The 126,247-nt window shown below is 38.9% G+C and overlaps 2 protein-coding genes and 3 pseudogenes across 2 annotated transcripts; 2 read left to right on the forward strand and 3 right to left on the reverse strand.

Annotated features, from left to right (window-relative positions):
• Positions 1-27,603: 27,603 nt before the first annotated feature.
• Positions 27,604-28,016, forward strand: LOC101972931 (activated RNA polymerase II transcriptional coactivator p15 pseudogene; annotated as a pseudogene).
• A 10,788-nt stretch (positions 28,017-38,804) lies between these two features.
• On the reverse strand, positions 38,805-45,715 carry LOC101972651 (uncharacterized protein C2orf78 pseudogene; annotated as a pseudogene).
• On the forward strand, positions 45,714-119,897 carry LOC110597832 (uncharacterized). Its single transcript, XM_078027903.1, has 12 exons — positions 45,714-45,813; positions 51,186-51,566; positions 52,156-52,223; positions 53,208-53,283; positions 57,149-57,277; positions 58,416-58,507; positions 74,825-74,938; positions 83,593-83,675; positions 84,569-84,685; positions 95,133-95,261; positions 100,228-100,252; positions 100,347-119,897. The coding sequence occupies exons 1-4, from the start codon at positions 45,714-45,716 to the stop codon at positions 53,244-53,246; spliced, it is 588 nt and encodes a 195-aa protein (XP_077884029.1). The 3' UTR covers positions 53,247-53,283; positions 57,149-57,277; positions 58,416-58,507; positions 74,825-74,938; positions 83,593-83,675; positions 84,569-84,685; positions 95,133-95,261; positions 100,228-100,252; positions 100,347-119,897.
• Positions 82,748-89,772, reverse strand: LOC101972358 (uncharacterized protein C2orf78-like). Its single transcript, XM_013357158.4, is given in 5 exon segments — positions 82,748-83,562; positions 83,565-84,662; positions 85,465-86,010; positions 86,013-86,225; positions 89,676-89,772. Coding segments are annotated over 5 exon segments (2,769 nt in total).
• Positions 103,835-107,048, reverse strand: LOC101972071 (centromere protein I pseudogene; annotated as a pseudogene).
• Positions 119,898-126,247: the final 6,350 nt, after the last annotated feature.

Genomic DNA, 126,247 nt, shown 5'->3' on the forward strand with positions numbered 1-126,247 from the left:
TAAAACAACTGGCTTATGACCAAGCGAATCGTTGGTGTAGAGATATCATTAGACCGTGGAAACATGAAGATTTAAACACATATATTAAATTATGTAGAGACATTAATGAACAAGGGCAAATTGTGGCAGCTGCAGTAAAACAAGCTTTAGATGCCAGAGACATTAATGAACAAGGGCAAATTGTGGCAGCTGCAGTAAAACAGGCTTTAGATGCCAGAGACATTAATGAACAAGGGCAAATTGTGGCAGCTGCAGTAAAACAGGTTTTAGATGCCAGAGACATTAATGAACAAGGGCAAATTGTGGCAGCTGCAGTAAAACAGGCTTTAGATGCCAGGCCAAGAACATGCTACAATTGTCAACAAACAGGACATTTTAAAAGGAATTGCCCCATAGGAGGAGGGTTTAACAAAACTAGGTATCAAACAAGTAGAATACCGGGTATTTGCCCACGATGCCGTAGAGGGAGACATTGGGCTAATGAATGCCGTTCTCAAACCACCATAGAGGGTACTCCATTATATTGGGCTAATGAATACCGTCCTCAAACCACCATAGAGGGTACTCCATTATCAAAAAACGAACAAGGACAAGGTGTTTATCCACAATATCGTGGACAAAGGCATCGGGCTCCGTTGCCAAAAAATGGACAGGGGGCCCCAATGCTCCGGGGCCCCAAACCACAAATATACGGAGCACTGGAGGAACCCAGCAACCCCAGCAACCCCATCAGGGTAGTGCCCAGCACATCAGATCCCTCATCAGACAAACCAGAGGGAGCGCAGGGTTGGACATCTGCGCCTCCACCAAATCAGTACTAACTCCAGAGATGGGAGTTCAAATCATTCCCACAGGGGTAAAAGGACCTCTTCCCAAAGGAACAGTAGGCTTATTATTGGGACGCAGCTCTTCTACTCTAAAAGGACTTTTGATAAGTCCTGGGGTAATTGATTCCAATTATGAAGGTGAAATAAAAATTATAGCCAGTTCTCCAAAGGGTATATCAGTAATTTCACCAGGAGATAGAATAGCACAGTTACTAATAATACCAAGCCTACATGATAAATTTTCCAGTCATGTTGTAGAAAGAGGTTCCAAGGGATTAGGCTCCACAGGTGTAGATTGGGCTATGCTTTCTTTAAATTTAGATTCTCGCCCCATGCTAAAACTAAATATTCAAGGACATGAATTTAATGGGCTACTGGATACAGGTGCAGATCTTAGCATCATCTCTCGTCAAGAATGGCCAAAACATTGGCCATTACAACAAGCCACTCAATCGCTTCGAGGCCTAGGAGTGGCGACTAATCCCGATAGAAGTGCAATGCTATTAGATTGGAAGGATCCTGAAGGATGTGAAGGAACTATACAGCCATATGTATTGGATCATCTTCCCGTAAATTTATGGGGACGAGATGTCTTAGATCAATTAGGTTTGACATTAACAAATAATATCAATCAAAATGCACCCACTATTATGGCTAGACAAGGTTTTAGGAAAGGAAAAAGATTAGAAAGACAAGAACAATGTATAGCAGCACCAATACAAATAGATCAAAGAACAGACAGACATGGATTGGATTTTCACAAAGGGCCACTGAGACAATAAAAATTACATGGAAATCAGAAAGACCAGTATGGGTTCCTCAGTGGCCCTTGACTAAAGAAAAGACACAAGTAGCCCATGATCTGGTCAAACAACAATTAGCGGAAGGACATATACAACCTTCTGTATCTCCCCATAATACTCCCATTTTTGTCATCAAAAAGAAATCTGGTAAATGGAGATTACTGCAAGATTTAAGAGCCATTAACAATGAAATGGTCATTATGGGACCTGCTCAATCGGGGATTCCTCAATTGTCTGCTTTGCCAAAAACTTGGTATGTTTTAGTTATAGATATTAAAGATTGTTTTTTTTCAATTCCAATTCATCCTGAGGATAGTCCACGTTTTGCATTTACTATCCCTGCACTAAATCATGAAGGTCCTGACCCAGTAATTGTCTGGAATCGGGGGTCTGTTTGTGTGTTTCCACAGGAAGAACAGCAGCCGATTTGGATTCCAGAGAGATTAACCAAGGTTCTGACCCAGAACAGCAGCCGATTTGGATTTCAGAGAGATTAACCAAGGTTCTGACCCAGTGATTGTCTGGAGTCGGGGGCCTGTTTGTGTGTTTCCACAGGGAGAACAGCAGCTGATTTGGATTCCGGAGAGATTAACTAAAATCCTGACCCAGTGATTGTCTGGAGTCGGGGGTCTGTTTTTGTGTTTCCACAGAGAGAACAGCAGCCGATTTGGATTCCAGAGAGATTAACTAAAGCGATTTCTACAGACCAAAAAGAAGATGATTTAGCTCAAATCCATAATAGCTGATATCCAAAACTCCAATTTGGCTATCCTTACATCTGCGACAGAACCAGGATGCTTTTTTCAATATCTATTTTATTATTGCCCTTTCCCATATCATGAAGTTCTATTTTATTTTTTTTGAGCTCATACAGACCTAGGTTAATGTTTTGCTGATCAGTTCTATTTTTTTTTTTTTGACTATAGAGTTTTTAAACATTGCAATAGAGATTTTACCTGTAAAAAGTTATAAGGCCTTTACTATTATGTTATGTGTTGTATGTATTATATTATGTGTGCACACTTGTGTTTTGTGTTATATGTTTGAATGTACGTATGTCCAATGTACGTGTTTCCATATATTATATATGATGAGCGCTCATGAAAAGATGGATCCAAATATTTTTTTTTATTCACGTGATTTAAATGGTTTAATTTAAATTGGGTAAATAACTGTTAAGAATTGTTTTAATATGTAAACAAAAAAGGAGGTTAACAGATCTGTTTGTTTACTCTCACCTTTAGTTTTCATTATATTTAATAATTCTCTTCACTATAATGTAAATTGTTAAGAAAATTGTTTTCTTTTAGTGTCTTCTGGAATGTTACCTAATTTTTTCTTTAGCCATTATTGCCAGAATTTCTATCTTCATCCCAGTGCCGATGAAGATAATATAAATTGTTAAGAAAATTGTTTTCTTTTAAGAAAATTGTTTTCTTTTAGTGCCTTCTGGAATGTTACCTAATTTTTTCTTTAGCCATTATTGCCAGAATTTCTATCTTCATCCCAGTGCCGATGAAGATAATATAAATTGTTAAGAAAATTGTTTTCTTTTAAGAAAATTGTTTTCTTTTAGTGCCTTCTGGAATGTTACCTAATTTTTTCTTTAGCCATTATTGCCAGAATTTCTATCTTCATCCAGCAGGTGGATACTGTTATTCTGCAAGTGCTATTCTTGTGGAAGTAGAGCTTCTAGGATAGGAACCAGGCTCATCTGCTTCCATTGAGCATAATCCCCAAAGTAATTTTTCCTAATGTTTTTTAAACATTTTTTTAGTTGTAGATGGACACAATATCTTCATTTTATTTGTATGTGGTGCTGAGGAAAGAACCCAGTGCCTCACATGTGCTAAGCGAGCATTCCACCACTGAGGTACAACTCAGCCCCTCCTCAGGCTTTTTAAATGTCTCTTGGCAAAGCTCAGGTTGGTTTCTCTTCTGCTTCATCTTTGGCATGGTTGCCTTCTCTTCTGCCTTGACTTTATTGCCTCGCTGCTTCCTCTTCTAGGCTTTCCTGGAGTTGTTTTCTCTGGTCCTCTTGGTCTTTTCCTGCCCATGGCCCTTAGCCTTGCTATTCCTGCTGGATGCAGCTTTCTGAGGTTTGCTGTTAGAGTGCTTGGCTGTGTGCACAGGGACCCTACTACTGTCTGATTCCCTGTGAGCAACTTCTTCTAATGTGCATTCTAGCTCCCTTGGCTGCATTTTGGCCTGAGGAGTTCCATCAGAACACTTTGAGGCTTTATGTTTGTTGTTCCTCACTGGATCACTAGGACCCTCTTTGACACTTGAGTTTTCTTGCCCCTGATTCACCATGATGGCTCTGGTGTCATTGGATTTTGTTATTGTGGGACTTTCCATTTGGTCAAAGTCTTTCAAGGAACTGAAAAGCTCAGGAAGGTGAATATTCCCCACTGGTGTAGTGAGGTCTACAAAACCATTGCTAGATTTAATCCCATTTCAAAGTGTGCCTTGGTCCTCAATACTCAGGCTGTTCTTTCCCAGATGGATAATTTCAGAGTATGGCTTCTTTCAGAGTATTTGTCCTTCTTCTCTGAGGACCAATGGAGGGCAGAAGCTGATGTATTTCAGGAATTTTAAAGGAAATAGTGGAGGACCTTCATTTTTCGTGGTAAACTGGTAGGCATCCAGAGGCTTTGAAAGCATGGTTTTAATCTCATTATTTTCTTACTCTCTATTTGTTTCTGGCTTTGAGTTGGAGAGAATGCCCAGAAAGTAGTAGAACTCTGGACTGGAGTTGTTACTGAAATTTCCCCATGTTCAGTTTGTGAGTTCATCTGGAGTATTTGGCTTTTTCTGTTACTGTAGCTGTTGGGGAATTCTGGAGGTCTTGGCAGACAAAATGTCTGACTGGGAGGTTTCAATCCTAAGCCTTTATCCCTAAGGAAGTTTCCATCACTGCAAAGGAAGGAATGAAGAGAGATCATAAGTAGAATGCTCTCTCTATGCAGAAACACACTAATCAAGGAACCTTCCAACTGTGGAGAAGGCATTACTAGTAGCAGTTTTTAAGGACCATGGACAGGCTTCAGATGGAAGGGAGGGAGATAAGGAAGGAAGGAAGGAAGGAAAGAAGGAAGGAAGGAAGGAAGGAAGGAAGGAAGAAAGGAAGGAAGAAAGGAAGGAAGGAAGGAAGGAAGGAAGGAAGGAAAAAGTAAATTTTTTACAAAATAGAGAACAAAACAAGAAGTGTAATGTAATTTTATAACTGTGCTTGTTCATATTCCTCTAAATATTACCCATAACAAGTAAAGGATATGAATGCCAGTAGGTAGATATTTCAATTAATATAGAATTTTTTCTGATAAACATTTCAGTTATAAAGAGGCAGAGAAAATGCTTCAAAATGATCATGTAATTTATATTTGTCCTAAAATTCTAGTTTATAATCATTTATGACAGGAAAATGTTGTCCCTAAGTCTGAAAAACCATCACTAATAGAATAATAATAAATTTAAATAAATTTTTTGATGGTTACTGGTGCTGAGCAGTGGAACCATAACTTCATACATGTTAGGCATATCCTTCACCACGGACCTACTCCCCCAACCTACAATAATTCTTTGATATACAGAAAAACCAAAAAGATTTCACAAAATTATTTTAGATAAATGTGGAATTAGAGATGTCGAACTTGACTTTTTATTCTTCCATAGGTCTCTCTTTTGGTTCTTAGGCTTAAATATCATTAATGACTCTTTGTATGTATTCTAATTTAGAAAGAAAACTCTTGGAAAGATGAAAAATAGCTTCTGCTCCAAAACTACCTATCACACAAAGGAATTTGTCCTTTTGTTACAGGTTAATGCACATCAGTTTTTCAAAATCCATGTAGTTCAAAAATCAGAGTAAAGTAGGATATGAAGAGTGCTGTTGCCCCAGCCCTGTCTATAACCACATTCATGACATATTTATATGAAGAATCATTTCCAAAACATACTTCTAAAATGTTTAAACTGTCAACGTCATCTGTGTTCCAAGAGGCCATAGAGAAACCGTATCAGCCAAATGTGACTTTTCTGATAAACTGCTTATCCCAGTCATACCCTAATTCAAGTCTTGTTTCCTTGAAAGTTGGTTATTCTAAACATTCTCTAAACCAGCCTCATTTTGTGGAGATCTGGGCAGATTTCATTCTGTGCTGTTTATTGATTTAAAATCTTTAGTTCTCTTCCACATTCTGAAAGGAATAAAATAGGTACTTGTCACTCCATTTTTCTATATGCTTAACAAAACACTGTTGAAATATTAATAACTGTTTGCTAATCTTGTTCCCAGAATGTGCTGTCCCCAACTGTGAACTGTTTACTAATCTTGTTCCCAGAATGAGCTGTCCCCAACTGCCAAACTACAAAATATAACTTCTCTCCCTGCCCTCTCTAAGGAAAGTATATAAGCTCTGCTTAAGCTGTTCTCAGGGCTCTATCTCTCTTTGCTATAGTGAGCTCTGAGCCCCAGCATGCTGGTCTCCAAATAAACCCTCCCTTCTCCTGTTGCATAAGACAGTCTCTTGTGGTCTCTTCCTCAGACGTTTCGCCGGACCCTTACATTTGGTGCCTTGGCCGGGAAGAGCACATCGCCGGACAGGGAGACCCCAACAGACTCCTTTAGGGGGTAAGTAAGGCGGCTCTTCTTCTTCTTCTTCTTCTTCTTCTTCTTCTTCTTCTTCTTCTTCTTCTTCTTCTTCTTCTTCTTCTCCTTCTTCTCCTTCTTCTTCTCCTTCTTGTTTTTCCTTTGTGATCGCTCAGAGCTTGGTTTTTGGCTCAGTGGAGAGCGTGAACTCTCAGAGCCTTTCTGGTTTTTCGGTTTGGGTTGGCAGAGTGTGGTTGTCAGCGGAGAGCGTAAGCTCCCCCTGGCGGTAGTGGACAGACGTGTCCTGAAGCCACGGCCCACGTCTTTCAAAGGACGCCTTGAAGGACTCTGGGAGGGACAGAGGTGCCCTCATCTGGGAGGGATGGAGGTGCCCTCATCTGGGAAGGATCTAAGTGCCCTCATCTGGTATATTCTGCTGCCAACCCATCTGGTCTTGCGGGCAATTCTTTCTCTCAGGTTGAATTCACTGTCTGTTTTTAATCGTTACCTCTAAACTTGTGTTACACGTTTACTGTGTGTGTCCGTGTTTGTCATGTTTGTATTGTCCCTGTCTTTGTTCAAGTAACTTTCATTATGGGACAAAGCCATTTCATGCCTCTGTCCCTGACCCTTGATCACTGGACTGAAGTCCACTTAAGGGCTTAGAATCTTTCTTTTTCAGTAAAATGCCGGAACTGGCAGACTCTCTGTGCCTCAAAATGGCCCACCTTTGGAGTTGGATGGCCCCCAGAAGGATCTTTCTACTTCCTACTAATTTGAAAAGTCAGAGATATTGTCTTTGTCTTTCAGCCAAGACCACATAGCCATCCAGATCAACATATCTTAACTTGGCAGGACCTCTGTAAATCTCCTCCTCCATGGGTGAAGCCTTTCCTTGTCCTTGCCCCCGCTTCTACTAATTCCCCCATGATTCTGTCTCTCAAACCCTCTGCTCCTTCTCCACCCTTTGTTCTCCCTGAGTCTCAAGATTTGACTCTGTGGACTCTCCTCCCTTTCCTTATCCCCTGCCTTCGTTCCCCAACCCCCAACACCCTCTAAGTGATTCCCCTGCTGCTGACTCAGCTTCTCCACCATTGAAGGAGGTTAAGCCAGCCCAGCACCCTCTAGATGACTTCCCCGAGGCACACATAGCCCCTCCTCCCCTGGAGGAAGCTACCCGGCTAAAGGAACTCACTGGCAGTGAATGATTAAAAACCCTTAAGCCCCCATGATACTTCCCCTCCGTCCTTATGGGCCAATGATAGAGGATGGCCATGGTGGAAAAATGCAAGCCTACCAGTATTGGCCTTTCTCCTCTTCAGATCTATATAACTGGAAAAATAACAATCCCCCTTTTTCCAAGGACCCAACCCAGCTCACAGGTCTGATCGAGTCATTGATGTTTTCACACCAGCCTACTTGGCATGACTGCCAACAGCTCCTAGGGACTCTCTTCAAGACAGAGGAACAAAAGAGAATCCTCCTGGAAGTTAGAAAAAAAAATATCCTTGGACCAGATTGGCGACCGACACAACTTCCCCTTGAACCGACCCAACTGGGACCCCAATACCTTTGAAGGTAGGGAGCATCTGTCCACTTATCACTGGGCTCTAATAGCGGGTCTCTGAGCAGCCACTAGATGGCCAACTAATTTGGCCAAGGTAAGAGAAATTATTCAAGGGCCTAATGAATCTCCCTCTATGTTTCTGGAGAGAATTATGGAGGCATATATGAGATATACTCCTTTTGATCCTCAGGCAGAGGATCAAAAGGCATCTGTTACGATGGCCTTTATTGGGCAAGCTGCCCTGGATATTAAAAGAAAATTACAACGCTTAGATGGATTACAAGATATGACTTTGAAAGATTTGGTCAGAGAAGCCGAAAAGATATACTATAAGAGAGAAACTGAGGAAGAGAAGGAACAAAGGAGGGAGAAAGAAAGGGAGCAAAGGGAGGATGAAAGAAGCAAAAGATAGACTGAGGCATTGACTAAGGTCCTGGTCACAACAACAAATAGGCTGGAAGTTAAGAGACAGGGAGACAGAAAGGGATACCTGGGCCCACGCCAGAAGCCACATCTGGCCTCAGATCAATGTGCCTACTGTAGAGAAAAAGAACACTGGGCCAAGGAGTGCCCTAAAAAAAAAAACAGCCATGCCAGCCAGCCATTCTATCTCTGGAGGATGACTAGGAAAGTTGGGGCTCGGATCCCCTCCCCAAGCTCAGGGTAACTTTTGAAGTGGAGGGAACCCCAGTAAACTTTGAAGTGGATACAGGGGCAGTATACTCAGCCCTTAAGGCCCCATTGGGCCCTCTATCAACTAAAAGGTCTCTAGTTCAAGGGGCTAATGGCACTAAATATCGGGCTTGGACAACTAAGAGGACCATGGACCTGGGAAAAGGAAAAGTCCAACACTCCTTCCTAGTGATCCCAGAATGCCCAGCCCCACTGATGGGCAGAGATCTGCTCACCAAACTCCGGGCCAGAATAACTTTTAACCCTGAAGGCCCCCAAATGAAATTTCTAAACCCTTCAGTAAAAACTCCTATAGTCATGGCTTTAACTATGTCAGTAAAGGATGAACATCAACTCTTCACACCCCCCAAGACTGATCAAACAGGCAAGCTATCCCAGAAATGGATAACAGATTACCCAGATGCCTGGGCAGAAATTGCTGGGTTAGGCCTAGCCATAAAACAACCTCCAATAACAGTGGAGTTAAAAACCTCAGCCTCCCCAATTAATATTAAACAATATCCTCTGAGTAAAGAAGCTAAAGATGGGATAAGGACCCATATTCAGAAATATCTGGCCTTAGGGGTCCTAAGGCCCTATCAATCAGCCTGGAACACTCCCTGCTACCAGTAAAAAAGCCAGGAACCAGGGACTATCGCCCCGCTCAAGACCTAAGAGAGACCAACAACAGAGTGCAGGACATTCACCCCACAGTACCTAATCCGTACAATCTGCTTAGCACCCTGAACCCTGAGCGAAAATGGTATACTGTCCTGGACTTAAAAGATGCTTTCTTTTGCTTGCCTCTGCATAAAGATAGTCAGTTGCTGTTTGCTTTCAAATGGGTAAACCCAGAAACTGGAACGACTTATCAACTAACTTGGACCAGACTCCCACAGGGGTTCAAAAACTCCCCCACTCTCTTTGATGAAGCCCTCCACAGAGATCTCAACAACTTCAGAACTATGCACCCCGAAGTCACCCTGCTTCAATATGTGGATGACCTGCTACTGGCAGCCGATACCAAGGAAAACTGTGAGTCTGGGACCCAAACATTATTATCCGAGCTTGCTCAACTCGGGTATAGAGCTTCTGCTAAAAAGGCCCAAATTTGCCAGCAAGAAGTAATCTTCCTGGACTATTCCCTTAGGGGCGATAAACGATGGCTCACTGAGCCCAGAAAAAAAACCGTTGTGCAGATACCACCCCCATCTAACAAGAGGGCAAATGAAGAGGCTAAATTGGCAGCCCTAAACGGAGTAACCATGTTAACACTTTCCATACGGGGGAAATGTAAGTCAGGAGATTTAACTACATCAGAGCACTCCTACAACTTAACATCTAAGGACACTGACACTGAACTCCTCGACTTTACTGAGCCCAGCCTGCAATTTCAGAAAGCCCTACACTACATTAAAAATGTACATCAACTCACTCACCTTGGTTCAAAGAAATTGCAAGCATTCCTGAAGGATGAAGAACAGAGTTTTCCACTAACCTGCTCCCAGCGAAAGGAAATAGCTGAACGGGTAACAAAAGCCTGTCGAGTCTATCAATTGGTTAATGCTTACCCTTCCAAGCTTCCTGCAGGAAGGCGCCTTCAAGGAACCAGACCAGGACAATTTGGGGAAGTGGACTTTACTGAAATTAAGCCAGCAAGGTATGAACTTAAATATCTCCTAATCTTTTAGATACATTTTCAGGATGGATTGCAGCCTTACACACACACACACACACACATACACACACACACACACACACACACACACACACACACACAAAAAGGTGCAAATGGTGGTCAAGAAGATCCTGAAAGATATTTTTCCAAGATACGGCCTGCCTAAGGTAATACGGTCTGATAATGGACCGGCGTTCGTGGCCCAGGTGAGTCAGAGGTTAACCAGGACCCTGGGGATTAATTGGAAGTTACATTGTGTTTATAGACCCCAGAGCTTAGGACAGGTAGAAAAAATAAATAGAACCATTAAAGAGACCTTAAAAAAATTAAGCTTAGAGGCCGGCATAAAAGATTGGACTATGCTCCTGCATTATGCACTGTTTTGTAAAAAAAAAAAAAATACTCCCTCTGTTTCTTTGTGTAACCTCACCCCCTATAAAATTCTCTATGGTGCCCCTCCTCCAGTAAGAGACCTAACCCCAACTCTAAGACCTAACAATCCCTTCCACACCCCCTTGCTTGACAGACTTAAAGCTCTTGAAAAAACTCAGTGATACTTGTGGAAACAGCTGGCCACTGCCTACCAACCTGGGGACGAAGGGACTCCACACCGATATCAAGTGGTGTGGGAGACTTTGTCTATGTAAGATGACATCAGGTTTCATCCCTAGAACCCTGCTGGAAAGGACCATACCAGGTGCTACTTATAACACCTACAGTGGTAAAGGTAAACTGAATCACTTCCTGGATCCATGCCTCTCATCTCAAGCCTACGCCTTGTCCAGACTCTGGCTGGAAATTGGAAAAGACTGGTAACCCTCTCAAATTGCGTATTCGCTGTGTGGATAGGGCTATGGACTCTCCCCTTGACCACCAGTAGTCCTAACCCTCATCAGCCCATTCAGCAGCGATGGCTGATCACAGATCCTACTGGACAAAAAGTATGATCTATCTCACATACAGCCCCCTTAGGGACATGGTGGCCATCTCTCCACCCAGACATTTGTCAGTTGGCTATAGTCTTTCCTATTGGGTATCCCTGATGAAGAGGATCCCACTAAAATTTCATTAAATCCCTTCCATACCATAGATAATAAAAACAAACATTATGGATGTAGGGACACGCAAGCCACATGCAGGTTGGCTAACCTAGACTACTATGTTTGCCCAGCAGACTATCAAAGCCACAAACAGTCACAGCTGTGTGGGGAAAAAACCGACTTATTCTGTAAGTCATAAGGATGTAAACATACAGGGGCTACCTGAAGGAACCCAAACCTCCTCCGGTTCTCAGATTATTGCCCCCTTGCTGAAGTAACAGGTACTGAGGTATCTCTCCACCCATTCACTCCTCTCTTCTCCTGTCAGTGCCTAAACCAGGTCCCACCAGGTCCTCTTACCAGCTAACCCAAAGCTCAAACCAGCTGAGGAGAGCCCTCAGACCCCTATCCAAGATGTAATGAAAATGGCCTTTAAAGTTGCTTTGCCATCACTGAAAACAGGTTACTAAAAATTTAAAGTCCCTCACAGGCTTTTTGGGATACTCACTCCAGTCTTCCCCTCTGCTCTACCTGTTCTACTACTCAAGTTTTTGTTGCTAGGAAAATCCCAAACCCCTTTCCCATTATTCTTTTACATCTCTCCTTCCTCATTCTCAGATCCACGGAGCTACTCTCAGCACCGCCTTCCCCATCCTCCCCCTCTATACCAGGCTCACAGAAAAGTCTTAACTGACCTTCTCCAGAAGTCTTCACTATGGCTGACTTTAGGACTTTCAGCCAAAGAGTCCCTATAAAAGAGTTCAGTATAGATAAACTTCCTCTTTTCATGTTGCCCAGTTCTACTTGGCCACTGGCTGGAAAAATCAGCCCCCTTACTAGTTTTTCACAAAATATGTAAACAAGGCCTCTGGCCTTGAGCTGGGGCTTCACAGAGATGGCTACATTTCTAAGATAAAAAAAGTTATCAACTAGGGGATCCAACATGGCGGCCAGCGAGGAAGCAGCACTTTCAGTTTCTCCACATTAACTGGATCAGAAAGACCCATTAAAACAGCTACATTCTACCTACTGAGGAACTTCTAGCAAAATTCCACTGAAAGGAGACCTGCTGGGAATTAGTAAGTTTATTAGAGGTTACAGTTTGTCCCAGACAAGTGAATCTTGGCCGGCCACGCGGGTGCAGAGGTCCAATCCTGCGGCTATTGCCCACCCGCTGCAAGCGGCCAGCGGCCCGGAGCGGCACGGCGAGAAGGGTCCCCGCTTGGCTAGCTGACAGCCCCCGCCATCCTGGCTCTCCTGGCGGCCCCGCTCGCTCTGTGAACAGCCACCCCGCCCGCCCGGCTCTTAGCCACGCGGCCGCCGCCTGCCTGGCTCTGCAGGTGGCCCCTGGCGGCCCGGCGCAGCGAGAAGGGTCTCCACCTGGCCTGGCAGATGGCCCGTGCCCTCCCAGCTCTGCTAACGGCCCCACCCACCCGGCAAACGACTCCCCCTCCCCCCGAGACAACGTGAAAGGAATCTAACCAAGCCTTTATGAAAGAGCGAACTGGGAACTAAAACCACAGATTGTGTCAGACCAGAGACAAGCCAGTTCCACCCCTCCCTTCGGACACTCCAGCAAGGAGCCAGGGGCCCACCATAGCAGAGAGGGAAAGTCACCAAAGTTCGGCCAAAGAGATTCCTTCCCAGCGGAATCTACTTTAGCAGGTGTGTGACTCCTACCCACATCAGATACAAACAACCGGGAAACTTCAAAATCTCTCCGTGGGCATGACCGTAAGGGCCAAAGGACTCTCGACCCCCAACTCCCCCTACTGCCAGTGACGTGGGCGTGACTGTAGGGGCAAAGGGAAGCAGAGAAGACTCCCCACCCCCAACTCCCCCAACCGCCAACTGAGAGGGCGTGACAGTAGGGGCGGAGGGAAACAGAGGACACTCCAGACCCCCAACTCCTCCTACCAACAGTGGAGTGGTCGTGATTGTAGGGGCTGAGGGAAGCAGAGGGCATCCTCAACCCCCAACTCCCATTAGCACCAGCAGCAACACCAATGGTCTTAGCCGCCAGATTCCGAAGGTGTGCCCACCAAAGGGGTCTGGAGAAATTAAACTATTGACTCCCAGACCACAGCTCCACAGCACTGGGGCTTAGATGAATGACAGAGAGAGTGCTCAGTCATTAGGGAAATAGAGAACTTGGTGGGGCTGAAAGTGTAACCAAATCCTTGGGGAACCGCCTCCGGTGAGCAGGACCTGGCTGGCTGGCAGGAGGAAGGGGAGGAGGGGCTGCAGAAGTGAAAGGCTCTGGACCAACAGGATTGAGAGACTCCCAGGAGCCACCTTACAGGGATTGCTGTTGACACATTGAGGGCAAAACTCAGCCCGGGGGCACAGCTTTGCCTACGGGAAGAGAAGAAAATGGATCTCTAAGACCTAATTTTATTTCTTATTTTATTTTATCTTTTCTCTCCCTTTTCCCTCTTTCCCACCCCTTCCAAGTTTTATTGTTCTTTCCATTCTTCTCTATGCTATCTATCTCCCTCTCCTTCTTTCTTTTCAAGAGCACCTTCCTTCCCCTTCCCCCCAACTTTCATCCCAAGCATTACGTCCTCCATTTCGTGTAACTGTGTAAATGCAAATAGGTGAATGTTTCGAAACCGTCTATAGTGCTCCTAAATACCTAGCTACTACCAACACCCTGATCCAATCAACGGTTAGTATCCCCCTTCAATAGAGCAATCTTCTAAAGTAGCCAAGACATATTAACCCTTATACCTAAATAGCACCTAACCTGAAGTCCTAAGAACAAAAAACAAATCACTATATGCATACAAAATCCAATAGCACTTTATAAATTGAATGAATCACCTCTAAAGTACAATAAAGCCCAACATCTATAGGCATAATCTCCCACCACAAAGGAGAGACAACAGAGATAAACAAAGCCAAAACAAATGTATAGGAGAAAGCAGTTACAAAGCAGTCAAACAGAGCTGGAAAGTAACGTGAATAACATGAAAAAACAAGGGAAAAAAGGATTACAGATAATGCAGGACAACTTAAATCTACAGGAGGACCTAGAAGCATCAGAAACATGGACAGGGAAAGAAATCAAGGCATACCTAACTCAGATGGAACGGAATTTTAGAGAAGACATGAGACAGCAAGCCCAAGAATTGAAAGTATATTTTGAAAATGAACTAAACAAACAAATTCAAACTGCAAAGAACGAGCTTTACCAGGAAATAGAGATCTTAAAAAAAAACAGTAATTTTAGAAACGCAAGAAACCATAAACCAGATTAAAAATGCTAACGAGAATATTACAAACAGACTAGATCAAGTAGAAGTCAGAAGATCAGATAATGAAGACAAAGTTTATCAACTTGAAAAGAGTATAGTCAACACTGAAAAGATGCTTAAATCTCATGAGCAATCTATCCAAGAGATATGGGATCTCATCAAAAAACCAAATTTGAGAGTCATTGGGATAGAAGAAGGCACAGAGGTTCAAACCAAAGGAATGAACAACCTATTAAATGAAATAATCCTAGGACACTTCCCAGAGATGAAAGATGGAATGGATTGCCAAATCCTGGAAGCCTACAGGACCCCAAACATCCAAAAACTGTAATCGACCAACTCCAAGACATATAATTATGAAGATAGCCAACATACAGAAGAAGGAGAGAATATTAAATGCTACAAGGGAAAGGAGGCAGATTACATTCAGGGGTAAACCAATTAGGTTAACGGCTGATTTTTCATCACAGACTTTGAAAGCGAGAAGATCCTGGAACAATATATTTCAAATGCTGAAAAATAATGGTCTTCAACCAAGAATACTGTATCCAGCAAAATTAAGGTTCAGATTTGACAATGAAATTAAAATCTTTCACGATAAACAAAAACTAAAAGAATTCGCAGCCAGAAAACCAGCACTGCAACGCATTTTGGGCAAAATCCTACAAGAAGAGGAATGGAAAAATAGTGCCCAAAACCAACAGCAGGAGGTATCGCAGTAAAGGGGGAGGAAAACAACAAAAAAGTAAAAACTAGCCAAACTAAAATAAATAAATAAATAAATAAACATGACTGGAAGTACAAATCATATTTCAATTGTAACCTTAAATGTTAATGGACTAAACTCACCAATCAAGAGACAAAGGCTAGTAACCTGGATCAAAAAAACAAATCCAACAATATGCTGCCTTCAGGAGACTCATATGATAGGAAAAGACATACACATGCTGAAGGTGAAAGGTTGGGAAAAATCATACCACTCACATGGCCCTCAGAAGCAAGCAGGAGTGGCCATACTCATTTCGAATACAATCAACTTCAAACCTAAGTTAATCAAAAGGGATAAAGAAGGACAGTATATATCCTATTAAAAGGAACTATCCACCAACAAGACATAACAATTTTCAATTTATATGCACCAAATAATGGTGCAGCAACATTCATAAAACAAACTCTCCTCAAGTTCAAGAGTCAAATTGATCACAACACAATAATTATGGGTGACTTTAACACACCACTCTCACCATTAGACAGATCCTCCAGACAAAAACTGAATAAAAAAACTATAGAACTCAATGACACAAACAATAACCTAGACTTAACCGACATATATAGAATATATCAACCATCATCAAGTGGATACACGTTCTTCTCAGCAGCACATGGATCTCACTCAAAGATAGATCATATATTATGCCATAGGGCAACTCTTAGTAAATATAAAGGTGTGGAGATAATACCATGCACCATATCTGATCATAATGGAATGAAACTGTAAATCAATGATAAAAGAAGGAAGGAAAAATCCTGCATCATATGGAAAATAAACAATATGTTACTGAATGATCAATAGGTTACAGAAGACATAAAGGAGGAAATCAAAAAATTCTTAGAGATAAATGACAATTCAGACACATCATACCGGAATCTATGGGACACAATAAAAGCAGTTTTAAGAGGGAAATTCATTTCCTGGAGTTCATTCCTCAAAAAAAGGAAAAACCAACAAATAAATGAACTCACACTACATCTCAAAACCCTAGAAAAGGAAGAGCAAAACAACAGCAAATTTAGCAGAAGACAAGAAATAATTAAAATCAGAGTGGAAATCAATGAAATTGAAACAAAAAAAACATTGAAAAAAATTGATAAAACTAAAAGTTGGTTCCTTGAAAAAATAAATAAGATCAACAGACCCTTAGCCATGCTAACAAAGAGAAGAAGAGAGAAAACTCAAATTACTAACATATGGAATGAAAAAGGCAATATCACAACAGATGCTACAGAAATACAGAAGATAATTAGAAAGTATTTTGAAACCCTATATTCTAATAAAATAGAAGACAGTGAAGACATTGATAAATTTCTTAAGTCATACGAGCTGCGCAGATTGAGTAAGGAAGACACACACAATTTAAACAGACCAATAACAAAGGAAGAAATAGAAGAAGCCATCAAAAGACTACCAACCAAGAAAAGCCCTGGACCAGATGGTATACAGTGGAGTTTTACAAAACCTTCAAAGAAGAATTAATACCAATAATTTTCAAGCTATTTCAAGAAATAGAAAAAGAAGGAGCTCTTCCAAATTCATTCTATGAGGCCAACATCATCCTGATCCCGAAACCAGACAAAGACACTTCAAAGAAAGAAAACTACAGACCAATATCTCTAATGAACATAGATGCAAAAATTCTCAATAAAATCCTGGCGAATCGAATACAAAAGCATATCAAAAAATTGTGCACCATGATCAAGTAGGATTCATCCCTGGGATGCAAGTTTGGTTCAATATACAGAAATCAATAAATATTATTCACCACATCAATAGACTTAAAGATAAGAACCATATGATCGTCTCAATAGATGCAGAAAAAGCATTCGACAAAGTACAGCATCCTTTTATGTTCAAAACACTAGAAAAACTGGGGAAAACAGGAACTTACCTCAACATTGTAAAAGCTATATATGCTAAGCCTCAGGCTAGCATCATTCTAAATGGAGAAAAACTGAAGGCATTCCCGCTAAAATCTGGAACAAGACAGGGATGCCCTCTCTCACCACTTCTATTTAATTTAGTCCTTGAAATACTAGCCAGAGCAATTAGACAGACAAAAGAAATTAAAGGCATAAAAATAGGAAAAGAAGAACTTAAAATATCACTATTTGGGGACGATATGATCCTATACCTAGAAGACCCAAAAGGGTCTACAAAGAAACTACTAGAACTAATAAATGAATTCATCAAAGTGGCAGGATATAAAATCAACACGCATAAATCAAAGGCATTCCTGTATATCAGCAACAAAACTTCTGAAATGGAAATGAGGAAAACCACCCCATTCACAATATCCTCAAAAAAAAAAAAATACTTGGGAATCAACCTAACAAAAGAGGTGAAAGATTTATACAATGAAAACTACAGAACCCTAAAGAGAGAGATAGAAGATCTTAGAAGATGGAAAATTATACCCTGTTCATGGATAGACAGAGCCAACATCATCAAAATGGCAATATTACCCAAAGTTCTCTACAGGTTCAACACAATGCCAATCAAAATCCCAACAGCATTTCTTGTAGAAATAGATAAATCTATCAAGAAATTCATATGGAAAAAACAAAAGACCCAGAATAGCAAAAGCAATTCTAAGCAGGAAGTGTGAATCTGGAGGTATAGCGATACCAGATTTCAAACTGTACTACAGAGCAATAGTAACAAAAACAGCATGGTAATGGTACCAAAACAGGCGGGTGAACCAATGGTACAGAATAGAGGACACAGAGACCAATCCACAAAATTACAACTTTCTTATATTTGACAAAGGTGCTAAAAGCATGCAATGGAGAAAGGATAGCATCTTCAACAAATGGTGCTGGGAAAACTTGAAATCCATATGCAACAAAATGAAGCTGAATCCCTTTATCTTGCCATGCACAAAAGTTAATTCAAAATGGATCAAGGAGCTAGATATCAAATCAGAGACTCTGCACCTCATAGAACAAAAAGTTGGCTCCGATCTACATATTGTGGGGTCGGGCTCCAAATTTCTTAATAGGACACCCATAGCACAAGAGTTAAATACAAGAATAAACAAATGGGACTTACTTAAACTAAAAAGTTTTTTCTCAGCAAGAGAAACAATAAGAGAGGTAAATAGGGAACATACATCCTGGGAATAAATTTTTACTCCTCACACTTCAGATAGAGCCCTAATATCCAGAATGTACAAAGAACTCAAAAAATTAAACAATAAGATAATAAACAACCCTAAAAACAAATGGGCCAAGGACCTGAACAGACTCTTCTCAAAGGAGGACATGCAATCAATCAATAAGTATATGAAAAAATGCTCACCATATCTAGCAGTCAGAGAAATGCAAATCAAAACCACCCTAAGATATATATTACTCCAGTAAGATTGGCAGCCATTATGAAGTCAAGCAACAATAAGTGCTGGCGAGGATGTGGGGAAAAGGGTACACTTGTACATTGCTGGTGGGACTTCAAATTGGTTCGGCCAATATGGAAAGCAGTATGGAGATTCCTAGGAAAGCTGGGAATGGAACCACCATTTGACCCAGCTATCGCCCTTCTCAGTCTATTCCCTGAGGACCTTAAAAGAGCATACTATAGGGATACTGCCACATCAATGATCATAGCAGCACAATTCACAATAGCTAGACTTTGGAATCAACCTAGATGCCCTTCGATAGATGAATGGATTAAAAAACTGTGGCATTTATACACAATGGAGTATTATGCAGCACTAAAAATCAACAAAATTATGGATTTTGCAGGGAAATGGATGGCATTAGAGCAGATTATGCTAAGTGAAGCTAGCCAATCCTTAAAAAACAAATGCCAAATGTCTTCTTTGATATAAAGAGAGCAACTAAGATCAGAACAGGGAAGAAGAGCATGAGGAAAAGATTAACATTAAACAGAGACGAGTGGGGTGGGAGAAAGGGAGAGAGAAGGGAAACTGTATGGAAATGGAAGGAGACCCTCATTGTTACACAAAATTACATATAAGAGTTTGTGAGGGGAAAGGGGGAAAAAACAAGGGAGAGAATTAAACAACAGCTGATGGGGTAGAGAGGGAAGATGAGAGGGAAGGGGAGGGGGGATAGTAGGGGATAGGAAGGGTAGCAGAATACAACAGTCATTAATATGGTATTATGTAAAAATGTGGATGTGTAACCGATGTGATTCTGCAACTTGTATTTGGGGTAAAAAATGGGAGTTCATAACCCACTTGAATCAAATGTATGGAAGATGATATGTCATGAGCTTTGTAATGTTTTGAACAACTAAAAAAAAAGAAATTCAAATAAACAGACATTTATTATTTAAAAAAAGTTATCAACTGGGCAACATGGTAACAGCTGGCAAGGAAAAAGAAAAAGAAAAAATTCTCTCCCTCCCAGCTGTCCTTGAAAAGTTAACTTGTCCAGAACAGAGGAAAAAAACAAACAAAAACTGCTTTTTGTGAACTTCTGCAGACTGTTAACTTCTGAGACCCTTCCCTTTTATGTTGAGTACCAAATTCTGAAACTACCTAAACTTGGGGTTCAGGGGATTACTTGATTACAACAGAAGCAATGCCTTCTGGATCCGGTTGCAACCAAATAGGACTGTTTCCCTGTCTTCAGTGCTATCTTAGGTGCCTTGCCTTGTCTGTCCCTACAACAGTATAATTCTATATACTTAAACATTATTTATGTTTTCATAAAATGGTCAACAGATGTGATTAATTGTATAATAGTGCAGATGTTTCCCAGGGTGCTCTATCATGACACAGGTTCATTTAAAGATCAAATAAGGGGACATACAACCCGGTTCCGCTGGGAGCCTGTATCCCTCACTTTAGCCATCTTATTAGAAATGGGAATTGCTGCAGGGGTGGGCACAGGGACCACTGCCCTGGTCTGGGGACACAACAAATGACCCAATTAGAAACAGCAATGGACCAAAACTTAAAGATATTAGAAACCTCCATCACAGCTTTGCAGGAATCTTTTAACCTCTCTCTCTGAAGTTGTTTTACAGAACAGGCAAGGGTTGGACCTCCTCTTCATGAGAGAAGAGGGCCTTTGTGCTGCATTGATGGAAAAATGTTGTTTTTATGCCAACCATACTGGAGTTGTAAAAGAATCTATGAGTAAACTAAGAAGATGCCTTGAAGAGTGTCAGAGAGAGAGAGAAGCCCAAAAAGGGTGGTATGAGTCTTGGTTCACACAGTCCCCCTGGTTAACTATGCTTTTATCAGCCCTGGCCTGTCCTTTAATAATTCTTATATTGTTGCTAACTCTAGGACCCTGTTTGCTCAACCGTGTAGTTTCCTTTCTCCAATCCCAAATTGGACAAGTCAAACTTATGGTAATCAGACAACAATATACCCCACTAACAGACATAAAATGTGACACCCCCCAATGACCACTTTTATGATTAAAAGTAGTAGCCAGAAGAAGAAGTGGGGAATGAAAGGTTAATAAAATAGGTACTTGTCACTCCGTTTTTCTATATGCTTAACACAACACTGTTGAAATCTTAATAACTGTTTGCTAATCTTGTTCCCAGAATGTGCTGTCCCCAACTGTGAACTGTTTGCTAATCTTGTTCCCAGAATGAGCTGTCCCCAACTGTCAAACTACAAAATGTAACTTCTCTCTCTGCCCTCTCCAAGGAAAGTATATAAGCTCTGCTTAAGCTGTTCACAGGGCTCTATCTCTCTTTGCTATAGTGAGCTCTGAGCCCCAGCATACTAGTCTCCAAATAAACCCTCCCTTCTGCTGTTGCATAAGACAGTCTCTTGTGGTCTCTTCCTCCAACGTTTCACCGGACCCTTACAATTCCATCCCAACCAACCTCGTTTTATTTGAGAACATGTCCATGCTGAGGTAGCTGAGGCTGTTTTCCAGTATGGATATCACTGGTCACTGTTCACTGGCCACCAGCCACTCTGATGCCTGGTTACAGGTCACTGGTCACTTGTGATGATGCAAATTTGTTTACAACTGCATGGTAATCCTAAGATTCTAACAGGTGGCAATAGGTTTGGTGGGAGAATGATGTCACAAAACTGGCCGTTAAAAGGTATGAGGTAGCCAGTAGTGCAGTCAGCCTCCCAAAGAGAAGATGGGATTGGGTGGGGAAAATGACAAGAGAGTTGATTGGGTGAAGAAGGTGATAGGAGAGGTATAATAGAAACTAATGGCTCAGTTTTGGACAGGTGAAACCCTGTAAGAGGGACATAATCAGCTCACCTCATGACTCCCCACCCCAGGCTCTTGTGTTAGGGATACCATCTCAGTGTTCCTTCTAAATATTCATTAAAATCTTATGAAAATTTTATAAATTACGTTTCACAGCATAAGAGGTAATAGTGCATACATTACTATATTAACACATACAGATAATATCCCTGGAGATGGAAGAAAGTGACATCTAGTTTGAGCAAGTATAGTGGTTCTGGAACCATACAAGTTCATCTAATTAGTGAAGTTCCTGCAGTTTTCAAGGATTAACAAAGGGGTTAGTTAGAAAGGGTTTTTTTTTAAGATTTAGTAGACTATCTTTATGTTATGTATTTTTATGTGGTGCTGAGGGTCAAGCCTATTGCCCACAGATGCTAGCTTAATGTTCTAACACTGATCAACAACTGCAGCCCTAGGATGAAGTTCCTTGAGTGCATTCTCTGGGGAATGATGGGGTCCAAGATTCTCTTTAGTTTCACCTTGACTCCTACTTTCTGTGGCCTCACCTGCACCAGGAGGGACTGATAATTTTCTTCTGCTCTCCTTCCCCCACCCCTCTTCATTGTAGACATTGTTTCATGGACAAGCCTTGATTCTGCATTTATATACTCATCAATATTACTTTCTTTGGGCTTCAGGAGCAAGGGTCTTCTTTTCTGTGAGCTGATTCTTGGAAAAAATGAACTCTGAACAATAGAAGCATACTCTAGAGAGGTGGTAGACCCAGCTGACTGTAAAATTTTCCTCTTCCGGACTTTTGTTGTACTGCTTTAACTTATAGTTTGCTGCAGAAGATCCTTTGGTCATGTAGACACCCTTCTATCAGGCTCTTTCATATGTGAGAGGCACTGAGGATCCTTTCTCTCTTCTTATGTAAGTGGATACAGTTTAGCAGTTATTGTGACTTCCTCCTCCTTGCCAACAGCCACTATAGAATCTTGGGCTTCTCACATTCTTTGTCTTTCATGCTTGAGTTGAAGACCAGGAGGATAGCTACAACATTAGGAGAACATTAAGAGAGGGTAAATAAAGAAAACAGTGGGTAACATGAATTTTTTAATTTTTATTTTTGCCAGAAGCAATTCAACACATTTAGGTATCATTCTGTGTTAATAAAAGAGGCAATAAAATTTTTTTTTGGGGGGGTGCAGTTTTGGGGAAGCTTTTCCATTGAATTACATCCCCAGCCCTTTTTTGTTTGTCCTTTGAGACAGTGTCTCACTATGTTTCTTAGGGCATTTCTAAGTTGCTGGGACTGGTCTTGAACTTGTGATCCTCCATTCTCAGCCTTTGAGTTTTTGGGATTACCAGCATATTCCACTGAACCTAGCTTGTTCATATCCCCATATATATTAATATAATTTTATATATATATATATTATATTAGCTAGGTAGATAATCCATAATCTGTCATGATTTCTATAAGTTATAGATAGAGATCTTAAGTCTTATTTTGCTTTATGTCATATGATCTCATTTTTGTTACCCATTAATGTGCATAGTGTATGGATGGCTCTTCTAGGCTCTGGGTTTTTAGCTCACAGTTTTCGGTCATATTTTAAAGAAATCCAACATTGTTCGACATGTGGCATGTTTTTTCATTGATGATTGTTTATGGTGAAGTTTTGTGAATTAACTTAACCTGATGGATTTGTGGAGAAAAGTAAAAAAAAGATATGTGGAAAAAGCCTTGTGGTGAGTTAATGCTGTGCACCAAGGAAGAGGTAGGTGTGTCTGTTCAGTCTAACTTCACCAGAATGCCTTTGCTTTTTATCCCTTGGAGAGTGTTATTTTCACTGACTTGTTTCATGAATGTGATAAAGTAGGTCAGGACTGAGTTGGCAACAAAGCTGGTTTGGGGGAGTAAAACTATGGATTTAATCATTTTCCTTGATGGTAAGCTTTTTTTGATGGGGAAGGGTACCAGGGATGAACTCCATGACTGGGCCACATCCCCAGCCCTATTTTGTATTTTATTTAGAGACAGAGTCTCATGAGTTTCTTAGTACCTTGCCTTTGATGATGTTTTCTTTGAACTAATGATCCTCCTGCCTCAGCCTTCCAAGCGGTTTGGATTACATGCCTTGTCAAACCACAATGGAAAGAAAAGACCACCAACTTCAATTTTGAATCAAATTACAGTAAACATATATTTGTGTACACAGGAGTTGTCCAGGACTGTGTGTCCCAAAACTCCAGACTAGTGATCAGTACCTCATCTCTCTAGAACACAGTTTTAGCATAAAAAGTTGCATATGAGGGTGTCTTGAGAACTTACAGATAACAGGATTTTGACAAGCATAATACAAAGGCCGATAGTAGGTTAATGATGTACATGGCTTAACAATTCAAGGTAGGGAATAAATTCAAATCCCAACATCAGAATTTATGCGGCACCACTGAGGTTTCATAGAGGGTTGTTATCTGACTGGGGGGAGCCAGGATTTGTGAGGAACCACTAAGGTTTTATAAAGGGTTGTTATCTGGTCAGGCAAAGCCAGGTTTGGGTGAGATCAAGGCATGGGAAGAAATTCTAAACAAGTTTGAAAATTGCAGTAATTTGTAGTAAATTAGAAATTAACTTTTCATGACTTTGTGACCAAATGGCTGCCAAACATAAGATGGAATTAGGCTAATTCATCATTTCCCCTTCTCTTATATGTCTTTTTCAAATCCTTGATAGAGGAAAGGAAGAGCTCTGAAGGAATTTTAACCTCTCAGGTGACAGTCCCCAACTTTCCAGATTCACCCAAAACTGGCCTCTCTTGTCCCATCTGACTTGATTTACCTATCTATATTGACTGTCTCTCTATTCCTGGCTTAATTGTTGTAAGAAAAAGGAGCTATGACCGTTCTGGCTTCTTTAGAGCTAAGAGGACGCGATAGGGGATGGGACAAACAGCTTTGGAGTTCAGGTCAGATTGAAGTCTGGATGGGGAAGAACAGGTTGTAATGTCCTCTGGGGATGGGTGCTTCTATGAAGTAGAAACAAAAGAAAACATGAGTACTGAAAAAATATTGCAGTCTCTGGAACATTTCAATGAACATCATGAAGATGACAGAAGTTAATATTTTCTCACCAGGAAGTGTGAAGACTGAGAAGCTGCCCACATTATAAGGCCAGAGTAGTCAAGGCCTTTATATTGGAATGCAAATCTTCAACATCTTTAGAGTTATCAGGAATGTAAACACAACATTTAACTTTTAATGTTGCAGATGTTTATCTCCATGAGATGTAGTTAAGCTACTCAATGTCATCTGATCTTGTAAAATTTTTACTGGTACGACCTTCGTGTCTAGTTGCCAACCCTTTATTTCTGTTACTTTGGGCTGGATAATCATACTAGCCTATATTCAAGCCTACCTGTGTAGGTTAGGAATATCTGTTAATCTTAAATTAAGTAAAAATTTCTGACTCTGGCAGTTCCTCTGGATAGTTTGTTTTGATAGTTATCAGGCATTCCTGCCTAAGAATCCCTCCAGTCTTACTAAGTTTGGGGGGCTAACGTAAGTGTCTATCTTAAGTTATATTTAACAATTATTATCTTTTAAATGGCCAAGAATGGCTGTGTTTTGGTTTGAATGGTTTTTGCTAGGTGTTTAAGATTAAGCATGTTCAAACTGACTGTTATGTCTAGCTATTGTTAACAGTCAGCTGAGTTTCTGTGGCAGTCTCTTTGGGAAGAACTTGAGAGTAATTTTTTAGTTGTGCTAGTGCCATTTGTGCTAGGATGTTCCAGGTCTTGCTGTTCATGTGGCTTCCCTTGGAAGCATTAGGGATTTCTCCCTTCTCCAATAACCTTCCTCTTCATGGCAGGTGTGTTGATTGGCTTTCTGTTCTTTAGTGGTCTCATTCTCTCCCTGATTGTGAGGTTATGTGGCCCAGAGTTGCAAAATTCTTAGAGAAGTTCCCTCTTCCCTTTGTTTAGACTGACTTGAAGGGAAAGAGCTAAATATTGGTTGTTGGTCCTTTTAATTTAACATTAACTTTTAAGTCTTGGTCTTAAACATCTAGCAAGTCAGTCTCACTAGTCTTAAATTAAGAATACTGGGCTTTAACTTTAATATCTTTAAGCTTACAGTCATTTACCCCTCTTTATTAATTAGCATCTGTACTCTTATCTGTAGTTTAGGTGATGGCTTATTATTGTAAATTAACACAGGTTGTGTGGTCTTGAAGCAACATTTAGACAGCATATAAGGAAACTAAAAAAATAAAATTAACAAGAGTAAAAATTTATTTAGTTCATGTATTAGCTACCTTGAATTTTGACTGAGTTATGTATTATAACCCCTGTTTGAGAGCCTAGTAATCTTAACAACAAGAATGATTCTTTTGAACACAAATTTAAATGAGGTGAAATCTGGCATGTTTGGGAGTCATTCTGACATGTAGTAAGATGTGGAGGAGAGCCTTATCTCAAGTAACGCAAGGCTCTTTTTAAATCTTTATAAACCTTAAGCAAAGTGGTCTAGTTCTAAAGCTGACATTTGTTTCTTAAATATAGTTTTACAAAGTTTACATATATTGTTCTTCGAGGTCACATGAATATTAGCTAACATAATATGATATTACATTTTAAAAAATATTTTTTAGTGGCCAATGGATTTTTCACATTATTTGTTATTTTATATGTGGTACTGAGGATTGAACCCCTGGCCTCACACTTGTCAGGCAAGTGCTTTACCACAGAACCACAACTCCAGTCCCATGATATTACATTTAAAACATGAATTACAGAAAGACTAAGAGTTTTTAACCTTTTGTGGAAAAGTAGCAAAATGGTTGTGTTTTACAATATTATCCTTTACATAGAATAGACTCTCATTAACTAAAAAATACATTTAAATTGTACTCTAGTGTAAAAGTAACATAAAACTTTATATCTTATTGTTAACAGGTTCAGTTATACAACATTAAATGATATAAGTAAATCTCCAATAAAGTTTGTCATCCTTAGAAACACAAAATTACCATACAACTTTAGTTTGGAGAACACCAGCTAGATATAATGTTCTCTTAAAGCTTTTACCTTAAAGACTTGTATACCTGGAAGAAATGAACATACTTAATACACAAATGATAGAAAGAGTACCATAATTACATTAATTTTTTTATTAATTAAGTTCAGGTCTTAAGGAAACAACATATTAAAATATTTCAAAATAACAGTTGTTGTTAACCATAGTTGTATAATCCTTTTAAATTTCTGAATTTAGACAAGTTATTTCATTTTAAGAAAATGAAATACTTTATATAGATTACTCTTAATTGGAAAAGTTGAAACTTTTGGGCTTTTGTATGTAGAAATCTTCTATAAATCATTGCATATAAAATCACATCTTTTAACATTTCATGAAAACACAATGTTTAAGTATATAGATTATACTGTTAAACCATAATGCAAATCAAAGACCACTGACTTCAATTTTGAATCAAATTAAAGCAAGCCTATATTTGTGTACACAGGAGCTGGCCAGGACTGTCTGTCCCAAAATCTGGGCTAGAGATCAGAACCACAGCTCTCTAGGACCATGGTTTTATATCACAAACAGTTGCAAAGGGGGGGATAGCCTGAGAACATACAGATAAAAGGATTTGACAAGCATAATACAAAGGCAGATAGTAGGCTAATGATCTATATGGCTTAACATTTCAAGTTGGGGAATACATTTAGATCCCAACATCAGAATTTAAAAGGTGCCACTGAGGTTTCACTGAGAGTTGTTATTTGGTCAGAGGGAGCCAGGCATGGGTGAGTTCAAGGCTCAGACAGGGATTCTAAACAAGTTTAGAAATCAAAGTCATTTATAGTAAAACATAAATTAACTATTCATGACTTTGGGACGAGATGGCTCCCATTCTTAAGGTGGAATTTGGCTGGATTTATCAGCGCAGCAGTTTGGAAATTTTTATAAAAAAAATAATTTATTAGTTGTTGAAGGGCCTTTATTTAATTTATTTATTTACATTTCGTGCTGAGAAGTGAACTCAATACTTCACACATGCTAGTCAAGTGCTCTACCACTGAGCTCTTACACTAGCCCAGTGGTAAGCTTTTGAGAGCACCTAGATTGATCTATTTGTGGACTTCTTTGGAGACAGTGAGTAGATAGTGTGTGATTCACAATGTCAAGAACCCACAGGAAGCTCTGTCAGTTGCCAGCCAGGGAACAGAAGACTGTGGACTGCAGAAGCAGAGCAATGCCTAAATTAAAGTTACTTGTTTCTTCATGCTCATTGGGATGTGATTCTGACAGTGAGGTTGAGAAAAAGTTAAAGAGGAAAAAGCAAGTTTCTCCAGAAAAATCTGTGAAGAAGCAAAAGACTGTTGAAACTTTGAGAGCTCTGTCATCTTGCAAGCAGAGCAGTAGCAGCAGAAATGATAATATGTTTCAGACTGGGAAAATGAGGTACCTCAGTGTTTGGGATTTTAAAGGGAAAGTTCTAATTGATATTAGAGAATATTGGATGGATCCAGAAGGTGAAATGAAACCAGGAAGAAAATGTATTTCTTTAAATCCTGAGCAGTGGAGCAGTGGAAGGAACAGATTTCTGACATTGATGGTGCAGGAAGTAAACTCTAAAATCTGAGCCATATAAATCCTGTACTGTTCTGGTTGTTTTAATCTTTCTTTTTAGATTGTCTTTTGTTTTCTAAACATTGTTTTCCAAGCTGTTGTATATTTAGATTGCAGAACAATTTGTAAGATGAATACTTTTTTAATTGTGCATTATTAAATATGTTCTGGAGCTGGGATTGTGGCTCAGCAGTAGAGCACTCAGTTTGCATGGGCGAGAATCAGGTTCGATCCTCAGCACCACATAAAAATAAAGGCATTGTGTTGTGTCCATCTACACCTAAAAAAATTAATATTTTTTAAAAATTGTGAAATTTATTAAGGAGTATTGCTTTGTGCCCAACACCTAGTGTAAAATAAAATCAAGTAATTATAATCTTAACTGTTGTGACCTTTTTTGATCAAAAGACTAGATACTCTTTAATGCCAAAATCAATAGTTTTGTACACCTATTAGTTTTAACTCAGTTTTTACATGAAAAAGACTTGCATTGCATTATGTTTTTTAACATTAGATTTGTAAAATCCATAATCTCTTTCAGCCAAATTATAAAATGTACTTAATAACAATCTCTTTATTTTTATTTCAATTTTTTTATTGAATATATTATACTAATTTGAAAAGTTTGTGAAACTTGTCAAAATGTTAGTTCAATAAGGTACTTATAATTAAAATAAGGGAACTACAGTCACTAAATCTGTAGTAATTATTAGAGCAGATACAGTTTGGTAATGTGGCTTGTGTGAAAACTTCAAGCAAGTGTAGGTATTTACCTCATAGTGTTCTGTGTAGTTATCTTACTGCTTAGTGTACAGAAAATAATGATTAGATGTCTGATTAGTTTTCTCTTAGTAAACATGTTTACCATGGCATGATGTCTGTAAAATCAGAAATTGTTAAACTAGACTAGGATTTAATAGAAATAGTGAAAGCTTTTTTAAAAAAAGAACCCATAGGAAGACCAGTGCATATATAGAAAAAAATTGCTCATATATAAAAATACATATTGCAGTTATAGACCTATTTTCCCCATCTCTTCCAATGCTAATTATGGAATATAATCTTTTGGTGCATGTGTGGGGTAATGTTTAGCTGAGAAGGAATTGTGTAATGTTTGGCAGTATAAAGATATGACTTGGACTATGTAAACTTTTTTAAGATTTTTTTTCCTTTTTAGCTCAAATTGCATACCTCAGATACTTTACTTCTATAAAACTGGTATGCAATATGAGACTAAGAAAATACAGTGAGTATCTGCAAGCCAGATCATTCCATAAGTTCTCTGGGAAATCAAGAGTATCCACAGCTTCTATAGGTTAAAGGTATAAGGAAATGTGTGCAGACCTCATGAATGCAGCAAAGTCTTTATTCAGCTGTGGAGTCAGGTATCAGATGGGCAGACTTTCTGGTTAGAAAATGGCCACCCATTTCTAGAATTTTTGTTCAATTTTTTTTTATATAACCTCTATCTCCCTGTAGAGTTGTTCTTTTGCTTCTTAGATTTGTTTATGTAATTCATTGTTGGATTTGTTTATGTAATTCATTGTCGAAGTGATCTTTCATTGTTTGCATTTGCTGTCTAATGTAGCAGTATAACCAGTGTGATAGTGCAATCTGTACACGTGGAAAAATTAGAATTCATATGACATTTGAATCAAATGTACAATATGCCAAGATCATTGTATTGTAATGAGCAACTAATTAAAAAAAGAAAATGGCCACCCATTACAGGAGCAGACTGGATTATACCCTGGGAAGTGACTTAGCCTTTGAAGACTTTAACAAGATGTGGGCATTCAGGAAAAAGGTTGCAAAAATTAGTGGTCTTTTTTTTTTTTTTTTTACTAAGAAGTGTTTTTACAGCACAATAATAGAGGGTCTATTGTACTGCCACTGAGAAAGGATATACTGGGAAAGGAACAATGCTTGCCCTTTTCCAGGGTTTGTCTTTTCATTGGGTAATGTTTGCTTCCTGACCAGGGATTGTCTTCTCACTGGGAAAGGATGTATTGGGAAAGATCATTGTTATTAATGTGATGCCTTCTTCCCCCAATCTTCTTCAAAGGCCACAATGTTTTGGAGGTTTGTCATTTCTATGTCCTTCAAAGGCAGTAGGTGTAAGACCAGGAGGAATGTGGAGTATTGTTAGGTTTCTGTTACTGTAAGGAACACCTGAGATAATCACCTTATAAAGAGAAAAGGGTTATTTTGTTTCATAGCTTTGGAGGTTTCAATCCTTAGTCAGATGGCAAAGCAGCCCATGATGGAAGGGTGTGTATGGTCGAACAAGCTGCTTACCTCATGACCTGGATGAATGAGAGAGAGAAAGTGAGGTAAGTGGGGGAGTTGGGCCCCATTGTCCACTTCAAGCCCATGCACTCAATGACCAGAAGTTATCCTACTAGGCACCCCCTTTATTTCCCAGTACTGGGGATTGGAACCCTGGATCATTACCAGCTCTTTGAAAATTTTATTTTGAGATAGAATCTCGCTCTAGTGCTCATGGGGCCTGGAACTTGATATTATTCTGCCTCAGCCTCCCAGGTAGCAGGGATTATGGATATAAAACATTGTGCCTGATTTATGCCCCTCTTAAATGTTCCACATTTTCCCTATAGTGCCATGGTAAAGACTAAGTCTTGAACATGTGTGCCTTTAGGGACATTCAAGGTTAAACTTTATAGCATGTGGTAAGATAATTTTTGATAGCAAAATAATTTGTACATTCTAAAATATTCATATCCAACATTCAGTTATAATCAGGCAAATGCTGTTTGCCTCTCCTGTTCTCAGGCTTCCTTACAATTTTTGTTTCATAATTCCATCCACTTAATTCTAGCCTGGAGTCTAAGCATCATCATACCCTCTAAAACTAGTCTAAATATGGTTGGAAGAACCTAAAGAGCCTTGGTCCAACACTCTGGAACTTAGCATCAAGTCCTCCCCTGACCTAAACCCTCAGTTTTCATACTGATAATATCGTCCAAAGGACAACTCCATCTCTACATTTTGTACTGAGCAAAATAACTGCAACTCGTTTTGGTTTAGCATACTATACCATCTGTCACTGGGGTCCTTCAATATTTCTTTCTTGGTTTTATTAAAGATTGGAAACCCTCAAGCCTCCATATGGTACATAGGCCCTACCAAAAACTGTCACATTTTATTAGTGTCAACTACTTCACAGTTGCTCCAAATATCCCTTACTCCTGTCTCTATTTTCCTCTCCATGTATTAGGTATCTGGAAAAAAATACCTAAAATCCTCCAATGACCTCCCATGAGGCTTGGGATTAGAATTTGTACTCTTTACCTAGATTGCAGAGTGATTCAGCCACTGTCACCTCTCTGGCCTCATCTCCCACTTTCCTTCTTCTTGCCACTCTCCAGCCACACCCTCAGATCATCTGCAGTTCCATTCCAGACCTTTGTCCAGCTGATTACTCTCATGAGGTGCTTTTCTAGTGCTCTTCACTTGGCTGGTTCCATCTTATCCTTCATGTCACCTCCTCAAGAGAGAACTTCCCTGTCCATCTATTCTATGGAGCTACCCTGTTACCCTGTATCAGTTGGTTGTGTTTCAGTTTTCTTGATAGTCCTTACCTCTCTCTGATATGGTTTGGTTGGTGTGTTGTCTTTCATTGCCCACTAGAATATGATGCCCAGAAAGACAGGAGATTTTCTGACTCTCTTACAGCTCCCTTCTCAGTGCTGCATTGTTTTGTTTTGTAACCCTAGTGAATACATATTCCTGGTTGTTCACATATTGCTGAGATCAATGTTGACTCACTGTGCCCAAAATAATTCCATGGATGGGCTAGCCAATTATGATGATAATCAGGATATACAAAGAGAAACCAACCATTATGTTCTTGACCAAGTCTTCTTCACAAGTCAGTCTGAGGTAGAAGCATAAAGCCTCAAGGCTAGATGCCTTCATTAGCTATTATGATCGTGAATCAATGCTACCAATTAGAGAAATGCAAATTAAAACCACTCTAAGATTTCATCTCACTCCAATCAGAATGAAAGCTGTTATGCATACAAAGAACAATAAGTGTTGGTGAGGATATGGGTAAAAAGTTACACTCATACATTACTGGGGGACTGCAAATTGGTGCAGCCAATATGAAAGCAGTATGCAGATTTCTTGGAAAATTGGGAATGGAACCACCATATGACCCAGCTGTCCCTCTCCTTGGTCTATACCCAGAGGACTTAAAAACAGCATACTACAGGGACACAGCCACATAAATGTTTATAGCAGCAAGATCACAACAGCTAAACTATGGAGCCAACCTAGATGCCCTTCAATAGTTAAATGGATAAAAAATGTGGCATATATACACAATGGAATACTACTCAGCAATAAAAGAGAATAAAATCATGGCATTTGCAGGTAAATGAATGGAGTCATAGATGATAATTCTATGTGAATTTATCCAATCCCCTTCAGAAAAAATCCCAAATGTTTTCTTTGACATAAAGAGGCTGATTCATAATGGGATAGGAATAGGAACATGGGAGGAATAGACAAACTATAGATAGGGCAGTGGTGTTGGAGGGGAAGGGACGGGGCATGAGGTAATTAATGATGGTGGAATATGATGATTATTATCAAAAGTACATGTATGAAGACATGAATTGCTATGAATATACTATGTATGTAAACAGAGATATGAAAAATTGTACTCTATATATTCAGTAAGAATTATAATGCATACATAAAAAAAAGAGAAACCAACCATTGTTTCTGGGACCAAGTCTTTTCCACTAGGCAGTCAGAGGTAAAGCATGAAGGCTCAAGACTAGATGGTACAGCAGGAGATCAGAACTGGAGAAATAAGCAGTACCCAGGTGGTCTGCATTTGTTTTCACTCTCTCAGCTTTAGCTCTTGGAACTAGTGCTCAGCTGCCCAATCCATGTATCCCTAACTTCCTATTCTTGTGGTTGTATGTGGGATGCAGTTACATTGATCATGTATTCACATATGAACACAGAAAACTTATGTCAGATTCATTCTACTGCCTTTCCTATTCCCACCTTCTTCCATCCCTTCATTCCTCTTTCTCTAATCTAATGAACTTCTATTCTTCCCTCTCCCATCCCCCAACATTCTGTGTTAGCATCTACATTTCAGAGAGAACATTGGGCCTTTGGTTTTTCCGGGGGTTTGGCTTTTTTCTCTGAGCATGACAGCTCTCTAGTTCCATGCATTTACTGGCAAATGCCATAATTTCACTCTTCTTTATGACTGAATAATAATACATTTCATATATACATATATATATAATCATTTTTTATCCATTCATCTATTGAAGGGCACTATTATGAATTAAGCTGCTGTAAACATGGATGTGTCAGCATTAGTATAGTGTGCTGATTCTAAGAACTTTGGGTATATGCCATTCAACAAACATGTATTGTTTATGTCTTATGTTCAAGACACTGTTTAAGACATGGGACACATGGAAGTGAACAACACAGTGAGAAAATTCTGTGTCCTCAAGGGTCTTATATTTCAGGAATTGACTGGAAAGGGAATGATGGAAAGTCTAAACCATAAAAACAACAAATAACTAAATTACATAGTGTATTGAAAGTTTACAACACTACAGGAGAAGTGGTCCCTGTTGAAAGGAATCAGATGGAAGGAAGGGAGAAACCCTGAGAGGTGATTGCAGTTTCAAAGACTATAGTCCGACAAACACTCTTGGAAAGGTACAATTTGAGAAAGGTTTGAAGGACTGAGAAGAGTTTTTTAGGCTTGGAACAGCAAGTGGGCTCAGGAGGTCTGGGGTGGAGTGATTGAAAGGGAGCATAGCAGTAGATCGGGCAGACCCAGAGTCTGTGAAGCAGTACAGCCTGTTTTTGTGAATAAAGTTTTATTAAAACAGAGCTAAATGTTCTCCTGTTTTCCATGGCCACTTTCATGCTACAAGTGCAGAGTGGAGCTGTGGAGACAGAGACAATCTGGCTCACAGACAGTTATGTATTTACTACATATCCGTCTTTTTATGGAAAATGTGTGTGCCCCTACCATGGGTAGAGAAAGGCAGTAAATGGTTAGGAATTATGCTAGAGCAGAAATGGAGGAATGGAGTTAGAAGTGGATAGGTTCTAGATGCGATGTGAAGAGAGGGCAGACGAAATATACTAAAATTCCAAGTGTATGATTCGGAGAGAGAGAAAGGAGTCTAAGGATTGTGGTCTGGACAACTGGAAAGATGACATTAATTAAAGGAAATTTTGCACAGACCAGATCACTCTCCCTGATTTCACTCCACCAGGTGAAGGAGAACAAATTGGAGACTCCTTTTCATACATGTTTAGAAACTAGATACAAAGAAAAGAAAAACACACATTTGGACTAGAAGTCATGTCCACATTCTCCAGCTGTCCAGCAGATTACTCCCTCTTCCTGTGGCCAGATGTCCCTCCCCAATTGAGATTGTTGTTGTAACTTCTCATTCAAAACATTATGCAAAGACACCAGGTGCCATGGTAGTTACGGGGACTCACAGTGTGCCCTAAAGTCTTAACTAGTTTGGGGAAAACGGAGCTCTGCTTAAGGAACTGAAACCTGAAATTTCCTCAATTGAAAATAATTGTTATCCATCAAGATTTCAGAAAGATGCAAGCAGCAGTGTAGTTTGGAGTCTCCCAAAACAAAGAAATGAAAAAGAGACACATTTGGCCTAGAGGCCATGGAAATAGATGAAAGAAAGCCAAACCCTGGAGTAGCATCTACCACAAAAGTAGAGAACACAGTGTTTCCCTGGGAACCTAAGAACAAGAGGATAGGGCAAACCACCAGCAGGAGGCACCAGACCTGCCTGGCAGCAGCACTTGCAGCAGAGGAAATGGGAGACAGGAGGCTTTCAAAGCTCCAGCAGGCATTCCTGCAAAGCACTGTGGGCCAGCAGGAGAAGAGCAGCTGAAACTGAGAGGGGTTCTGGCCAACCCCAAAGTGAGTGCAGTAGGTGTCCTATAATATGTACTAAAGGATGTATAATCAATATGGTACAACAGGTATTTACATAGCATTTACATTGTGTTAGGTATGATAAGTAATTAGAGATGATTTAGATCATTTGAACGAGTGCAGTCTCTCTTCAGCTCTGTAGAATTTGGTGACTGTGAGGGGTCCTGGGTGCAATTCTCTGTGAAAACTGAGGAGCAGCTGTAAGTACATGTATCCCACGTTCGAATCTGAAGGGCTGACGCTGTCGAGCCCCTCTACTCTCTTGAAAAATGAACAGCCAATGCTCCTTTTCAGGACATGGCCTCACCAAGAGGAGAAATTACTGGGAGGAACAATAGACACAAAGGACAAACCTACAGTTGGGTAACAGCCAGAACATCTTAGAAACAAAGCCACCAAGTTCTTAATACTTCAAGAAGGAGGAGAGGAGAAGGAGAGCAGAGGGAGAATGGGGAGGGACAGAACTGGAGGGGAGAAGAGGAGGTGGAGGAAGGAGAGGTGGAAGTTGCCGTTCCATCACATAAGAAACTCTGTCCTCAACCATACTTTCACAAAGAAAATAAATTTTGCATAAAAATGCATAGCAAGAAAGAAGGAAACCAAATCCCACATAAAGGTATTCTAAGAAAAAGGAGAATAGCATCCTCTCAAACAACGAAAACAAGTTAGAAAAGAACCCACCAAGCAAATCAGATGGTAGCCATCTCTCACAAAACTAGCTAAAAGACAGTATACCAAACAATGCAAAATAGGACAGAACCAGAGAGGAGAATAGGGAATTATATCATGGATACATCTTTCTGTTTGGGGTGGTGAAAAGTTTTGGATTTGGATAGTGGTTAATGCTTGAACTACACTGTGCATCTACTTAATGCTATAGCATGGTTGAAATGATGAGATTTATGTTCCACAAAAGAAAAAAAAAGAACAACATGAATGGAAATTAGATGATATGGTAGAAAACAAAGGAAGACGGAACTAAAAGGGAACACAGTGAATGAACATAATAGATAATGTCTAAAAAGAAGAAAGAATTTTTTAAAAAAATCAAACATAATTAAAAATATCCCAGAGACCTGGTAAATATGAAAAGCAAGAAATCCAGGCAAATTTTAGAAAGAATGCAAATACACATACACGTACAAATTAATATGTCATAAAGGTGACATTTCAAATCAGTAGGACAAGTTATTCAAGAAATTGTGATAACTACATTTTGGGGTTAAATAATATCTCTGGATGGGTCCAAAAATTGGAAAAAGGTGATGTCTCCTTTGGGAAGAGTGTTGAAGATGGTGGCTGGAAAATTGGAGTGAATGGGTAGATTTCCATTGAGTACACTTTTTGCATCTTTGTAATTGTTCTATTGTGAATATATTACTTTCAAATTTTGAATGCCAGAGTTCAAATCCCACGTTTGCAGTTAAATGGTAGTTATTACTCTTGAGCAAATTATTGACATTATGTATTAAATGTCAAGGGGGGAAGAATAACTTTGAGCCAAAAATTCTCAATCAATGTAAATTACAAGTAAAGACAATCCAGTGCCCACCAGGGATGTGTGGATAAACAAATATGGTATATCCATACAATATTATAATAGGCAGTCTTAACTGGGGAGGAAGGACTCACAGTTTACAACATGGATGATCCTTGAAAACAGTCTTCCAAGCGAAAGAAGCCCAATATAAGAGGTCACATATTGTATGATTCCTTTTATATGCAATGTCCAGAAAGGGCAAAACCAGAATTAGAGAGTGGCGATGGTTACACAACCTCGTGAAAGTACTTAACGCCCCTGAACTGAAAGTTTTTAATGATGAATTTTACTTTAAGAAATAATTTTAAAATAATAATAATTTTTGATGGTCATGGTTGGCTGCCTTCATCATCTTCTTGCCCCACTCCATTTCTTTCCTATCCTCCCGCTGGATCCCTCACCCTCTCTCAGGGCAGTTTCGCCCCAGGACTGTCACTTTGCAGAGACTGCACAGATCAGCCAACCCTTGGGCTGCGGCAGACTGCTCCGTGCGCATGCGCACTCTGCTCGCATTGGGTGGAGATGGACGCCAAGAACTGATTTATTTTCTCCTGAGCTTCGGTTGATGGCAATGGTCCCTGAAGGTGGCACGCGCCAGAATCAATGGAGGAGAACTTGGCAGGACTCTCAGTTCAGTATTTATTCCCCTTTCAATTGTGATCTCTCTCCTCTACCCTCTACCCCACCTCTCTAGGCGGTGCTCCGAAAGCCAGGTTGGCTGCCTGCAGGGCAGGACAGGTTGGCTTACCAACACTGAGGACTCCAGGACACAGGCCTCAGATTGAGGCTTTGCTTCTCTGCATACAATTTGATCCTAGAGCAGTAGATCATTAGTAAAGTGTCACTGAGTGATACTGGCCTTGTGTGTGAAGGTTAATTGAAGTAGTGCCTCTCTGCTGCCCTGGTGCCTGAGTGTTGAGTCAATGGTGATGTATTCCAGACCATGTTCTGGGTGGGCGTCATGCTGCTGCAGTTCACTTGACCAAGTCCCATGTTATTGGCTGCCCTCAAGGAAATTGTGAACCCTTTGGACACCCCTGATAGATTCCCTCATGTTTTGTATTCACCTTTCCCAGCTGAGATCTTAAGTGACACAAATTTGCTAGAGATATGCCCTGAATTTTATTTTGTAAAATTCCTTTCAGGTAGGTCATAAGACCTAGGCCATTCTCCGTGAGAGAGTTTTTTTGTTTGATTTTTGATCAACCTGAACCTGTCTCCTATCATTTTCAACTTGATTGACATTTTATCATTTTTAACCCTAGTTTCAAACATTGTGTCATTTGAAAGCCATTTTGCCAATTCCTCATTATTCCGGTAAGTCCATACATGTCTCTTATTTTTTGCCTTCCTAGTGCTGGATCATATGCCTTCCTCTTTTCCCCCATTCCTAGCTTTATCCCTGTTATCCTGGCCAACTTTCTTCTCATGCAGGCTGTGATCCCCACCTCTACCAAACAAAACCACACTTAACAGCCATTCCAGTGCAAAAGTCCTGTTTATTATCAGTCAGTTCCACTACATTTCTTTATTCAACTGTATTAAGTTTTAAAAGTATATTGGGATGACACATATTTATACCTCTATTAGGAAAAATGTTTGTAGCCAAGTGGTAACACAAAGACTCTATTTTATCAATAAATTCTATTAAACTTCTTCATTAAATTCTGTTAAATTGTATTAAATGTATTAGAATGAATAAATTTGTGCTTACATATCTACATATTTATAAAAATTTATATCTACATATGTGTCGAAAACTATGTAATGCCTAACCATATCAGAAAGTCTCTTTATTACTTATCTCACAAACTATAGTAATACATATCTTTATTCAACTATCTTAAGTCTTAAAATTCTATTAGTGTATAACTCTGTATCTATGTACCCCTCTCTATGTATGTGGAAACCTATTTGGTATTCAAATGGTACCATAAAGAATCTCAATTACTTACCTATTAATCAATCCTATAGCATTTCTGTATTCAACTATATTACATTTTGAACTGTGTCTAAATGAATAATAATTTTGTATCTATCTCTCTATGTGTATATGTGCAACACTATTTGGTAGTGTTGTAGTACCCAAAGGCCTCTTTTTTTTTACTACCAAATCTCAGTGGTACCAGAAGACCTCTTTAATATGTGCTACTGAATTATATTACATTTCTTTATTTAATTTTATTAAACTTTGAAAGCATCTGAAAATAAATAAATGAGCATCTATCTATATACATGTGGAAAATTATTTGGTCCCTAAGTGGCACCACTGATCTTTGCAGCTCTTACATTTTGTAGCCATAGTAGCGAGAAGTCTCCATCTCTCTTTCCCTCTCAATGAAACACTGCACTCTCCCCAAAGCAGTGTACTTGGCAGCATTCTCACGCTCTTGTTGAGCCTTCTTCTTCATGGCTTCCCTCTCTGGCCTCTGCTGTTTGGTGATGGGAGTTGATACTACTTGCCCAGGAACATTAGGTTTCCTCCATGGAATTGGTTGTAAGGCAAAGTCTTGGAGTAGATATTGGTTTTGAGGCTTGGGAAGTAGTGACTGGGGCTTGGTCCCAACAGTGGGAAGGGGTTGCCGCTGGAGACATGTGCAAGATGATGTTTTGTAGGGTGCAGGCCCAGAAGCAGCAGACTGAGGGGCACTAGGCTGGGTAGAAGAGGTCAAACCAGACTGGGTTGCACTAGTTAAAATTGGCTGAGCTGGCTTGGCAGGACGCATCCAAGATGGGTTGGCAGTAGCTGGTTGGGATTGGTTGACTGCCATGGGTTGAGCTGAGCTAGCGGGACCAGGCTGGGCAGGATAAGCCACAGTAGGTCTCCGTGAGGTCAGAGACTGTGGCCTCCGGTTGATTACTGGTCAAGGTAGAGGTTTCTCCTGGGTCAGAAAAGGCAAAGGTACCAATTTAACCTTCCCAGGTGGTGGAGGCTCATAAATTGCTGAAGAGGGACTCTCTCTTTCAGCACTGATATCTGGGTTCTGGGCTTTGACTTGTGTTTTCTCAGGAGCCTTAACTGCCAGCCATGGTTTCATAGCTGGGCATGGACGGAGGTCTTGGGTATTGCCTGAGTTTCCCGGGGCTCGGGAGGAAGAGACCCCAGTGTTCTTATCATTCTTCTTCCCCAGTGCGTGGAAAACCTGCACGGACTCCAGCATGTGCATGCCAGGACAGCTCCGAGGCTTTTTAAAGGTCTCTTTGCAAAGCTCAGGTTGGTTCCTCTTCTGCTTCATCTTGGACAAGGTTGGCTTCTCTTCTGCCTTGACTTTGTTATCTGGCTGCTTCCTCTCCTTGGCTTTCCTGGAGTTGGTTTCTCTGGTCCTCTTAGCCTTGCTGTTCCTGCTGGATGCAGATTTCTGAGCTTTGCTGTTAGAGTGCTTGGCTGTGGGCACAGGGGCCTACTACTGTCTGCATCCCTGTGAGCAACTTCAGCTCCTAATTCATACTCTAGGACCCTTGGCTGCATTTTGGCCTGAGGAGTTCCTTCAGGACACTCTGAGGCTTTATGTTTTTCCTCACTGGATCACTAGGACCCTTTATGGCACTTGTGATTTCCTGCCCCTGATTCACCATGATGGCTCTGGTGTCTTTGCATTTTGTTATTGTGGGACTTTCAAGTTGGTTAAAGTCTTTCAAGGAACTGAAAAGCTCAGGAAGGTGGATATCTCCCAGAAGTACAGTGAGGTCTGCAAAACCACTGCTAAATTCAATCCCATTTTCAAGTGTGCCTTGGTCCTCAAGACTCAGGCTTTTTCTTTCTAGATAGATATTTTCAGAATGTGGCTTCTCCTCTTGGTCCAGAGGACCAATGGAGGCCAGAAGCTGGTGGATTTCAGGGATGTCCTAAAGGCAGTAGTGGAGGATCCTGGTTCTCCATGGCAACTGGTAGGCATCTAGCGGCTCTGGGACCATAGTGTTAATCTCACACAAATTCTTAATCTCTGTTTGTTCCTGGCTTTGATTTGGGGGCAATGCCAAGAAATCAGTAGAACTCTGGACTGGAGTTTTTATGGAAATGTCCCCAAGTTCAGATTGTGAGTTTCTCTCAATTATTTCGCTTTTTCTGTTTTTGCAGCCATATGGGATTTCTGGCGGTGGTGGCAGACAAAATGTCTGACTTGGAGGTTGCAATCCCAAGGAAGCCTCCATCCCTAGGGAAGTTTCCATCCCGGCAAAGGAATCAAGGACGATGGTAAGTAGGATGCTCCCCCCTTCCCAGCTCCACACCTTTCAGGGGAACCACCAACTGTGGAGAAAGCATTTCTATTAGCTCTTTTTAAGGACCACAGACAGGTATCTGTTAAGAGTTCCATGTTAGTTACAGGTGATCCCTTGTAGCCTTAGTTTTGGTCTGGTCCATCACCATGACAGCATATGTTTCTGGTACAGCACTTGTCTCCTCTGTGGGAAATACAGAAAAACTGTTTTATGAAGTCTTTCAATCTCATATAGGGGCCTCTCAATTCTCTTTACACTCCCCAGAATGTAAGAACACTTAACACCATGACCTAGGAGAGGGTTGAGCTGTTGCTCATGAAATCAATGTGAAAGGTCAGTGGTTTTGGACTCCTGCTTTGGATAGCATCTCTACATACAGAAGTTAAATCCTGCAGTCAGTTTAGGAACAATTAAACTGTCACACCCTGATATGTGTTGATGTAGTTTTCTAAGAGACCAAAGTAAAATTAGGGAAGTAAATTTGTAGGTGGTGGTATAGATGGACTGAAGTGCAAAAATAGTGAACAGTGGCTTCCTTCTGTGTGCTCCTAGAGGTCTCTTAATAGCATGGAAGGCCATTAATGCTTTCCTGCATGCTTATCTTACAAGTCTGAAAATGAGGACTGCTGAACAAGGTTTTTTGTTAAAATCTCAAGACTAAAATTCTGGGGATCTGGGGATCACAGCGGAACACTGGACCATCCTTTCGAATGGTAATCTCACCCCTTCCCCTTCTTGCTGTTTGTACTCACCTTGAAAATGTGTTCCTTCTATACTTTGAGTGGACACAGAGTAGTAGATCACAGGTGTAGGGACTGATGGTAGGACATCTGTGGGCTGAACTTCCTTCAGCACTGTCACCATTTCTGGTTGAGGGGCAGTGGCACTACTTCCTGCATATGGCACAGAGCCATAGGATTGCAGGCAGGAGCCATGTTCTCTAGAGAGCAGAGTCCCCAGAGTGTTTTGATCATAGTAGTAGATCTGGCTTCCTTCTTGGTGGGGTAATGAGAGGCTATGTCCCTGATTTGGAATCTGAGTTAGTGTCACCTGGACAAGCCTAGCAGATAGTGGTGGATACCCAGGGACCATGATATTGGATTCAGAAGTTTTTCCATACTGGGATGTCATAGACAGGGAATAATCTGCTGTGTTCTCGTCAGTGACAGTCAGATTAAAGTCCCCGTGTGTAGATGAGCTCTTTTCAGCACTTCCTGGCATGTACCACTCAGAAATACTTGGGTAGGAGGCAGGTGCCATGGGAATCTGGTTCTGGCCAGTAACCCCAGACACCATGGATGTGCTCGCATGTTGATAAAGGTAGGCACTGCCCATGAGTGGCTGGAAGGAGGTGTCACAGGTTGAGGGCAGTAACCATGCTGAAGTGGCAGCTGGAGCAGAGGCTCTGGAGAAGTTGCAGACACTTCCTGTCAGGGAAGCTTCATTGGTCACCACAGGAAGAGAGAGCTGCAGAGAATGTGCAGTTCTATGTAAAAAATAATTTTGGAAATTTTCTGTAGGAAGAAGAGGGTGGTGAAATATTGATGAGACAGGCAGATATTCGAGGAACAATGTCATCTTAATATTGTAGTAGTCAGGAAGGCCCTCATACTAATAATCATTGAGATACCCCAAATAACTCCATTTAGGATAGCTGAAAGTACTCTTCTGATTTCCTGCTTTTTCTCTCAAATTATGCACAGAAATCCCAAGTGGTCTGCTTCACACATTGTTCCCTAAAAGCATCCTTCTACCTGTCCAACCTTTCCTTTGAGCCTGCACTAGTATTGACTCATGAATTTGCCCTAGAACGGAAGCATTTTTAAACTCATAGAAAACCCCAACATTACCACTTAGCAAATGAGTACACCAAGGGTCAGGGAAGTAAGATCAACTTGTTCAAAATCAGCAACAGATTATGGAAACCTACTCCCTGGCCAGGACTCTTGTTCCAAAGACCAAAGTCTGGAGAAACAGAAGTTTGTTTTTTCTCTGTTCATAGTAAAGTGCACTTTGCTTGAACACTTTGCTTGTGTAGGTCACATGAGATCTTCTAGAGCTCAGTTTTACCATCCAAATGATAATTTAAGTGTCATTCTTTTCCCTCTTCAAGCCTATGTGCTGATGCTACATGAAAATGACTACCTGAAAGTAAGTTTCTCAAGAAATGATTCTTGAAAAAAATTGAAACTTTCTGAGCTTCAGGTTACTCATCTTTAGTGTTGTTATAACAACACCAACAGTGATAATTCATGGATGAATAAAAGTGACATATTACATAAGATTCATATGGGTGTTGGGTTTGTGGCTCAGCATTAGACCACTTGCATAGCACATGCGAGGCCCTGGGTTCAATCCTCAGCACCACGTAAAAATAAATGAAATAAAGGTATTGGGTAGAATTACAACTAATAAATAAATATTACAAAAAAGTTTCATATTGGGAGAGATACTGTATGATCTGGAAAGATAGAAGCAAAAATAGAAAATAGCACAGAACTAAAAGGAATGACTAGATAGTAATAAACTTGTGGATATGTAGAAAAAAGGGAGTGCATAGCAAATTTGCTAAGAAATGAAGGTCTGTTACCATGCATACAATATTAGGAAAGTGAATGTGTCTCTTGGATTTTAGTGAATACTGTTAATCAAAACACAGGCCACTATTGGACATGATTTTAGTTAATTTTCCATCAGTACATATAGACAGAGAATCTATATCCAAAAAAAAATTTATAATAAGCCTCAAAATTAGGTAAAAGTTTACAGATGAGTAGCCACGTGGAAAAGCGAAAACCGAAGCCAAAACCCACTATGAATCTGGACATGGTGTGGTGGGCCTCTGGTCCCAGCACTTGGGAGCCTGAGGCAGTGGGATTGCAGGAAACCAGGAATTCAAAGTCACTCTGGGCAATTCATCAAGATCCTATCTGAGAAACCAAATAAATTGTGCTGGAGATATAGCTTGTTGTGGCATGCTTTCCTATAATGCATGAGACCCTGTGTTCAATCTTCAGAACTGGAAAGAAGAGAAGAAAGGAAGAAAGAAAGATTGAATGAGAGGAAGGAACGAAGGAACAAGGAGCAAGGCAGGGAGGAAAAGAGAGAGAGAAATGGAGGGAGTGAGGGAAAGAATAAGGGAAGGAGGACAGAACTAAGGAAGCAAGAAATTTTGTACATACTAGAGAAAAAACAGTAAGTGTAAAGTAATTTCATTACTGTGCTTGTTTACCTTCCTCTAACGATTACCCACACCAAATAAAAGACATTAATTTCACTAGGTAGATATTTCAATTAATATAAACACATTCTCTGATAGTCATTTCAGTTATAAAATAACAGAAAAAATGCTTTAACAAAATCATGGAAGCCTAGTGTATAATCAAATTTAAAGGTAAATCTTGTCCTTGTAGTCTGAGAAAACCATCACCACTATAATAAAAAAAGAAAATTAAAACAAATTTTGTCTTTTATTCTGACAATTTCTTCTCCCTTTATATTGATACAAAATTAAAACAAAAATGTTTGAGCTACCCTACTCCCCAGCCCCAAACAATTATTTGAAATGCAGATAAAACAAAAAGTCTTTACATAATTACTTAAATAAACTTGGAATTAGGGTGTGAGCTTGAATTTTTATTCTTATATAGTTGTTTCTTTTGATTATTAGATTTAGAAATCATCAATGACTATCTGTATATAGTCTGTTTTAGAAAGAAAACGCTTGTAAAGATGAAAAACAGCTCCGCCTTACAGATTATATCACAAAAAGGAATATGTCCTTCTGATGCAGGTTTGAACAAAACAATTTTTAGAAATCCCTGAGTTTAAAAATCAGAACAAAATAGGACATGGAAAATGCTTATCCCCAGCTCTGTCTAGAACCACTTTCCTTAGCATGTTTGGAGGAAGAGTCATTTTTTTTGGTATATTATTTTTTTGTATATATATTTTTTGTATAATATTATTATTATTTGCTAACAATTCATTCAACAAGTATGTATTGAATACAGCCATTTTAGCATAGATATGTTTTAAAAGAACTCTTCAAGGAAGAGTCATTTTTAAAACATACTTCTTAAATGTTCATGTTCAAAGAGTCAAAGTCATCTGTGTTTAAAGGGGCCACAAAAAAAACACCAAACATCCAAATGTGACTTTCCTCATAAACTGCTTTCCCCAGTGATAAATTCTAACCTTAGTTTCCTTGCTAGTCCATGAACCCCAACATTCTCTAAAATAGCCTCACTTAAGATTTCACTCTATACTCTCTGCGTCGATTTAAAATCTTTGCTTCTCTTTCACATCCGTCTCAACCAACCTCTTTTTTCTTGAGAACATCATGCTCTTCATCTCTTTTATTCTGACATTTTCTTCTCCCTCTTATATTTTCTTCTCCAGAGAGTTCCTGTTGCTTGGTCCCTAACAGTCACAAAATTGCTTCCCGAGAACATCTGCCTTCTTACAGCCCTGCCCTCCTGCTCCTCTCTCCCTATTTCTCTTTTCACCTAGTTGAAACAGAAAACTCCCAAATATGTGAATGTCCCTTTTTTTAATAGCACAGTCAAAATTTGAAATACTGAATTGGAATTCTTGGTAGAGTGATACTGTTACAGAGCAAACCTCTTGGATTCTACCCCACCTAGGATTTCTCTCTTTCGGTTGAAACAAACACACCCCCAAAATCTGATTTCCCTCTATAAAAACATGCCCCTCAAGACTCAATATTAGAGAAGAAAGGGACCAGTGTGTTATCTTCATGCAGCAGATGAGGAAACAGATTTTGTGAGAGAGTACAAGATGGTTCACAGTTCCATACCTAGAATATGTCAAAGTCAAAAGTGAAATTAGGTATCCAGATTTCTAGTTCCATCTGTTCCCCTATTATTCTAAGCTCTTCAGACTCTATTAGTAAATTTAGGCAGGGAAAAGTCTAATGAAAAACTTTCAAAAGTTTTTTTTCTTACCTGACATGGTCAGAGAAGAGGTCATATCAATTGCAGATACAAAGGATGAGGAGACCACCCCAGAGGATGTGTGGGCGGCTGAGGCTAGAGAATGCGTGTTTCCCAGTATGGAGTTCACTGGTCACTGTTTACTGGCCACTGGCCACTCTGATGACTGGTTACTGGTCACTGGTCACTTGCGATGATCCAAATTTGTTTACAACTGCATGGCAAGCCTAAGATTCTAGCAGGTGGCAGTATGTTTGGTGGAAGAATTATGTCACAAAACTGGCCGTTTAAAGGTATGAAGTAGCCAATGGGGTGGTCAGACTCCCAAAGAGAAGGTGGGATTGGGTGGGGAAAATGACAAGAGAGTTGATTGGGTGGAGAAGGTGACAGGAGAGGTATAATAGAAGCTAAATGGCTCTCTGAACTGGTGAAACCCTGCAAGAGGCACATGGTAGACCCATTTTCACTATACTTTTGTTTTCTGGGAATTATTTCATTGTCCTATCTTTTTTTAATATTTATTTTTTAGTTGGACACAATAGTTTTTTAATTTTTATGTGGTTCTGAGTATCATATGTAGGGGCTCGAATGTTCTAGGCAAGTGGTCTACCGCTGCGCCACAACACAAGCTCTCATTGTTCTTTCTTAATGTTGATTAAAAATTATTCATATGCTATATATTATGTTTCACATCATAGTAGGTCTTAGTGTGTATTTAGTAGTGTGAACATAATAGTATGTATATAATAATTTTATACTACCTGTACAGTTAATATCCATGGATATGGAAGAAAGAGACATGTAGAGTAAGTAAGTGTAGTTGTTCTGGAACCATAGAAGTTGATCTGAGTAGTAAACTTACTGCTACTTTTAAGGATGAAAGAAAGAGATTCAAAAGCTTTTATTGGGCTGGGGTGGTGGCTCAGTAGTACAACACTTGCCTAGCATATGTGAGACACTGGATTTAATTCTCAGGATCACATATAAATAAAGGAATAAAATAAATGTCCATCAACAACTAAAAATTTTTTTTAAAAAAAAGAGCTTTTTTTAGTCTTAGATACATGTAAAACTTTTATTTTATTCTTTTATTTTTATGTGGTACTGAGGATCAAACCCTGTGCCTCACACATGCTAGGTGATCCCACTATCAATGAGTCACAACCTCAGCACTAAAGAGCCCTTTCGTAGCTAAAGAGTATGGTAACATTCTTTGAGTACACCCTGTAGTGAGTAATGTGGTCAAGGTTCTCTTTTAGTTTCTCCTTGAATCCTACTGTCTTTGGGCTGGGATGGGCCAGGTGGGACTTGTAACTCTTCTGCTCTCCTTCACCCACCCCTCTTCATTGTAGACATTCTTTCATGGACAAGCTTTGATTTTGCATTCATATACTCATCAATATTACCTTCTTCCAACTTCCATAAGAGGGCTCTTCTTTTCTGTGACCTGATTCTTTGAAAAATATACTCTGAACAATGGAAGCAAACACTCAAGAGGTGGAAGACCCAGCTCTCCATAAAATTTCCCTGTTCTATAATTTGGTTGTAATTCTTTCAGCCATAATTTCCTGTGGACAGCTCCCTGGGTCACGTGGACATCCTGCCATCAGGCTCTTTCATTTGTAAGAGGCACTGAGGATCCTTTCTGTCTTTTTATGTAAGTGAATCCAGTGTGGCAGTTACTGTGACTTCCTCTCCCATGCAAACAGCCACTGTAGAATCTTGGGCTACTCACATTCTTTGTCTGGCATGCTTGGGTGGAAGGCCAGGAGAATCCTTAGAAGACAACATTAGGAGAATAGAAGGAAAGTGAGGGTAAATAAAAAAGAGGTTAACATTAATTTTTTTGTAAGAAACATGTCAGCACTCTTTGGTCTCATTTTGTGCCAGTTAAGTAGACGATGTAAGTTTTTATGGGAGAGTCCTGGGACTTTAAACCAGGGGCAATTTACCATTGTTTCACATCCTCAGCACTTTTCAGTTTTCATTTTGAGACAGTCTTGCTAAGTTGATTAAGGCCTTGCTATGTTGCTGTGGCTGCTCTTGAACTTGCGAGCCTCGTGAGTTTCTGGTATTACAGGTTGTGCCGCAGTGCCTATAATATAAATTTAAAAATATGTAATAGACACTTAAAATATATATATTTTATATATATATATAGCTACAAGGTCCAGAAACTGCCATGAATTCTATATAATGAACATAAAAATTTTAAATATTATTTTGTTTTATATCATATCATCTCATTTTTTCACTCATTAGTGTGTAAACTATAGAGAGCTTTTAAAGGCTCTGGATTTTCAACTCACTTGGAATCCAATATTGGAAGATATATTGCATGTTTTTCTTATGTTTGAAGCATCATGTATTAATGTGACCTAATGTATTTGTGGAGGAAATTAAGGAAATGCATGTGGAAATAGCATTTTTGTAAGCTATACTATGCACTCAGGATTAAATGTGCTGGTATTCAGCCCAACATGACCTAGATTACTTTTGCTTTTGACCCCTGTAAAGTGCTTATTTTACTAACTTCTCCTGTAAGTGGAATGAAGTATGTCAGGCCTATGTTGCTAATGATTTATATTTATATATGGACTGAGCTGGTTTGGGGGAGTAAATCAATCTATGGATTTAATCATTTTCCTTGGTGGTAATCTTTTATGGAAGCCTGGATGGATCTCTCTGGGTACTCCTCTAGATCCAGTGAGTAGATAGTGTGCAACTCAAGATATCAGAGCCCAGAGGAAGACAAGCTAATATAAAGGATAAATACTCATATATAAAACTCATAATAAAGATAAAATATTGCATTAATAGGTGTATTTTCCCATCTCTTCCACTGCTTATTATGAAATATGATTTTTTTATGGTTGTATGTGGGATAATTCTTACTTTAGAAGGAATTGTGGAAGGTTTACAATGTAAATATATAGCTGGAACTATGTAAAGTTTTTCAAGGTTCTTTTTATTGTATTTAGCTCAGTTTCATACTTTAGATAACTTACTTTTGTAAAACTGGTATGTAAGATGAGACTAAGAACATATAATAAGTATCTGCAAGCCTGATCATGCCCTGTGTTCTTATAGAATTCAGGGAATCCTTAGGTACTACAGGTTAAAGTGGTAGGTGTGAGACTGGTTGTTATGTGGTATATTACTTAGCTTTCTGTTACTGAATAAAAAAAAAACCTGACATAATCACCTTATAAAGAGAAAGGATTTATTTGGGTTCACAGCTTTGGAGGTTTCAGTTCATAGTCAGTTGGCTGTGTTGCGTTTGGGCTTGTGGCAAAGCAGCACATCATGGAAGGGAGTGCATGGTGGAACAAGCTGCTTACCTCATGATGGGGATGGAAAGGAGAGAGAAGGGTGGGGAAGAGGAGGTATTGTACCCCATTGTCCCCTTGAAGCCTAGGTCCTCGATGACCAAAAGATCTCCTACTAGACACCCCCCTTTTTCCAGTGCTGGGGGTGAATCCAGGATCACTCTGAGCTATCACCAGCTACTCTTTTAAAATCTTATTTTGAGACAGCGTCTGTCTCCCCACCTCTTAAATGTTTCACCATTTCCCACTAGTGCCAAGCTGGAGACTAAGCTTTTAGGTACATTCCAGATCAAACTTTATAGCATATGGTAAGATGATTTCTGAGAGCAATAGAATTTGTACATCCTAAAATATTCAGGTCCAATATACACTTATAGTTAGCTAAATGCTGTTTTCCTCTCCTGGTCTCCAGGCCTGATAAATATTTTCTCTTCATAATTCAATTGTAGCTTGTAGTCTCAGCATCATCATAAACTCTAAAACAAGGCTAAAATGTGGTCAGAAGTACTAAAGAGCTTTAGTCCAACACTCTGGAACTTAGCTTCAAGTCCTTCCCTGACCTAAACCCTCAGTTTTTATATTGAGGGTATTGTCCCAGGGACAATCCCATTCCTGCATTTTGTGCTGATCACAATAGCTGAGACTCATCTTGGGCACATACCTTGTATCCCTGATGCCCTTCCATGTTTTCTCCATATTCTCTTTTTGGTATTCTTAAAAACTTGAAATCTTTTAGCCTCTATATGGTACGTAGGAGCTACCAGATACTGTCACATTTTTTTTAGTGTCAGCTACTTACCTGTAGCTGCAAATATCCCTTCCTCCTGTCTCTATTTTCCATTCTAGTGTACTAGGTATTCGTGAATACATTCTTTTACCCCTTGTTGGAACCACCCCTCTCCAAGGCCTACTCTTTGCCAGTTCCCATACTTCCTGGAGACTCTATCTTGCCTAGGTCTGGATTTTGTTGTGTCAACTATAATTGAGTTTGTTGTTGCCCTACTTCTGTCTTTTTGAAAACTTAAAATGTAAGACCAACATTCCTATCCTAATTTCTGAGAAAATTGTGCCATATTTTATCCTTTTTATAACAGTTGTACCATTTATTCATTCTAGCCTACTGATATGGACCCAGTTTAAATTATGGGTGGAATTTCAGAATTGTAAATGCTTGTAAGTTGAAAATTGGTTGGAATATGACAGTTCCCCAAATATTAAAGCTAATGTGGTCTTTTTGCCCACTCCTTCACTCATTCAATCATTTAATAACTGACTTTTCTGACCATCAGTTTACCCAACTCAGAAATTGTGAAGGTTAATAACAGTACATGTAAGGTGCTTAAAAACATTAGAAAGAAAAAAGTAAAATTTACTTTTAAATACTATAACTATCATGATTATCTATGGTTTAATCTTTTTTCTGTCTTGAAACACACTGTTCTTTGCTCTTCTACTTGTAGTTGAATTCAGAGTTTTCCTAACATGTTGAGTCCTGATGCCTGATAAGTATGTGCACATATTGCACTGAGCTGCACTATTAAGTCTCTCAGTTTTGGTTTGTTTTTGGTATTTGCTAAAACATAAGAGTTACCTACTTTAGCATGTTATGAAATAGTAACCCAGTAAAAGTCTGTCTATGAATAGGAGTGTAGGTTGACACAATTTTGGTAGATCAATTAAGCAGTATCCTTCTAAATTTTAAGTTGTGTATCCTTAATTTTAGAATTTTTTCTAGGTATTTCTATTTCTAGATATAGTTGTACATATGTGTAAGGATATTGCATTGCATGGTCTGTAACAGAAGACCAAAACCTAAAACAAAAGTTTGTAATAACTAGAGATCCTTCAACATGGGACCGGTGAAATAAACGCTGTTACTTTCAGTTATGTTACTTATAGTCCATGCAATGCTCTATGGTCATTAAAAAACTTGGGTCTAAGTATAAATGGAGAAAAATCAATATTTTAGCACATGGTAGAGAACGTATCCTAAGCTTTTCTAATGTAAGTAGAGGATACACAGATATGTGAAAGTAGATATTTCTATAAGATACACAAAATGTAAATGTAAACACTGGGTCACATCTCAAAGAATACAGTAGGAACTGGGTGCAGAGGGACCTAATTTTTTATTGCAGGTCCTGTACCATTTGAACTCAGTGCTCACAGAAACTCACAAACCTGCGCTACAGGCCTCCGGCCATAGATGGCGCTGTCGCTGCCAAAGTCCTGTTTGTCAATCTAGCGACTCAGCAAACCAGCCCGTGATTCCATCACGAGGGGCGGTGGCGCAGGCGCAGTGGCAACACGCCTGGCACTGTGTGGGTAGGTGCCAGGGAGGCTCTTCCTACCCGGTATCTTGTTCTGGCACCCAGGAGCTGACTGAAGTCTTTGACCCTTTGACCCGCTGGCATTGGGTGGACGTCCTCTCAGCGCCCACCTTAATCAATGGCGTCATGGCCGCAGTGGCTGGGGCCGGGCACCCGACTTTTCTGGACGTCTCTCAGCAAAGAGGAAAGATGGAAACCGCATCGCGAAAAGGTAATATGCCCTGGGTGCTGGGGATGGCCCTTCTGGCTCTTAGCTTCTGGGCGTGGGCTCCATGTCTTGTATCTTAGCCTCTCACTGTCGCTGCCAGGAGCTTGGCACACGCACCAAGCTGGGATTAGAGACTTTGACCCTGCCTGTGCCACTCACAGAAGCTGAAAGAAGCTGTAGAAGTCTGTGAATTCGCCCACCCTTTTAAAAGGGGAAGGCTCTATCCATTGCTCCTTGGGTCTACTAGTACTTTGAGGCGGGACTTGGTGTTGGGGATGCTCCTTGATCATCCAAATGGAACCCCCTCCTCAATTGAACCACAGAATATATGAGTAAAAAGATTTCAATTTGAGCCTGGGGGGCGGTGGAGCAGGCCTGTAATCCCAGTGGCTCTGGAGGCTGAGAGAAGAGAATGTGGAGAGGTGCCAAGGAATTCAGTGAGAGTTCAAAATAAGGCTTGGGATATGGCAGAGGGCCCCTCAGTTCAATCCCTGTACCAAATAAATAAATAAAATAAGAAAATAAATTTGAATGAATTTCTCAGTACCTGGAGTAAGACCAGTCTTGTAAAGTTCTTTTCCATTATTTTCAGGAATCACCGAAGGCAAACTGGAGCTTCCTAACAAGTGTCACCTGAGAGATCTTCCTGTAATCCAGATGGTTAGTGTTGAGACTCTGTTCATATTTGCAGTGAACCGGTTTACACCTTGAAAGCTTCCTTCCTCCTTTCCAAGTTTACATTAAGTCCCTTTCATTTGATCTCCTGAATATCTTTTGAATCAGCTAGCTTTTGAATCTCCTTCAACATCATAATGCAGGTCTTGCCTGACCTATGGCATAGGAGTCCAGTGGTGTCCATAGATCTATTCTTTTCATTCTTCCAGTATGTTTTTTGCAGAAATCTTTTAAATAGGTCATTACAAAAAATTGAAATGGAAATGGAACTGGAAGAAGTTCATAGTTCTCATAGACATCAGAGTAAAGGATTATTTTGAGGATAAAAGGAATCTCCTTACATGGTCTATAGGGTCCTGTATGGTCTGGAATCCTCTCTGCCTCTCCAGCCCCATTTCTTGCTTCTCTTGACTTTCTGTGCTTCAGATATATTGAATTAACTATACTTAATTTTAACTTGTACTATAGAAGTGAGTACAAATATTACTTTTCAGGGTTGACTCCTAGTATTTTCAAGAGAAGTTCACAGTCCCTTTTCTTTGGAAGAGTTTTCAAACATAAAGTTTAAGTTCTCTACCGACTGAATTTGATACTATCAGATGTATGAAGATGAAAACATCATGTTTAGTGAAAGAATTGAATTTAAACTATTGTCCTGTATTTGTTTTAATAACACCTCAGTATTTGATGCTGGTATTAGCTTTTGTCAGGGATGCAGAAGTTCTGACCATCTGATTTTAGATATTGCTTTTTTCTGGAAACCTTTGTTCTGTTGCCTTGGATCTGTTTTCCAGATGGGCAAATGGGAAGAAGGGTTACTATCAGGCAGGAATGAATAAGTGGCAGAATGAGAAGCAGAGAATAGGGACATGCTCTGTGGGCTATGACTGTGGTATTCCAGAAGCCTTTATTCTGTTCAGGGAGACAAGGCTAACATACAGTTTGACTAACCAAAAACATATCCACTAGGTGGAAAGACCACCTCCCAGTTGGACAGAGGATGCCTGAGACTGGATTCATTGCTTTCAAAGTTCCTTTGCAAAAGGTAAGCAAAAGTTAATTCTGTATTCTTTCAGAAATCTAAATTCACCATAGAATACTGGTTTTGCTTTCTTTTCCTTTTCCAAATTAATATAGAATTTTAATATACATAGCTACATATGTAAATTTTAACACTAGACGAAAATTCATTCAAAACAAATTGTTCACTACAATGTTGTTAAAAAAAACTTTCCTTGTAATTTACTCATCATAAACATAGGTTCCTTTTTGCAGTATGGGTTAAAATCCCTGGTATCCTCCCTTCCAGGTGGGAATCTGAAGGCAAGGAGTGCCCTTTTTCTCTTTGGTAGCTGTGTAGGCCACATGGCCATCAAAGAGTCGAGTTGTTGTGGCCATCAGAGGAATAACATGGACTTCTCAGAGTGAGGGTATAATGAAGCTGTGACACTTTGTGGTGAGGAGCTTTTTTTCTGGGAGATTTTTTGGGGATGTAGCTCCTTATAATCATGCTACAATTGGCCTCTGTAAGTTATGAGATGACATTGACTCTGCCTTCTCCACCCAACTTCCTGTAGGTTTTACACATATGCAAATAATGGAACCCTTATTTATAGCTGTTTCTGGGACTTATGAGTCAAGTCATGCATCCATATGGTCTACGTTCCACAAAGCCAGAGCTGGGGGTTTGGGAGGAGAGCTTTTGTATTCAGGCAACATGACTTCATTGTTTATGTTCCTAGCCACGTTCCTAGAATAGAAACAAAAAAGCCTTTTTGGCTCTTCTTATCTCTCAGAGCCATGCCATGGAAAGATTATTCTATACAGTGTTATTATTTATGAAATTACAGGTATTTGGGTTGAATTTGAATAATTACAGCATGTTGTCCAGGATTCACAGCTTTTGCAACTTTCTACACAGTGTCATAGCTTTTTGTTGTCTGCTTATACCTGTGACCCTGTGTGCCAGAGCTTGATACACCACTATATTTAGAAGCATGGCTAGCTGTAGCCAGACTGGAAACATGGAGTAGGTTCTTCAACAGTGCCTTTCCTTTGAATGCATGCCCTGTGGAATTCAGCCAAATTACTTATTTTCACAAATAATATTAAGAACCAGCTTCCACTGTTTTCTACAGTGTTTTTTAAAATTTATCTATTTATTCTAATTTGTTATACATAACAGCAGAATGCATTTCAAATCATAGTACACATATAGAGCACAATTTTTCATGTCTCTGGTTGTACACAAAGTGGAATCACACCATTCGTGTCTTCATACATGTACTTAGGGTAATAATGTCCATCTCATTCCAACATCTTTCCTAACCCCTGCCCCTTACCTCTCCCTCCCTCCCCTTTGCCCTATCTAAACTTCCTCCATTCCTCTCATTCACCCCATTATAGATCAGCACCCACATATCAGAGAAAACATTTGGCCTTTGGTTTTTTGGGATTGGCTTACTTCACTTAGGATGGTATTCTCCAACCCCATCCATTTACCTGCACATGCCATGATTGTATTCACTTTTAATGCTTTGTAATACTCCATTGTGAATATATACCACCGTTTCTTCGTTTCTTTATGCATTCATCTACTGAGGGACACCTCAGTTGGTTCCATAGTCTAGCTATTGTGAATTGAGCTGCTATAAACCTTGATGTGGCTGCATCACTAGAGTATACTGATTTTAAATCCTTTGGGTATAAACAAAGTATGGGATTGCTGGGTGAAATGGTGCTTCCATTTCCAATTTTCTGAGGAATCTCCATACTGCTTTCCATAGTGGTTGCACCAATTTGCAGTCCAATCAGCAATGTATGAGTGTACCTTTTTCACCACATCTTCTCCAACATTTTTTGTAGCCTGTATTCTTGATGATTGCCATTCTGACAGGAGTGAGATCAAATCTTCGTTTTGATTTGCATTTCTCTAATTGCTAGAGATTTTGAACACTTTTTCATATATTTGATGATCAATTGTATTTCTTCATTTGTGAAGTGTTTGTTCAACTCCTTAGCCCTTTTATTGACTGGATTATTTGTTTTTTGTTTTGTTTTGTTTTTGTTTTTGGTGTTCAGTGTTTTGAGTTCTTTATATTTCTTAGAGGTTAATCCTTTTTCTGAGGTACATGTGGTAAAGATTTTCTCCCAATCTGTAGGTTCTATCCTCATGTTATTAATTGTTTTCTTTTGCTGAGAAGAAGCCTTTCAATTTGAATCCATCCCATTTATTGGTTCTTGTTTTACTTCTTGTGTTCTAGGAGTCTCGGATTTGTTTTTTTCTTTTTCTTTCTTTTTTTTTTTTTTTTTTGATGTTAAGTTTTTTGAGTTCTTTAGATATCCTAGAGATTGGTGCTCTGATTTGCCTGTGGTAAAAATTTGCTGCCATTCTGTAGGCTCTCTCTTCACCTCACTGATTGTTTCATTGTTTCTTTTGCTGAGAAGAAGCTTTTCAGTTTGCATCCATCTCATATATTGATTCTTGATTTTCATTTCTTGCACTATAGATGTCTGGTAAAGGAAGTCAGGGCCAAATCCTACATGATAAAGATTTGGTCTTTTTTTTTTCTATTAGGTGCAGAGATTTTGGTTTAATTCTTAAGTCCTTGATCCACTTTGAGTTGAGTTTTGTGCATGGTGAGAGAGAGAGCGGCTTAATTTCATTTTGCTGCATATGGATTTCCAGTTTTCCCAGCACCGTTTGTTGAAGAGGCTATCTTTTTCTCCAGTGTATCTTTTTGGTGCCTTTCTCTCTTACGAGATACTGTATTTATGTGGGTATGTCTGTGTGTCCTCTATTCTGTACCTTTGGTCTACAAGTCTATTTTGGTGCCAATACTTTGCAATGTTTGTTACTTTTGCTTCCTGCTTCACTCTTCTTGGTAAGGATTGCTTTGCCTATTTTGGCTCTCCTACTTCTCTTTAGTTGATAACCAAAGGACTTAAAAACAGCATACTACAGGGACACTCGCCACATCAGTGTTTGTAGCAGCACAATTCACAATAGCTAAAATGTGGAACCAATCTAGATGCCCTTCAATAGATGAATGGATAAAAAATCTGTGGCATTTAGACACAATATTACTGAGCAATAAAAGAGAATAAAATTATGGCATTTGCAGGTAAATGGGTGGATTAGTGAAGTTAACTAATGCAAAAAAACAAATGCCAAATATTTTCTCTGATATAAAGAGGCTGATTCATACTTGTGTGGCGACGGGGAGCATGAGAGGAATAGACGAACTCAAGATAGAGCAGAGAGTTGGGAGGGGAACAGAGCGGGCATGGGATTAGAAAACATGGTGGAGTGTGATGGACATCATTATCCAAAGTACTTTCATGAAGACACAAATTGGTGTGAATGTAGTTTGTATACAACCAGAGATATGAAAACTTGTGCCCTATGTGTGTGTAATAAGAATTGTAGTGCATTCCGCTGTCATATATAAATAAAAATAATAACAAAATAAAAAAGAAAAAGTTAACTTAAAAAAAGATTTCTTATACAACATGGCAAGTACATGGTTCAGGCTTTCTTTCTTCTTTTTTTGAGGAGCTGAATTTTTAATTTAATTTGAAATATTTTAATTGATACATAACTGTACATATTTATGGTGTACAGGGTGATATTTCAATATATATGTATACTCACAATGTATAACAGTCAAGATAATTGACGTATATATTACATTTCAAATATATATCTTTGTTTTAGAGAACATTCAAAATCCTATTAAGGAGTCATTTTGAAATATGCAGTTCATGGTTGTCAAACTCAGTTTCCCTACTCTATAAAACATTAGTTTTCTCCCCCAACAGCACCCCTTTACCTGTAAACCATCCTCTCTCCAAACTTCTCTCCCCAACTTTTTCCAGCCTCTGCCAATCACTCTTTTACTCTCTCTTAGGACAATCAACTCTTTGAGCTTCTACATACACATGAGAACATATAGAAATATTTGCGCCTGTGTGAAATGAAACCCTTTGGTTACCTGGCTACAGCATACCAATGTCCTGATTTTTCTTCTAGTTCAGTGGTAAGTTTTTTGTTTTTTATTCGTATTCTTTACTTCTTAATGTTGGAATACACCAGGGGTTAGACCTTTGCCATTTTCTCCTTTTCAGCTGCATTAAGTGATTTTTATCTAATGCCATGGCTATTCCCTAATGACTCCCAGATTAATTTTCAAGCCCTAAATTACACTGTGAAATTCAATTTTCTGTTCAACCTCTTGAACCCAACATGGGCAAAATAGAACTCAAGTCCATGCTTCTCCAAACCTTCCTCCAGTTTGCCTCATTTCTATCTCAGAATTCACCTACTTGTTCAAGAGAAGAAAATCTAGGAGTCATGTTTTACTTTTCACATTTCTTCCTCCTTATATACAAGTCATCAATAAATCCTAATTTCTCTATCTTCAAAACAGAGACTGAATGCAAAATGTAACCACTTGTCTGTCATCTGTGAGACTAGCCTAAGACTCTTGCCTGGAATATAGTAATAACCTATTTGGTCTCCCTGCTTTTCCCTCAACCCTCTTCTTTCCTACCTTTCTATTATAGCTTCATATTTCATACAGGGAAGCCAAATTGTACCACTCTACTTCTCAATCTCACTAGTGGCCTCATTTACATATCCGTACTAGGCTAAATGGACCTTTTGTAAAATAGTCTCTGCCTTTCTCCCCTAGTTCTTATGACTCTTTTTTATTTACTTTTTTATGAGAGAGAGAGAGAGAGAGAAAAATTTTTTTAATATTTATTTTTCAGTTTTCGGTGGACACAACATCTTTATTTTATTTTTATGTAGTGCTGAGGATGGAACCCAGTGTCCCTCGCATGCCAGGCAAGCGCGTTACCACTTGAGCCACATCCCCAGCCCCAACTCTTTTTTTCTTAATCAGTATGCTACATCCTCACCAGCCTCTGCTATTCCTAAACATGCCACAGAAGTTAACATTCAGGGCCTTTTCACTGCCTTAACCTCTCTGCAGAATGTTCTTTCCTAGTGGCATGGCTTATATGCTTAGGAGATTCTCTTCCTATTTTGCCTCTTTAGACAGACCTTCCCTAACCACCTTATTTATAGTAGCAACCACCTCCACATTCTGCCCCAATCTCTGCTTTTTCTTCTTAGCACCTGATGTTACATATTGTTTATAATGTTTTGGTCAGTCTTCTTCACAGGGATGTAAACTCCATAAAAGCAGGTACATTTTATGGGATACAGCTGTATAACCAGCACACTGAAGAATACCTGGCACATGGTAAGGAATCCAATACATATTAATTCAGTCTATCAGTGGATGAATGGAATTTCTGTTATCCAATAACATAGTTTTTGTTTGAATGAATAGGATATTAAAGAAAGTTAAGGATGTGCCCATAAAAACAAAGATGAATTCAGATTCATTCCTCTTAAATGATTCAATTTTTTTTTAAGACTAGGAGTGTTATTCAGTAGTAGTAAAGAAAAAATTTAGTTTTTGAAATACTATTTCAGTTGTTGGTGGGGTTTATTTCTTTACTAATTTTTATTCATTTACTGTGCAGAGAATTGAACCTAGTGCCTCACATATGCAAGGCAAGCTCTCTGCCACTGAGATACAACCCCAGTGATTCAAAATGTATATTTTAAACAAGAGAGTTTACTTTATATGAAATTCATAAAAAGCCTCAGTATTACTATTGAATGGAAAGTTGCACTTAGTGTATTTAGGCCTGAACATTTAAAAAGCAGATGTGTACATACATATATACACACAAATACAATAGTTTTATTAAACCCTTCAGTATAAACAGAAGCATCTTGATTATCCCCCTATTCTTTCCCCTTTCTTCCCAAAACAAATTTTTACCAGGAGGCCATCAGCTACTCAAGGCTTTAGAGTCCTATCTGTTGTGTCTTTTCAGTTTGGTACTGCTGTGCCTGTTCATAAGAAAACATGGCAATATCTACATTGGTTTCACAGAGGCAGCAAAGTATTCTGCATGAGTATGTCTGTGAATTTTCTACCACTATGCAGCTGATAGTTTACAAAAATATGGAAAATCCCACCACGAAACAGATATCTTTCTTCGTGTATAATTTGCTAGAAGGCAGAGCATGGTTAGGAGGTCAGTTTTCACTAGTGAGCTGAAAAATCTAAATTATGAAATATAGGTAGCCACACCAAGGCCCTCCTGAGCCATGGACAGAAGGCTGTTCTGAGTACTCCTGGAACTCAGATGGCAGTCTGTTAATGAAATGAATAGGGAAACACAAGTTGAGCCACTTGGCTTCTCTAGAATTGAGGAAGGATTTTAAGCCAGCATGTTCCGTTTGAATGTCAACATTCATTTAACTTTTATCAGGGTGGCTGTGCTCTCTGATAAGGGGACAGCTGTGATCATAGCACAGAAGAATTATGAATATTACTTCCTATGAAGTAGGAAGTAATATTCATAATATTACTTTCAAGAATATTATGAATATAATATTCAAGACTTTCAAGCCCAGTAACCCTTCTGAGAAGAAATGTTCTCAATACCAGTTCCATTTCTTCCCCCAAAGAGAGCTCATGTTTATTATCCTTTCTTCTGGACTTTTCCTGCACCAGAAAAGGAAGCAGCAAAGCTTAATAGAGAAGGGCAATAGACTAAATTTAAACTATTGTATTACTTACTACTAGAGGTTTTTCTAGGATTTGGAGGTCAATATATGTTCCTTTCTCAAATGGTTTGTACGTGCACAGTCAGCCAACCATGGTTGTCAAGTAATGATAAAATTGTTCATAGCTAGATCTTGCTGCTGAAAATGGAGTCTGATTTTGCCTTTTGAACCAACTCAGTTTTTTTTGCAGCAAACTTTCACGATACCTGTGCATAATATATCAGAGCTGGTTCAGTATACTGGTACCCAGGCTGAGGAATGCAGAGTCAAAGATCCCAAGAGGAAATAGTACTAAAGGGCGGTCATAATTTACATAGTGTCACATACCTTCTCATAGAAATCCCAAATGAAGTGCAATAAGAAAGTGCTGCTACTTTCTAATGATATTGCAGTAGTGGACAGCCATCCTACATAGTGAATCAGTTTAGATACAGAGTTCATGAATCCACCCAAGGTTGTCTCTAGAGGACTGCTTGTCACAGGTTTCATGCAAATGTCCACAGAAAGCCACAGCAGCCAGTTTTGAAGGGGCTCTTTCAGACTGTGAAGAACACTGCACTTGAAAATAGTATGAAAATGCTATTTTATTTTTTATTGTATGTTTTCCTTCTCTCCAGAGTGATTGGACGCTTTTTGTGGACATGTACTCTGTGCCTTACGTATATTTTATATTCCTAGGGCCTACCAAAAGTATGTGCTCTAACCTTGATGATATAGGTAATGGCTAGATCTTTCTACTAAATTTAGAATTTTCCTTCATTTATTTAGCCACTGTTTCTTTGTTTTCTACTCCAATCCTTCCCTAGAGTTAGTCATCTGTAGGCCAATTCTCTCACATGGTTTCCTCAATATTTAGGTCACATTTTCTTCATAAAACTTTCCCTCTAAACCCCCCTCATGGTCATGAAAAGCTGGGGAACTGATAAGAGATGCACTGCATCTCCCACAAAGCCTCTTGCAAATCTAAAACCTCCCCAAGTTGCCTCATTGGTAAACTGTATTGTGGAGGTGGTGAAAGGAAGCAGCAGGAATGAGCAGAGTGGGCGTTCACAGTAGAGAGGGATGCATCCACAAGTGCTTGGAGTGCCCTTCTTAAAAGCATTCAAGCCCAAACTGCCATTCCCAGGCAAAATCACCTAAGGTTGTAGGTCTTTCATATGAAATAGCCAGGATACTGTTGGTCCTTGCTGGTCAGGCAACAACCCAAGGAGACCAGAGCCTTAAATAGCCTCGTGCTCAGTGGGTGGTGTAGAGGACACACAGCAGCTGCTCCTATCAGAGTTCCATGCTCAAAATTCCAAAACCCACCACATCCAAGACCCTTTACCTCCTTTCCTGGCGGCATGCCCACTAACACCAATCTGCCAATTATACTCCCAAAGATTTATGACCAGGGGTGAGAAGCTGGTGAGCAAGGCTAGAATCAACTCCTGCAAAATCTGGCCAAAGATGAGCAAGCTCTGTAGCACCCTAGCTTTTAAAGGAAAATAGAACCAGAAGAAAGTGGACCCCAGTAGTTAAAAGAAAGCTTTGACCAAGCTGAATTTTTTTTTTTTTTTTTTTTTTGCTTTTAAGTAGATGTTTCCCAAGACATATCACCTCCATTACACTCACATAAACTCATATTCCAAGAGGGATTGCTGATTCAAGTAAAATAGCGACTTAAACTAATCAGGGATTGAAACCCAGGACACTGTATTTCTTTTCAGCTTGTTTAATTTTCTACACAAAATTTGTATGGTGAGGTATTACGGAGGGAATAACTTATTGTTAAGAAGAGAATGTAAAACTGTAAGAATACCTATAAGATGTTTTGAAAGTGTTATGGTGAATTAAGACAGAAGAGTCCAGATACCTAAGGAATTCTCAGGAAGCAGATTTATTAATTGCAGGGTTCAGAGGTAGCTCGTGCCTAAGTATTCTTCCTCTGGAAAAAAAAAAGATAGAAATTCCTTTAATTTTCTACCCAGTGGGAGTAAGGTGGGGTGGGGTAGGAGGTTCAAATACCAATGGAGTTTCATTCTGTCCTCTAGACAGATACAGGTTTCACAAGTTTTTACCAAGAAAACATAAAAATCATTTTTTAATAAAAAGCTTTCAGACTACTCTGTCACAACTTTTGTTTTTAAACCTGGAATTTTCCAAAAAAAAAAATGAGGAAAATACTAACCTCAATATCCTCTGCAGATATCCTGCTGATCTGACAAAGAGAAGCTTAATTATGGCAAGGGTCTTCTGGGTAGGAGTCACTGACCTGCTAAAATAGTGCAAATACCATGGGTTCACAAAGACTTGTAAGAAAGTTCCTGCCCCTGAAACCAGGACAAGGTATTTATATACTCAAGTGCAAATAGATTGCCACATTCTACTTGTAGGTATGCACAATGTTTGAATATGTACACACATTTTTTCCAGTAAGGTTCAGCAGGCCGGCCACAGGAGACTTTGTATGTCACCACCTTGAAAATTTATGCTTTGTTTTAAAGCTTAACTCTAAGGACACTTTCTGAAAATTTATTTGAGAGCTCCTTGGGAGGTTGTTCTATGGTAACTTGTTTGTCAAAGTATAACTTAAAGATCCAGCTCAGGTGTTACCAGATCCAGTGCCTTTTTTCTGCCAAACATAATTGTGTATATATCTCTTGGAGTTATATTTCCACCCCCATCCAGAAGACCCTTGCCATAATTAAGCTTCACTAAAGTGACTGTGTGGTCATTGGCTTTTAAGATGAGTGATAGCACATTGTAGGTCACCTTCCCATCCTCAATAAACACTAACATGCCTACCAATGCAAGGCTTCACTATTTAACTTATGGATCCCTTGCAGAAGAAATTGGGAAGATAGTTGTACATAGCACATAGTAGTCCATACCTAAAGTAAACAGTACCTTATCTACTTTGCTGTTGACTCTTTCCCTTCAGAATTTGAATATAGTGTTTTGCCTGAAGAAATGGAGGCACTGGAGATGCTGGTCAAACAGAGGGCATAAAGTATGGTTCAGGTCCTTGCAGGAGCCAATATAGGACAAAATACAGTCAATTCAACATTTTGATAAATACTGATTGAATAGCTGTTTCTAGTGTTAGGGATATAACAGTGAATGAGTCCAGCAAGAGGATACTGTTATTGTGCAAGTGCTATTCTTGTGGAAGTAGAGCTCCTAGGATAGGAACCAGGCTCATCTGCTCCCATTGAGCATAATCCCCAAAGTAACTCATTTTTCCTAATGTTTTTAAAACATTTTTTCAGTTGTAGATGGACACGATATCTTCCTTTAATTTGTATGTGTTGCTGAACATAGAACCCAGTGCCTCACATGTGCTAAGCGAGCGTTCCACCACTGAGGTACAACTCAGCCCCTCCTCAGGCTTTTTAAAGCTCTCTTGGTAAAGCTCAGGTGGGTTTCTCTTCTGCTTCATCTTCGGCATGGTTGGCTTCTCTTCTGCCTTGACTTTATTGCCTGGCTCCTTCCTCCCCTGGGCTTTCCTGGAGTTATTTTCTCTGTTCCTCTTGGTCTTTTCCTGCTCATGGCCCTTAGCCTTGCTGTTCCTGCTGGATGCAGATTTCTGAGGTTTGCTGTTAGAGTGCTTGCCTGTGTGCACAGGGGCCCTACTACTGTCTGCATCTCTGTGAGCAACTTCTCCTCCTAATGTGCACTCTAGGTCCCTGGGCTGCATTTTGGCCTGTGGAGTTCCATCAGGACACTCTGAGGCTTTATGTTTGTTGTTCCTCACTGGATTACAAGGACCCTTTTAGACAGTTGAGTTTTTCCTGCCTCTGATTCACCATGATGGCTCTGGTGTCATTGGATTTTGTGATTGTGAGACTTTCAGGTTGGTCAAAATCTTTCAAGGAACTGAAAAGCTCAGGAAGGTGAATATCTCCCAGAAGTGCAGTGAGGGAGGTCTGCAAAACCACTGCTAGATTTAATCCCATTTTGAAGTGTGCGTTGGTCCTCAATACTCAGGCTGTTCTTTTCCAGATGGATAATTTCAGAGTATGGCTTCTTCTTTTGGTCCAGAGGACCAATGGAGGGCAGAAGCTGATAGATTTCAGGGCTATTTAAAAGGAATAGAGGAGGATCTTGGTTTTTCATGGTAAACTGGCAGGAATCCAGGGGCTTTGAAAGCATGGTTTTAATCTCATTTAGTTTCTTACTCTCTATTTGTTTCTGGCTTTGAGTTGGGGGCGATGCTCAGAAATTAGTAGAACTCTGGACTGGAGTTATTACTGAAATGTCCTCACATTCAGTTTGTGAGTTCCTCTGGAGTATTTGGCTTTTTCTGTTACTGTAGCAGTTGGGGAATTCTGGAGATTGTGGCATACAAAAGGTCTGACTGGGAGCTTGCAATCCCAAGGAAGCCTCCATCCCTAAGGAAGTTTCCATCCCTGCAAAGGAAGGAATGGAGAAAGATCATAAGTAGAATGCTCCCCCTATGCAGAAACACACTAATTAAGGAACCTTCCAACTGTGGAGAAGGCATTTCTAGTAGCAGTTTTTAAGAACCATGGACAGACTTCTGTTAGGAGATTAGGAAGGAAGGAAGAAAAAATAAATTTTTTACAAAATAGAGAACAAAACAAGAAGTGTAATGTAATTTTAACACTTGCTTGTTCATCTTCCTCTCAATATTACCCATAACAAGTTAAGGATATGAATGCCAGTAGGTAGATACTTCGATTAATATAAAAATTTTTCTGATAAATATTTCAGTTATAAAGAGGCAAAGAAAATGCTTCAAAATGATCATGTAATTTTTATTTGTCCTAAAATTCTAGTTTATAATCATTTATAACAGGAAAATGTTGTCCCTAAAGTCTGAAATAACCATCACCAATAGAATATAATAATAAATTTAAATCTAATTTTTTTGATGGTTACTGGTGCTGGTAAGTGGAACCAAGACTTCATATATATTAAGCATGCCCTTCACCATGGACCTACTCCTCCAACCTACAATAGTTTTTTGATATACAGAAAAACCAAAAAAGACTTCACAAAATTATTTTAGATAAATGTGGATTTAGAGATGTGGAACTTGACTTTTTGTCCTTCCGTAGGTCTCTCTTTTGCTTCTTAAGCTTAAATACCATTAATGACTCTTTGTATTCCATTTTAGAAAGAAAACTCTTGGAAAGATGAAAAATAGCTTCTGCTCCAAAACTACCTGTCACACAAAGGAATTTGTCCTCTGATACAGGTTAGGGCACATCAGTTTTTTAAAATCCATGTAGTTCAAAAATCATAGTAAAGTAGGACATGGAGAATTCTGATGCCCCTGCCCTATCTATAACTACTTTCATGACATGTTTATATGAAGAATCATTTCTAAAACATACTTCTAAAATGTTCAAACTGTCAAAAGCCATAGAGAAACCATATCAGCCAAATGTGACATTCCTGATAAACTGCTTACCCCAGTAATACCCTAATTCAATTCTTAGTTCCCTTGCAAGTTGGTTATTCTAAACATTCTCTAAACCAGCCTCATTTTGTGCAGATCTGGGAAGATTTCATTCTGTACTATCTATTGATTTAAAATCTTTGCTTCTCTTCCATATTCTATCCCAACTAACCTCATTTTTTTTTTGAGGACATATCCATGCTGATGTGGCTGAGGTTGTTTCTCAGTATGGAGATCACTGGTGACTGTTCACTGGCCACCAGCCACTCTGATGTCTGGTTACTGGTCACTGGTCACTTGTGATAATCCAAATTTGTTTACAACTGCATGGTAATCCTAAGATTCTAGCAGGTGGCAATAAGTTTGGTAGGAGAATGAAGTCACAAAATTGGTCATTGAAAGTTATGACATAGCCAATAGTGCAGTCAGCCTCCCAGGGAGATGGGGGATTGGGTGTGGAAAATGACAAGAGAGTTGATTGGGTGAAGAAGGTGATAGGAGAGGTATAATAGAAACTAATGGCTTAGTTCTGGACAGGTGAAACCCTGCAAGAGGGACATAATGGGCTCACCTCATGGCTCCCCTACCCCAGGCTCTTGTGTTAGGGATACCATCTCAGTGTTCCTTCTAAATGTTCATTAAAATCTAATGAAAATTTTATAAATTACGTTTCACAGCATAAGAGGTAATAGTGTATACATTGCTATATTAACAAGTACAGATAATATCTCTGGAGATGGAAGAAAGACATCTAGTTTGAGCAAGTATAGTGGTTCTGGAACCATACAAATTCATCTGATTAGTGAAGTTCCTGCAGTTTTCAAGGATTAAGAAAGGGGTTAGTTAAAAAGGTTTCTTTTTTTTTTTTTTTTTAGTTTTAGTAGACAGAATACCTTTAATTTATTCATTTAATTTTCTGTGGTGCTGAGGGTCAAGCCTATTGCCCACAGATGCTAGGCTAATGTTCTACCACCGATCCACAACTGCAGCCCTACGATGAAGGTGAAGTTCCTTGAGTGCATTCTCTGGGGAATGATGTGGTCCAAGATTCTCTGTAGTTTCTTCTTGACTTCTACTTTCTTTGGTCTTACCTGGGCCAGGTGGGACTGGTAATTCTCTTCTGCTCTCCTTCCCCAACACCTCTTCATTGTAAACATTGTTTCATGGACAAGCCTTGACTCTGCATTCATATACTCATCAATATTACTTTCTTTTGACTCCAGGAGCAAGAGTCTTCTTTTCTGTGAGCTGATTTTTGGAAAAATGAACTCTGAACAATAGAAGCATACTCTAGAGAGGTGGAAGACCCAGCCGACTATAAAATTTTCCTCTTCTGGACTTCCGTTGTGCTGCTTTAACTTATAGTTTGCTGCAGACAGCACCTTTGGTCATGTAGACATCCTGCTATCAGGCTCTTTCATATGAAAGGTGCTGAGGATCTTTTGTCTCTTCTTATGTAAGAGGATCCAGAGTGGCAGTTACTGCCAACAGCCACTATAGAATCTTGGGCTTCTCACATTCTTTGTCTTGCATGCTTGGATTGAAGGCCAGGAGGATAGCTACAACATTAGGAGAACATTAAGAGAAGGTAAATAAAGAAAACAGTGGTTAACATGGATTTTTTAAAACTTTTTATTTTTGCCAGAAGCAATTCAACACATTTAGGTCTCATTCTGTGTTAATAAAAGACACAATAAAAATTTTTTTTGGTGGGGGGGTGCAGTTTCTGGGAATTTAAACCAGGGAAGCTTTTCGATTACATCACATCCCTAGCCCTTTTTGTTTGTCCTTTGAGACAGGGTCACACTATGTTTCTTAGGGCTTTTCTAAGTTGCTGAGACTCGTCTTGAACTTGTGATTTTCCATCCTCAGGCTTTGATTTTCTGGGATTACTGGCATATTCCACTGAACCTAGCTTGTTCATCCCTCCCATATATATTAATATAAGTTTATATATGTATATATATAATTATGTATGTATGTATGTATTTATTTATTTATTTATTTTATATTAGCTAGGTAGATAGTCCAGAATCTGTCATGATTTCGATAAGATAAAGATAGAGATCTTAAGTCTTATTTTGTTTTGTGTCATATGATCTCAGTTTTGTTACCGATTAATGTATTCATAGTGTATGGATGGCTCTTCTAGGCTCTGAGTTTTTAGTTCACTGTTTTGGGTCATATTTTAAAGAAATCCAACATTGATTGACATATGGCATATTTTTCCATTGATGATTTTTTATGGTGAAGTTTTGTGAATTAACTTAACCTGATGGATTTGTGGAGAAGAGTAAAGAAAGGCATGTGGACAAAGCCTTGTGGTGAGTTAATGCTGTGCACCCAAGGAAGAGGTGTGTCTATTCAGCCTAACTTCACCAGAATGCCTTTGCTTTTTATCCCTTGGAGAGTGCTATTTTCACTGACTTGTCTCATGAGTGTGATAAAGTAGGTCAGGACTGAGTTGGCATATATATATGTATGTATGTGTGTGTGTGTGTATATACACACACACACACATACACTGACTCAGCTGGTTTTGGGGAGTAAACTATGGATTTAATAATTTTCCTTGGTGGTAAGCTTTTTTTTCGGGGGGGGGGAGGGTACCAGGGATGAACTCCATGACTGGGCCACATCCCCAGTTTTATTTTATATTTTATTTAGAAACAGGGTGTCATGAGTGGCTTAGTACCTTGCCGTTGCTGATGTTTGCTTTGAACTTGTTATCCTTCTGCCTCAAACTCCCAAGCTGCTGAGATTACACACTAGGGCCCCCATGCCCTGTTAAACCACAATGGAAAGAAAAGACCACCGACTCCAATTTTGAATCAAATTAAAGTAAACTTATATTTGTGTACACAGGAGTTGTCTAGGACTGTGTGTCCCAAAACTCCAGACTAGAGATCAGTACCCCTTCTCTCTAGAACACAGTTTCAGCATAATTTACAAATGAGGGTGTCTTGAGAACTTACAGATAGCAGAATTTTGGCAAACATAATACAAAGGCAGACAGTATATTAATGATGTACATGGCTTAACATTTCAAGGTAGGGAATAAATTCAAATCCCCACCTCAGAATTTATGCGGTGCCACTGAGGTTTCATAGAGGGTTGTTTTCTGACTGGGGGGAGCCATGATTTATGAGGAGCCACTAAGGTTTTATAAATAGTTGTTATCTGGTCAGGCAAAGCCAGGCTTGGGTGAGATCAAGACATGGGCAGAAATTCCAAACAAGTTTAGAAATTGCAGTAATTTATAGTAAAACAGAAAATAACTTTTCATGACTTTGTGACTAGATGGCTCCCAAACATAAGATGGAATTAGGCTGAGTTCATCATTCCCCCCTTCTCTTATGTGTCTTTTTCAAATCTTTGATAGGAGAAAGGAAGAGCTGTGAAGGAATTTTAATCTCTCAGGTGACAGTCCCAAACTTTCCAGATTTACACAAAACTGGCCTCCCTGGTCTGATCTGACTTGATTTCCCTAACTATATTGACTGTCTATCTATTTCTGACTTCATTGTTGTAAGAAAAAGGAGCGACGACTGTTCTGGCTCCTTTACAGCTAAGAGGGGGCAATAGGGGATGGGACAAACAGCTTTGGAGTTCAGGTCAGATTGAAGTCTGGATGGGGAAGAACAGGTTGTAATGTCCTCTGGGGATGGGTGCTTCTATGAAGGAGAAACAAAAAAACATGAGTACTGAACAAATATTGCGGTCTCTGGAACATGTCCATGAATATCATGAAGATGGCAGAAGTTAATATTTTCTCACCAGGAAGTGTAAAGACTGAGAAGCTGCCCACATTATAAGGCCAGAGTAGTCAAGGCCTTTATATTGGAATGCAAATCTTCAACATCTTTAAAGTTATCAGGAATGTAAACACAACATTTAACTTTTAATGTTGCAGATGTTCATCCCCATGAGATGTAGTTAAGCTACTCAATGTCATCTGATAAGTAAAATTTTTACTGGTACGACCTTCGTGTCTAGTTGACAACCTTTATTTCTGTTACTTATTTCTGTTATTGGGCTGGATAATCATACTAGCCTATATTCAAGCCTACCTGTGTAAGTTAGGAATATCTGTTGGCCTTAAATTAACTAAAAATTTCTGACTCTGGCAATTCCTCTTGATAGTTTGTTTTGATAGTTATCAGGCATTCCTTTCTAAGAATCCTTCTAAGTTTGGAGGGCTAACATAAGTGTCTATTTTAAGTCATATTTAACTATTATTATTTATCTTTTAAATGCCCAGGAATGGCTATGTTTTGGTTTGAACTGTTTTTGTTAAGTGTTTAAGAATAAGCAAATCAAACTGACTGTCATGTCTAGCTATTGTTAAGAGTCAGCTGAATTTCCATGGCAGTCTCTTTGTGGGGAACTTGAGATCAACTTCTTAGTTGTGCTAGTGCCATTTGTGCTAGGATGGTTCAGGTCTTGCTGTCCATGTGGCTTCCCTTGGAAGCATTAGGGATGTCTCCCTTCTCCAATAACCTTCTTCTTCATCACAGGTATGTCAATTGGCATTCTGTTCTTTAGTGGTCTCATTATCTCCCTGATGGTGAGGTTATGTGGCCCAGAGTTGCAAAGTTCTTAGAGAAGTTCTCTGTTCCCTGGGTTTAGACTGACTCTGAGAACAAGAGCCAAATATTGGTTGTGGGTCCTTTTAATTTAACTTTGACTTTTAAGTCTTTGTCTAAAACATCTAGAAAGTCAGTCTCACCAGTCTTAAATTAAGAATACTGGGCTTTAACTTTAATATCTATAACCTTATAGTCATTTACCCCTTTTTATTATTTAGCGTCTGTACTCTTATCTGTCCTTTAGGTGATGGCTTATTATTATAAATTAACCCAGGTTGTGTGTTCTTGAAGCAATACCTCTGTTAAACATGAACAGGCAAAATTTAGACAGCTTATAAGGAAAATAAAAATAAAATTAACAAGAATAAAAACGAATTTAGTTCATGTAATAGCTACCTTGAATTTTAACTGATTTATATATTATAACCCCTGTTTGAGATCCTAGTAATCTTAACAACAAGAATGTGAATCTTTTGAACACAACTTTAAATGAGCTGGTGTCTGGCCTGTTTTGGAGTCATTTTGACATGTAGCAAGATGGGAGGGAGAGCCTTATCTCAGGTAAGGCAGGGCTCTTAATAAATCTTTATAAACCTTAAGCAAAGTGGTCTAGTTCTAAAGCTGACCTTTGTTTCTTAAATATCATTTTACAAAGCTTACATATATTGTTGCTCGAGGTCACATAAATATTAGCTAACACAATATGATATTACATTTTAGAAAAATATTTTTAGTGGCCAATGGATTTTTCACTTTATTTATTATTTTATATGTGGTGCTGAGGATTGAACCCATGGCCTGATACATGCCAGGCAAGTGCTCTACCACCATGCCACAACACCAGTCCCATGATATTACATTTAAAACATGAATTACAGAAAGGCTGAGAGGTTTTAAACTTTTGTGGAAAAGTAGCAAAATGGTTGTGTTTTGCAATATTATCCTTTAGAATAGACTCTCATTAACTAAAAAATACATTTAAATTGTACCCTAGTGTAAAAGTAACATAAAACTTTATATCTTATTGGTAACAGGTCCAGTTATAGAACATTAAATGATGTAAGTAAATCTCCAATAAAGTTTTTTATCCTTAGAAACACAAAATTACCATACAACTTTAATGTGGAGAACACCAGTTTGATATAATGTACTCTTTAAGCTTTTACCTTAAAGACTTATATACCTGGAAGACATGAACATACTTAATACACAAATAATAGTAAGGGTACCATAATTACATTGCCTTTTTTATTAATAAGTTCAGGTCTTAAGGAAACAACATATTAAAATATTTCAAAATAACAGTTGTTGTTTAACCATAGTTGTATAATCCTTTTAAATTTCTGAATTTAGACAAGTTATTTTATTTTAATAAGAAATACTTTATTTTATATAGATTACTCTTAATTGGAAAAGTTGAAACTTTTGGGCTTTTGTATGTAGAAATCTTCTATAAATCACTGTATATAGAATCACATCTTTTAACATTTCATGAAAACACAAATGTTTAAGTATATAGAAATATACTGTTAAACCATAATGCAAAGCAAAGACCACTGGCTTCAATTTTGAATCAAATTAAAGCTAGCCTATATTTGTGTACACAGGAGCTGGCCAGGACTGTCTGTCCCAAAATCTGCGCTAGATATCAGAACCCCCATCTCTCTAGGACCACAGTTTTATATCACCAACAGTTGCCAAGGGGCGGGGGGTGTCCTGAGAATATACAGATAAAAGGAGTTTGACAAGCATAATACAAAGGCAGATAATAGGTTAGTGATCTATATGGCTTAACACTTCAAGTTTAGAGAATAAATGTAGATCCCAACATCAGAATTTAAAAGGTGCCACCAAGGTTTCATTGAGGGTATTTATCTGGTCAGAGGGAACCAGGCATGGTGAGTTCAAGGCTCAGGCAGGGATTCCAAACAAGTTTAGAAATCACAGAAATTAACTATTCATGACTTTGGGATGAGATGGCTCCCCATCCTAAGTGGAATTAGGCTGGGTTTATCAGCTCACCATTGTAGTAATTTTTATAAAAAAAAATATTATCTTAGTTGTTGGTGGACCTTTATTTAAATTTATTTAATTACATTTCGTGCTAAGAAGTGAACTCAGTACTTCACACATGGTAGTCAAGTGCTCTACCATTGAACCCTAACTCCAGCCCAGTGGTAAGGTTTTGAGAGCACCTAGATTGATCTATTTGTGGACTTCTTTAGAGAGAGTGAGTAGACAGTGTGTGACCCACAATGTCAAGAACCCACAGGAAGCTCTGTCAGTTGTGAGCCAGCGAACAGGAGACTGTCGACTGCAGAAGTGGAGCAATGCCTAAATCAAAGTTACTTGTTTCTTCAAGCTCATTGGGAAGTGTTTCTGACAGTGAGGTTGAGAAAAAGTTAAAGAGGAAAAAGCAAGTTGCTCCAGAATAACCTGTAAAGAAGCAAAAGACTGTTGAAACTTCGAGAGCTCTGTCATCTTGTAAGCAGAGCAGCAGCAGCAGCAAAAATGATAATATGTTTCAGACTGGGAAAATAAGGTACCTCAGTGTTTGGGATTTTAAAGGGAAAGTTCTAATTGATATTAGAGAATATTGGATGGATCCAGAAGGTGAAATGAAACCAGGAAAAGGGTATTTCTTTAAATCCTGAGAAGTGGAACCAGCTGAAGGAACAGATTTCTGACATTGATGGTGCAGGAAGAAAACTCTAAAATCTGAGCCATATAAATCCTGTAGTGTTCTGGTTGTTTTAATCTGTCTTTTTACATTGACTTTTGTTTTCTAAACATTGTTTTCCAAGCTGTTGTATATTTGGATTGCAGAACAATTTGTAAGATGAATACTCTTTTAATGTGCATTATCAAAAATGTTCTGGGGCTGGGATTGTGGCTCAACATTAGAGCACTCGGCTTGCATGGGCAGGACCCGGGTTCGATCCTCAGCACCAAATAAAATTAAAGGCATTGTGTTGTGTCCATCTATACCTAAAAAATAAATATTTTTTAAAAATTGTGAAATTTATTAAGGAGGATTGCTTTGTGCCCAACAAAATCAAGTAATTACAGTCTTAACTGCTGTGGCATTTTTTTATCAAAAGACTAGATACTCTTTAAGGCCAAAATTAACAATTTTATACACCTATTAGTTTTAACTCAGTTTTTACATGAAAAAGATTTGCATTGCATTGAGTTTTTTAACATTAGATTTGTGAAATCCATAATCTCTTTCAGCCAAATGATAAAATTTGTCCCAGTCACTTTTTTTAAATTCATTTTCACTTAATAACAATCTCTTTATTTTTATTTCACTTTTTTCATTAAATATATTATACTAATTTGAAAAGTTTGTGAAACTTGTCAAAATGTTAGTTCAATAAAGTACTTATAATTAAAATAAAGGAACTACAGTCACTAAATCTGTAGTAATTATTAGATCAGATGCAGTTTGGTAATGTAGCTTGTGTGAAAACTTCAAGCAAGGTATGTCATTACCTCATAGTGTTCTGTGTAGTTATCTTACTGCTTAGTGTACAGAAAATAATGATTAGATGTCTGATTAGTTTTCTCTTAGTAAACATGTTTACCATGGCATGATGTCTGTAAAATCAGAAATTGTTAAACTAGACTAGGATTTAATAGAAATAGTGAAAGCTTTTTTAAAAAAAGAACCCATAGAAAGACCAGTGCATATATAGAAAAAATTGCTCATATATAAAAATACATATTGCAGTTATAGACCTATTCTCCCCATCTCTTCCAATGCTAATTATGGAATATAATTTTTTGATGCCTGTTTGGGGGTAATGTTTAGCTGAGAAGGAATTGTGTAATGTTTGGCAGTATAAAGATATGACTTGGACTATGTAAACTTTTTTAAGATTTTTTTTCCTTTTTAGCTCAATTGCATACCTCAGATACCTTACTTCTATAACATTGGTATGTAATATGAGACTAAGAAGATACAATGAGTATCTGCAAGGCAGACAATTCCATAAGTTCTCTGGGAAATCAAGGGTATCCACAGCTACTATAGGTTAAGGGTATAAGGAAATGTGTGCAGACCTCATGAATGCAGCAAAGCCTTTATTCAGCTGTGGAGTCAGGTATTGGATGGGCAGACTTTCTGGTTAAAAATGGCCACCCATTTCTAGGATTTCTGTTTGATTTTTTTTATATAACCTCTATCTCCCTGTAGAGTTGTTCTTTTGCTTCTTGGATTTGTTTATGTAATTCATTGACGAAGTGATCTTTCATTGTTTGCATTTGCTGTCTAATGTGGCAGTATAACCAATGTGATCCTGCAATCTGTACACGTGGAAAAATGAGAATTCATACCCCATTTGAATCAAATGTATGATATGTCAAGATCATTGTATTGTCATGAGCTGAGCAACTAATTTAAAAAAAAAAAAAAAAAGAAAGAAAATGGCCAGCCATTACAGGAGTAGTCTGGATTATACCCTGGGAGGTGACTTAGCCTTTGAAGACTTTAACAAGATGTGGGCATTCAGGAAAAAGGTTGCAAAAATTAGTGTTGTTTTTTGTTTTTTTTTTTTTACTAAGAAGTGTTTTTACAGCACAATAATAGAGGGTCTATTGTACTGCCACTGAGAAAGGATATACTGGAAAAGGATCAATGCTTGCCCTTTTCCAGGGTTTGTCTTTTCATTGGGTAATGTTTGCTTCCTGACCAGGGATTGTCTTCTCACTGGGAAAGGATGTATTGGGAAAGATAATTGTTATTAATGTGGTGCCTTCTTCCCCCAATCTTCTTCAAAGGCCACACTGTTTTGGAGGTTTGTCATTTCCATGTCCTTCAAAGGCAGTAGGTGTAAGACCAGGAGGAATGTGGAGTATTGTTAGCTTCCTGTTACTGTAAGGAACACCTAAGATAATCACCTTATAAAGAGAAAAGGGTTATTTTGTTTCATAGCTTTGGAGGTTTCAGTCCTTAGTCAGATGGCAAAGCAGCCCATGATGGAAGGATGTGTATGGTCGAACAAGCTGCTTACCTCATGACCTGGATGAATGAGAGAGAGAAAGTGAGGTAAGTGGGGGAATTGGGCCCCATTGTCCACTTCAAGCCCATGCACTCAATGACCAGAAGTTGTCCTACTAGGCACCCCCTTTATTTCCCAGTACTGGGGATTGGAACCCTGGATCATTACCAGCTCTTTTAAAATTTTATTTTGAGATAGAATCTCGCTGTAGTGCTCATGGGGCCTGGAACTTGAGATTATTCTGCCTCAGCCTCCCAGGTAGCAGGGATTATGGACATAAAACATTATGCCTGATTTATGCCCCTCTTAAATGTTCCACATTTTCCCTATAGTGCCATGGTAAAGACTAAGTCTTGAACATGTGTGCCTTTAGGCACATTCAAGGTTAAACTTTATAGCATGTGGTAAGATAATTTTTGATAGCAAAATAATTTGTACATTCTAAAATATTCAGATCCAACATTCAGTTATAATCAGGCAAATGCTGTTTGCCTCTCCTGTTCTCAGGCTTCCTTACAATTTTTCCTTCTTCTTTCTACTCTCCAGCCACACTATCAGAACATCTGCAGTTCTACTCCAGACCTTTGCCCAGCTGATTACTCTCATGAGGTGCTTTTGTAGTGCTCTTCATTCGGCTGGTTCCATCTTATCATTCATATCACCTCCTCAGAGAGGACTTCCCTGTCTAAGGAGCTTCCCAGTTTCCCTGTATCAGTTGGTCTTGTTTCAGTTTTCTTGATAGTCGTTACCTCTCTCTGACATGGTTTGGTTGGTTTATTGTCTTTCATTGCCCATTAGAATATGATGTCCAGAAAGAGGAGATTTTCTGACTTGCTTACACTTCCTTTCTCAGTGCTGACATTGTTTTGTGACCCCAGTGGATATTCAATACATATTCCCGGTTGTTCACATATTGCTGAGATCAATGTTGTCTCACTGTGCCCAAAACAATTCCATGGATGGTACAGCCAATTATGGTGATAACCAAGTTATACAAAGAGAAACCAACCATTATGTCTTGACCAAGTCTTCTTTACAAGTCAGTCCGAGGTAGAAGCATAAAGCCTCAAGGCTAGATACTTTCATTAGCTATTATGGTCGTGAATCTATTATACCAATTAGAGAAATGCAAATTAAACAACTCTAAGATTTCATCTCACTCCAGTCAGAATGGCAACTATTATGCATACAAAGAACAACAAGTGTTGGTTAGGATATGGGTAAAAAAGTTACACTCATACATTGCTGGTGGGACTGCAAATTTGTGCAGCCAATATGAAAGTAGCATGCAGATTTCTTGGAAAAATAGGAATGGAACCACCATATGACCCAGCTGTCCCTCTCCTTGGTCTATACCCAAAGGACTTAAAAACAGCATACTACAGGGACACAGCCACATCAGTGTTTATAGCAGCAAGATCACAACAGCTAAACTATGGAGCCAACATAGATGCCCTTTAATAGTTAAATGGATAAAAAAAAGGTGGCATATATACACAATGGATTATTACCCAGCAATAAAAGAGAATAAAATCATGGCATTTGCAGGTAAATGGATGGATTAGAGAAGATAATGCTATGTGAATTTATCTAATTCCCCACCCCACAGAAAAAAATGCCAAATGTTTTCTTTGATATAAAGAGGCTGATTCATAGTGGGATAGGAATGGGAACATGGGAGGAATAGACAAACTAGATAGGGCAGTGGTGTTGGAGGGGAAGGGAGGGGACATAAGGTAATTAATGATGGTGGAATGTGATGATTATTAATATCCAAAGTATGTGTATGAAGACATGAATTGCTATGAATATACTATGTATGTAACCAGAGATACAAAAAATTGTGCTCTATATATGCAGTAAGAATTGTAATGCATTCTAGAGTCATATACAAATAATTAAAATTTACATTAAAAAGAGAAACCAACCATTGTTTCTGGGACCAAGTCTTTTCCACTAGGCAGTCAGAGGTAAAGCATGAAGGTTCAAGGCTAGATGGTACAACAGGAGTTCAGAACTGGAGAAATAAGCAGTGCCCTGGTGGTCTGTATTTTTTTTTTCAGTCTCTCAGCTTTAGCTCTTGCTCCCAGTTCTCAGCTGCCCAATCCACATATCCCTAACTTCCTATTCTTGTGATTGTATGTGAGGTTCAGTTACATTGATCATGTATTCTAACATGAACACAGAAAATATACTTCCAGTTCATTCTACTGCCTTTCCTATCCCAACTTCTTCCATCACTTCATTCCTCTTTCTCTAAACTAATGAACTTCTATTCTTTCCTCTCCCGTCCCCCAACATTCTGGGTTAGAATCTGCATTTCAAAGAGAGGATTCGACCTTTGGTTTTTTGGGGGGATTGGCTTATTTCTCTGAGCATGACAGCCTCTCTAGTTCCATGCATTTACTGACAAATGCCATAATTTCATTCTTTTTAATGATGGAGTAATAGTCCATTATGTATAGATACAACATTTTCTTTATCCATTCATCTGTTGGAGGGCTCCGAGGTTGGTTCCATAGCTTAGATTTTGTGAATTGAGCTGTTATAAAATATGGATGTGACAACATTAGTGTAGTATGATGGTTTTAAGCCCTTTGGGTATATGCCATTCAACAAACATGTATTGATTGCCTCTTATGTTCAATACACTGTTTAAGACATGGGACACATGGAAGTGAACAGCACAGATGAGAAAATTTTGGGTCCTCAAGGGTCTTACATTTCAGGAATTGACTGGAAAGGGAGTGATGGAAAGTCTAAATCATAAAAACAACAAAGAACTAAATTACATAGTGTATTGAAAGTTTACAACACTATAGGAGAAGTGGTCCCTGTTGAAAGGAATCAGATGGAAGGAAGGGAGAAACCCTGAGAGGTGATTGCAGTTTCAAAGACTGTAGTCCGACAAACACTCTTGGAAAGGTACAATTTGAGAAGAGGCTTAAAAGACGTGAGAAGAGTTTTTTAGGCTTGGAACGGCAAGTGGGCTCAGGAGGTCTGGGAAACATAGCAGTAGATCAGGCAGAGCCAGAGTCTGTGATGCAGTACAGCCTGGTTTTGTGAATAAAGTTTTATTAAAACAGAGCTAAATATCCATGTGTTCTCCTGTTTTCCATGGCCACTTTCATGCTACAAGTGCAGAGTGGAGCTGTGGAGACAGAGACAATCTTGCTCACACACAGTTATGTATTTACTACATATCCGTCTTTTTATGGAAAATGTGTATGTCCCCTATCATGGGTAGAGAAAGGTAGTAAATGGTTAGGGATTATGCTAGAGGAGGAATGGAGTTAGAAGTGGATAGGTTCTAGATGCGATGTGAAGAGAGGGCAGATGAAATTTACTAAAATTCCAAGTGTACGCAATTGAGAGAGAGAGAAAGGAGTCATAGGATGTCAAAGGCTTGTGGTCTGGGCAACTGGAAAGATGACATTAATCAAAGGAAATTTTGCACAGATCAGATCACCTTCCATGATTTCACTCCACCAGTTGAAGGAGAACAAATTGGAGATTCCTTTTCATACATGTTTAGAAACTAGATACAAAGAAAAGAAAAACACACATTGGAGTAGAGGTCACGTTCCCATTCTCCACCTGTCCCGCAGACTACTCCCTCTTCCTGTGGCCAGATGTCCCTCCCCCATGAACCCTGAGATTGTTGTTGTAACTTCTCATTCAAAACATTATGCAAAGACACCAGGTGCCATGGTAGTTACAGGGGACTCACAGTGTGCCCTAGAGTCTTAACTAGTTTGGGGAAAACGGAGCTCTGCTTAAGGAACTGAAACCTGAAATTTCCTCAATTAAAAATAATTGTTATCCATCAAGATGTCAGAAAGATGCAAGCAGCAGTGAGGTTGGAGTCTCCCAAAACAAAGAAAAGAAAAAGAGACACATTTGGCCTAGAGGCCATGGAAATAGATGAGAGAAAGCCAAACCCTGGAGTAGCATTTACCACAAAAGTAGAGAACACAGTTTTCTCTAGGAACCTCAGAACAAGAGGATAGGGCAAACCACCAGCAGGAGGCACCAGACCTGCCTGGCAGCAGCACTTGCAGCAGAGGAAATGGGAGACAGGAGGCTTTCAAAGCTCCAGCAGGCATTCCTGCAAAGCACTCTGGGCCAGCAGGAGAAGAGCAGATGAAACTGAAGGGTTCTGGCCAACCCCAAAGTGAGTGCAGTAGATCTCCTACAACAGATTCTATAGGATGTATAATCAATATGGTGCAACAGCTATTTACATAGCATTTACATTGTTTTAGGAAATTTCTGGGAGGAACAATAAACACAAAGATAAACCTCCATGTGAGTAACAACTTTAAAATCTTAGAAACCAAGCCACCAGTTTTTAATACTTCAAGGAGGAGGAGAAGAAGAGCAGAGGGAGAATGGGGAGGGCAGAAGTAGAGAGGAGAAGAAGAGGTGGAGGAAGGAGAGGTGGAAGTTGCTGTTCCATTACATAAGAAACTATCCTCAACCGTACTTTTACAAGGAAAATGAATTTTGCATAAAAATGCATAGCAAGAAAAGAAGGAAACCAAATGCCATATAAAGTAATTCTAACAAAAAGGAGAATAGCATCCTCTCAGACAACGAAAACAAGTCAGAAAAGAACCCACCGAGCATATCAGAGTGTAGCCCACTCTCAAAACTAGCTAAGAGACAGTAAGCCATGAGAGGGGAATGGGGAATTATATCATGGATACAGCTTTCTGTTTGAGATGGTTTAAAGTTTGGGATTTGGATAGTGGATAATCCTTGAACAACATTGTGCATCTACTTAATGCTATGGAATTATCCACTTGAACTTTATGTTCCCCAACAGAAAAAAAACAACAACATAAATGGAAATTAGATGATATGGTAGAAAACAAATGAAGACTGAACTAAAAGGGAACACAGTGAATAAACATAATAGATAATGTCTAAAAAGAAAGAAGAATTTTTTAAAAAAGATAAACACATAATTAAATGTATCCCAGAGACCTAGTAAATATGAAAAGCAAGAAATCCAGGCAAATTCCAGAAACAAGAATGCAAATACACATAGGAAATTAATATGTCATAAAGATGACATTTCAAATCAGTAGGACAAATTATTCAAGTAATTGTGATATATACATTTTGTGGTTAAATAATATCTCTGGATGGGTCCAAAAATTGGAAAAAGGTGATGTCTCCTTTGGGAAGAGTGGTGAAGATGGTGGCTAGAAAATTGGAGCAAATGGGTGGATTTCCATTGAGTACTCTTTTTGCATCTTTGTAACTGTTCTATCATGTGAATATATTACTTTCAAATTTTGAATGCCAGAGTTCAAATCCCACATGTGCAGTTAAATGGTAGTTCTTACTCTTGAGAAAATTTACATTATTTATGAAATGTCACGGGGTGGGGGGCAGAATAACTTTGAGCCAAAAATTCTCAATCAATGTAAATTACAAGTAAAGACAATGCAATACCCACCAGGGATGTATGGATAAACAAATGTAGTATATCCATACAATATGATAATAGGCAGTCTTAACTGGGGAGGAAGGACTCACAGTTTACAACATGGATGATCCTTGAAAACAGTCTTCCAAGCGAAAGAAGCCAAATATAAGAGGTCACATATTGTATGATTCCTTTTATATGCAATGTCCAGAAAGGGAAAAACCAGAGGGATTAATGGTTGCTGGGGCCAGGGGGTGTTGAAAATGGGAATGACCTCTAACAGGGACAAGGTTTTCTTTTTGGGATTATGAAAATGTTATGAATTAGAGAGTGGCAATGGTTACAAACCTCGTGAAAATACTTAATGCCCCTAAGCTGAACGTTTTTAATGATGAATTTTATGCGCATTTTAAGAAATAATTTAAAAATATAAAAGTACTTACTAATCTTTCGATGGTCATGGTGTGCTGCCTCCATCATCTTCATGCCCCACTCCTTTTCTTTCCTATCCTCCCCCTGGATACCTCACCCTCTCTCGTGTCAGCTGTGCCCCAGGATTGTCACCTCGCAGAGAGCCTGCACACCTCAGCCAACCCTTGGGCTTCTGGGTCCTGCAGCTATTGGCAGGCTGCTCCCTGTGCATGCACACTCTGCTTGCATTGGGCTGAGATGGATGCCAAGAACTGATTTATTTTCTCCTGAGCTTCGGTTGATGGCAATAGTCCCTGAAGGCAGCACGCGCCAGAATCAATGGAGGAGAACTTGGCAGGACTCTCAGTTCAGTATTTATCCCCCCTTTCAAGTGTGATCTCTCTCCTCTACCCTCTACCCCACCTCTCTAGGCGGTGCTCAGAAAGCCAGGTTGGCTGCCTGTGGGACAGGCCAGGTTGGCTTACCAACACTGAGGACTCCAGGACACAGGCCTCAGATTGAGGCTTTGCTTCTCTGCATACAATTTGATCCTAGAGCAGTAGATCATTAGTAAAGTGTCACTGAGTGATACTGGCCTTGTGTGTGAAGGTTAATTGAAGTAGTGCCTCTCTGCTGCCCTGGTGCATGAGTGTTGAGTCAATGGTGATTTATTCCAGGCCATGTTCTGGGTGGGCCTCATGCTGCTGCAGTTCACTAGGCCAAGTCCCAGATTATCAGCCACCCTCAGGATAACTGTGAACCCTTGCGGCTCCCCTGGTAGAGTCCCCGTGTTTTGTATCCACCTTTCCCAGCTAGGATCTTCAGGGACCCAAACATGGTGGAGATGTGTCCTGAATCTTATTTTGTAAAATGCCTTCAGGTAGGTCAATAGACCTATGCCTTTCTGCATGAGAGTTTTTTGAGAGATTTTTGCATTTCTTCTGGTCTGCCTGAACCCATCTCCTACCATTTTCAACATGATTAACATTTTATCATTTTAACCCAAGGTTCAAACATTGTGTTATTGGTCTGCCATTTTTCCAATTCCTGATTCTTCCAGTAAGCCCATACATCTCTCTTCTTTTTGCCTTCCTAGTGCTGTATCATATGCCTTCCTCTTTTCCCCATTCCTAGCCTTTACCCCTGTTCTCCTGGCCAACTTTCTTCTCATGCAGGCTGTGATCCCCACCTCTACCAAACAAAAACACACTTAACAGCCATTCTAACGCAAAAGTCCTGTTTATTATCTATTAATCAATTCCACTACATATCTTTATTCGACGTTATTGTCTTAAAAGTATATTGGAATGAGTACATATTTATACCTCTATGAGGAAAAATGTTTGTAGCCAAGTGGTAACACATGGACTCTATTTTATCAATTAACTAATTCTATTAAAGTATTTCATTCAATTTTATTAAATTGTATTAAATGTATTAGAATGAATAAATTTGTGCCTACATATCTACATATTTATAAAAATTTGTATCTACATATGTGTAGAAAACTATGTAATCCCCAAGCATATCAAAAAGTCTCTTTATTACTTATCTCTCAAACTATTCTATCTTTATTCAACTATCTTAACACTTAAAAATGTATCAGTGTATAACTTTGTATCTATTTAACTCTATATATGTAGAAGCCTATTTGGTATTCAAATGATACCATAAAGCTTCTCTATTATTTACCTATAATCAATCTTATAGCATTTCTGTATTCAACTATATTACATTTTGAACTGTGTCTAAATGAATAATTTTGTATCTATCTATCTATGTATATATGTGCAACACTATTTGGTACCCATGTAGTACCCAAAGGCCTCTTTATTTTCTATCAATTCTCAGTGGTACCAGAAGGCCTCTTTATTATGTGTCAGGGAATTATATTACATTTTTATTAAACTTTGAAAGCATCTGAGAATAAATAAATGTGTATCTCTCTATCTATATACATGTGGAAAACTATTTGTTCCATAAGTGGCACCACTGATCTTAGCAGCTCTTACATTATGTTGCCATAGTAGCAAGAAATCTCCATCTCTCTTTCTCTCTCAATGAAACACTGCACTCTCCCCAAAGCAGTGTACTTGGCAGCATTCTCACGCTCTTGTTGAGCCTTCTTCTTCATGGCTTCCCGCTCTGGCCTCTGCTGTTTGGTGATGGGAGTTGATACTACTTGCCCAGGAACATTGGGTTTCCTCCATGGAATTGGTTGTAAGGCAAAGTCTTGGAGTAGATACTGGTTTTGAGGCTTGGGTGGTTGTGACTGGGGCTTGGTCCCAACAGTGGGAATGGGTTGCCACTGGAGAGAGGTGCAAGATGATGTTTTGTAGGGTGCAGGCCCAGAAGCAGCATACCGAGGGACAGTAGCCTGGGTAGAAGTGGTCACATCTGACTGAATGGCATGGGTCAAAACGGGCTGAACTGGCTTGGCAGGACACATCCAAGATGGGTTGGCAGTAGCTGGTTGGGATTGGTTGACTGTCATGGGTTGAGCTGAGCTAGCAGGGCCAGGATGGGCAGGGTAAGCCCTAGAGGGTCTCCTTGAGGCCAGAGACTGTGGCCTCCGATTGATTACTGGTCGAGGTGGAGGTTTCTCCAGGGTCAGAAAAGGCAAAGGTACCAATTTAACCTTCCCAGGTGGTGGAGGCTCATAAATGGATGGAGCAAGACCCTCCCTTTCAGCACTGATATCTGGGTTCTGGGCTTTGACTTGTGATTTCTCAGGACCCTTAACTGCAAGCCATGGTTTCATAGCTGGGCATGGATGGGGGTCTTGGGTACTGCCTGAGTTTCCCGGGGCCCGGAAGGAAGAGAGCCAGTTTTCTTATCATTCTTCTTCCCCAGTGCATGGAAAACCTGCACCGACTCCAGCATGTGCATGCCGAGACATCTCCGAGGCTTTTTAAAAGTCTCTTGGCAAAGCTCAGGTTGGTTCCTCTTCCACTTCAGTTTGGGCAGAGTTGGCTTCTCTTCTGCCTTGACTTTATTGCCTGGCTGCTTCCTCTCCTCGGCTTTCTTGAGGTTGTTTTCTCTGGCCCTCTTGGTCTTTTCCTGCCCATGGCCCTTAGCCTTGCTGTTCCTACTGGATGCAGCTTCCTGAGCTTTGCTGATAGAGTGCTTGCCTGTGTGCACAGGGGCCCTACTACTGTCTGCATCCCCGTGAGCAACTTCAGCTCCTAATGTATATTCCAGGTCCCTGGGATGCATTTTGGCCTGAGGAGTTCCATCAGGACTCTCTGAGGCTTTATGTTTGTTCTTCCTCAATGGATCACTAGGACCCTTTAAGGCACTTGTGATTTCCTGCCCCTGATTCACCATGATGGCTCTGGTATCATTGGATTTTTTTATTGTGGGACTTTCAGGTTGGTCAAAGTCTTTGAAGGAACTGAAAAGCTCAGGAAGTTGAATATCCCCCAGCAGTGCGGTGAGGTCTGCAAAACCACTGCTAAATTCAATCCCATTTTCAAGTGGGCCTTGGTCCTCAAGACTCAAGCTATTCCTTTCTAGATGGATATTTTCAGAATGTGGCTTCTCCTCTTGGTCCAGAGGACCAATGGAGGCCAAAAGCTCTTGGATTTCAGGGATGTCTAAAGGGAGTATTGGAGGATCCTTGTTCTCCATGGCAATCTGGTAGGCATTTAGTGGCTCTGAGAGCATGGTTTTAATCTCACACAAATTCTTAATCTCTGTTTGTTCCTGGCTTTGATTTGGGGGCAATGCCAAGAAATCAGTAGAACTCTGGGCTGGAGTTTTTATGGAAATGTCCCCAAATTCAGATTGTGAGTTTCTCTCAATTATTTCGCTTTTTCTGTTTTTGCAGGCATATGGGAATTCTGGAGGCTGTGGCAGACAAAATGTCTGACTTGGAGGTTGCAATCCCAAGGAAGCCTCCATCCCTAGGGAAGGTTCTATCCCTGCAAAGGAATCAAGGACGATGGTAAGTAGGATTCTCCCCCTACCCAGCAACACACTATTCAGGGAAACCAACAACTGTGGAGAAAGCATTTCTATTAGCTCTTTTTAAGGACCACAGACAGGTATCTGTTAAGAGTTGCGTGTTAGTTACAGGTGGTCCCTTGACGTCTTACTTTTAGTCTGGTCCATCACCATGGCAGCATGGGTTTCTGGTACAGCACTTGTCTCCTCTGTGGGAAACTCAGAAAAACTGTTTCATGAAGTCTCTCGCTCTCATATAGGGGCCTCTCAATTCTCTCCACTCTCCCCAGAATGTAAGAACACTTAACACCATGAACTAGGAGAGGGAGGAGCTGTTGCTCATGAAATCAATATGAAAGGTCAGGGGTTTTGGACTCCTGCTTTGGACAGCATCTCGACATACAGAGGTTAAATCCTGCAGTCAATTAAGGGACAATTAAACTGTCACACCCTGATATGTGTTGATGTAGTTTTCTAAGAGACCAAAGTAAAATTAGGGAAATAAATTTGTAGGTGGTGGTGTAGCTGGACTGAAGTGCAAAAATAGTGAACAGCAGCTTCCTTCTGTGTGCTCCTAGAGGTCTCTTATATGCATGGGTGGCCATTATGCTGTCCTGCATGCTTCTCTTACAGAGTATGATAATATGGAGTGCTGAACAAGGATAGTGGTTAAAATCTCAGGACTTAAATTCTTGGGAGCTGTGAACCCACAGCTGAAAACTGGACCCTCGTTTTTGAATGGTAATCTTATTCCTTCCCCTTTTTGCTGTTTGTACTCACCTTGAAAATGCGTTCCTTCTATACTTTGAGTGGACACAGAGTAGTAGATCACAGGTGTAGGGACTGATGGTAGGACATTTGTGGGCTGAACTTCCTTCAGCACTGTCACCATTTCTGGTCGAGGGGCAGTGGCACTACTTCCTACATATGGCACAGAGCCATAGGATTGTAGGCAGGGGTCATATTCTCCAGAGAACAAAGTCCCCAGAGTGTTTTGATCATAGTAATAGACCTGGATTCCTTCTTGGTGGGGTAGTGAGAGGCTCTGTCTCTGATTTGGAATCTGAGTTAGTGTCACCTGGACGAGCCTACCAGATAGTGTTGGATATCCAGGGACCATGACATTGGCTTCAGAAGTTTTTTCATACTGGGATGTCATAGACAGGGAATAATCTGCTGTGTTCTGGTCAGTGACAGTCAGATTAAAGTCCCCCAGTGAAGATGAGCTCTTTTCAGCACTTCCTGGGATATACCACTCAGAAATACTTGGATAGGGGGCAGGTGCCATGGGAGTCTGGTTCTGGCCAGTAACTCCAGACACCATGCTGTGCTAGCATGTTGATAAAGGTAGGCACTGCCCATGAGTGGCTGGAAGGAGGTGCCATAGGTTGAGGGCAGTAACCATGCTGAAGTGGCAGCTGGAACAGAGTCTCTGGAGAAGTTGCAGACACTTCCTGCCAGGGAAGCTGCATAGGTCACCACAGGAAGAGAGAGCTGCAGAGAATCAGCATTTCCATGTAAAGAAGAATTTTGGAAATTTTCTGTAGGAAGAAGAGGGTGGTGAAATATTGATGAGACAGGCAGATTCTTATGATATTCGTGGAACAATATCATCTTAATGTTATAGTAGTCAGGAAGGCCCTCATACCAATAATCATTGCGAGACCCCAAATCACTCCATTTAGGATGGCTGCAAGTACTCTTCTGATTACCTGCCTTTTCTCTCAAGTTGGGTACAAAAATTCCAAGTTGTCTGCTTAACACATTGTTTCCTAAAAGCATCCTTCTACCTGTCCTACCCTTCCTTTGAGACTACACTAGTATTGACTCATGAATTTACCCTAGAACTGAAGCATTTTCAAACTCAGAGAAAACCCCAACATTACCACTTAGCAAATGAGTACACTAAGGGTCAGGGAAGTGAGATCGACTTGTTCAAAATCAGCAACTGGTTATGGAAACCTACTCCCTGGCCAGGACTCTTGTTCCAAAGACCAGAAGTCTGGAGAAACAGAAGTTTGTTTTCCCTGTTCATAGAAAAATCGTACTGATATCACCACAGTGATCTTTAGTATCTCCTTTTTTTTTTTTTCCAACATTTTTTATTTTTTAGTTCTTGGCGGACACAACATCTTTGTTGGTATGTGGTGCTGAGGATCGAACCCGGGCCGCACGCATGCCAGTCGAGCGCGCTACCGCTTGAGCCACATCCCCAGCCCCTTTAGTATCTCCTTTTGCTTGTCCAGGTCACATGATATTTCCTAGAGTTCAGTTTATATCAGGAAATGATAATTTAAGCGTCATTCTTTACCTTCTTGAAGCCAATCTGCTGATCCTATATGAAAATGACTACCTGAAAGTATGTTCCTCAAGAAATAGAATCCTAATCAATACTTCTTGAAAGGATTTTAAACTTTCTGAGTTTCAGGTTACTCATCTTTAGTGTGGTTATAATAATACCAACAGTGATAATTCATCCATGAATAAAAGTGACATATTACATAAGATTCATATGGGGGCTGGGGTTGTGGCTCAGCGTTAGAGCGCTTGCCTAGTCCATGTGAGGCCCTGGGTTCAATCCTCAGCACCATGTAAAACTAAATAACATTAAGGTATTGTGTTGAACTACAAATAATAAATAAATATTACAAAAAAGTTTCATATGGAGGGAGAAACAGTGTGATCTGGAACGACAGAAGCAAAAATAAAAAACAGCACAGAACTAAAAGGAATGACTAGATAATAATGAACTATAAATTTGAGTATATATCAAATTTGCTAAGAAATGAGTTCTGTTATCATGCATACAGTATTATGAAAGCGAATGTTTCCCTTTGATTTTCGTGAATACTGTTAATCAAAACATAGCCCATAATTGAAGGTAAGTTTGAATGCAGTACATATACACAGAGAAACTATACTAAAAATGTGTGTAATAAGCCTCAAATTTAAGTAAAGTTTACAGATGGGTAGCCACGTGGAAAAGCGAAAACCAAAGCCAAAACCCATTATGAATCTGGGCATGGTGTGGTGGGCCTCTAGTTCCAGCACTTGGGAGCCTGAGGCAGTGGGATTGCAGGAAACCAGGAATTCAAAGTGACTCTAGGCAATTCATCAAGATCCTTTCTGGGAAACCAAATAAACTGTACTGGAGATATTGCTTGTGGTAGCATGCTTGCCTACCATGTATGAGACCCTGTGTTCAATCCTCAGAACTGGAAAGAAGAGAAGAAAGGAAAAAAGAAAGAATGAATGAAAGGTTAGAAGGAAGGAACAAGGAGCAAGGCAGGGAGAGAAAGAGAGTGAAATGGAGGGAGTGAGGGAAAGAAGAAGGGAAGGAGGACAGAAGGAAGGACATAAGAAATTTTGTACATACTAGAGAAAAAAAACAATATGCGTAAAGTAATTTCATTAACGATTACCCACACCAAATAAAAGACATTAATCCCACTAGGTAGATATTTTAATTAATATAAACACTTTCTCTGATAATCATTTCAGTTATAAAAAAAGCAGAAAAAATACTTTAACAAAATTATGGAATACTAGTTTATAATCATCTTTCAAGGAAAATCTTGTCCCTGTAGTCTGAGAAAACCATCACCAGTATAATAAAATAACAAAATTAAAACAATTTTTGATTTTTATTCTGACATTTTCTTCTCCCTTTTATATTAAAACAAAAATGTTTGAGGTACCCTACACCCCAGGCCCAAACAATAATTTGAAATGTTAACAAAACAAAAAGTCTTCACATAATTATTTAAATAAACTTTTAATTAGAGGTGTGAGCTTGAATTTTTATTCTTATATAGTTTTTTCTTTTGGTTCTTAGATTTAGAAATCATCAATGACTATTTGTAAATAGTCTATTTTAGAAAGAAAAGATGAAAAACAACTCTGCCTTGACAGCTTATATCACACTAAAGAATGTGTCCTTCTGATGCAGGTTTGGACAAAACATTTTTAGAAATCCCTATAGTTTAAAAATCAGAACAAAATAGGACATGGAAATGCCGTTTCCCCAACTCTGTCTAGAACCACTTTCCTCAGCATGTTTGGAGGAAGAGTCATTTCTAAAACATACTTCTAAAACGTTCATGTTTAAAGAGTCAAAGTCATCTGTGTTCAAAGAGTCCACCCAAAAAACTCCAAACTATCCAAATGTTACTTTTCACATAAACTGCTTTCCCCAGTGGTACCCTAATTCTAACCTTAGTTTCCTTGCTAGTCTATGAACCCCAACATTCTCTAAAATAGCCTCATTCAAGACTTCACCCTATACTGTGTTGATTTAAAATCTTTGCTTGATCTTTCACATCTATCCCAACCAACCTCCTTTTTCTTGAAAACATCACGCTCTTTATCTCTTTTATTCTGACATTTTTTTCTCCCTTTTATATTTTCTTCCTCTACTGAGTTCCTGTTGCCGTGTGCTTAAACAGTCACAAACTTGCTTCCTGAGAACATCTGCCTTCTTACAAGCCCTGTCCTTCTGCACCCCTCTCCCTATTTTTCTTTTCACCTTGTTTAAACAGGAAACTCCCAAATATGTGAATGTCCCTTTTTTGAGTAGCACATTCAAAATTTGAAATACTGAAGTGGAAATCTTGGTGGAGGGAGACTGTTACAGAGCAAACTTCTTGAATTCTACCCTGCCTAGATTTTCTCTTTTTCAGTTGAAACAACACACCCCCAAAATCTGATTTTCCTCTGTAAAAACATGCCCCTTAAGACTCAGTATTAGAAAAGAAAGGTACCAGAGCATGGGCAGTGTGTTATCCTCCTGTAGCAGATGAGGAAATAGATTTTGTGAGAGAGTACAAGATGGTCCCCAGTTCCATACCTAGTACATGTCAAAGTCAAAAGTGAAATTAGGTGTCCAGATTTTTAGTTCCATCCGTTTACCTATTATTAGCTCTTCTGACTCCATTAGTAAATATAGGCAGGGAAAAGTCTAATGAAAAACTTTAAAAAATTTCTTTCCTTACCTGACATGGTCAGAGAAGAGGTCACATCAATTGCAGATACAGAGGATGAGGAGACCACCTCAGAGGATGTGTGGGTGGCTGAGACTAGAGAATGCATGTTCTCCAGTATGGAGTTCACTGGTCACTGTTTACTGTCCACTGGCCACTCTGATGACTGGTTACTGGTCATTGGTTACTTGCGATGATCCAAATTTGTTTACAACTGCATGGCAAGCCTAAGATTCTAGCAGGTGGCAGTATGTTTGGTGGGAGAATGATGTCACAAAACTGGCCGTTTAAAGGTATGAAGTAGCCAATAGGGTGGTCAGACTCCCAAGGAGAAGGTGGGATTGGGTGGAGAAAATGACAAGAGAGTTGATTGGGTGGAGAAAATGGCAGGATGGTTATAATAGCACTTAAATGGCCCTGCTCTGAGGAGGTGAAACCCTCATAAGAGGGAGATGATATGCCCATGTTCTCCAGGATCTTGTGTTTCGGAGATTATCTCAGTGTTCCTTCTTAATATTCATGAAGAAAAATTGTTTATATATTATATGTTTATACATTATATATTATATTTCACATTATAATAGGTAATAGGATGCACATAATTATATATTGCATGTAAAATTAATATCACTGGGAATGGAAGAAAGAGACATCTAAGTTGAGCAATTATACTTGTTCTGGAACCATAGAAGTTGATCTGATTAGTGAACTTACTGTGACTTCAAGGATGAAAGAAAGGGTTTAAAAGCTCCCTTTTTTAGATGTAGATAGATGTAATACCTTTATTTTATTATTTTATGTGGTTCTAAGGATCAAACTCAGTGCCTCACACATGCTAGCTGAATGCTCTACCACTGAGCCATAACACCAACCTAAAGAGGTCTTTCATAACTGAAGAGTATGTGAATTTCCTAGAGTGCACCCTGTACATAATAATGTGGTCCAAGGTTCTCTTTAGTTTCTCCTTGAATCCTACTTTCTTTGACCTGAGCTTGGCAGGTTGGAGTTGTAGCTCTCTTCTTCTCTCCTTCCCCACCACATTGATTCTGCATCCTTATACTCATGAATATTACTTTCTTTTGAATTCTAGAAGCAGGGGTCTTCTATTCTTTTCTGTGGCCTGGTTCTTTGAAGAATGGACTGTGAGTATTAGAAGGACAGAGTAGAGAGGTGGAAAACAAAGCTGACTGTAAAATTTCTTTCTTGTGAACTTTGGTCATAATTCTTTGACCCATAATTTGCTGGTGATGGATCCTTGAACATCCTGCCATCAGCCTCTTTCATATGTGAGAGGCACTGAGGATCCTTTCTCTCTTCTTATGTAAGAGGATCCAGTGTGGCAGTTACTGTGACTTCCTCCCCCATGCAAACAGCCACTATAGAATCTTGGGCTTCTCACATTCTTTGTCTGTCATGCTTGAGTGGAAGGCCAGGAGAATAGAAAGAATTGAGGGTAAAGAAAAATGTGGTTACCATGGAATATTTTAATTTTGGCAGAAACAAATCGGTCTTTTTGTCTCAATTGTGTTAACAAACAGGCAATTCAAATGGGAGGCAGTTCTGAAATTGAACCAGGGACACTTTCTCACTGAGTTACATCCTCAACCCTTTTCATTTTTCAGTATGAAACAGGGTTTAGCTAAGTTGCTTAGGGACTTTCTAAATTGCTGAGGCTCTTCTTGAACTTGCAATTGTCCAGCCTCAGCCTCTTGAGTTGCTGGGATTACAGGTGTATGCCACTGTGGCTGACTGGCTCTCTCTCTATATATATGTAATCCTTTAAAAATTATGTATGTATGTATGTATGTATAATATATATATATATGTGTGTGTGTGTGTGTGTGTGTGTAATTTATATATATATATATATAATTTTTTAAAATTAGCTAGCTAGAAAATCCAGAAACTGTAATGAATTCTGTATAATTAAGATAAAAATCTTACATACAATTTTCTTATTTTATGTCATGTCATCTCATTTTTTCACTCATTAATGTATTTGTAGTCTATGGATGGCTCTTTAAGGCTCTGGGTTTTCAGCTCACTTTTTTGTCATATTTTAAAGAAATCCAACATTGTAAGATATATTGCATGTTTTTCATTGATGACTGTTTATGGTGAAGTTTTGTGGGTTAACTTAACCTGATGGACTTGTGGAGAAAAGCAAAGAGAGGCATGTGGGGAAAGCCTTGTGGTGAGTTATACTGTGCACCCAAGGAAGAGGTGTGTCTGGGCAGCCCAACTTGATCTAGATTGCTTTTGCTTTTGATTCCCCTGGAGTGTGTTTGTTTTACTAATTTCTCTTGTGTGATAAACTAAGTCAGAATTGAGTTGGTAATTATATATATATGAGTACTAAGCTGATTTAGGGGAGTAAAACTATGGATTTAATAATTTACCTTGGTGATAAGCTCTTTAAAAAATATTCTGTTGTCAATAGTCCTTTGTTGTATTTCTTTCCATCTGTGCAGTGCGGAGAATTGAAACTCATTGCCTCACATGTGCTAGACAAGTGCTCTACCACCGAGCTATGCCCCCAGCCCACTGGTAAACTTTATTTTTTAAAAAAATTTTTGTGGTTGTAGATTGACAGAATGTCTTTATTTCTTTTGATGTGTTGCTAAGGATCGAATCCAGTGCCTCACTCATGCTAGACAAGTGCTCTACCATTGAGCTAATAGCCTCAGCCCAAGGAATAAGCTTTAAGGATGCCTGAGTTGATCTGTCTGGGGACTTCTTTAGATACAGTGCGTAGATAGTGTGTGATGCAAGATATCAAGAGCCCACAGATGTCAAGAGCACCTCAGTTGCACAAGCTTATATTTAGGAAAAATAGCTCATATATGAGGCTCATATAAAAAGATAAATATGCATGTATAGACCTACTTTTCCCAACTCTTCCAATGCTTATTATGAAATATGATTTTTTGGTGGTTGTGTGTGGGCTAATTCTTAGCTGAAAAGGAATTGTTGAAGGTTTTCAGTGTAAATATATGGCATGGACTATGTAAACTTTTTCAAGGCATTTTTTTCCTCTTTAGCTCAGTTTTAGACCTCAGATAGCTTACTTCTTTAATACTGTTGATGAGACTAAGAACATACACTAAGTATCTGCAAGCCAGATCATTCCCTATGTTCTCTGAGAAATCAAGGGAATTTATACCTACTACAGGTTAAGGTGGTAGGTGTTAGAATGGGAATTATGTGGTATATTAGTTAACTTTTTGTTACTATAACAAACACTTGAGATAATCACCTTACAAAGAGAAAATGTTTATTGTGGTTCACAGCTTTGGAGATTTAAGTCCATAGTCATGTAGCTCTGTTGCTTTTGGGCTTGTGTCAAGGCAGCACATCATAGAAAGGAGTGCATGGTTGAAAAGCTCCTTACCTCATGATCTGCATGAAAGAGAGAGAGGAAAGGGAGGAGGAGAAGAGGTATTGGGTCCTGTTATCCCCCTTTGAGCCCATGTCCTTAATGTCCAGAGGATCTCTGATTTGGCCCCCACACTTTTTTTCCCCAGTAATCAGAATTGAACCCACTATTACTTTGAGCTATAACCAGCTCCTGTTTTAAAATATTCTTTTGAAATAGGGTCTTGTTCAGGTGCACTTGCAAGCCTGGCACTTGAGATCCTTCTACCTCAGCCTCCCAGATAGCTGGGATTATAGACAGACAGCTTTGTGCCTGGTTAAGGCCCCACCTCTTAAAGGTTTCCACCATTTCCCAATAGTGCCAAGCTGGAGAATAAGCCTTGAACACTGTGGGCCTTTAGGGACATTCCAGCTCAAACTTTGCAGCATGTGGTAAGATCATTTTTGATAGCAGAATAATTTTTACACACTAAAATATTCAGGTCCAATATTCAGTTATTATTAGGCAAATGTTGTTTGCCTCTCCTATTCCTAGGCTTGATAACTGTTTTATCTTCATAATTCCATCCACTTAATTCTAGCTTGTAGTCTTAGCATCATCTGAGCTTCTAAAACAAGTTTTAAATATGGAAAGAAGAACCTAAAGAGGTTTGGTCCAACACTCTGGAACTTAGTATATGTCCTCCCCTGACCTAAATCCTCAGTTTTTATACTGAGGGTATTGTCCAAGGGACAATCCCATACCTGCATTTTGTATTGATCAGAATAACTGGGACTCTTCTTGATGTGACATAAACATACCATCTACCCCTGAGGTCCTTCTATATTCTCTCTATATTTTTTTTGTTTTTATTAAAGACTGGAAATCCTCAAGCCTCTATATAGTACCTAGGTGCTACCAGATACTGTCACATTTTATTAGTGTCAACAACTTACCTGTTGCTCCAAATATCCCTTGCTCCTGTCTCTATTTTCCACTCTAGTGTACTAGGTATTTGAGACGACATTATTTTACCCTTTGTTGGAACCACTCTTCTCCACAGGACTACTCTTTTCTGCTCCTGTACTTCCTGGAAACTCTATCCTCTCTAGGTCTGGATTTTCTTGTGTCAACTATAACTGAGTTTATTCTCTCCCTACTTGTATCTTTTTTGAAAACTTAAATAACAAGACTAGCATAGCTATTGTTTTTTCTAAAAATTTATGTCTTATTTTGTATTTTTTAATGTTTATAAACATTGTCCATTTATGCATTCTAGGCACCATGTGCCTATCAGATATATTTTCATATGTTCTAAAAGAGTATTTTATAATTTCATGTCAAGTTTGAATGTGCCTAATTGTACTTTTGCAAATTATGCATATTCTCTTTTCTTTTTCCAATTGGCAACTTACTGATATTGACCTAGTTTTAATGTGGGGGGAAATTTCAAAATTGTAAATGCTAGTTCATAGTTCTCATAGACATCCAAGTAAAGCATTATTTTGAAACAAAAGAAATCTCCTTACATGGTCTATAGGGTCCTATATCGTCTGGAATCCTCTTTGCCTCCCCAGCCCCATTTCTTGCTACTGTTGACTTTCTGTGCTTCAGATATATTGAATTAACCACAGTTAATTTTAACTTCTATTATACCAGCAAGTGTAAATATTACTTTTCAGGGTTGACTCCTAGTATTTTCAAGAGAAGTTCACAGTCCCTTTCTCTTTGAAGAGTTTTCAAACATAAAGTTTAAATTCTCTACCAATTGAATGTGATGCAAACAGTTGTATGATGACTAAAAAATTATGTTTAGTGAAAGAATTGAATTAAACTATTGCCCTGTGTTTGTATTATTAATACCTAATATTTGGTAATGGGATACAGAAGTTCTGACCATCTGATTTTAGATATTGTTTATTTCTGGAGACCTTGGTTCTGTTCCCTTGGATCTGTTTTCAAGATATGGAGATGGGAAGAAGGAATGTATGGATTGTTACCAGGCCCCTTCTATTTATATTAACTATGAATAAGTGGCAGAATGTACAGCAGAGAGAAGGGACATGCTCTGTGGGCTATGACTCTGGAATTCCAGAAGTCTTTATTCTGTGCAGGGAGACAAGGCTAAAATACAGTTTGGCTAACAAAAAACATATCTACTGGCTGGAAAGAAAGACTATCTCCCAGTTGGACAGAGGATGCTGGGGACTGGATTCATTGCTTTCAAAGTTCCTTTGCAAAAGGTAAGCAAAAGTTAATTTTCTATTCTTTCAGAAATCTAAATTCACCACATAGAACATGGGTTTTTTCTTTTAAAAATTAATATAGAATTTTAATATACATATGTATATATTCAACAGTAGACAAAAATTTATTCAATAAAATTATTCGCCACAAAGTTCTTAAAAAAAACTTTCATAATCATAGGTTTCTCTTTGGGCTAGGGGTTAAAAGTCCCAATATCTTCACTTCTAAGTGCGAACCTGCAGGCAAAGTGTGCTCTTTTTCTCTCTGGGAGATTCTCCATGAGGTTGTATGTAATGAATTCTCACTGCTATCAACTGAGAAGTCTATATATTCTAATTAGCTATCAGCCAATAGTATTGTGGCTGTCTATTGGAAATTGTTTCACACCAATTTTTTTAAATTTGGGCTGCTATTTTTAATAGAGTCTATGAATATATTCAAAATTATTAGAACATTGGTTTTCAATCCATCACACTTCATTTTCCCTTTTTGTAGAAAGTGCTTTTTAATATCCCCTTTGCTACCCATAAGTAAATTTGCAAATGAATATAATTGACTTCAAATCATACTTTTAAAGAAATCAATATAATGCCATAACTATAAATAATAGTCTAAATTTGTAATGCAGTAATATATATTTCAATATCTAAATTAATGAGCATTACCACATTAGAAGATATAAAGAAAGAGGTGCTTACACTATGAATGGAAAGTAACAATTTAGACTGTAACCTAGTTGGGTAATATTTCCATAGCAGTGAACAACTCAGTAGATTTCCAAACAAAACAAAATACAGTCTTAACTTTGTTGATAAGGTAATTCCTGTCTTGACAAATTCAACAGACATTAAAATTGTACAAAAACACTTCATTTGTGAATTAGAGTTAGGTTCTAAAGCTTAGTATAACAGTTTTTATAAAATATTATATTAATATTGAGTAGGATGTTCACGAGTCATTTAGGTTGAGGAACATAAATAAACACAAACATTTATATATTGAGTGAACTTTTTTCTTCCTTTGGATCACTGGAAGAGAGGTTTCTAAATGCCTCCACAAGAGTAGAAACACTTCTTGTGTCTCATAGTTTGCTAGCATGATAGGATTTGAATAAATGCATAGTAGAGGATTTATTTTAGCACACATTGCTCTCTATTTCACTCTGCTTACAGAATTTTGAAGCAAAACTTGCTCCAGAAGAATGCTTTTCTCCTCTGTATCTTTTTAACAAAATCCAAACAAAATGAAGATCTCGGACTAATTATTGATTTACTGTATCCTTAGCACTATTATGAGTCAGAGGTAAATTGAACCATTAACTTTTTTGTTGTTGTTTGGTTCTGAGTATTAAATTCAGGGGCCTTCAACGACTAAGCCACATCCCAGCTCTATTTTTCAATTTAGTTAGAGACAGGGTCTCACTGAGTTGATTAGTGCCTCACTGGTAATCCTCTGTCTCAGCCTCTCAAGCTGCTGGGATTATAGGCATGGGTCGGTCTTCATTATGATATTAAAATAATTAATACAAATTCAGAAATAATTTAATAGTTTTCATCTAGTACTCAAGTGAAGCATGGCCTTCTTTCATGGGTAATATTAATCTTAAAAGGAAACCAAATGGTCTCTTTAAGTACATGCTTTTAATTGCTGTCTCAAAATGAGATTGGAGACAAGAATTGAACTATTTGGTCACCATTACTACTGTTTATACCCAAATCTTTTTCATCATCTTCAACAAAAACTCTATAACCATTAAAGAGTAATTCCCTTTTCTCCTACTCTTCCAGTCCCTGGTAACCTTTAATCTACTTTTTTTCTATATAACTTTGCCTATTCTTGCCAATAATATAAATGCAATAATAATATTTGTCTTTCTGTGTCTAGTGCATTTTACTAATTATGTTTTCCAGATTGATCGATTTGTGGCATGTATCAGAATCTTATTCTTTTTCATAGCTAAATATTTCATTGTGTACATATGCTATGTTAGTTATGTTTATCTGTCATCTATCTATAGGTACATGGGTTGTTTCTTTGGCTATAGTGAATGTCACTGCTATGAACATTGGTGTACAAATGTTTGTTTTTTGGGTTTTTTCAGTACTAAGGATTGAACCCAGAAGGGCTTTATCATTGAGCCTTCTCCTTAATCCTTATTAGTTTTTGAGACAGGGTCTCACTAAGTTGCCTTGATAAGTTGCTAATGGTAGCCTCTAACTTGTGATCCTCCTGCCTCAGCCTCCTGAGTGCACCACTGGGCTGGGACAGTGTACAAATATTTGTTCGAATCCTTGCTTTCAGTTCTTTCAGATGTATGACTCGGAGTAGAATTGCTGGGTCACATGGTAGTTCTGTGTTTAACCTTATGAGAAACTGCTGAACTTTTCCATTGTCATTTTCTTGTTTTTAAGCTGTTATCCTAAATGTCAGACAGATACAGAAAGATATAATATTTATAATTGTTTTCTATATATTAATTAATGCATTCAGCTTTAGTGTTTATCAGATGATGACTATCTTGTTTCATCCGTACTCATACCTGTTTCATCCCATTCTGTATTTTTAATAGATTTTTTTAGTTGTTTATGGACCTTTTTTATTTTATTAATTTATTTATATGCGGTACTGAGAATTGAACCTCGTGCCTCACATATGTGAGGTGAGTGCTCTACCACTGAGCCACAACCCCAGCCTCCCATTATGTATTATTTTAAAGCAAATCTAAGATGTTTTATAATTTCATATCTCCATATTTGATATGTATATTTAAAGTTTAAGTACTTTTGTTGATATTAATTCTTTAATGTCAGATAACCCATCAGTGTTCAAACTTGCCTTAGCTCCTAAATGTCATAAAATATTGTCATGTTACAATTGGTTGTTAAATCTCTTAAGTCTTATTCAATCTATAGATTCCCTTCCATGTCTTTCTCACCTACCCCCTGCCTTGAAATTTCTGTATTAATGAAATCAGTTAGTGTTTGTCCTATGTAGGTTTTGATAATTGCATTCCCATGCGTTAACATTTTTTCTAGTCCTTTATTTTCTGCCAGTTGTTAGTTGGATCTAGATTGATCAGATTCAGGCTTGATATTCTCTCTCTCTCTCTCTCTCTCTCTCTCTCTCTCTCTTTCTCTCTCTCTCTTTTGCAAGACAGTTTTGGAAGTGATGATGTATTTGTTTTTTCATCTGCAAGCTTATAAATGAGTGGTTTTCTCTATGATGTTAGCAGTTATTGATGATTGGTCCATTAATTCTTTTGAGACTAAAAAAAAAACAGAGAAGTCAATAATTCTTTCTTCACTTATTAGCTGTGTATTTTTCTACAAATTGAAGTTTCCCCTTATCAATTGGATGCCCAGTTATATAGGCATGATTCTTTCCTTTTATTAAGTTCCCACAATTTTTTTTTTGATACCAGGGATTGAACTCAGGGGCACTCAACCACTGAGCCACATCCCCAGTCCTATTTTGTATTTTATTTAGAGACAGGATCTCACTGAATGGATTAGCATCTCACCTTGCTGAGGCTGGCTTTGAACTTATGATCCTCTTGTCTCAACCTACCAAGCTTCTGGGTTTATAGGCCTGTGCCATCCCATCTAGCTACAGTTTTTGTGGTTGTTGTTTTGGGGTGTTTTTTTGTTTGGTTGGTTTTTTTACTGAGATTACAAATTGAAGCTCTATCTTTTGACTTTGGGGCTTCTCAATTTGGCTCCTGAGATATTTTGAAACAACCTTTGTAATCTTTGTTTACTATTTTTGCTATTTGCATAATAAAGTTCTGAGCTCTTCTTATGTATTTTGTGCCCAGGCTAAATTACTCATTTTAACAAGTTACTTAGATTCTTTTAGTGGGAATGATACTTAGAGACTACCATCTGAGTGCTAGAGATATGCATTGCTATCAGGCTGATATTGTTCCAAGGCCTTTTTCTGTAGAATTAGGTTTATGTGTGGGTATGTGTTTATAATGTAAAAGCCATATGTTCATGCTGATACTCCCCATTTAAATTCTCAGATGTAGGCTTTTCACTTACCCACTAATCTAAGCAAAATTCCAGGTCAAATACACTTAATTTACCTATCTTAGGTGCTTTTTTCCTTTACATTCAAATCTTTTACCAAAGTATAGCCATAGCAGTTGACATTGATAAAGAAGAAAACTAACATTTAATTAGCCAACTACTGCATTAGATACCGTAAATTACTTCTTTTGTGTATGCGTTTTTTGGGGATTGAATTTAGGGTCTTATGCTGTTGTGTGGCAGATCACTCAGAAAACATTCCAAGTCCCAGTTTTGTCCAAATTGAAGAGTCTTTATTTAGCTGACCAGCCGGTGACTACTCCCCACAGGATCCATAAATGTCTCTGCAAGGAACAGCCCTAAGCCTGAGCATTTTAGGATATTTAAAGGCATAAAAACACATCTGAGTTGACATAGTTGCAAGCAAGCAGGTACAGAAGCTGGATTGGGCAGTTAGCAAGACAATGCAGTGGGTACATTGGTATTTCCCACAGGACTTTCCAGGTTGGCATAGCAGCAAGCAAGCAGAAGGGAAGTGAATCAAAATGACTCTAGTTCAGTACAAGTTAGAGAATGGTTACTAATGTCTAGACAATCAGTCTCTGACAAGGTACATTGCCCAAGAAAAATGGAAACCAAAGAGAACACTTTTACATTATATAAGAATTGCTATTGTGTGTTGCCAAGTACACTATGCTAGGTAACTATTAATGGGTACAGAGGCAGGGCTCTCCCATGGGAAAGCATTTCTTACATGATATGAAGTTTCAGGGTAAAATGGAATTTGTTTGGTCATTGCCCATATAGCCTGGCCCATAACAATGCATGCTAAACACATGATCTACTACTAAGCTATACCTCCAGTCCCTACTTTATTTAATTCTCTCGATAACCCTGTAAAGCATGTTTTTTAATTACTATCCTTGCTTTACAGATAAGGAAGATGAAGCCCAGGAAGGGTAAGTAGCCTCAAACATACAGTCATTAAAAGACAGAGATAAGATTCAAATCTATTTCCCTCCCACATTGCATCTCATGTTGTTCTTATTACAGAGATCTGGAAAGATAAGTGAAAGGCAGATCTTCCATGTGGCCCAGACAGGACCATGCACCTTCCTTGCCTGCAGTACAGCTCCAGTTTCTTTTACACAGTTTGCATACACAAAACAGAGGTGGATTCTTACTTTGGGGATGAAATCCTTTCTGGCAACATGAAGAAATCTCCTCTAGTCCATGGTCAGTTAATTTAAAGAATCCAGTTCAAAAATAAGAAAACACAGGTTCAGAGGCAAGCAAAGTTTTTGTTCCCCAGCCTAACATACACACACGACCGAGCATGCACTCTCACACACAGTAGAACAGAGGTCATAAGCTTCTATGATATGCTAGCTTCCAAGTCTCTTTTCTGGTAATTGAATCATAATTAGGGAATGACTTATCACTGCTACCACACTGGATTTTCCTGGGAAAACTCATGGTAAATAACAGGTTTTGGAGTGAAAAGTACCACTCTGATATAATGAGTTTGATTTTGAACTTTTTTATGTCTGGGTGGTGCCAGAGATGGTACCCAGGGTCTCATGCATGCTATGCAAGTACTATACAACTGAGCTCCACCTGCTCAGCATGAATTTTAAATTATTTTTTTTTAAAGATTTATTTTTTAATTGTAGTTGGACACAATACCTTTATTTTATTTATTTATTTTTATGTGGTTCTGAGGATCGAACCCAGGGCTTTGCACATGCTAGGCAAGTCTCTACCGCTGAGCCACAACCCTAGCCCTGAATTTGAAATTCTTTAATACACTATTGAACTCTTGGAATGCCTCTCACACTTCAAGTCAAAACTCTTTTTTTTTTTTTTTTTTTTTTTGGTACTGGGGATTGAATCCAGGAGTGCTTTACCACTGAGCTCCATCCCCAACCCTTTCCATTTTTTTATTTTGAGATAGGGTCTCACTAAGTTGCTGTGGATCAGTCTTCCTATCTCAGCCTCCAGTTGCTGGGATTACAGGCATGTAATACTGTGTCTGGCTCTTCTGAACTTTTCATAGAAAAGCAATAAAACTATTGCTTCTATATCTTTTAAAATAAGCATCATAGGTTTATCAGAATATGGGGCTTGCAAGAAGCCTTTTAGAAAACAGCAAATCAGCACCATGATCCTTATATTTTTTAAAGAAGAAGTCTCAATTATAGAGATGTTTTGCTCTGATATTTTCTTTGCTACTGCCTCCCTATAACACCCAGAACCAAGTCCTGTATACTCACTCCTGAAACTTGGGGAGCAGACAATAACTGTTGACTCTAGCAGCGTCATCTGGTAGGAAAATTAAGTGTGTAGGTCGACATTGGATAGAAAGGTGGTCTGTGTGCGATGAGTCTGAGAAGAGAAAACAAGCCAGAGAACCTGTTCTTCCTTCATTATGCCTCATCTCTATCTCAGAATTCACCTAGTTGTTCAGGTAAAAAAAAAAAAAAAGATCTAGGAGTCATTCTTTACTCTTCTCTTTCTTCCTCCTAATATCCAAGCCATCAGTAAATGCTAACTTCTCTACCTTTAAAATAGAGACTGAATCCAACATGTAACCACTTTTCTATTATCTGTGAGACTAGCCTAATACTTTTTCCTGGAATATGATAATAACCTAGCTGGTCTCTCTACTCTTTCTTCAGTTATCTTCAGTCTTACCTTCACACTATAGCTTCATATTTCACACAGGTAAGCCAAATTGTGCCATTCTTCTTCTCAATCTCACTAATGGCCTCTATTTACATCTCCATACCAGGATAAATGGACCTTTCATAAACTAATCTTTGTCTTTCTCCCCCTAGTTCTTACCATTGTTTTCTATTAGTCATTATGCTGTATCCTCACCAGCCTCTGCTCTTCCTTAAACATGCCACATAAATTAATATTTTAGGGCCTTTTCACTTGCCTTTATCTCTGTGGAGAATGTTCCTTCTTAGACAAATGACTCATATGCTTATGAGATTCTCTGTCCTCCACATTCTGACCCTAATCCCTGCTTTTTCTTCTTAGCACTTGATAGTATATATTGCTTATATTGTTATTGCCTGTCTTCTTCAATGTATTGTAAACTCCATAAAAGCAGGTACTTTTGTATGGGATATAGGTGTATAACCAGCACATCGAAGAATACCTGGCACATAGTAAGGAACTCAATACATATTAATTCAATCCACGAATGGATGAATGATATTTCTACTATCCAATAATAATAGTTGTTGTTTTAGTGTGTTCAAGAAAAAGAACAATAAGGATGTGCCCTTAAGACAAAGATAAATTCAGGTTCATTTCTCTCAAATGATGCAAATTCAATGAAGCAAAAAAAATATGCTTTTTTTTTAAAGAGAGAGTGAGAGAGGAGAGAGAGAGAGAGGGAGAGAGAATTTTTAATATTTATTTCTTAGTTCTCAGCGGACACCACATCTTTGTTGGTATGTGGTGCTGAGGATCGAACCCGGGCCGCACGCATGCCAGATGAGCACGCTACTGCCTGAGCCACATTCCCAGCCCAAAAATATGCTTTTTTAAAAATACTTTCTTAGATGTTAATGATCTTTATTTATTTATTTATTTATTTGCTGTGCTAAGAATAGAACCCCAGTGCTAGAACATGATAATAACCTAATTGGTCTCTCTACTTTTTCTTCAATTCTCTTCAGTCCTACCTTCACACTATAGCTTCATATTTCATGCTGACAAGTGCTCTAACACTGAGATATAACCCCAATTCTGCAAAATTGATATTTTCAACAAGATAGGTGAGCTAATATGAAATTCATGAAAAGCTTCTGAATTACTTTTGAAAGTAAAGTTGCAGTTAGTTTATTTAGGCCTGAAAATTTTAAAAGTAGATATATACATACACATATACACACAAATAAAATAGGTTCATGAACCCCATCAGTATAAACAGAAATGTCTTCATTATCCCCCCATCCTCTTTCTTTCTTCCCTAAACAAATTCCTACCACTGAAGGCCCAAGAGGCCATCAGCTCCTCAGGGCTCTTAGAGTCATATGTGTTGTATGTTATTAATTTGGTACTGCTGATCTTGTTCACACAAGAAAAACATGGCATATCCACGGAGGTTTCATGGAGGTAGTATTCTGCATGAGGATGTCTGTGGATTAACTACCACTATATATTTCTGCTCTCTTCTGTCCGTGCACCTTATAGCTTAAAAAATGTGGAAAATCCCACCACAAAGCAGATGTCTCTCTTCATGTATAATTTGGTGGAAGGCAGAGCATGGTGAAGAGGTCAGTTTACACCAATAAACTAAAAACCTCAGTCATGAAATATAGTTAGCCACACCAAGACCCTCCTAAGCCATGGACAGGTCATGCTGAGTACTCCTTGAAGATGTCAGTCTGTTAGTGAAATGAATAGTGAAACACAAGTTGAGCCACTTGGCCTCTCTGGAATCAGGAAGGATTTTAATCTGGCATGTTCAGTATGTCAATATTCATGAAACATTTATCATGGTGGTAATGCTCTCTGATAAGGGATCATGGCACAGAAGAATCATGAATATTACTTCCTATAAAGACTTTCAAGCCAAGTAACCCTTCTGAGAATAAATGCTGTTAATACCACTTCCATTTCTTCCCCCAAAGAGAGCTCCTGTTTATTGTACTTTCTTCTGTACTTTCCTGCACCAGAAAAGGAAGCAGCAAAGCTTAATAGAGAAGGGCAATAGACTCAATTTAAACTATTGTAGTACTGTACTACTAGAGGTTTCTCTAGGATTTGGAGGTCAATATATGTTCCTTTCTCAAAGGGTTTGTATGTGCACAGGCAGCCAACCATGGTTGTCAAGTAATGATAAAATTGTTCATAGATAGATCTTGCTGCTGAAAAGGGAGTCTGATTTTGCCTTTTGTACCAACTCAGTTTTCTTTGCAGCTGTCAAACTTTCACGATATCTGTGCATAATATATCAGAGCTGGTTCAGTATACTGGTATCCAGCTTGAGGAGTGCAGAGTCGAAGATCCCAGGAGGAAATAGTACCACTAAAGATGGTCATAATTTACATATGTGTCACATACCTTCTCATAGAAATCCCAAATGAAGTGCATCAAGAAAGTACTGCTATTCTCCAATGACATTGCAGTATTGTCAGCCATCCTACATAGTGAATCAGTTTAGACACAGATGAATCCACCCAAGGCTGTCTCTAGAAGACTGCTTGTCACAGGTTTCATTCAAATGTCCACAGAAGCCACAGTAGCCAGTTTTGCAGGGGCTCTTTCAGACTGTGGAGAACACTGCACTTGAAAGAAATGGTTGATGTAATGAAGAGATATGCTAGATGGTCAAAAGGAAGAGGCTTCACGTCTGAGAAACTACTAAAAAGAATGCATCTCAGGAGCAGAAGGAATTGTGACCAACAACAGAGGCCATCCCAGAGAGGAAGGCTGTTATATAGGAACAAAGCCCTTCCTGTAGAAAGCAGTGTGCCCTGATGATAGTGTCCAGGAAGTTTGGAAAGTCTTATCTTCATGTTCATAAATTTTTCATTTTTATACCAAATACATTCTTCTTGTAATGTATCTCAACCAGAGATAGAGCCCTAGTAAAATCAACTCATCTCTGACACAGTTACTATAGGGAAGTAGCAGAGAGTTGTTCACACTGAGCCCATCTGAGCAGGCACCTCACATCAATGGGTGTTTTGTAAGCGTTCAGGGAAGTTCTGAAGCTGTTCTAATGGGAAGGATCCACTGTGACTGAGATAATCAGAAAGACTCATCTCTTTTTTTCTACATTCTTTGTGTAGCTATCAGAATTTAGCACAGGTAAAACTGAGTGAGAATTCCATTGTCTTTGTAGAGGACAGACTAGCTGGACCTAACAGCAGTTTTAGAGGTTCTGGAAAAGGTTGTTGATTTCTTAGTAAAAGCAATCATGTATGGAAGAACTGTATCCAAAGGAGAGAAAAAGAATAAATAAAGTATATACAATCAGTGCAAAGAAAGAAACAAGCAATGTTAATAACACAAAGGTAGAAGAGGTGAGGAATCCTCAGAGAGCCCAGATTTGCTTACATGAATCCAGCCCAGTGTGGTGAGACCTTGCTGATTCTGTATGAGAAAAAGTTCTATGTTCTCCGTGTTGCAATAATCATACTCAGTGATTTCCTTGGGGATGATAATGTAGGGTATGGTAAATTCATTTCTAATCTGTCAAAGGAGAAAACAGCTTGTCACAATTCTGGGGCACTCCTGCGACCCCACACAGTGGAAAGTCAAACATCTGCACAAGCAAAGGCCCTTCCCACCACAGCCTGAGTCTCTTTTGTGTTCCCTGAATCCCTCACAACCTTTGCTGCTAATGTGCATTTCTGGGGGGGTCTGTGAAGCCAGAGATGCTAAGACCACCCCAGGGCCCCCTCTGATGCACAGCGTGGGTAACTGCCACAGCCCTGTTGCAGTGCCTCATGGTTCTTGAAAAGCTCCAGGTAGAGTACCATTCTCTTCCTTTGCTCATGTCTAAATTGGATTCCCTCCACTGTTAAGTCCTTCTCATTAATACTCAGGTCAAGTCTGTTCCACTTCCTTCATGGATTCATTCAGCAGTTATTAATGGGTTCTTTTAAGTGCCTCCATTCAGTGATAGTTTCCTTCTTCAAAATTCCTAGTGCTTGTATGTTTCATACTATCAGAATGCTATTTATCATTTATTGTATATCTCCCATCTCTCCACAGTGATTGGACAATTTTTGGACATATATTCTGTGCCTTACATATATTATATATTACTAGGGCCTACCAAAAGTAGGTTCTCTGAACTTGATGGTATAGGCTACTAAATTTAGCGTTTGGTATTAATCAGTTCAATTCAAGGACTCTGAAAAGTAACCAAATACAGAATCAAAAGATCCAAAGTGACTACACTATATTGTCCATGGTTTCTTCTGTGAAGGATTTGGTGCAAAGAAAAACTGACCCTGGTTATCTTCTCTGAGTGTCCCAGGAAGTCAAGGAAAAAGAAACAGAGTCAGTTCAGGAAAGAGTTAGTTATTTTTGTTTATTTATCTATCTATTTATTTATTTACCAGTTTTCCACAGAGAATTCTATGTTTCTACTCCTTGATCAGTGTTGGCACTAGATACCGGAGAACTATGGACATGGCTTCCTGGGCGCCAGTACACGGCACATTCCATGGAGAAGGGGAAAGTCTGAGACCATGAGGCTAGCAATGTGATAGCAATGCTAAGTCCCTAGAGTTCCTACTTTGGACAGCATCTCTGAATACAAAGTTTAAGTCCTGAGTAAATTAAGGAAAAATTAAACTCTCAGTACCATGGTAAGTTTTGAAGTGTCTCCCTAGGAGACCAAAGTAAAATGAGGGAAATAAATTTATAATGTGGTTGGGTAGGGGGACTGATCTGCCAAAGCAGTAAAAAGTAGCCTCCATAAGTGTGCTCCTGGAGGTCTCCTAAATGTGTGGTGGATGGCCATTATGGTGTCCTGCATTCTCATCTTACAGACACTGAGATTGGGAGTGCTGAACAAGGATAGTGGTTAATATCTCAGGACTTAAATTCTAGGGATCTGTGGGCCCACAGCTACCAGCTGCAAACTGCACCCTCCTTTCGAATGGTGATCTTATTCCTTCCCCTTCTTGCTGTTTGTACTCACCTTGAAAATTTGTTTCTGTGATAGAATGAGTGGACACAGAGTAGTAGATCCCATAGGTAGCGACTGATGGTGGACATTTGTGAGCTGAAGTTCTTTCAGCGATGTCAACATTTCTGTTGAGGGGCAGCAGCACTACTTCCTGCATATGGCACAGAGCCATTTGATTGCATGCAGGGACCAATGTTCTCCAGAGAGCAGAGTCCCCAGAATGTTTTGATCATAGTAGTAGACCTGGCTTCCTTCTTGGTGGGGTAGTGAGAAGCTATGTCCAGGCTATGTCACCTGGACAAGCCTAGCAGATAGTGGTGGATACCCAGGGACCATGACATTGGCTTCAGAAGTTTTGTCATACTGGAATGTCATAGACAGGGAAGAATCTGCTGTGTTCTGGTCAGTGACAGTCAGATTAAAGTCCCCATGTGAAATTGAGCTCTTTTCAGCACTTCCTGTTATATCCCACTCAAAAATACTTTAATAGAAGGCAGATGCTGTGGGGATCTGGTTCTGACCAGTAACCCCAGACATCAAGGCTGTGCTAGAATGTTGATAAAGGTAGGCACTGTCCATGAGTGCTGAAAAGAGGTGCCACAGGTTGAGGGCAATAACCATGCTGAAGTGGCAGCTGGAGCAGAGGTTCTGGAGAAGTTGCAGGCACTTCCTGTCAGGGAAGCTGCATTGGTTGCCACGGGAAGAGAGAGCTGCAGAGAATCAGCAGTTCTGTGTAAAGAAGAAGTTTTGGAAATTTTCTGTATAAAGAAAGAGGATGATGAAAGCAATTCATGAGACTGTCAGACTCTTGAACAGTACCATCTTAATGTTGTGGTAGTCAGGAAACCTCTAATACCAATAAGCATTTAGATACCCTACATCAAACCATTTAGAATGGCTGCAAGTGTTGGAGCACTTTGATACTCTTCTGAAGAGAAGCAAATTGGCCTCAGAAAACTCAAGTGATCTGCCTTACACATTATTTTCTAATAGCTTCCTTTTCCCTGCCATATCTTTCCTTTGAGCCTGTACTAACATTGACTTATGATTATGCCCTAGAACTGAAGCATTTTAGAACTTAGAGAACATCTAATGTTATCCATTTGCAAGTGAGTAAACTGAGGTTTAGAGAAGTAAAATTCATTTGTTCAATATCAGCACCAGGTTATAGAAACCTGGTCCCTTGCCAGGACTCTGTGCTGCAGACAAAGACCTTAAGTCAGGAGAACAGAATTTTATTTTTTCTGTTTCATAGAAAACAGTACTGGCATCACCACTATTACCTTCAGAGTCTCATTTTGCTTGTGCAGTTCACATGCTACTTTCTAGAGTTCACTTGTACCATCCAGACGGTAATTTAAAAGATCATTCTTCACCCTATTCAAGCCTGGCTTCTTAACCTTCATCAAAATGACTACCTGAGAATATGTTTCTCAAGAAATGCTTCTTGGAAGAAAAACCTTTAAACTTTTTGAGCTTCAGGTACTAATCTGTAAGGTGGTTAAAATAATACAATAATACTAACAGTGATAATTCATCCATGAATAAAAGTTACATATTATATAAAATTCATAGGGAGGAAGATATAGTAAGTTCTGGAAAGATAGAAAGGAAAAAGTGAAAAACAACATAGAACAAAAAAGTATATAGATATTAATGAACATTTGGATATGTAGCAAATATCAAAGCATAGCAAATTAACTAACAAATTAAGCTGTTATCATGCATGCAATATTATGAAAGTGAATTTCTACTGAATTTTAGTGAATACTATTAACCAAAATACTGCCCACAACTGAAGGTAATTTAAAATGAATTTCTAACCAGTACATATAAACGAGAAGCTATGTCAACAAAAAGTGTGTAATAAGCAGCAAAATTAAGTAAAGATGAACATATAGGTAGCCACAATTTATGTAGATAAATATTTCCAAAAAAGGCAGGACAGTGGCATACACCTTTAATCTCTGCTACTCAGGAGACTGAGGCAGGAGGATTGCAAGTTTGAGAATGACCTTGAAAATTTAGAAAATTTAAATTTAAAAAGATTTTTTTAAATGAGACAACCTCCTTTATTCCTATCAGATTAGTTTTTATAAAATTGAGGCATCTCTGTTAAATTTCAGAACCTTTTATTTAATCCAAAGACTAAAAGTTTCAATTTACAGTATAGAAAGATTAGTACAAGGTCAATGAAGAATAAATGGTATGTTTTTCTCAGCAAAAAAGAGGTGGCCCATGCAGAACATCACACTGATGACATGAAGAAGCACAGAATGGAAAGAATATAAAACCCAGAAAATCAGTTTCTACTGTTGCTTTTGCCAAAACCAACCCTGTGAATTTTCTAGTCTTCATGCTATTCCAGGAGTTCTTTTTAAATAAACATTATCGGATGATTGAATTAAAATTGAAGCTCCTCAAGAATTGAGATTGTGCCTGTTACTTACTTCCTGTTGTTTACATAATAAGGACACTCTTTATCAATATAAAATTTAAAAAGGGCTGGAGATGTAGCTCAGTGGTAAAGTGTCCCTGGAACTAAAAACAATAAAAATAAAAATACAATAATAAAAAATAAAACTATGCCATGTGCAAAAAACAAAGCAAAAATTCACTGTGAAGCTGATAATGGTGGGGTGGGCCTCTGATCTCAGCACTCAGGAGACTGAAACAGGGGGATTGCTGAAGCCAAGGATTCATACCCACCCTGGGCAATTTAGCAAGATCCTATCACAGAAACAAAACAAAATGTGCTGGGGATATAGCTTGTGGTAGCATGCTTCCCTAGCATGTATGAGACCCTGCTTTCAATCCCCAGCACTGGAAAGAAAAAAAAAAGGAAGGACAAAAGAGAGAGGGAGGGAGGGAGGGAGGAAGGAAGGAAGGAAGAAAATTTTTACAATGTAGAGAACAAAGAAGAAGTGGAAAGTATTTCATTACTATGCTGGTTCATCTTCCTCTAAATATTACCTACACCAAGTAAAAGCATTAATCCCAGTAGGTAGATATTTCAATGAATATAAAAATACTTTTGATAAAAATTTCAGTTATAGAAAAGCAGGAAAAACACTTTAAAATATTATGAAAGTCATATTTACCTTCAAAACCTATTTTAATAATTTTTTTTGAAAGAGAGAGAGAATTTTTTAATATTTATTTTTCAGTTTTCGGTGGGCACAACATCTTTATTTCATTTTAATGTGGTGCTGAGGATCGAACCCAGTGCCCCGCGCATGCCAGGTGAGCATGTTACCACTTGAGCCACATTTCCAGCCCTATAATAATCTTTAACAGGAAAATCTTGTTGCTGAGGTCTGAGAAAGCCATCAACATTAGAATAAAATAGTACAATTGAAACAAACTTTAAAAAAAAATTTTAGTTGTAGTTGGACACGATAACTTTATTTTATTTATTTTTATTCCTCAGATGGAACCCAGCGTCCCACACATGCTAGGTGAGTGCTCTACCGCTGAATCACAATCCCAACCCAAAACAAACATTTTTAATGTTTATTGGTGATGTGGATTAAACTTAGAGCTTCCAGCATGCTAAGCATATACTCTGCCACTGAGCTATACCTGCAGCACAAAACAATTCTTTGAAATGTAGAAAAACCCAAAAGGCTTTACAAAATTATTTCAGATAAATGTGGAATCAGAGATGTGGAGCTTGACTTTTTATTCTTATGCAGTTCTTTCTTTTGGTTCTTAGGTTCTAAACCATTAATAACTATATAATAACTATTTATATTTACTCTGTTTTAGAAGAACTGTAAAGACAAAAAACAGCTTCTGCTTGAAAAATAACTATCAAATAAAGGAATATGTCCTTCTGATGCAGATTAGGACACATCATTTTTTTTAAGTGTAGTTTTTTTCTATGTAGTTTAAAAATCAGAATAAAATAGGACATGGAAAGTGCTATTTCCCCAGCCCTCTCTCTAACCACTTTCATTAGCATGTTTATAGGAAGAATCATTTCTAAAACATACTTCTAAAGTATGAATGTTACCATGGTCAAAGTTATCTGTGTTCAAAGAGGCCATAGAAAAACCCCAAACAACCAAATTTGACTTTTCTAATAAACTGCTTTCCCCAGTGATACCCTAATTCTAGCCTTGGTTTTCTTGGTAACTGTCTGTTAATTTAAACATTCTCTAAACCAGCCTCATTTTTTCCAGCACTGGAAAGATTTCACTCTATGCTCTCTGTCTCAATTTAAAATCTTTGATTCTCTTCCATGTTCCATTCTAACCAACCATTTTTTTCTTGAGATCATATCCACGCTCTTCAACTGTTTTATATTCACACTTCTTTTCCATATTGTTATATTTTCTGCCATACCAAGTTCCTGTGGTCCTGTACTTAAACAGTTACAAACTTATTTTCCCTAAATATCTGCCTCCTTACAGTCCTCTCCCACCACTCTCCTCTCCCTCTATTTCTTCTTTTTACTTGTTTAAACAGAAAGCTCCAAAATATGTGAATGTCCCTTTTTTTGAACAGCACTAAAAAAATACTGGAGTGGAAATCGTAGAGGGAGATTATTATAGAGAAAACCTCTTGGTACATAGTGCTTGTTTTATACCCTGCCTTGGATTTCTCTCTTTCTGTTGAAACAAACACCCCCCCCCCAAAAAAAAAAAGACTCAATATTAGAAAAGAAAGGGACCAGAGCATTGGCAGTGTGTTATCCTCATGTAGAAGATGAGGAAACAGATTTTGTGAGAGAGTAAAAGATGGTCCAGTCCCATACCTAGTACATGTCAAAGTCAAAAGTGAAATTAGGTGTCCAGATTTCTAGTTTTATCCTTTCCCTTATTATTTTAAGCTCTTTTGACTCCATTAGTAAATTTAGGAAGGTAAAAATCTAATGAAACGCTTTAAAGAGTTTCTTTCCTTACCTGAAATGGTCAGAGAAGAGGTCACATCAATTGCAGATACAAAGGATGAGGAGACCACCCCAGAGGATGTATGGGTAGCTGAGGCTAGAGAATGCCTGTTTTCCAGTATGGAGTTCACTGGTCACTGTTTACTGTCCACTGGCCAGTCTGATGACTGGTTACTGGTCACTTGCGATGATCCAAACTTGTTTACGGCTGCATGGAAATCCTAAGATTCTAGCAGGTGGCAGTAGGTTTGGTTGGAGAACGTCACAAAACTGGAGTTTAAAGGCATGAGGCAGCCAGTAGGGAGGTCAGATTCCCAACCAGAAGGTGGAATTAGGTGGAGAAAGTGACAGGAGAGTTGTAGTAGCACCAAAATGGCCCAGTTCTGGGAAGGTAAAATCCTGCAAATGGAGATGATAGGCCAACCTTCTCCAGGCTCTTGTGTTAGGGATATCATCTCAGTGTTCCTTATTAATATTCTTTAAAAATTAAATATGTTATATTTCACATTATAATAGGTAATTGTGTGTAATAATTATATATTACATGTACAGTTAGTATCCCAGGGTATGGAAGAGAAAGCCATCTAGGTTGAGCAATTATAGTTGTTCTGGAACCATAGAAGTTGATCTGATTAGTGAACTTACTTTAGCTAATATATATATATTAGCAAAACCCTGTCTCAAAATTTAAAAAAAAAGACTGGGGATATGACTCAATGAGAAAATATCCCTTGTATAAATTTTCACGAACCAAAAAACCAAAAAGAATGAATTTATCAACATAAAATGAGACCAAAGTATGTTGACTTGTTTCTGACAAAAAAAATATGAAAAAATCATGTTAACCTGTTTTATTTACCCTTACTTTCCTTATATTCTACTAATGTTGTCTTGTAAGTATTCTCCTGGCCTTACCCCCAGGAATGACAGACAAAGAAAGTGAGAAGCCCAAGATTCTCACTGTTGGCTGTTGGCAAGGGGGAGGATTCACTTACATAAGAAAAGATAAAGGATCCTCAGTGCCTCTCACATATGAAAGAGGCTGATGGCAGAATGTCTACGTGACACGAGGAGCTATTTGCAGAAATTTGTGGGTGAAAGAATTTGACCAAAGTCCAAAAGAGGAAAAATTTACAGTCATCTGGGGCTTCCATTTCTCTAGTATTTGATTCTATTGTTCAGAGTCCATGTTTCAAAGAATCGGTTCACAGAAAAGAAGATCCTGTTTCTGGAGGTCAAAAGAAAGTAATATCCATGAGTATAAGAATGCAGAATCAAGGCTTGTCCACGAAACAATGTCTACAATGAAACTAAAGAGAACCTTGAACCATATTATTCCCTAGAGGTTAAACTCAAGGAAGTTCATCCTACTCTTAAGTTATGAAAGAGCTCTTTAGGGCTGGGGTTGTGGCTCAGTGTACAGCATTCACCTAGCATGTGTGAGGCACTGGGTTTGATCTTCAGCAGCATATACAAATAAATTAATACAATAAAGGTATTGCATCCATCGATGTCTTAAAAAATTAAAAAGAGTTTTTTAACTGTGGGGACAAGTGCATGGAGTACTGCATACATGACATACGTTAAGGGTGTCTGAGTGGCAGGCCACTTCCCTCATGCTAGGCATGTGAGCAGCAGGCCGCATACGCAGTAGGCACAGCCCTGGGCGTGAGGCCATGTGTTGTAGTCCATGTGCTTGCTCCACAGCCCACTTCTCGATTGGTCACTACAAAGACAGCAGACATTGCATTGGTGGCTGCCTGTAATCTACTTAACTACTGCCTGAGTATATATACATGGTAACTAAACAATAAAATTAGACCTGCTTCCTGCTTGGTCTCCAGAGATCTTGATTAGTGACTCTGCAGCAACACTCCTCTATCCTGTTCTGTAGACCTCCTTGCAAGATGAGAGAGAGAGCCCACACTGCTGGCACCCGAATAGGGACGTGAGGTAAGCCTATAAGACAAGGTGTGGCCCCTCACAAAGTGGTGAGGAAAGGGAAATGGGGAACCTACTGAGTTCCAAAGACTCACAGCTGCAAGTGCTGCACACTCTCTTAGATACTACAGGTTTAGCCCTAAAAAAGAGAAGCCCAGAGGTTCTGGGACATGGTAATTGATACCAGCCCATGGATAAGTGCTGCTGATGTTTTTGATCCTAGGATATGGGACAAGATAATGGCAAATGTGTGACAAGTTGAAGTGAGATGGGTGTACTTTACCACTACATTTTTTTCCTATTGTATCATCCATTCAGCAAAGTTTAGGGGGCTCTGCTATAGATCCTTATCATATAATTATGGGTGTCATCCAAGATACTCGACTAGTCCTGACTGACATTCCTCTCAGAGACACAGACCTTTACACTGATGGCAGCAGTTATGTCCAGGATGGAATAAGGTATGTGGGAGCAGCAGTAGTTTTAGGCCAAAAAGAAGTTATTTGGGCACAGGCTTTGCCCAGGGGCTCATCAGCCCAAAAAATAGAAATCATTGCCATAATGCAGGCATTGAGATGGGCAGAAGGAAAATGGGTGAACATTCACGCCAATAGCCACTATGCCTTTGCTACAGCACATGTGCATGGACAGATACATAAACTTCAGATGGTAAGACCATCAAAAACAAACAATAAATTCTTCAATTACTGTAGGCTATCTATTGCCAGATAAATTGGCTATTATCCACTGGCCTAAACACTGCAAAGATGATAGTCCTCAGACCCAGGGTAACAACTTGGCAATCAAACTGCCAGGGGAATAGTCCTTAGGGAGCCAAGATATCAAGCTATCCTAGAACTCTCCAATTATCCAAAACTTCCAGTTAAAATTGAGGAGGAGACTCCTTCATACACTACAGAAGAGATATAATTCTCGATGGGGGCCCAACAAAACTGTCATGGCTGGTGGACCCTCCCAGATAGAAAAATCTGCATACCTAAGCTATTAGGGAGAAAATGGTTAACTGATCTTCATCAAGCAATGCATTTATCCCCCAAGAAGATGTCAGAATTAATCTCATCCTATGTTTGGCTTTTGAGACATCAAGAAATGCTTCAAGATATCTCAAATTGTTGCATGAAATGTGCTCTGGTAAATGCTAAAAGGAACCAACTTCCACAAAAAAACAGGAGTCAAGGTACTGTATCTGGTGAATTTGGGGAATTAGACTTTACTGAAATTAAACCTGGATTATATGGATATAAATACTTGTTAGTCTTTGTTGAAACTGTCTCAGGCTGGGTAAGAAGCTTTACAACCCAGATGCAAATGGCACAAATAGTAGTTAAAAAAAACTAGTAACTAAGATTGTTCCTAGATTTGGCCTCCCTCTAACTTTGGGGTATGACAATGGCCCAACTTTCATGGCCAAATTATCTCAATTGATTTCAAAGGCCCTTAAAATAAACTGGAAATTATGCTGTAAGTACCACCCTCAAAGCTCAGGGAAGGTAGAAAGGATGAATAGAACACTGAAGGAAACACTGACTAAATTAATCTTTGAGACTGGTGGTAACTGGATTGATCTTCTGCCTTCTGCCCTATTAAGGGCCCATTTACACTCCCTATCAGGAGAAATTCACCCCTTATGGGCGGCCACCACCTATGGTTCCCAGAATATACCAAGATCTGCTGGGAGACATTCCAATCTCAGAGGCACTCAAAGGGTTACAACTAATCACGGATAAGATCTTTCCTCAGGTCCAGGCTGCTCAACCCATCGGACACTGATTGCCTGATCATTCATTTCAATGCAACGATGTTGTGCTGATGTAACGTTTGAAAACTAACAGCCTCAAACCCAGGTGGAAGGGTCCTTACATCATGATTCTCTGCACTCCCATTTCCTTCAAAGTTGCTAATATTCCTGCATAGATTCATCATTCACATCTTAAGAGGGCACCTACAGAACCCACTGGAGGAGAATCTAGCAGCCAAAGGTGGAAAGTGACTGAGCATGGACCCTTTAAAATTAAAATTTCCAAGGTTTAATATTTTGTTACTAATTTCTTATTGTTTTTCTTTATTACTATAAACATTATGCTAATGATTTTTACCTGTTGGAATATATATGTATCCTTGGGTTTTAGCTATGCTAGCCCCAACAAACCTTGCACCCCTTCTGTAGCCCAGGCAGATTCCCACTAATATTAAATTGTACTTACTCCTGTCAAGATCCAATAATTGGCCCTATCAGATGATAAAAGAAAACCAAGAAATTTTCAGTCAGTTATTCACGGAGGGACCATGGAAAAATCTTACAGACCAGTCTCAAGGGGATAATATAAATTTTGGAATATATAAATAATCAGCTCACCCTCAAAATTCAGGAAAATATTCTTATATTAAGCTTAAAAAGGGGGCTCTGGTGGATACTGTCTATTCAAGTGCTATTTTAAATGTGGATATTTCTATGAGCCCCCTAAATTCTATAAATAATCAAAACTTTGGGTTATAATTGGCTGTTGACACTATGAACAAAAGTTCCTTCTGCATACAAGAAGGAAGCTCAGTCCATCAATTGTTAGCTAGTAATCTCATAGGCCTGTCTGTAAAATATGATGACTATGTTAAAGTCACTAGTGATAGGGCTACACAGCAAGACTGGCCTGTGTCCCATGCAGAGTCAACCTTGCCAGCTTCACTGATTATCCAAAATCATTGTTTATGTATAGATTTCACCCTTTCCCTACCCCCACCAAATTGTTCTATTGAACAAAATATCTCCCTACCCCTTTCTATCACGCGGCCTGCGCAGTGGTTTCATTAATGAGGTTCTAGGCATAAAGTTAGAAGAGATCGAAATAAAAACACAGACTCAATTACCTTATTTCTATTGCTAGGTCCGAGACAGCTCCCCTCTGGTTCCCTCCTCCAACCGCCCAGCAGGGCAGCAGGGATTACTCAGGGCTAGCAGGAGAGACAGAGTGAGCATTCTGGGGATCAGCCTTTTTTTGGGGAACAAGAGAATCAGGGGAGAATTCCATCCAATGAAGGTTGAGGGGGGGCTGCACTCCAAGGTCAGGGTCAGTGATTGGGTCCCTGGGGTCAGTGGTCAGGCACACCCCCACACGGATGGGCTCTCTCATCAGGAAAGGGTCAGGAAAACTTCGACTTTTGCCAAAGTGCCTTAACGGGAGTCACTCAATCACATGTTAGAATGGTTTCCCACACCCCTTGGCAAATGACTTCCTACAGGATAGGTTTTTGTCTGTAATAAGATGGCTTTGCCTACCAATTTCTCTGGGATCTGCCCTATTGGATGGATCTTTCCCTTACTGCCATCTCTGGCATTTTCCCACCAAGCTACCCAAAGTCTGTTCTACAATTGCAATGACAATTTAATCCTCCTGGACCCACTGGATATCACAATTGCAGCAGCTTTCTTTTTGCCAGTCCTGGGTCTAGTGGTAGGAATACAAAGAGAAATCACTAAATTAGCCTGTAGTTTTAGCAAAACAGCTAACCTTTCGACAAGTCTTAGCAGAAATTAATCAAGAGATGAAAGAACTCCAAACCTCAGTATATTACAAAATAGAGCAGCTATTGACTTTCTTTTACTGAGACATCATTTGGGCTGTCAACAATTCTCAGGCATGAGCTGTTTTAATATTACAGATTATTCTAATGTTATCCAACAACAGATAGATGAAATAAGAAAGGAGATCAACAAAATTCAAATGGATAACTCTTGGCCTGGCTTGGGAAACTGGTTTCCATGGTTAAGTTCTCTTTCAGGTCCTATAATTTGTATCCTTCTCCTATTAGTTATTGTCCCATGCATTATTAACTATGTGCTCAGGTTTATTGGGTTACAACTTGATTCTATTATGTACCACTGACAGTATTAACATATATGATTGACATTACTGATTGCTCCCTATCAAAGATATGAAAGAGATACATAAGACAAGGGAGGAATGATAAACCCAGCCTAATTCCCTCTTAAGATCAGGAACCATCTTGTAAAAAGTTATAAAAGATTCATTTCTGTTTTCTGTAAAATATTAGAATGTCTATATGGCCTGGCTGTATTTTGATGTTTTAAACTTTCTTGGAATGCCTGCCCATGCCTTGAACTCACCCATGCCTGGTTTTCCCTGGCCATATAACAACTCTGTCTGAAACCCTAATGGGAACTCATAAATTCTGAAGTTGGGATCTAAATTAAGTCCCTAAGAGCTGAACAATTTAGACCATTAACCTACTACCTGCCTTTATATTATGCTTGTCAAAACCCTGTTTTCTTTCTTTTTTTACTTTTGAGAGAGAGAGAGAGAGAATTTTATATATATATATATATATATATATATTAGTTTTTGGTGGACATGACATCTTTATTTTTATGTGGTGCTGAGAATCATACCCAGTGCCCAGCACATGCCAGGCCAGCCCTCTACTGCTTGAGCCACATCCCCAGCTCAAAAACCCTATTTTCTGTAAGTTCTCAAGACACCCACCTTTTGCAACTTTTTGTGCTATAAAACTGCACTCCTATAGAGCTGGAGTACTGTCTTCTAACCCATGGATTTGGGGGGAGACAGTCCTGGCTAGTCAAAAATTAAAGCTTGATTTAATCTGATTTAAAATTGGAGTCAGTGGTCTTTTCTTTATGTCGTGGTTTAACAACAGGTAGTCTCTTAGAAAAGATCTTGGCTGGGCAATTTAAAGGTTCCTATATACTGGTCATGGTTTTGGGTCCTCTCTGGTTGCCTCTCTGTTTCTTGACAACCTTTTAAAAAAATTAAGTTGTAGATGGACACTATATTATTTTTTAACGTGGTGCTGAGGATCAAATCCCATGTCTCACATGTGCTGAGCAAGTGTTCTACCATTGAGCTACAACCCTAGCCCCTCTCTCTGCTTCTTTTTGATACAATCCTACAATTTGGAGTTTACCTGTCAGAGATAAAGTGTGTTGAAGAAAAGACAACCTATATGTCTGTCTAAGATAATGGTTGACTATAATGATCTGGCTTTTAAATATTTTTGTAGATTATTGTACAATATTGGAGTTGATCTGTCAAAAGTAAAGTGGAGGCCTCTCTATCCCCTCTATAGAGAGAGGGTTTCTATCTCTTTGCTTTGACAAATAAACTTTCTTGTGGATCTCTTTTTTAAAAAAAAGGGAAAAGTGGAAGAAATTTGTATATGCAGGTTTGTCTCTTTTGGAGCTCTGGTTTTGGTGATACTCATCTGTTTTTTTGTTTTTGTTTTTGTTCTTGTTCTTTGTCTCTTACTGGCCCTTTAAGACATGGGACATGCTGTGTCCATCTTAACCCGTAGTCTCATGAGCAGAGTCTTGGCTGAAAAGGCCACCTATAGGTATAAGCCTGTCCAAGATAAAGAGGGTTTACTGTAACACAACCTGGCCTTTGAAGTGGGTCTGTCAGGTGTAAAGTATATAAAAGAGATTCTGTATGTACAGACATTTTTGCAGTTGCATGATAAGGGATCTGAACAGTCAGGAACCAATTTGAAAGTGCCAAAAGACACTGCCTCTGGTGTGCAAGGATAGCAGGATACCAGATTAAAGAATTTAAAAGATGTAAATCTTTTAAACCCAGTGCTGGCACTCCCAGTGTGATGAGAGAGAAGTCTTGACTATAGTGACTCCATTTGTTTAATAACTCCATTTTGTAAAGCAAACATGCCAACTAGAAAGGTCAGGACTGAGGCAAGTTGTTTTCCCTCAACTTGAGGGTTGTGGAAACCCTCAAGAACACAGAGCTATCTAACCACAATCTCCTGTTTCTGTAACTAGGGGTAAGTGGGCTCTGTTTCTGTAACTGGGGTAACTGGGCTTATTTTGATTGGCTAAGCCTCCTGCCACCTGACTGCAATCTCCCGCTTCTGTAACTTGCTTGCTTGCATTGGCTAAACCCCTAACATCCCTTTGTGGTTTTTTGGCTTAAATATGTATACTTAAATATAGTATAAGAAAAGGCACAAACTGGAGGAGGTGCATCACTCTGACCATCTTGCTTTTAGAGAGTACAGTGTCCGCCGCTGGCCAGCAATAAAGACTTAATTAGAATGGCAATGTGTGGCCTGAGAGTTATTGGAGGGTCTCGATATCCATGTAGCACCAGCACTGTTTCTCAGCCTGGCCCCAATCAGCCACCAATCATTTCACTAGCCCTAAATTGTGGGGAGGGTGGAATCCCCCAAAAGTTGCCTGGGCTGTAGAAAAATGGCCAAAGAGAACCTAACATCTGCCCTGCCTTCCAGACCCTTTTGTCCTTGTGGGTGTGGAGGCTGCTGGCCACATGGGATGTGGCAATAGGTTCCAGCACTGTTGGTTTATAACCTGAGGACAGGAATATTCTCCCCTTTTAAGATCTGACAGGAGACCCCATTTGGTCAGGAGATATTCATCCCTGGGGCAAAGCAATTCTTTTCTGTAATAGTATCCCATCAAACTAAATGCCTGGAGGAGACTCACAGAATAAACAAATGTACCCAGGGAAAAAAAAGAAACTAAGGCCAACCCATAATTTATAGGCAGCCTCTGCAAAAGGATCTTCAAGGAAGCCTAAAGAAAAGGATGCAAAGGGCCTCCTCCATTGCATATCAATATGCCTAGTATAAGAAACGGCACAAAGGAGACTCTGGGTACAATTGACAGTGAGAAACTCACTTAAAGATGATGACATTGTGATAATGATTATGAAGACAGGTCAGGCTCAAAAATATCCTGTACTCAACTCTTGAATGCAGTCTGGGATAAAAAAAAGATTAAGGCATAGGTTTTTTGTTTGTTTGTTTATATGCTGGATTGTTTAACCATCTCCTGGGATGAAATCTGTTTTGTAAATTAAATGCACAGATAATATTTACATAAAGTCTATTTCAGAATATTAATTTAAGAAAGGGTCCAAAACTAGAAAAGATTAAAAAAAGTTATAGGTATGGAAGTATGCTTGTATGGAAAAGTAGAAGGAAAAGAAATGTTTCTGGATGAGAAAGTATTTTGTCTGGTAAATGAATATTCTTATGCTAAAGTCTAAGATGAAAGAGGACAAAACTTAGGTGTAAAGAAGTTTTGAATGTTTAAGTTGCAGAAGGTTTGTGGAAAGTAAATCTCAAAAAGTTTGTGTTTGTGATTAAATTGGCTATGATTAGTACAGTCAAAGTTATTTGAACTGTAATGGACAGATGAAGCCAAGTCTAAAACATTGATCTGCTCTTATCAAGATAATTTTCTTTTTTATTACTTGAGGAAACTAAGTTTTAAAATCTTAAATTATTACTTTGTAAAAAGGTAAATAAACAACTGTTATTTAGGCTATAACAATATAGTTGACACCCTAAATATATGCAATTAGGTATACGTATGCATCTGAGAACTACATCTCTCTAAGCCTTGTCTAAGTGTTATGTAAATGTTTATAAAATGAAAGTTTATGTGAGCTTACTGGCAATAAGTGCTCTCTTTTATATATTATACCTGACATGGAAGGGCCACATTGTAATTTGAAGACCTCTAATATCTGTTTGCTCTGATAAATCAATTTCTGATCATTAACACTGTCTCCTAAGAGATTTAAGGCTATCCTTTTGATTTTTGTTAACCCATGCAAACCTGTGATTATTGTTACTGTACACTATGGATCTTAAATTGTACTTGAAAAGTTAAGCTTAGTTAAATGTAAAGCTTAGGGGAGCACTTTGCTAAGTTGATGTTCTCCAAATTAAAATTATCTGTAGAAAAAGTCTTGGATTTGTATAGAAATACAAGTTTGGTTGATATTTATTCATGTTATTTAATGTTTTATAGCTTGGTAAAGTAACCTGTTGTTAAGTTATATACAAAATTTTGTGTTACTCTTCACAGTTGAATTGTAATTTAAATGTACTTTTGGAAGATAATAAAGAGATCCCGATCTGTTTAAAGGTGACAGTGTAAAACATGGAAACATCTTGTCATTTTTTCCACAAAGGGAAAGTTAAAAGGTCTCTTAGCCTTTCTTTGATTCATGTTTCAGATGTAATGTTGCATTGTGTTATTATGAAGAGCCCTGCCTTGCCTGAGATTAGGCCCTGCCTCGCACCTTACTCCATCTTAGAATGTCTCCAAAACAGGCTAGACATCAGCTCATTAAAGTTGTGTTCAAAAGATTATTTTGTTGTAAAGATTACTATGATCTCAGACAGGGAATATAATATATAACTAAATAAAAACTCAAGATCATAAAAATAATTTTTATTTGTCCATAATTATTACAAACTGACTATGTTTTTGCTCTGTGTGTTAGTTAGCTATTTCACTGCAGTGACTAAAGGATATGACCAGAACAATTGTAGAAGAACAGTTTATTTGAAGGCTCATGGTTTCAGAGGTCTTAGTCTACGGAAGGCCAGCTCCATTCCTCAGGGCTCAAGGTAAAGCTAAACATCATAGCAGGTGAGGGTGGCAAAAGGAAGAAGCTTATATAATGGTGATAAGAAAGCAGAGAGAGAGACTCCACTTGCTAGATACAAATATATACTCAAAGCCACACCCCAGTTCCCACCTCCTCCATCCACACACACCCTACCATTTCAGTTACCACTCAGTTAATCCCTATCAGGGGATGAAACCACAGATTGGGTTAATATTCTTAAACCCAATAATTTCTCCTTTGAACCTTCTTGCATTGTCTCATACACAAGCTTTTAGGGGATGCCTCACGTCCAAACCATTAACACTGTTAATTTCACTTTGTATTTTCCTTGTAAGCTTTATAACTGATGCCTGTTAGTGTTTTGCAGAGATACTGCTTCTTTGAAAAACCAACCTAGGTTAGTTTGAGATAATAAGCCATCATCTACAGAATACATAGTATATAATACTAATTTCCAGTATTATATTTTATTTAGTATTATTATATAATACTAATAGTAAAATATAATATAATAATATATAATATTATTTTATAATACTAATATAATAATTATATAATTATTTAGTATTATTATATAATTCTAATTTTGCAGTATTATTATTTCCAGAGGAAGATGAGTGTGGGCATATTTCCCAATTAAATGAAAGGAGTAACTGTAAAATTATATATATTGAAGTTATAACCTATTACTTCCTCTTTAAGACTGGTGAAACTAGCTTGTAGGGTGTTTAAAACCAAAAACTTGAAAACCAAAATCAAGAAATTAAAAGGGCCAAGGAAAAAACAGCCAACATTTTTGCCCTTGCTTTCTCAAGTCACCCAGGACTCAGAGAACTATGGAACCCCTCTCTGGTCCTGCAATCCTGGTCAGTCACTCATTCTGCATATCAGGGAGATTAAAAGGACCCTAGAGAACTGAAAGCCCAACCAGTGCACATTCTATAAAGAGGAGGGTCGTTGGAGAGAAAAATGTCTCTGATGCTTCCAAAAGAAGCCACATGAGGTTAGGTGGCACCACTGGTTAATTTCATTTTGTATTTTCCTTTAGGAAAGCTAAAGGAGCCAGAAGGCTTTGTACATGTCCCCAAGAGTAATCTCTGAGGAATCTCAGCTGACTCTTAAGAATAGATAGGAACAAGGTTAGTTTTGACCAACTTGGTCTTAAACACCTAGCAAGAGAGTATATCCTGAGCAGAGTCCTACATGGACATTTAAAAGGAAAAACAATTTTTAATGTACTTTAAGATGTACAGTTGTGTCAGCACTAACAAAAGTAAATAAATCTGGAGGCCATAAAGAAGGGTCCTTGTGTTGAAGTGCCTACTAATAATAAATACAAAAGATTCTAGAGTTCCAACTTTGTCCTAAATTAGTTTGAGTCTGATCTTAGACCTACTGATCCTCCAACATTCCACATTGATAAACTTGATCAGATTATGAGTTACTGTCCTCATGGTTTTCCTGAGACTAGCTGAAATACAAATGCTTTTGCGCTAATTGTTTACAAAAAAAATAATATTTTGCTGTATTGTTTATTATTGTCTTAGCATGATCCCTGCCTTGTCCAGTCACCTGCCAGATGCCACATGGACTTCTGGATTGCTATTGCTGACTACCCTTAACCGTCCATGCCCCACCTGATAGAGAACAAGGACTTTGGGTGACTTCCCCCAACTTTGCCCCGTTCAGCGGGAAGCAGTTTACAGATGTCATTGTCCATTTTTCCATAGAAATGGAATGTAGATATTGACAGTAGAGAACTGTAACAGAGATCCGCTTTATGTTTTGAGTATAGCCCTTGATTCTCTGCTACTGCAACTTATTTTTTAAATTGACATGTTTCTTTCTCTTCCTCTCTCCCTGCTGCCCCCTAATCTCTCCCCCTGTCTACTCTCAGGAGAAACAGGATTACCTTTCTTCCCCAACCTAGACAGACTTATCTGTCCTTGAGCATTCACCCATCACAGCATTGAAATAACTCAGACTTTATGGATGACACCAGAAGATCTCAGAAATGACTCTCTTGAAAATTAACAAGTGAATTATGACTTCAACAGAGAACATGTGGAATGTAGCCTTTGAATCACCTCTTTAAAAGCCCCTTGTTCCTACTGATGGGCACAATCAGCCTTTGCAATAGGAGTTCCCTGTGTTTCTCCTTTGCTAGGAAAGCAATAAACCACCTTTTTCTCAAAACCATGTCCTTGCTATTGAATTGGCACTGGGGACAAGGACTGAGATTTCAGCAACAGGGAATGAATGGTGTCTTTAAAAGGTAGAAGGATGTCACAGAAAGTGACATTAAGAATTCTGGGTATGAGGGTCAGCAGTTTCCTCAGGAATGGCTATGTGGGGGGGGGGTCATGTGTAGTTTGGAGAGGCCTTTACAGGCCTCTTCTCACAACAGAACAATAAGAGGCACTAGCAGGAACAAGTTTGAAATTGCTTAAATGGATCCAGGATGGGTGGCTTTGTAGTTTGGCTATGATAAGAGTGATCAGAATCACCTTAAAAAATGGCCCTTCCATTTTTTTGTATGGGGTCCATAGGTTGGGAAGGGGAAAGGTAACCTAAATCCCTATGGAAATAGGAGGGGCCCCTGTAGATTGTGCCTGAGGAAGACGAGTGTGGGCATATTTCCAAAGGGCACCCCTGATGTGAACTAGGAGGGATTTTAGGACATCAGGGGGAATGATAGGTGGTTGGGGTTGAATGGGTAGGGGAAGAGGAGTCTTCCATAAGTAAATTCAAAGGGGCTGATCATATGAGGGTTTGGGGGCAGTGTTTGGATCCAGAGAAGGACCATAGAGAGGAGCTTAATCTATTTGAAAGGTTAATAAAATAGGTACTTGTCACTCCGTTTTTCTATATGCTTAACAAAACACTGTTGAAATCTTAAGAACTGTTTGCTAATCTTGTTCCCAGAATGAGCTGTCCCCAACTGCCAAACTACAAAATGTAACTTCTCTCCCTGCCCTCTCCAAGGAAAGTATATAAGCTCTGCTTAAGATGTTCTAAGTGCTCTATCTCTCTTTATTCTATTCAAGTGAGCACTGAGCCCCAGCATGCTGGTCCCCAAATAAACCCTTTGCTGTTGCATGAGGCAGTCTCTTGGTGGTCTCTTCCTCCGAAGTTTCGCCGGTCCCTTACAATTCTAAGTGAAATTATCTATAGATAATTTGGTTAAGGTTTCCTTTTTCTATTTAAAATTTAGCCAAGTCTTAGGTAATAGAGGAAGTAAATTCAGGGCCATTATTAGACTGGAAAGAAGCAGGTAACCCAAAGTGTGGAATTATGTCTCAGGAAATTACTTTTGGAATGGTAGAGCCCTCTTATCATTAGCTGGAAAGGCGTCTACTAAGACTAGGAGATATTTGATTTTTCTTACAGGAAGCATGTGCATGAAGTCAAGTTTCCAGTCCCTGGTAGGAAGGACTCCCCTAGTTTAACGTGTGGAAATGGGGGTGGTCTCACATTGGAGTTTGGGTTAGCCTTGAGACAAGTGGTGCAGAATTGAGAAATTTACTAGAGATACTATAAATCTGAAGAGGACAGGTTTAATGGATTCTTTATGAATAATTGGAGGGAGTGAATATCAGGGTGGAATAAACTGTGTAGGTAAGATAACAGGGCTTTAATTTCATCAGGGGGAAGCTGGAGTTTGTTTTTGTTTTGGGGGGGTTCTAGGGATTGTATTCATAGGCTCTCAACCACTGAGCCATATCACCAACACTATTCTGTATTTTATTTAGAGACAGAGTCTCACTGAATTGGTTAGCACCTTGCTTTTGTTGAGGCTGGCTTTGAACTCTTGATCCTAATACTTCAGCCTCTCAAGCTGCTGGAATTACAGATCTGTGCTACCATGCCCAGCTGAAGAGGGAGTTTTATGAGGATAGAATATAAGACTTGTGATGATTGAGTGTGGTTGTGAGAGAGAGTAGCCTGCTTCACTAGCCAGTCTGCTCTAAGTACAAGTGTCTTGTGTTTGAATCTGAAGGGCTGA

Source organism: Ictidomys tridecemlineatus, chromosome 12 (genome assembly GCF_052094955.1).
Source record: "Ictidomys tridecemlineatus isolate mIctTri1 chromosome 12, mIctTri1.hap1, whole genome shotgun sequence".
In the NCBI taxonomy this organism is placed as follows: Eukaryota; Metazoa; Chordata; class Mammalia; order Rodentia; family Sciuridae; genus Ictidomys; species Ictidomys tridecemlineatus.

Excerpts from the sequence above, each read along its gene's own strand:
- LOC110597832 (XM_078027903.1), top strand. The coding sequence starts at position 45,714 with ATGGTCAGAGAAGAGGTCATATCAATTGCAGATACAAAGGATGAGGAG. Across the intron at positions 51,567-52,155 it reads GGAAACCGCATCGCGAAAAG|GAATCACCGAAGGCAAACTG; the intron begins GTAATATGCCCT and ends CATTATTTTCAG. Across the intron at positions 52,224-53,207 it reads ATCTTCCTGTAATCCAGATG|GTGGAAAGACCACCTCCCAG; the intron begins GTTAGTGTTGAG and ends CATATCCACTAG.